Genomic DNA, 144,179 nt, shown 5'->3' with positions numbered 1-144,179 from the left:
CAGCCAGGCCGAGCCAACTGTCAGCGCTGCTCCTCTTACAAAGCTACATCAGCAGCAGCAGGAATGTTTTCAGTGACATCCAGAATATTAGACATTTGTCTAAACTCTCACTCTGAGACATCTCAATCACTACCGTCCCCAGGCCAGAAGTTACAAAGAGAAACTCACATCACTGGTTCAAGAAGTAATTTAAATATCCTAATTACATCCAATCGTTTTCAAAGCATGCTCCAGTTTCTTTAAGCTCCTCACATTTCTTGAATTGGTTTCTAATCCGTCTCATGCCAGACAACAAAGCTAAATGATGTTCCACTCGGCCAGGATCAAACCTCGCTGGACAGTTTGATTGAGGGAGCAGTTGGTGTGCGTTGGGCATGTCGTGTGCCTCCGAGTGTGTGTGTGTGTGTGTGTGCTGTGAAGTGTATCACATGTGCCATCTCAAGAAAGCATGGCTTTGTGTGGAGCGGAGACGGCATGCAAGTCCAAGGGGCACGCTAAGCCCGCACCCCCCTAAGACAGCTGTGACAGAGGTGACCCTGACACACACACACACACACACACACACACACACACACACACACACACACACACACACACACACACACACACACACACACACACACACACACACACACACACACACACACACACACACACACACACACACACACACACACACACACACACACACACACACACACACACACACACACACACACACACACACCTGTTTGGATGAGTGTTTGTTCCTCCATGTATCAATAAAGCTTTCACTTCAACACCCAGCTCCTCTTAGTGCCAACAATCAACAAAACACAATCAGCTCACCCACACACCATCATCAAAAACAATACTGATCATATTTGGAGTCTGTGGCTGGCGAGGTAAGTGTGTATTTTTAGCTGCTGGAGAACAAAACATGAGGTCCAGAAATAACTGAGCGGAGCACACAGTGCTGCTGTCGAGGAGATAGAGAGCCGGCTGCCTGCAGGAAGCTCGGACAAAAACCTGAGACAATGCCGCGCACACAACAAGCTATTACATAAGGCCACAGGGCAGGCCTGCTCAGATCCTGTGGCAGACTCACAGAAGGTGAAGAGTCATTGATTACACAAGGAGGACTCTAATCCACTGTGTGATGTAATCTAAGAGCATTATTATTATTATTATTTTTTTGTCACTCAGAGCCTGACTGATAGATCCAGTTTGAAAAGATCTGTTTGTTTTTTTTTCAAATTGTCTCATAAATTCAAAGACATGGAGACATTTTTAAGACGTCTTCAAAATAAATGATAGATGAGGAAGCGGGTCACCTTTATGAGCGTAGTCCCAAATCATCCCACCTTTAATGGATTTACAAGCTGTGAAGTTTTGGACACCTAAACTTTCCTCACCTTGAACTGAAGCACTCCTTGGTGCAAACAAAGAAGGAACGACAGTAAAAGGAGCAAACAAGGACTGGGTGTTTTTTTTTAAAAAAAGCTGAGAGTAGGACGTATGTTTAAATGTTGGCTTAAAGCAACAAAAGATGAAGCAATCAGCTGAGTGAAGAAGAAGCTGCCAGAATCTATCAAATAAGCATGCGATGATCGAGAAGTGGTTGGCCGTAGTTCTTCCACTTTCCCCATCTCTGGTTTATATCTTTGAATTCTGAAGCGTCTGTCAGTACAAGATGTCCTCGAGTGCTTTGGGCCAGTGGTTCCCTACTTTTCTTGGGCGTGAGATTTAACGACAATGATAACATGTTTTAGGAGCCGTGTGTAAGTTCACATACGTGTGCCAAACATGTCACAAAAAAAATATAAAAGTCGGTACAGTAAAAATCTCTGGCTGGAGAGAAGCGAGTAGAGACAGTTGTTGTTCACATGAGGACCAGACAAAGGACAATGGCCTCATTAATGCAACATTACTTGTGTGTGTGTATGTGTGTGTGTGTGTGTGTGTGTGTGTGTGTGTGGGGGGGGGGGGGGCTAAGGGAAATATTCCCATGGGAAGACGAGACATTTCTTTTGAAAACACAACACACACTGTTGTATATATCCATCTGAAGCACATAATACACGGTACACTATAACACCAACCATCATGTATGAACTCGCCTCGTGGACATAATCGGTTCATATCATCACTGGAGGAGTGAGACGGCTCCATCTATCAGAGCCCGTCTTTAACACATCCTGGTGTTGCAAACCTTCCTTTGAGTGAGCAACCAAAAACGTGCACGCACAAGTCGGAGGCCACCGACTGAAACACCTTTGTTATGCTCTCCCCTCAGCCTCCGTGCCTGCGGTATGATACATGGAAATAAACCAGTAAGGGAGTGGACAAACATCAGCCTGGACCTAAGTGCCAGTGGATCAGCGTGGAATGGAGAAGAATGGAGGCCTAACCCTGCCCTGCGTCTCTGAGGGCGCGTTATGGGTTAATAATGGGCTGTAAGTGCTTCCCTTTAAATGTGCTGCCAACAATGCTGCTGACTGAGTACTCCTTTAATGTAACAGCTGAGCCCATGAATGGAATATTAAAGCTTTTGGACTAAACTGCATTTATTTAAATATTTGGAAAATACTTGACTTGATTAATACAATCATTTATTTACGAGTGTGTAAAATATGATGGAATATTTTGATGCACATTGAAAAGTCAACCCTCGGTCGGTCAGCTCCCATTGAAAGCATCGTGTGAGTGATGTAAAATGTCTACCTGAAGTGTGTATTAACACGGCCAACTCCCTGGACTGGAAAAGGTGTGTTCACCATGAAGACATCTACAAAGCATGTGGATGAAATAACATGAAGTCTTCTTGTTGCCACCTGCTCTCTCTTCATCCTTCTATGCAGGGAGGATTTACTGAAAGAACATATTGAGTAATCTTGGTGCCTGAACAGCTCATCACTGCGGTGTGTGGATGAGCTGTAGGTGAGATGTTTATGCTGCATTACATTGACTCCGTTCAGAGAACTGACCGAGGCCAAAGTGAACGATCCTATTTGCTGAAAGGATTGTAAACTATGGAGTCGAGGTGTGCTCTCTATTTTTTAAAATTGCATGTTGACACTTTTTTTGAAAATCCTCCCAAATATTGTTTGCTGCAATATATGCTCCTTAAAAAGTGTCATGTCTGCTTGTATCACAAAAAAAAAAAAAAAAAGGAAACCAATATGGATGCATCTCTTATTGATCCTCCTACTTTGAGCCAATAGTATCTACACAACTTTGACTCTTACTCGTCTCTTCTCAGAATGATCACACGCATTAGGCGGGATAGTTGAGGACAGAAGCGCCATAGGGCGTCCGGATTACGGTTTACTGATTGACTGGTCAGCTGTAGGCTAATTGCACTGAAGGAGTGGGACGCACTGGGTAATCCTATGTGAGAGCTGCACACCCATTACAAACACACACACACAGAGAGTGTATGGATGTGTGCATGTGTGCGTGTTTACAGTAAGAGTGTGCATTCCAAGCCAAGTCTGCAGCCTGGGACTCAACAGATAAGCAGCAATGATAATGCCAGCAAGTGAAGAGTGATCCTGGAAGCGAATCAATGCTTAACAAGCTTGGCACCGGGAGTCCCCCCCCCCTCTTTCCTAGCACACACATCCTTCTATTCACTGCTGCAACGCTGCAGCTTCTGTGATGTTAACCAGCAGCTACTTCAACCATTTGGCTCTCTACATAAAAGTTTGAAACATTTTTTTTTGTAAGCTGACAGATGCAAGGGAGAGATCTGCCATCTGCACAGCCAATCACTTTCTTTTCTGAATTATCCTCTCCTCACTTTTGAATGACTGTAGCGACTGGAGGCCAAGCGATAACGCCTCGAGCTTCAGGAGGCTGAATGTTAGGAGACACAAGGGCTCAAGGTTGCAAACTATTGCTTTTGGTTCAGAAGCATTCAGTCACAAGAACACAAAACTCAGCTGCGGTACACTTCTGAAGTCTTCTAGCGTTGCTCCCTAAATGCCTTTAAGTATGATATAACACACTCGAAAAAAAACAGTGTATTAACATTTCATTATGACACATGCTGTTATTAGAAATAAAAAGGCAGAGATTTGAGAGCCAGCCAGGGTTCAGAGGAGATGAGCTGGGGATGGAGACGCTTGGCAGTCAGTTGTGGAACAAGCCACGCTGAGGATGAGGGCAAAGGGACATTATTGAACCCACAACCATTAGAGTCCCCAATAGTGCATGCAGTCTCCAGATCAAAATCATGTTTGAGATGTTAAAAAGATCTGATGATGATAATGACCTCTAAATACTGACATCAAATGCCTCCTTTAACACGTCTTATATCATGCTTCATCCAGTATGTGAGAAAGTCAGACAGACTCATTAGTTTAGGCCTCATCTCCAGCCACTGACATCCAGAGGAGGTGTGGCCATGGCTCCTCCTAGTGGCTAACAGCAGTCACAAATTGTTTTTTGTTTTTTTTTTTAATCAAAAAAAAAATAATCATCTCCACTCCAGGATAATATATTTCAAAGCCTATTAAAATATCAGCCATAACTGCTTAAACCCTAAAACTTGATTGTGGCTAGATGTCTGGCTGCTGTGTGACTTATCTCGGTGGTTTAGGTTTTAGCACATAAGGTCCACAGAGAAGTGGATTTGTCTCTAATCTAATTTCACCCATGATGCAAATCAGCTTAGATCCTTGGATTCTCTCTTCTGCTCTGGGCAGCTTTAACAGTGCTGCGCTTTAGGTACGTCAGCTGGCTAGAACTGCTGCCAAGGAGTATTCAGATCCACTCATCGACCCCGATTCCTATGATCTGTCTAGGATAGAACGAGATCGGCCAAACACTTTGCAGATTTTATTGTAAGGACCTTTAGATGTACTGGAACTGGTTGCCATATGGCCCGTTAACAGTTTTATTTTATTGTTTTACAAACTAGAACCTCATATAGACTAAAGATAAGGAACGAGTTCAAATAAAGCAAAGAAAGTGATTCACTGTGAAGTGAGCTCACAGCGGCCATACTGTATATTCAGCATGGCTTGCTCCTCCGTGCATCACAAGCACATTGCTGAGATGGAGATCTCGGAGCTCCTGACAAGGCTAAATGGGTGGAGCCATCGACGCGTGGTTGCCATTGATTCACCAGCTCTGCACCTCTATCGATATTCCCATGAAGGATGCCACTCAGTGAATCAGCACAGAGCCCTTGTTTAGCTCAGTGTTTTTGGAGCCTAGAGGGAGTCTAGAGGGGACAACGTGGTCTCGTTGTGCGACAGGCGAGGAGCTGAGGGGGAACTGCTGCACACTTGAGTGGGTTTAGTTTGAAGAAACAGATACTGTCCTAATGCTGGAATCGACCGTTTTCTGATAAAAGGGAACAGAAGGAGGGGGGGTAGAGGCCACACATAAGCAAATCAGCTTCCACTGATGATCGGCAGCCTCTTGTTTGACCCCCTTTAATGACTCAGGGGGTTTCACAATCTGACAGGAACTCCAGAGGGAGTGCGTGCAATCATTCACACGCACACACACACACACACACACACACACACACACTCAGTGGATGATGCACCGACACAGGTTTAATATACAAGAGCACATTCCTCACAGACTGGCACCTTTCAATTACAAACCAAGAAGCCATCATTTATCCGTATTCCAATCTTTCATAAAGCAGGGTTATTAAAGCGCTCCAACATGTCGAGCGCTGATAGCTCGGGAAATAAACGACTTCTTGTATTTCCTTCTGCTGATGTGGCACTTTAGTTTCCCTGCATGGACTAAACAGAGTTCCTCTTATCTGAACTTCCCCTTGTACACGAACAACTAACATGATGCCATTGTCCAAAACAAAAACAAAAAATCACTTCAATCTATCAACACTATTAGGAAATAAGTAACTAAATCAATATCGGTTTATTCTATTGAGCCATTTACCAAATTTATGACATCCAATACATGATTATGAATTACACTAGCTGCCTCATTACATGCAGAGTTAAAACCATGTACAATAAAAAATAAATATGATTAAGTTCTGCGACTTGCACTCAAACGTTGGACTCGAAGTTGTAAATGACACTTTGTGCTTTTTGTCCAGACTAAATGCTGGATTACATTATAAGGTAAATAACCATATGAACTAATGTTTGACTACGAGCACTCAACTTATACAAAATAGAAGAAAAAGAAGATTTTTGACAGGAAGTGTGAGACTGAGTGCACAGTACCGAGCTGGCTCACTTAAGAGCCTTTGTTCTATTATTGTGTGCTCTGAAGAGGAGCAGTCTCTCAGCAGAGTGGCTGTGTGACTGCATCTTGGCTGCTATAAAAAGGCCACTCCTGCCTAGACATTGGAGAAAAGGCAATGATGCAGCCACTGAGTGGTTGAGCACTTAGCAGGTCTGTCCTTCTGCACATGTTCCCCGAGTTCCGGAGGGTTTATTTTAAGACGTGCCAGTCAAGAATTGATCCATTACCAAAAGCTTGCACATTTGTTGTTTCCTTGCATACTTCAATTGGTGCTGGGACATCAGTGGAAACCAGGTGAGGAACTATGCCAGCGGTTTAACATCAGTGTCAGCGCTACAAGTAGGTAGGCAGACACGCACAAAATATACAACAAAGTTTACATCCAGGTTGTGAGGTTAAGTCAGACAATGGATGTCCGAAACAAAAAGACATTTCAGGGTTATCAACGTGAGAGCACTCCCATGATTGATCATGTTAATCAAATTCAGTACTGACAGCAAAACCCCCCATTAAAACAGAAAACACTGTGGTGAAGGAATGATGCACGCTGCTTCGTAGGCATCCTGTCATCACCATTTGTTGGCAGTCCATGTCAGCCATTCAGACCGTGCTTAAAGGGAAGCCTTGTAGTGCATAGAGAGTTATTGCTGGGCCATTTCTCCATGACTCGCAGTGCAGATAACAATATCAGTGCTTAGCTATAGCTCTAAAGGACTGCCACACCTCTGCGTGATCTTTTACATATTAAACCAATTCATTCACTGATCACATATGAAGGGAGATGTTGTGGTATGAAACCACAACTGCAGAAGAATAGCTTTGATTTCTGCACAAGTGAAATGATTTCATGAAATAGTATGACTTTATAAATTAACTCATCTTAAGTGTGCAGTCAGCTTGCTGAGTGAGTTTACAGTTTATGGTTTTAATAGTGGACACAATCAGACAGAGGACGTCTAATGTGATCCTGCTTTACTGAGTCAATGGAGTGAGATTGCTGTTTGATATCCTGAGGCACGAATCAGTGTTTATCAAACCCAAGTATCACACAGAGGGGCCTCAGAGAGAAAAAACACACACACACAAGTTGTGAACTTTATCCATGATCCTTCAGGCTGAGCACAGCAGACTGAAAACATCGCCTCTCCTTTGGGATCACCAGGTCACATGCACAACACAGATCGGCTCCAGCACACTGATATACTTTATCAACCATCCCCTGAATAAAACAACTCCTGACCTAACACCCAGACAATAGACTAGGTTACCTCTCATTGAAAGCTACGGTTTGGCGGAAAAGCTATTTCCGCTAACGCGTCGTTGTCAAACTAGCATGGGATCAGCTAGCATATGCTAATCAGCAGCAAACAGAAGAGTCACCTGTACCTGTTTTTTTATTAAAGTGGAATATCTTCTTACCTGAATGCTGAACGAATATATTGATCCCTGGGTCTGGCACGTTGACTGCAGCCGTCCTTCCCGGTGGTGTCCCGGTGCTCGTAGCGGGTTCTCGGGGTCTCCTCCCGGCGCCACTCGCACGGGTCCCCTTCCCTTGGTGCGGTTGGGGCGCGTGGGGCTGCGGTGCCTGCAGTCCGGTCGATGTGCTCTCACCAACACGGCCTACCTGCTGTCCCATCCCGGCTCTTTGGTGTAAGGACGTCTGGGACGAAGCGAGCAACCCCCCCTGCTGCACCTCTGGTTCACATTCCCTCAAGCTGGGGCGGCCTGTCTCCTTCAGTCCCCTCCGAGCTAACGTTAACTAGCCCGGATGAGCTAATGTTAGCAGCTAGCACTGAAACCCACCCACCCTGCCCAAACAATAAAATCGCAACCACGGCGTGTGACAGCGACTGCCTTTATCCCGCTGATCCTCACGGTATGCGAGTACGTACACACGGACCCAGACGGGCAATAATCGGTCTATCGTGGAGCTGTTCAAAACCTTTCCACCGTTGTCCGGCCGCTACGCGCCCCCTCTGACGCCGCCATCTTTACCGCAGAACATTAGATATGTTGCACAAGGCGGGGGGTTCACCATCCTCCTCCAGCTCTCCAACAGAGTCACAACCAGAGCTCCCAACAACTCATCAGCACTGGTTCCTGCTGCACGAAGGCAATTTGGACTGGTCCCCGAGTCCTATTCTATGTATGCTAAAAAAAAAAAAAATCACAAATCTTTAAACTTGTGTAAATATACAAAAGTCCTTATCATGAAGTAACACTATGCGTTTGTTTTGTCGTTTCTATGAGTATACAATAAGACATACTTTTTATGTACCTAATGTGTTGAAGTCACAGTTTTAGACAGAACAAACAGATCAAGGGATGCATACTTCACTCTTTATTTTTATTATTCATTGTTTATATTATACTTTAATGTGACGTTACACAATTTATCAGAAATGTGTCCACAAACCAAAATATACAAATATACTGTAAAACTGTTACTTGACACAGTGCGCTATTCAAGGCAAAACAGAAAACAATAACACACGATGAAAAACTTCCATGTTACCAACTAGGAAAAATGATACTCCAAAAAATAAATATTACATCTGTATACAGCAGCAGGTCTGCTGCTTTGTTCTCTTCACTTTTGTGCATATTATTCATATTAATTATCCTATCAACGCCTCAAATTAAGGCTTCAGTCGAATTGGACTTCCAAAGAGTAACTTAACAAGTACTGCTGGATATTTCACTATTTATTCTATAATCTGTAGAAATAAAAAATATAGGAACTCACAGGGGAAGTTGCCTTTCTCCTGACCAGGCAGCAAAACTGAGTTGAGTAAAAACCTTTGAATACAGTGCCACCTTGTGGTCATACAGTTTTGGAAAGTGCAGTTTTCCATTGCTGGTTTTAACCTTGTATTTTGCATTTCTTCATTTACAAATAAAAACAGTTTACTAGCATTGTAATGTATAAAAATTGGCAACATTAACTGTGCATTCGCTTTGCTATTTCCTCAATAATACGCACATGTGTTAACATATTTTAAGACCACCTGAACTTTAAGCACACTGGGCATATATATTTCACATCCCATTAATTAGACAACATGAATATTCTGTTGAGTTTTTGTGTGACAATAACCCCACACTGTCACATCTCATTTACCCTCACAGTTCAGACTATAGCCCTTAGTGCTAAGCATGTATCATCATGATGTTCATGTAATAACATTTTAGCAGCCAGCTGCAACAGCAACAACATTATTACATTATTCAATAGTGATTTCACCTTCACATAACCATTGACCATTGAAAATGTTCATGAACAAAATAAAGCCTCATCCAGATCCAATGCACGTACAAACACTTCAAGCAGAAGAAAAAAAAATCAATTCATGAAGAATACATTCAGCAGTCATTAACTCCAAACAGTATAATTAAATGAGCGATGCTCCTTAACAATACAGATGGGTTAATTGTTATGACTTGTTGTAAGTGCCCAACATTCATGTGGCCTTACATCTGGAAATAAAATAAACATTACCTTAATATTAGGGGTCCAATGTACACTTATCTATAAAATCTCTCCATCAAACTTTTAGATTTACTATAAATAATATTCAAACAAATGCAAACCTTTTTTCCCCTTTAAATAAAAAGAATCTTTTCAGTATAATGCAGAAGCCACGGCTCCTCACAAATACACCCCTTTAAAAAAACTATTTTATTAGCAGTGAATATAACTAAAACTGAACGTTTTTTTCAACAACTTTTTGAATGTTATTGACAGAGTAGTACTCGCAACATTTGTTAAATACTAACTATTATTGCATTTGTTAATGTTTGTATTCAGCTGCCATCATTATTGTAATTATCATATTGGCACAAGGAGGGGTTTTAAAATTGATAAAGGAATAAGTAAAATTGAGTACATCTGAAATACAACTAATATATAAACATTAAAATAGATCACATGAGCTTTCATGTGAACTTGTAATTTAGTGGGTTGGCACATAAAACAGGTAAGTAAGGCACCACTTTGACCCCGCTGCTGGAGTAAAAAACAGTTTGGCCTCAGTACGATAAAATAAATCAAACATGAAAGATCAGACGTTATGAAGGTAACAGAAAGTCTTGTCAAATGTATACTGATCAGTGATTGTCCTAGCCAGTCGTCCAAACGTAGTTCACAGCCTCTCAGAGTTTGACATCAGGCTTCTCTGACAGCTCCAGGAGCGAGGCTTCAGTAACTCAAACAACGAAGACTGAAATTAAAACAAATAGCATCATATAATAATCATATCACCACCTGAACCTCACATTGTTGTCATGCTTTGTGTTGACATAGCACAAAGTCATTCATAAACTGCTCCAGCTTTACCTCCTTCAGGGGACAGTAACGTTGAGCATACCACTCCTGAGAGTACAGACAGATAATGACTCCGTGACCCAGGAAGAGGGACGTCCACATGATGATGTTCCAGATGGGACCCTTCCTCTGGTCGTGCAGTATGAAGTTAAACATCACTGTGAGAGGGTAAAAGTGAAAAGACTAAATGATTGAAAAGAAACGTTGATAGGCTGATTGTGAAATAAAATCAGAGAAACAATCTGTGAAGAATTGAGGAGAATTAAAGTCTTACTTCCAAAACACATAAAGAGGCAGAAAAGCACGGGATAGAAGAATCCAAAGCAGATTGCAAGAATGTACTCGTGGACCACTGCAGACACTGTAAACACAAACAGCATGGCTGCTGGTCTGAAACGCTTCTGAGAAATCTGGAAGGAAAACAGCAGAGAGGACAGAAAAGTTTTATCTACAAACAAGCTTTGATGGCTCCATTCATTTTCTATCAATATTACTTTGGTAATGTGTTCGGGATATTTATAAATTGCTTTAAAAATGAATAAATCAAATAGATAAAAATGTTATTTTCGTATTTTGTTTTCATGATTAGGAAATACTCAAAAGACAGGAATTTTTTTATCAATATCAAAAAGCACTGACCCACAGGAAATCCCGGTACACATAGTAGAACAGCCAGTCATGAACGACCACATTCCAAGTGCGGTAATAATTGGCAAAAGAGGTTGAATTCCACCAATCCTGTGTGGCCATCAGGTGCAATTTAAATCAATACAGTCACATATCAAGAAACCCTCACAAACATGATGTAATTTTTTTCTGCAACAGCCGCAGACAGCACGAGTACCTTGTAAAACATTCTGTCAGCAAAGCGGAGCATCTCAGCGAAAGCATTCAGCCAACAGTGGAGGAAGGCAAAGAATCCCAGAAAGAGAACCAGCACTCCTGTAAAGGAAAAAACAAAACATATTTTCTTCAGGAAATATCTTCATTGAGACTAACACTATTACATGAATGATAGGGTCGTTGCAGATCTTACCTGGCAAAATGGAGTTAAAGACACAGAGGACCATAGCCCTCAGGTCAAAAAGCTGCAGACTGATGCTACGGAACTGAGGGATGCAGAGCCGCACAAACACGTAATAGGCATAAAACAGACTGCCCAGTACCTGTGTGGAAGCAATGGTTCCAACAGGGTTAGACTTAAAGGGTGCATCTTTTCTTTTGGCATTTTAGATATGGTCAGCGGAAAGAAAGTCGGCACCTGAAGTAACTTTGTAGCCACGTAGCTCCACCGGATCATTGGGTTCCTGCATTTTGTGAGAAACGTCGTTTTACCAAAGACATGAGCTGCTTTTTTTGGGAACAATTAACCAGCAATAAGAAGGTGTGTTTACCTGGGGTACTGGTCTCTGTAGATGAGTGTGGGTGCAAATAGAAAGTAGAGATACTGAGACATCTGAGGGACCACCGGGTTGGGGCCTGCAGATGAAAGAAGAGAATAGGGACATCAAGAAAACACAGTAAGCATCAGGAAGAAAGAAATGATGTAAACTTACAAACAAAAAAGTCAAGTACATGCATGTACAAACAGGGTAAACAACAAACATTAATCTGTGTGATCTGGAAAGTTACATACTGGTCTTGTCTTTCGCCCAGCTCTGGACTCTTGGCACATTCTCCCTGACAAAGGAGTGGGTTTTCATCATTAGTCGCACCTGGAATTATACCAACAATATGAAACACAGCAGCGAGATCAACATTTTAAAGTCAGTGTTTTAAAAGAGAGGGAAAGTTCATACAGCAAATTTCAAACCATATGAACTCGAAGCAGCTGCACTGATTTGTCTACCTGTTCCAGGATAACGATGAAGCTGGAGGCAGGTGGCAAACTGTTGGTCAGCGCAATATACGTAGGCAGGAATCCCAGACCCAGAGCTTGGTACAGCAGGAATACAGAGCCAAACAGCAAACTGTACAACCATGGGTGACTGAAGGAGCCGGACTGGGTCTGTGACCAGAGGTGGAACAGGGTGTAGGGAACCAACAGAACAGAGAGGAACATGTAGATCCACGTGCACACCACCAGGGGGAACTGTCCAAACGCATAGACCAGCAGGTCAAAGTCCAAGACAAGTCTGAGGAAAAGGAGAAACACAAGTGAGACTGAAGCTCTAAAAGATAAATCACTGGATCGCACAATGGATATGTAGGGATACCTTGCTGCCAATTATTGTTCTGTCTTTCAATATTGGTATGAACATAGATATGGTGTAAAAAATATGCTTTTGGCCTGGAGGGCATTTAGGCAATTCTGTCACACATTCTCATGTGATCATATTCTCACTCCTGCTTTTAAGTGTAAGTAAAAGGAAAAAAAGAAAAAGGGACATGCTGAACAGGCAGATTTTTTTCAATTAGGTTGACATGTTTGACAAGGGGATCAAAACACAGCTTTATTCACAGCAGTCTTTGAAATTACCTGCCTTCATCAATGAAATCTACCACCAGTGTACTGAGGATGAAGAGAATGAGCAGGGCGATGAACATGTGGTAGATGGTTCGGATGTGGTTCACCTCAAACAGTTCACTGTAAAGAAGAAAAAAAAAAAAAGGAGATGAGTATTTTAACAACTTCACTGATCTTGACAAACGTTCAAAATGTGGGTAAAAAAATCTCAAGGAAGTCTTCGTTATGAACAAGCGTTGTGTTGCACATGAGCTTTCACGAAGTCTAATTTACATTTCATTCATATCATTGTACCAACTTACTCTAAGAGGGACCTGCGACTGACAAACAGCTTCCCCTGGCCATGAGGGGGCCGGATGTGCCTATGTGAAAAAAAAACAACAGAAAAACATAAACAGTGATGAGAAAGAGGACAAATGGGCACAGCTTGCCTACTTAATATCCGCCTTGTTTTAAGGAAGCACCTTAGATTGCTCCTCTCCTTGTCTGACAGCCGAGGTGAGAAGACAGCAGGTATCGGTGCTGGCTCCAGGCTAGCCGACTCCTCGATGAGACTGTCCATGAAGTCATTGACCTGACTGTCAAACTGACGCATCAGGTCACTTTTCAGGTGCTAAAAAAAAAAGCAAAAGACATCCAAACATAGACAAGCAGAATCTGTTTCTAAAAAAAACATAAAATAGTGGCAACAAAGACGCCGAAGGGAGGAAGATTTAGAGTTTACAGTTTAATTATGGCGGTATTAATTCCTCAATAAAAGACGGCAAAATTGCTTCCTCAATTCAGTTACTTCTAGTACGGCAGCCTTGTGAGAAGACATTTTTATATTGCCGTTGATAAAAAGCACAGCTAACTGTATGATACAGGGGGTTATCTCTTAACAATAAACAACACTTATGAGTCCTCTCCTACCAATAGCAGCTTTGTGTTTGCATGACGATGATGACACTTTCAACTGTGTAATTTGTCACACGCTTGTTTTACTTTCAGAGAAGTCATTTAGCTTTTATAAGCCACTGTGAAGTTCCTGGTTTTAGGCTCCAAACTGTGTCATGGGACATTAATAAAAATGAGCGCCTGGCCTATGATATGTTCTTCATATGATATATGAAATATTATTAGTATGACAGATGAAATATTATCAGTATTCTGGCATATTAAAGTCTGGCCTAAGTCTTCGGTTAGAAAGACTGCAGCAGTCCAAAGGTTTGGATTATAATGACCGATTATTCAGCCAGCATATAACATCGGCTATTATTAGCATATCCAGTGATCTGTGTTTGCTTATTTTAGTGCAGATATGGGAGGCTAGCACTATTTATTTATATTTATTCACCAGTCAAAGAACATTTGATTTGAGCTTCATTGCATTAAACTAGCAGAGCGTGCTATACAAGCACTATCACTCTCCAGAGTGTTAAACTGTGCTGTATGTTATTAGTTACTTTTCAGTTTTGTCTGCATTATATATCTTTTCCACAAGGGTTCGATAACTGCATTTGAGGGATTAACACAATAAATGTGCATATCAATATCTATCTCTATAGATTACACAAAGATCTAAGTAAGATATCAGCTGATGTATCAGTAGGGCATTTTTCCCTCTCCAATATCTAAAGTCGGAATTGGCCCCGAAAATCCTGTATCAGTCGGGCCCTAATAAAAATGATCACGTTCTCTGTCAGAAAATCCTCGAGACAGAACAAATAAAACAGCAAAGAAGATTCATACTGAAAGCAATCTAATAAAGTTTCAGTTTGAAAACATTGTTTGTGTAAGTGGAACATGAATCATAAATAAAAGAAAACACTCTGTGAATGTGTGAACCTGAACTGTATTATTTAACGATCTTTTATTTAGCAGGGGGCAGAAACCTTTTTTTGGGTGGAAACAAACATTTCCATCTTGGATGTTATTCAAATTCATTTAAATTTTGTGTTTTTCATTATTTTTTAATTTGGACTTTTTTGAAGTCCATTTATGTATTTGTAATTTTCTTCTCATATCTTTTTTATTATTTAAATTCAGTCAAATTTCTTGTGTGGGTAAATGTAAAGCCCAATTCTGATTCAGATATAAACGCCTTGAATAAATCACAGAAAACAAGAAAAAAAGCAAAGCAGAAAGTCAGAAAATGTAATAAAGCACCAAGTATTTGTTTTCTACATAATTATTATTCATAATTTAAACATTTTAATCAATACCTACAAAACATTTGCAATTGTCATCTATCTCTTCTTGTTGGCGGTTCCTCTTCTAACCATGTTCTGGTTATTCCTTTCTTTGCTGGCTACAAGTTGTTTTTATTAGAAGGTATTTGTCCTGGGCATTAAATGCTGCTGTTATATTCCCTAAATATCAGAGACTGCAACTTAATATCAAAACCCAGCACAGATTGTCATTGCATGTTTGCTGTTATCTCTGAACAATATGATTAAAATATATGAAAGTTGTCAGCCGCTGTTACATCGTGAAGAACAGTGAACAGATTCTGGACTTCCATCGTGTAAATATTTTCTTTAGGGAGTGATGAAAAACCTGGTTATATAAAAAAATCTTTCCATTGACCAGAAGTGGAAGCAGCAGACTGTATCTTACAGATATTTAAACACTCTTCCTCTGTAACAAGTAATGCTTGTTTCCGTCTCCTACAGTAGAGTGGTTCGTGGACAACTGTACACATGAGCAGAGTTTCCCACACATAGAAGATACCTGGGCAGGCCACCCAAGTATATTTATGCCCACCCAAGTATGTTTCTGACCTGTTTTTTTTTTTGTTTTTTTTTAAATTATCTATTCATAATCATTTGTGTGCAAGATGGCTCTGTGCAACATAACAAACTCCCTCTTTTTAAAAAAAGAATTCCCTCCTGACAGATAAGACACACAGAGCTGAATCACATCAGGTGGAACGTTTTCAAAAACGCTGTTGTGTTTGCGTCTGTGCACGGATAAATTTAACAGATTAACGTTGTTCATCGCAAAAACTAAATCAATATACATTTGATGTAAACACAAACCTCATATTAAAATGTAGCCTAAGATAAGAGTAACTCCACCGGCCAGGTATGGAGTCATTCTGTGGGAAACACTGCATGATGTTATCTTTTTAGTCATCAATGAAAACAACACTCAATAAGACTAATTTCTCTGCCTACATTGCTTTGAATGTTTTTTTGTCAAGGTGACTCCTAAGGTGTAAATATCTGTAGAAGTCTTGTTGCTGTTAGTGATTGGTCTTTGCCTCTTCTACACCCAAAAAACAACCTACTCACCTCTGCTTTCTTTTTCAGGTGTAGTTTTTTGCTGATCACATGTTCCACTTCAAATTTTCCTGAAATTCAAAACAGAACACATGAGTCTGCAGATAAGATAACAAATAAAGTCAACATGCTGCTGATAATGCTGCTAATCATTCCACATTAAATAATAATTCTTCGGACACGCCTGAATGAACAACAGTGTGTACAGAGTTGCTCGGTTACCATGACCCAGTTGACCTGTTAAACGTCAACATCAATTATCTCCATAGTCAAATGTTTTAATTCATTACAAAATAGTTAATGTTTAAGTTGGTATCTGCCTTTAAGGAGATGCACACTGTGACAACAATCTAAATGGAGACATACCTGGGACATCTTGTAGCAACAAAAACAACCTATTATCCACAAACTGAGAAAATTCATAGGATCGTTTTAAAGTTTACTTTATGTTGTAAATCTCGCCAGCTGCCTGATGGTGAATGACTTTGGAAATTTGCTCAAGTCAAACAGATAAGCAGATATAGCACTCCACCTCAACTATCAACATGACCGAAAGACGAAACTGTACAGGACACGAAACAAGTTGTAAACTTTATATTGTATTGAAAGCAGGATTTTACAAGCATAAATTGAGAGGTTTTTTTTATTGTTATTCCAAATCCAGTACTTTATTGTAAATATAGAGTCAGCTCATGTTGTCTAAAACATGTCAGGCTGTTGTATTACAGTCAACACTCCTCAACATGTTATTATTGACATAACCTTTCATTCTGTGACATGGGGCCAGAAATGGAGTCTGTTCAGCAGTAAGAAGCTGTGACCCAGTCATTGGGCAACAAATTGTTAACCGCAACAAGTCAACTTGTCTTGCTTAAAAGGAAAAAAACCAACGTCTGATCATCTGAGAAATGCTTTCATTGGCAAATACTTGTTTGGAAATGTATCTAAACCTAGAAGGGAGGTAAGGGTTGAATCAAGTACACATTGCATTTATCATTTCTCTGGAATAAGAGGTCAATGTCCTGTCACTTGGCACTGCTGATGAGGAAGTTCATATTTTCTTACCGTTGCTGGTCATGTGTGTGTCCCCATTTCTTTGTTGATGATTGCCTGTCTTTATTTCCCCCTCCAATGAGGTGTCCACATCCTGGAGGGTGGGCATCTTAGGAGAGGCTCGGCTGCGACACTGAGGCGAGCTGTCACTCTCCATCCTACAGAAATATAGATTCATCTAAACCAATCAAAGGTGAAGGTGTCACGACTCGAGGACGCATACATTGTTACTGACACTTATACGCACTCGTATGGATGAAAAATGCTCAGGATTTTCACCGACAGACAAAACAAAAGCCAGTTGACAGCCACAATCACTCTCACATGATGCATGCACAGACAGGCAGCTAACATCGAGTTAGCTTCTCTCAGCTGCTTTGAAGGGGCAGTATGACAAGCTAAACGAAAACCTTCGCCTGGTTTACTGTTTAAATACTTCTACGGTCGTGCCTTTTCCTGGTTGAACTCACAGCTGCTAGCTCAGGTAACGTGCAGTCAAATTAGCCAACTTGTTGATGTCCATCATTAGCAAACAGGTTGACAGAAACGTTCAATGACAACGAAGGAAAACAAAACAATATATTTAGTGACTTCTAAGGTACCTTCTTGCTTTTTTTATTGAGGCGTCCTCCGGAGTTGATGTATAAAAGTCCTTTAATCGCAACAATCTGGGCTGCTCCTCACCTTTCTCATTGCATTAACAGGGGAGATGAGGAGCTGGGAGACGCACGCTGATTGGTCGAAAGTCTCTCCTCCTTTCGACGTCATCAGCGCCGACAACGCTGACCATGTCTGCTTTCAGATTCAACAGAAGTGAAGGTCTCACAACATCCTTTACCCAAACGGATGACTATAGACTCATGTTACAAGTTGGAGTAATTATGACTCGATATCATGTTGTAATGTCAGTATATGTGAAATAATAAATGTTTCAACACACAGGCTACAATAAGACAGATAAGTGGAATGTTCTCTTAAATGCATTTATGAACTATGTTCATGAAACTATATACTAGACAGTACTAAGCCTCACATGTCACTTCATATTTATAATATTCATCTAAAACTTAAAACACTTTCTGGAGTATATTCCCATAATTTTGTCCTGTTAAATAACAATAGATTAAAACACTTTTAATCACGGTCTGGAGTTGTTTGGGGGTTTTCTTGGATAGTAAGTATATGCTAAGCATTATTTATAAATTTTTTCAGCGATGAATATAGTTACATACATAGACAGACAGACAGACAGACAGACAGACAGACAGACAGACAGACAGACAGACAGACAGACAGACAGACAGACAGACAGACAGACAGACAGACAGACAGACAGACAGACAGACAGACAGATAGACAGACAGATAGACAGATAGATAGACAGATAGATAGACAGATAGATAGATAGATAGATAGATAGATAGATAGATAATATATGATGTACGGTGCAGATATTATGACTAAGTCAGGCTGAAATGATTTTGAACGCTACTTATGCCAATAAAGGCTGACTGTTGTAAAACACTCAACACTTTGAATCATTTATAACATGGAATGATGATGCAGCCATCGTTTAGCAAACTAGTCTTATGACTTTACTGTAGCAAATACTATTAAACCGAGGACAGAGATACATTTATAAAATATAAACCTTTGTAACAGAAGCCTTTGAGATAGACCAGACTGCAGGCATTTTCGGTCACAAAAGGGTCTTTTAAGGATCCAATGACGCCGTTGTATCATCAAAAATGTTGCAAAAACGTCAGCAATACCTAAACAGTGTAGGCAGAGTCACTAAAATAAGAACAGAATCACATGGACTTCATTTTACATGGTCTTAACTTTATTTAAATAGTGCTGCACATCATTCAACCACATCATGCGGATACGTCATAGGGAACTGATTTTAAAACATGTTTAATAACAATTTATATAATGAAAAAAAAAAGATCAACTTTATTTGAATAGTGCTGCACATCGTTCCACTGCAAAGAGGACGAGTCATAGGGAACAATGACAGTAATTAATAATAATAATAATAATAATACATTTATTTTGTAAGCGCTTTTACAGGAGCTCAAAGGCACTTTACACATGAAAATCACACAATGTACAGTTAAAAACAGCAAAAGACAGCATAAGACAGATAAACAGAAAGAAAAGAAGGGAAAGAAAAAAGTTATGTATTAAAAGCTAATTTAAAAAGGTGAGTTTTGAGCATGGTCTTAAAAGTTGGGAGGTGTGTGCAGGAACGGATGGGTTTGGGGAGTGAGTTCCAGAGGGAGGGGGCAGCGATGGAGAAGGCTCTGTCTCCCCAGGTTCGGTGCTTGGTCCCTGTAGGTGGGGAGAGGATGTTTCCTTCAGATGAGCGGAGGTCACAGGAGGGGGTGTGGTGGTGAAGCAGGTCTGTGAGGTAAGGTGGGGCCAGGTTATTTAGTGCTTTGTGTGTGAGGAGGATGATTTTGAACTGTATGCGGTGAGTGATGGGGAGCCAGTGCAGGTCACGGAGGACGGGGGTGATGTAGTCTCTGGAGCGGGTGTGGGTGAGCAGGCGTGCGGCTGAGTTCTGGATGTATTGCAGTTTATTGAGGAGTTTGGATGGTGAACCATGGAGGATGCTGTTGCAGTAATCTAGTCTGGATGTGATGAATGCATGGATGAGAGTTTCTGCAGCAGGGAAGGTGAGTGAGGGACCGAGGCTGGCAATGTTCATTCTTAATAACATTTGATAATACAAAATGTGCTGTTCATTCAGGTTGAAACAGTCCAATAAATAAGCAAAAAATACAACACAGGGACCATCTAAACATACCATATAGGCTATCCCATCTTTTCATATGAAAAAGATATTTACAGAAATTCAGACACACAGGACCAAAACCACACTCATATGCCTTGTGGGTCACAAGAAGCAGAGGGGGCCCAAGATAATGGTGGTCACAGGGATAAGAGGAGATGGGGAATTCATGTCTAAACCCAGATCTCTGACAGGAAGTAACTCCATATTTCCAGGATGTACCTCAGTGTTCCCCTGAACCATCACAACCACATCCCACTGCAACATGATCAGACAGAAGAGACACAAAGAGGATGTGTAAATTAACAGTGCCAACAGAGTCGCACGGTTACCATGACACAAAATTGCAATTAATATTAAATTGGTGATTTACATGCAAATAATTAACATCAATGTCTGACAAATGTAAAGTTTGGATAGTGTTTGATATATTCACATATAAACTGCACGACAGATTTTTTCTAATTGCAGTTTATTCTATTTTATATTCAAAACAAATGAACTCTGATCTGAAAGTACAACAAAAGTATGTTTTTTTTCTATTCCTGCTAATCTGTGTTTTCCTGTTTTATTTCTTAAGATGCCCTTAACTAATTGCTGTAGTGCATATATGTAAATTAACGTTTATTAAAGTGTAGTGGATAAAGATACAAAAAAATCATCTTAAGTCTTACCTTACAGTCGTTTCTTGACACTGTGATAAGTTGTGATGTAATTTCTTTGCCAGAGTCCCCCAGAAAGTGAAAACTCCTCTTGAATAAGTCACTGATGCCAGCCGCAGCGGGGTTTCCTGTACAGCTGATGGTCATGTGCTGGGAAGATTTTTGGCTGTGTAACCGCAGAAACCTCAGCTGGACAACACTCAAGCCAGCATATTTTAACTGTCAGAGAAACACAAACCTTTTCATTTAAAAGGTCTCCACTGATGATGGATGTGCTCATCAGTTTATCAAGGAATGCATGACATTCTGACCTTGGTTCCACCCTGTTGCTGACTAAACCACTGGACAGATGTTTCTGATGACGGACCTTCTGATTTCCAACTCAATTTAATCTGAAACATAAAATGGTAACAATTTTTATAAAAGTGGTAGTCGCGCACATCCAGTCAGGTGCCTGTCTCAGAGGTCAGTATCAAAACAATAAAAAGGAGACCGCACACTTGCTCCCTTTTCGTGCATTTATTTCAAGCACATCCAGCGAGTGACGTTTCGAGCACAGCTCTTTTTCAGATTCTGAAGAAGAGCTGTGCTTGAAATAAATTTTTATAAAACTATTTTCTTTTTTACGTCAACAATCTAATCTACAAAAACAACCCTCTTTGTTGAGAGTTATTTAAGCCATATCACACAAGAGGTTGTGCTGTTGTACTAAATATCAGCTGGAATGTGACTCAGTCCTGATTCGGTCAAAGGACGTCAACATGACACAGCAGACTTGCTACTTTGTTAAACTACATAATCAGAAGGCGTGATGCAGAAAGATAGTTCCAGTCAAAGGGGATGTTGCTCTCTCTATCTGTGCTCATTGGATGACTAGTGTTTAATGAAATAGTGTGGCTGGAACTGACTGTTGTACAATATTATTTATAGGTCCACACTGCCTTGGGTAAAAACTGATATGTAATATGCTTCCTATGCTTGAGATTTGCAGAAAAAAATCAATTAAAGGGGCCATCATTAGTCACAGTAATGACTGAATAAAGGGGCAATTATTTGCCCTTTTAGTACATTTTAATTTATTTCTGTTGAAAGTGTAAGAAATTACATCTGACCCCCTGATTTAATAGATGATGAAATTAGTATATTGTAAAATGAAAATATTATATTGTTGCAGTTGGAAATACGAAATGCAATGTTTTTTCCTCTTTTTACCTTGTTTTGGTAAAAACAAAAGTAAGTGCACTGATACCTCACATCAGATTGTAAATGTGCGAACCTGTGACTGTGAAGGATCGATGCAGGTCGTTCCTCCAGCTGTAAAGTTACAGAAAACCTTTACAGCATCATAGGGACAGCCTTGGTTTGGATCCATGTAATAGTAACCTGAAAGACAGACAGACAGACAGACAGACAGACAGACAGACAGACAGACAGACAGACAGACAGACAGACAGACAGACCCAATCAAAGAGACTTAATTTGGTATGAACTGTGAACATTAGTCTAATGTAAGTCTATTCAGACTCTTACCATCACTTAGATGTGGGTGTATGAGCCCAAGCTCATGACAGGTGGTGGCAGGGTCGTCTTTGGTACCCTGAGGCCAGCTGAAGTACTCCCCACCATCATATCCTTCAGACCATCTCCTAGGTCTCTACAGGAGAATCAATCATTCAGTCATTACTGTGACTAATAAACAGTTTCAGGAAGCTGAACTCACTCCCCTCTCTGCCCTCTCACTCTCCCCCTGGACCTCCCAGCTCTGAACATTGAACCTCAACACCCCTCCAAGAGCAGTCCTCTGTCTCTGGTGCTCTCTCTGTCTTCGCTCTCTCACTGTCTCTCTCTGCCACCACCCCGAACTGGAAACCAATAAGCACCGGACACTTTTAAACAAATGCCACTTTATAAAGACTGTTTCTCATCAGCAACACAGAAGTACTGTATCAGTCACTTTAACAACAAAAGGACTCTTAAAATAGAAAACAAATGTTTATTATTTCATTCACTAAGTTAGTGCCTTATATTCATTTATTTTCAATTAATTCAAGTCCACGCACATTTGTTGTTGCTGCTGTTGTTTTTTCTAAATGCACATCTTTCTCACAGTATCTTAGAATTTTTGTAAATCTGTACTTTTATTTTTATCCTTTATATTTTGTATATATTTTCAAATTGTTAATGTTAGTTTACACTGTGGCTCAGAGAGAAACTTTTTTTCCCGATTACTCTGTATGTCCAGCACATGTTAGGGCAATAAAGAGGACTTTGACTTTGATTAAATAAGACTCAACATAAAAGTAGGTGGGTAAAATATATATATGAAAATAAAACCCAATTTAACACAAACATCTTTTTAAGTAAATAATGTAGAGGAGAGAAAAGCTTTAAAAATACTTGTTTGTGTCCTTGTCTTTGCTCCTTGGGGCTGGGTGTTTGCCTGGTTCTCATCACATTTTTTCGTTCAGATCCTGGACTGGAACTTGTTCGAGGTATTTTCTTATTTCTTTGACCATGTTTTGGCTTTTGTTTGGATACCAGTGTCTGTGTAGGCCTGTGCTCACCTGGTGCACCAGGTTTCCCCTGCAAAAAAAGTGTTTTACTTTTTATTGAGTACAAAATTTTAACCTTTTTGCATCACAATTCAAATATTTTTTTAAAAATTACATGAAAAAAAGGATGTAACTGTTTTTTTGGTCAGATTTAATGTTGCCTATTTTTTTTTCCTATTTATTAAGTGAGCAAAACTTCTTACTGGAGGTCCACGCTTGCCCTCCACTCCCTTTGGTCCTCTACTGCCTTGAATGCCTTTCATTCCCTGTAAAACCAAATGACAGTCAGGTCTGATAGGCAGAACACAACTCTGACTCTATCAACTTCGGCTAGCGTGTCTCACTATTTTCATGAAAGAGCACAATAAAAGGAATGAAATACAGAAACACACTTTTTCAACAACTAAAAGCCATGACTGTAAAATGATGCTAATATGCTATAATGCTCAATAAGTATTTCCTTGTCTGTAAGCAGAATAAAGGCAACAAAAAAGAAACAGTGTTATTAGTTATTGATAGTCTCTCACCTTCTGTCCAGATTGGCCCTGAAACAACGAACAGAAAAGAAATAAACTCAGTGAAATTGTTTCTTAAATGTTTTTCTTTTATAACAGAAAATAAAGCAACATACAGGGAGTCCAAAAAGGCCTTTCTGCCCAGGTGGGCCATGAGGACCAGTATCCCCCTGTGAAAAGAAGTTAGTGGATTCACAATTAGCAACATGTTGAAAACGATGCAAAAGAGAGAGAGAGAGAGTTACAACGGACTTCACCTGTTTTCCTTCATGACCTTTTTGACCTCTAAACCCCTGTAAACCAGGATTACCCTAAAACAAACATTAAAAATGTTAGAGATTAATTAAAATGTTTCCTATTTGAATTAACAAAATTTCTTTTTCAAAATATTGTAACCAACCTTGAGCCCAGGTGGCCCGATTGGTCCCACTATCCCTGTGTCACCTGGGAGACCCTGTGGGTGAAGAAAAGTTTGATGAGAATAAGTTAGGAAATACTTATGATGATAACATTCAATGATTCTCAGGCAGTGAGAATGAATATTTGCTGAATTTCTGAACTTTCTTTTGGGCATAACTAACATTTGACTTTTTTTAAAGAATAGATTTCAAAGTAACTGTTCTCTCGTTCAGTCAACAGCAGCGGATCACAAGTTAAAAAAAGTAACAGATGCATGATAGCACAGAAAAATAACTTGTAGTTCGGCCAAAGCCAAATTAAAACATCTATAAAAAAAGTTTGTTTAAAGAAATCTCCCAGGCCAGATTAGGTGGTGTATTACACTTTGTGTCTGACTTTTACCTTTGGACCAGATGTTCCAAACCCACCCCTCTCTCCTCTCAGTCCAGGGATACCCTACATAAAAAAGGACACATTTATTGGAAAAGGTGCAATACCAATTTTAAAAATAAAATCTTGTTATTAAGCTTATAAACAGATGTGCTGTACCTCTGGCCCCATTGGTCCAGGGGGACCTTGCTTTCCTGTTGGTCCAGTTTTGCCCTGAGAGACAAAGTACAATATGCCATGACAAAGACGATTATATGAATGGAGTTTGACAATTGAATACAGCTTGACAATGCAAGTATTTCACTGAAAAAACACAATATTATACCTTGAAGCCTGGTGATCCAATGTTTCCTCTGATCCCAGGAGATCCAGGTTTTCCCTAAAACATTACATGTCCTGATTTTATTTAATACCACAACATTTGCACGGTGTCATATCACATGTGTCTGCATGGTAGCTTACAGTTTCTCCAGGCCTTCCCGGTGATCCAGGAGCTCCTCTGAAACCAATGTTCCCCTAAAAGATGAGCAAAGGTGATGGGGGACATTTAGTTAAATTGTTTAAAACAGACATAATTGCATTAAGGGATATTTTTCTTACCGGATCTCCTTCATTCCCCTCGACGCCGAGCAACCCATCCAAACCACTTTGGCCCTGAGAACAAACATGATTGCAAGACAACAAACTATTCATCAACACATTTCTTACTTGAAACTGTGTTTTATTTCATAGCAGTATTCGATTAGGTGACATATGTTTAAATCCCATTTTAAAATGGGGATACTTGCAGGTTTTCCAGGTCTTCCAGCACGCCCTGGTTTACCCGGCAGGCCTTCAGTTCCCTAGAAAGAGATTTTAATTAAAATAACTCTGATGCACAGAGCAAAAAAATGTAGAATATAAAACTGCACCAATAGTTTTGCAACAAGTGACACAAGATTCAAGGATACTGAATAACAGACTTACAGTTTTTCCAGGAGCTCCTTTGTTTCCTTTCCTCCCACGCTGGGCTTTTCCCTTTATAAAGACATTATAATAATAACTTTGTGTTCAATTTATAATTTCTCTGATACATGTTCATCTGTGCTGTGCTTCATCTTACCTTTAACCCTCGCCTTCCTTTGATTCCTGGTAGACCAGGTGGACCACGAGCTCCAGTTGGACCTTTAGCACCTGGCGTGCCAATGAATCCCACCTTTCCCACCGCGCCCTAAATCCAGTCATACACAGATATGATACCATACACCCATTTACTCAAGAATTAAATATTTGAAATGATAAAAGTCCATTAAATAATACAAAAAATTTACTTAATATGCTACAAATCAATTTAAAACCCCACCCTTGTGACATGAAACATCCCCTCTTACCATAGTGCCTCCTGCCCCAGGCTCTCCTTTAGCACCCATTTGACCTCTAACTCCCTGGGGATTATGGGAAGAAACACTGAATCACTGTCTCACTGTGGTGACATCCTATCAAGATAAATGATGTCCATTGGCTGACACACATTATGAAATCCCACCATGTCTCCTTTGATGCCAGGAAGTCCAAGCTTCCCCTTTCCACCACGACTGCCCTGAGTTGTACAAACACACACAGTGAACATTGCAAAGAGCTTAAGTTGAAACCCTACAGCTGCAGATGTTAATTTACAGAACTAAAGCATTGCACTACATTATACCTTTGATCCAGGGGTTCCAGTTTTACCCTTGACACCTCTCTCGCCTGGAAAACCCTAAAAGAAAAACAAATCCTTTTGTGTAAATAATAGAATTTCAAGAAAAAAATGATGATAATGGTAAAGATGTTAACCATGTTGAAACTCATTGTGTTCCAAACAATGATGAACAAAGATGCCATAAAGCTTTAGTGAGTCGTTTCTCTTGAGTAATAATCAATAAATGTATTAATGCCTTATGCCAGTTTGATCTTTCTTACTGGTGTTGATGGTCCAATTTGTCCAGGAGGACCCACACTGCCAGGGGGGCCCTGAAAGAAGAAGGCATGAAGCTTTATCATCTAAAAACAACAGCATGCTGAATATCTCTTAAAATAACTGTGATTTACTACATAATGTGTGCAATACGTCATATGTAATACAAATGTTTCTGTGGTTCACTTCAGGAGCAGATCCCTCACCAGGTCACCAGGACACTTGCTCCAAGCATCAAACACTCATCTACACACTGACATTAAGTCCAACATGTTGGATGTAAGTTGTCATCAGACAACCTTTTGGCCAACATTGATGATCAAATAATCCGACTATGACTATGTTACGCACAGTTTGTCCCTGAAGTCCCTTCTGAGCTTTGGCCCCTGCTGCCCCAGTGTTCCCCCCTGGTCCAAACTGTCCAGTTTTGCCTGTTGGACCTCTGAGGCCTGGCTCACCCTGTGAAGGAATTTTAGATTTGAAACCAACATTTCACTTTGCAAATTTTGACCCCAAAATACATTTTCAGGTAATTCCAAACGTTGCTGCTGACTGACTAAAATGACTGACCTTTATTCCAGATACACCAAATTTGCCTCTGTCTCCTGGTGCACCCCTGGACCCCTGCAAAAGAGGGGCAATGGTAAAGACAAGAAGACATGGCAAGGCTTCCTACAGTTTCCATTGTGGCCATTTTAAAGGAGAAACTCTAAGCAGGCGCTGACAGGGAGTATTAAGGAAACCCCTGAGCCATGTTACAATCACCATCATCTCATAAAATATAAAACATTTGTAGCCTTACAGTAGTGAAGCAAACTTCATTTTCGAAAGAACTTTCCACCTGTTTTCCTGGTGGTCCCTTTGTTCTCTGTGGCCCCGGGTTGCCCTGGTTGCCTTCAGCTCCTTTTGGCCCTCTATGTCCAGGAAGACCAGAGTTCCCCTTGTCCCCCTGAAATGTAGGTAACATTAGTTATTTGTTTGTTTTACAGTGTTTTCCTAAAAAGAAGAATGTTTCATAGAATAATAACACTTTAATCAAACCATTGAATCAAAAAGGACACATTTATAAACCTTTACTTACAGATTGGCCTTTAAGTCCAGAAGGACCAACCTGTCCCCTCAGTCCGATTGGTCCCTAAACGCACCAGCATGTACATATTCAAGTAACATACAGAAATAGACAAAGGCCCCTAACACTCTTTTTTCTGAATATTTTTTTTATATATATAATTCATTTAGAGGAAACGTTAGAGTGCCTTTGTCTTCAATTTGATTGAAAATCAAAATTAAGTCTGTGACATTCTTGTCAATCTACCTCCTCACCATCGAGACCAGGAACTCCCTGCTGACCCCTAACTCCTCTGAATCCCTGAAATAATGACAGGAAGAGAACATTAGAAACTGTCAGCTTATGAATCAGTAAAGCTCTTGTGAGGAATTTATGATTTGTGTTGACTTTGGCGACCACTGCGGACAAAATTATTTGCTGATCTTGTCCTTGTCCTGTCTAATCCTTCTCTATTTTACATGACTAAAAATATACAACTCAAAATAATTGGAACAGAGTCACCTTGTCTGACACCTACAATACAAGTACATAAAAAACTATATATAAATAAGAAATATTATCTATGATGATCTTGTAGATTACAAATGCATCAGTATTCTTTGTCCTCACAGGTGCTTTAAACTGATTGTTTGTGACAAATTGCAAAGACAAATTCCTCCCTATGCTGCCTTCTATACCACACTGTCTGATGTGTTTCTAAGAGACAAAGAAGTGCAGATGTAGTCAACAATACGAGGCTATTGATTGCTCTTTCTGTAAAATGTATTCAGAGTTGCCATAAAAGAAACGCTTTACCTTATCTCCGTGGACACCAGACGATCCAGTCAATCCTTGGGCTCCATCTTTACCCTAAAGGTAGAGAAAATACACATCAGTTGCACAAGAAAGACATGCACTTAATACGGCTGACCATGACCTACTAAAAAGTACGCTGAAGACAGACATGTTTGTTTGGCAAAAATATTAAAAAATGTCAAAAGTAACACACACACACACACACACACACACACACTCTACACACACACACACACACACACACACACATATATGTTATCTCATTTGTGAGTTTTTTCTTTCAATTCTCTTTCTTACATTTTTTGTATTCTCTTACATTTTTTAAATTCTACATTTTGAAGGCCTCTTACACTATACCATGATATTTTCACAAAATACATTCCAGTTCATTGGTATATAATGCCTAGACAACTCTGCTGTTTACATAAAGTACAGTCTGTTGTTATAATTAATCTGTAAATTATACTTAAAAGTTGGCAAAATAAAAATTGCAAATTTAAATGTTCCCTCTTGGAGAGATATTGACATTCAATAAGCACAATGATGTATTATCTACCAAATGAAGATAAGACAGGTGAAAAATCCTAAATGTTAACATCTGGGTGATTTCTGAAAGGCTCCCGAGACACGAGGGATGGCAAGGTTCATTTTTCATTTGAAGTAACACTAAGGGGTTTGATTTACCAAACCCTGGGAAATCCACCCAACACCAGACCTGACCTGGTCTGCTGACTAAAGAAGACTGTGCCATGCCAAAAAGAAAGACATTTTCTGTTTATTCATGAGCTCAAGATTCAGTCAGCAGTTGTTCCAGGAGGCTAGTCAGCTGCCAGTGAATGGCCAACACTCAATAGCAACTTGTGTATAAAATGTTACTTTGTCACTGCCACTTTTTATCTTTAATAGATTTGATTTGTCCCAGCATTGCTGCAGTACACTTTCTTCCTGGTTTACTGATGTAAGAAGATTCAGTCTGTAAAGTTAGCCTCTGATCTGTCGCAGCAGCGAGGCACCCACATGCAAGCAGGAACATTTGCTAAATCATTTTGGACAGTTATATAATAGGTATACTTTTTTTTTTTTTCATTATTTAAAGGATAGTGCACATTAATCAACATTTCTGTATTTGTGCCAGTGTCAATAAGCAGGCTGATTTTCAACTGTACTAGGTATTTGCATTGTAGTTTTTTTGGGGCCAGAAGTTATGCTTCAGTACATCTTAAACTGGGTTTGTAATGTTAAATTAAAATTTTGGTCAACTTGATCGGCGGCTGGAGACATAAAATGGAGGCTCCATTTTAGATTTGTGCCAATGACTTGTTAAGTAATTTAACTAGAACATAAACAACATCCAAGACATGAATGTTATACTTGACAGCAAAAGTTTTAAATTATACCTACTGTATAACCTGCAACTCCACGGGGGCCAATTGGACCCTGTGGCCCTTGGTCACCTGGAATGCCACGGGGCCCAACCTCACCCCATGGTCCAATGTTACCCTGGATACCCTGGATGGAAAAGATCATCAACAACAAGAAACCCCTTTTGTGTAACAAACAAACTTAGTTGTACTCTTATAATTGACAGTGGTCTAATTATCTACAATAAAACTATATATCGACCATTCAATTAAATCAAAATAGAATGCCAGACAATCCCTGATGAACAGGGGTCATTATGGATGAGGGATAAAGTTGACTGTCCCTTGGTCAGATATTAAATTGTCCTTTTTCAGGATGCTGAACATCGAGCTGCTCCTGCTGCTCAGTCAACAAGTTTTGACTGTGTTAGCATGGATGAGTCAATACTGATGGACACTTTAGCAGCCTTTGCCATCAGTGTGTGAATGTGGTGTGAATGAGTAATTGTGTCATGTAAAAATAGAAAAGTGGTTAATCAATAGTCAACACAAAACACAGTTTGTGGGATAACATCATGCATAGTGTATTAAGACGACATTTAGGACTCTTACTGACTGGAAGCTAAAGACCGATGGAAAGTACCATGTGAGTGTGCATCCTGAAAAGGCTGACTGCTGAACTTATCTCACCTTAAATAGGGCTTATAAAATGAGCAATACAGTATGTTCCATGATTGACTCTTGATCAGTTTGTATATTCCTTGTTGTTGTTGCTTTGTTGTTGATAATCCTGAGTTTAGTTTTCACAATTTCCTGTTTTATTTTGTAGTTTTTCCACTCTGTGTATGTAGTGTTTCTTCCTGTACCTGTGTGTTTTCCTACAGTTTTGAAAGTCCTCACCTGTGTCTTGTTACAGCTCATCTATTTGATTACCCGGTCTGTTCAATCTTTGCTCTGTTTTTGATTTTCTTCTTGGCTTCTTGTGGTTTTTAAACTGTTTTGTTTGGACATTTTTGTTTCTTCTAGACTTTGAGAGTAACTTTTGGATTGACCTTTTGGCCTTTATGTTGTCTAAATTATTTATTTTTCGTCTGCATTTGGGACTTCAACATTTGTTTAAGAACGCCTACATGACACTATGGGATAGAGAAAGTTTTGCATTTAATAACAAACAGACAAATTCTACGAAGAAACTTTTATTTGTATTTAACCTATAAGGAGAAAAATATTAAAATAATAACTACAATTTGTCGGTGTGGAAGTTAGCACTTGATGTGTGGATGAGTTTGAATGAAATGATCTTACTGTAGTCCCTCTGTATCCCTGTGGTCCAGGTATGCCCATCTCACCCTGAGGCACAACAAGACTTACGTAGGTAAATAGAGTAAGGAAAGTCATATTGGACATAAAATCATGAAAAGGTTAAAAAGACACAAAGCAGCACTGGTTATATATAACGTAACATAATCACTTACTGGGCTCCCTTGTTTACCCATTGGTCCCTCCTCACCTCTCTTACCCTTCACAACATATAATACAAGGTTATCATCACATTTAATCGAAAGAAAATATTAATTGTAGTTTATATTTTAATTTGAAACAAATACCTTTAGACCTTCACTTCCTGGAAACCCATTAGCGCCATTTTGGCCTTTAATCCCCTAAAAATGAAACCAACATTTAATCTCAACATCACCTTGGACACTATCAAAACACCAACATCTCTGTTTCTGTGTTTCATCCTCATCTTGTTTCTTAAATACATTTTTTCAGAAAAGCGATCAATTCTTTTATTTTTTCATGTTACATTGTGTCGTGGCACTACATTTGCCAAATTATGTGACTCACTCTCTGCCCTGACTTTCCTGATGCTCCCTTGATTCCTCTGCTGCCGACATCTCCCTGTTAGTTTCACAGACAAAATATACAAATATATGAAATAATATATTTCATAACCAATGCTTGACTTACTCACATGAAATCGAGTGCGCAGGAACATTTATTAAACCTAATATGGCTGCATGGCTGTAAACAAACAAAACAAACAAACACACAAAACTTTTGAGAAATAGATGATTACCACTCACACTATTTCCTACAGGTCCTTGGATGCCAGGAGTTCCTGTCTTCCCAGGTAAGCCCTGCAGGAAATATTTAGCCATTAGTGACACTGCAACAGAGCTTATTTGTCTAGTCTTTGACATAAAAACATAAAGTCACCTTTGGTCCTGAAGGCCCAGTGTCTCCATCCAATCCATTTCTCCCAATGAGTCCCTTCATAAAAAAAAAAGATAAAAGTAGGTTGCATGTTGCTACAGGTTTATTGAATTTCCTCTTTTGCATATGTTGTGCAATTCTGCAACATGTTCATTGGATTTAAAGAGTTTTGTCTTGGTTTCTTCATGAAAACAAATCCCAAAGCCTTGGAGAACAAATGGAGTACAACATGTTTGGACAGTGTCTTTATGGCAAAAAAAAAGTCGAACTTATAGAACAGTTGCCAGGGCTTTTCTTTTCATGTATAGGCAGGTTATAATCTTTGTAAACAATGGTCATGTATTGTTGACTTGTCTTACCAGCTGTCCGAGATGTCCGTCCTGTCCCTTGTTACCTACAGCTCCTTGAAATCCCTACAATGGCACAAAGAGTTATTTAAAGAGGTTTGAAGAACTTTTAAAATGTTTCATGCTTACTGGAGTCAAAGGTTACAATCTGTTGTCCAAAATACAAAAATGACAAAAAGGTTCATCTCGTCAGTACAAACATTTTGAATTAAATATCAATAAGTATTCTTTCCTATCATTTGGCAATTTTAATCACCTTCAGGCCTTTAGATCCAATGTCTCCAAGAACTCCAGGTGTTCCCTACAAACATACACAAACAACATATACAAGCATGTTCATCTTTATAGACTTAATAATAGATGTATACAGTTATAAATGGGGAAGCACATTAGCAGTTTGGATTAATTTCACCATTAAGAGACATAAAGACTTTGTATAACCTACAATCATCAGACACAATTTTAGTTTAGTTTATTGGTTTGTTATTTTATGATCAATCCCTCTTTACAACAAAAGGAGCAGCTTTAGCCTTTGCGGTTCATTTCCAGCTGTAGTCCCTGGCCAGTTGTAAATCAGCAACCTAAAGTGAATAATCAAAAAATGTAAATAAAATAATAATTAAAAGTGTCTAAAAAGGTAAAGGATTATAATATTGTAAGTATAGCCAACACATTATTAGTCTATTAGTAAAAAGCAGAAGGTAATAGTTATTCTACGTCTTGACTTAACAGCCTTGTCCCAAGAGCCCAGCATAAAAAATACAGTCACATAGTAACCTTAATACCAGGTTCTCCTTCAGGTCCTCTCTTTCCAGGTTTCCCCATCTCTCCCTGCAGGCGCAGAACAAAGACTCCATCAGTAGAATTCATTTAGCACATAACTAAACATCTAGACTAATCTCCACTCACTCTTACTCACTAGTGGACCTGGGAATCCGGAAAATCCTGCTCGACCTTCGCGACCCTTTGGCAGGGAAAATCACAATTACTAAAAAAAGGGACAATATAATGTCTTGATACAGGAGTTCTAACTCTGTTCAATACTTTAAAAATGTCCTTAATTTATATGTTATAGTGACACTAAGTAGTTGTTATTTGTTGTTTATTTGTTTACTGGGCTCCCCATTAGCCATTTCTTGCTACTACTCTTCCTGGGTTTAACTCACACAAACACATTTTTAAATGTCCACAGCAGAACAGAAAAACAGAAAAATATTTTAATTAATTTATACAACAGTAATGATAACAACAGTACTAACCAACAAGACAATATGATCCTATCATAAACCATGAAGATAATCTCTAATGGAAACAGGTTATATCTATTTAATCGATTAAATACAGTATAGGATGAATCTATTCCTAATTGTTTTTGCTTAAAAAAATGCCTTGTAACTAACTAACAATGATGTATAAATAGATATACATTTATACACGTGGATACATTCAGTTTCTTATGTCTAATTTTTGGTGCCAAGTTTAGGCTTTTAAATGCATGTGAAGTTAGTATTTAATTTAAATGAATTGAAATATAGAAAAAAATATTCAAAGTAAAAATTGCCCATTTATATTATAAGGATTACATTAATCACCATCTATCTCTGTCCTACCTTGTCGCCTCGAGGCCCGGGAACTCCTTGAACACCGTCTGGTCCTCTTTCTCCCTTTAATAACAAAAACACATATGCATGCACGCTGATCCATTCACACATAAAGTGTAGACAAATTATTGTACAAATTTTCTTCAGAAAAAAAACAAACATGCATAATTGTTTCAATTTTCTTAAAACCCACCTTCAGTCCCTCTTTTCCCTGCTTCCCTTGCTCCCCCATGATGCCATCAAGCCCCTACGACAATAACGGCAAGTATCAACCAAAAAACGATTCCCACTGTCATGTTTATTCCATGCTGATGCTTTTTTTCACTCACACTTGGTCCAACGGGTCCTGATGGCCCTGTTGGTCCTCCGTGCCCCTCAAGTCCTGAGGGGCCTTGACGACCCTTTAACCCTTGTTTACCCGGAGGCCCCGGCGGTCCCTGTACACAAACAGCACAACAACATATCAAACTGATTTATTTATTTGATCTATAAATTAATCAACTGAACAGACAGTAGTGAAGGTTCACACTCACCAGGTCTCCTCTAAAGCCTTTAATACCTCTCTCACCTCGCTTGGCTTTTACTCCCTGGATGAGAAAAGTGCACACAAACACACACACACACACACACACACACACACACACACACACACACACACACACACACACACACACACACACACACACACACACACAAGAACACACACAAAGACATGCACAGGAAAGCAGAAAAAACTCCACATCAAGTTCAATTTAGGATTGACATGAAGGTCCAGCTTCATGGCTTGTCACAGTTAAAATCATTGAAATGAATAAAGCATCATCTATGTGAAACATTTTAGCTGCAACCACTATTAGAATTGCTTTAAGTAATCTTACTGGGTCACCTGAGGGTCCAGACTTTCCTGGATTCCCATTGGCTCCCTGAAATGACAAAGATATGGCATTAATTCTATCTTACACATCACACAATAATTACTGCACACCTGGGTTCATCTAATTGTTGTCTTACATAAAGTCCAGGCGGACCAGGTTCTCCTATATCCCCTTCATCTCCTGGAGCCCCCTGACGAAACACACACAGGGACAGATGGCAGTGACCTTTGAATGTATCTGCTGCATTACATTGTTGTGATCACAATGTGTTTCTGCTTTAAATGTACTCACAATGTCACCTTTAGGACCTGCACAGCCAGTTGGTCCTGGTTTTCCCTGTGAGGAGAAATAAATCAAGGTGTTCTCTTTTCATAATTAATTATATTCATCTGATAAAAAATTAAAGACTGAATAAAAAGATTGATGACGTGATAGCTTGTCAAAAGTTTAGCTCCCCCTGATGACCCCCCTTCCATCATGATCAGTATGGTATCAGTATGGATCAAGAGCTCTGCCTCCTCCATGTTAATAGATGGAAAATATAAAAATATAAAATACATAGTCGAATAAATACAATTTGTCACACATCTATCTCTTTATGTTAGTTCATATTATACTGATATCTGTTTTTGATATATAGTTTTTCTTTTGAAAGTTAGTATTTTGTGGCTAGTAATTAATTTTCTAAAAAGTTTATTTCTAATTGATTTAATTTCAAAAGTGTGTAAAATGCTGTGACTGACAGCTCTGTTGACAAATTCCATAGATGTGAAATTCTTTGCTGACACAAATGATCAGGTGAAATCGGATAGGATAGGATATTACTTTATTGATCCCCAATGGGGAAATTCAGGCGTTACAGCAGCAGTAGTGCAGAATCAAAACAAGAAGTCAAAAGTAAAAAAAAAGTCAAAAACCGAGTTAAAAATAAAAATAATAACATGAACATAAATACAATTCCAGGTAGTAAGGGGGGGGGGGGGTATATACAGAGGACTATAGTGTGGTGGATAATACTGTGTAGTGAATAGCATGTTAAAGTGAACAGTAATCCCGTGTTTATGTAATGCAAGCAATTCAAATAAAACTGTGATTGTGTTCCTGGCTCATGGAAACTTTTTAGATCTCAGACCATACCTGAGGGCCACTGACCCCGGGAAAACCAACCACTCCATCAGGTCCAGGATCTCCCTGAAACAATTTAAGTATAAAGAAGTTACACAAAGATATCGCTGTAGTTCCCACCACTCCATCCCAAACCAACTGCACACAATTACCCTAATCACTCACCCATTCATCGTATGACCCATTTAAAGCTTTAAAGAATGGTAACTTTGTGTTTCACCCTGAAAATTGACATTTTCCCAGCAAAATCAATTTTCTCAAAACTGTTAACTTTTTTTCTTTTCACACCAAAATTATAGTGGATCATCTCAGGCTACATTAAAAACATGTGTACTTTAAAGTATTACCTTTAATATGATTTTCAGAGAAGAAGCCCATTAGACGTTGCACTTAAGCACAAGTATTAAAAACCATTGTTTTAGTTTGTCCCTTCAGTGAACCACTGACCCTCCTCCCCTTCCCCTCCCTTAGTGTTCCAACAGAGTGCAGCCATATCTACGAATGACCTCCATTCAGATGAGAAGTGAAAACTAGATCTGGTTCTTATTTCTTTGAAGTAGTTTACACCAAAGAAAGTTGTATCTTTGGTTTGGTTGGAAAGCCTGTATAGGTCTCCTTGAATTGTACTCCTGTGACTAAACTCTGTGCCTCATCTAACAGCGTCCCTGCGTGGATAGGGCTATCACTCTTCCCCTACGAGGTGTTAACACTAACGGCTGGACAGGGTGAAGTTCACCTGAATGAAACACGTTTGAGCCCCCTGCAAAACATGAACAAGCTGTATGAATGCTGTCGCGTCCTCTGTGACGAGAGAACAACAAGCCCAGAGGCAGTTTTTTTTTATCACTCATCTATATATTTAGTAAGGGTACTATTTGATATCTCCTCTAATATGGTTTATAATGTCTCACATTATCCCATTAAAAAAGCTATCCATGGTTCCATAGTCTCAGTCCCACTTTGTGTCCACCATGGACACTTTCCATGTGTCCATGGCTACTCATTTAAAAGTAAGCGTCATTGACTTATCATGATTTGGTGGCTGTGAGAAAGGATGAGTATCTTCACACCTGTGGTCCTGCTGCTCCTCTGGCTCCCAGTTCACCTTGATGACCCTGATTGCATGAAATATTATTTCACAAACATCTTTGTATTATTCAATATGGGTAACAACTTGATGGACGAGCTGTTCACTTACCGGGGGTCCTTTAACTCCAACAACACCTTTTAATCCTATGGGCCCCATCTTCCCCTGAACATAAGGTAGATCATTACATATTATATTATCAATATTATTAAATATTGACTTCTATTATACATCTTTTAAATCAATCTTCTTCACTTCTTCATTTAATGATGACCTTTCATATATTATGGTGAAAACTTACAGGTTGTCCTGGTGGTCCACCAAACCCCAGAGCTCCAATCTCTCCCTTTAATTAAATCAGAGTATCAAACAAGAACACGTGTCATTGAAAAGGAGATGTCTGCCTGGAGATCTAAATTGGAGTAGCATTTACATCGTTATTGTATTTATATGAATAAGGATAATTGTTACAAACTGAGGTGTCTGACACTGACCAGAGATCCTGGCGGTCCTGGAAAACCAGAGAGACCCCTGGCTCCAGGTAGCCCCTGTAAACACAAAGCAAGGTAAGAGTTGTGATGTAGGAATTCACTTTGAAATAAATGTGGTGATAAGATTGAGTTCTGACCAATCTTCAATGATCAGATACAGCAGCCATCAATACATCGAAAGTAAATTCATTGAACTTAAAACCAAAAAACAATCATATGTTTCCAATGCAAGACTTTAATGAACTAATAATGATATGACAACAGTCTTGTAAAGCAGCCTTACATACAATTATAAAGTTATCCATACTTACTGGGTAGCCAGGGACACCAACGACTCCAGATACGCCTTTATTTCCCTGTTGACAGCAAAAAACAAACAAACAAACCCCCCCCCCCCCCCCAGTAAAATAAGAATGGCTTATACCAGATCTCTTTTCTGAACAAGATTTATTTACATGTCTGACCTTGTCTCCTTTTTTTCCTCTGTTCCCTTGAGGTCCGGGCTCCCCTTGATAACCCTGAAAACAGAGAAAAAATGTTTGGCTGATACCTAAATACCTCTATCCAGTAACAAAATGCACCAGTCTGACACTATAGTCACAACTTTTAATAAAAAAAAGGGAATTTTTCAGTTCCTCAAACCTTCTGAAATTATTAGTTCTTATACAATTAATCATAACAACTAGAGAGTCAGGCAGCTGCTTTAAGCTTTAAAACCAATAATACTTCAGGATATTTACACAGACATACAGATAGATTGACAGACATGTTTTGGCTTTTATTTTTTAAATACCATAATTTTAGAAATCCAGGTCACTCTTACCCAGTCACCCAGCTCCCCCTGGCTGCCTTTCTCTCCTCTGTAGCCTTTGGGACCCTACGGAGACGAGTAAAGAGAACATTTCTCAACCTGTAGGAATAAACTTACTTGTACGTATGTATGGAAAATAAGTGCACACACAACCTGTGAATATGTGACAACATAACTGATCATAGATCTACCTGTTCTCCTGGAAAGCCTGATGGGCCAGGATGAGGGTCCACTCCTGAGTTACCATTTGCGCCGGGTCTGCCCTGGTGACCTGGCAAACCCATGGGTCCAGGACTTCCCTGACAAACAGCACAACATGTGAAGTAGTTATCAATAATCTATTTGAGTTGTATTTGAATATTTAAGTTTATTTAATTTCATTTTGTTTTTTGTCATTGTCTATACTCCTGCAAACATTTTGGATTTTTTTTGGCCTCCATAGCATGCATATTTCATTTTCAGAACTAGTTAGTCAACTCTCACTCTCACCAGATAAATAAATATACAGTGTTTATGTCACTAAATTACAAGCCCTTAGTGAAGTATACACTGGCCAACTGCAAAGGAGAACCAACAGTATTATAAAAGACCCTGTTCTGGACCCTGTCTTTTCTCCTCCCTCCCCTCTGGACAGAGGTACGGGCCATTAAAACAAACACTAACTAAAACTGAGTCAGACAGTATCGTAATACTAATAATGAATTACTTCAGGTCAGTGAAAATACCCTGCCTTTACTTTGGAAAGGTGTCGATACGAGATAGACTTCTTATTTACTTTTTAAACAACAGCTGTCTTCTTGGAAAAGTCTAAACAATTTTAAAATGACAACAGAACTAAGATAGAGAAATAAGATATGGATAAAAAAATGAAGTTACAATCACTAATTTCTTGTTGCTTTATAAAACCACACAACGATGTGGAGCCTAAACTTGAGACCTACCTATATTTTTTAAAACTTGCAGCACCACCAAGATAGTAAAAGGGACAGGACTTTCAATTGGGATGTGTTCTTTTTCCAAGTTTTACGTTATCCTCAGAGTTATTTACTTAAACACCCGGTTGATAAAATGATCAACTAAAAATATGCAAATAAAGTACAGGTACCTACAATTTTCCCTTGAACACCTTTTCGTCCTTGCTTCCCAGTAATTCCAGGTAAACCCTGGAAAACAAAATCAATCACAGGGACAGTTTAAAGACTACTCTTTGTTTGATACCGTCTTTGTAATACAGTACAAGAATTAAACCAACATAGTTGTTTCGACTTTATTTAAAAGTACAGGACACTTTTGGCAACTTACAATGGGTCCGTCATCTCCGAGAGGTCCAGGAGGCCCAGGTCGTCCCTTACGTTTCTGAAAATATATAAAATCTCTTTAGAGGTTCTTGCACCATTTCTTATGGTTTATGTGTAAATTTCTTTTCTTTTCATTAGACTCAGTACAGTATTTTATTGGCTGGGAAATTAAGATGCACTGATGCATGTGCCTCCTTTTTTAAATTATTACCAGTTGTATTTAATTGAAAAAAAGGAGGCACATGCAGTTGTTAAAACAAACACCTACCGGCCAGGAAGAAACCAGTTTTTTATATATCTTCTTTTTCTGTGAGTAACAGACAAAAACATTATCTTATAAAACAGTCAACAAAAAATGGAGGATGCTGACCAAATGTGTATACTTTTTCTATTTTTCTAATGTTTTATTACCTTTATCTGCTGGTTGATATAGTTAATTCTTTTAAATGGAAAATACAGAGGCTGCTTAAAACATACTTTCTAGTCAAACTTTAACACATAGTAGATGTAAAAATGGGGCTGATTTTTAAAAAATATATTTCACTTTTAAAGTACTTTAAACATTATTATGTGACTATAACTATATATATATATATATATATTTTTAAAAAAACGTCAATATTAACATGAAAATCTGCAAAACATTTTCGGGTTTTCCATCACCAGATAAGTATTGATACTATCACTAAAAATTCTAACTAGTGTGAAGCACTGATTATGAGCAATTACAGGTGCAGAGCACTAATGGCAGCTTACTTTGAAAGCCTCCCACTCTTCTTCAGAGGTTTTAAATACGACAATGGCAGGCATCCCTGGAGGACCAATGGGGCCCCTATAGCCAGTCTGCCCAGTCCTTCCCATAACTCCTTGATAACCCTCAGGAGACAGAAACAAGTTTGCCTCTTTTTAAAGTGAATACAGTATGGATTTATGTTAAATTGTCTATTATTTGATGAAGACTTAAAGAATTGACTGTTGTATTTGAAGTATTTTATTTAAAGCTGCACTATGCTTTGTTGACCACTAGAGTGCAGAAGAACCTCTTAAAAAGCTGAAATAATAATATTTCCTGATTTAATGTCAACAGCCAATTAAGGTTAGCTTAAGCTTAGCTTAAGTTATAATTGTAGAAGGTGTCTCACCATTGTCATCTAGACAAGAACATATTATTGCCATTGCAGTGCCATGTAAGACAAACATAATTACTGGATATAACAGAAATTGCTTGACAAGGCCAAAAAAATAAAATAATTAAGGACTGGCTTTGTTGCGGGGTTAAACAGAAAGTTTATAATCCAAAACTCATGAGCTATTTTGTGAGAACGAGATCAGGTAAAAAAACCACAAAGACAAATAATGCGGAAAATAAATATTCTAATTCTTCTTGAGATTTAAAATAAGTAAGATATGTAGATAAATGGTCTTGAATCTGTTAACCAATTTATACACCTGATAATAAGTTAAATTATCATTGGACACATTTGAGTTAAATTAATGAAGTAAATATAGTAGGTCTAATAGGATAAATAGCTGGATACTTTGAATCAACAGATAAAGAAGTTTTAGCACACTTCTTGTGAATGTTTGACAGAGTTGCCCTTCTAGAGAAACACCAGAAATAAATTGATTAACTGGTTAGCTTCATCTAGGTAGATGGCTGACATGTTGTTAAACGCACATTTACACAAGCATGTTCTGTTTGAGTCGTATTTCAAGTTAGCTATATGCTAGAAGTCACTCTTTCAATGCTATTCACCATTTTTACTGTCTGTGCTGATACTCCTTTAAGCTAGATGTTTACACAACATGATCTTAAGCAATTTCAGATAATCATCTACAGTATGTATTACTTAAGCAATGTAACCATTGTATTATTTAGCTTTTTCAGAAGAGGTTTTTTTTTTAACTGTTTACCCTTTAGGCTACTTTACACTATATGTCAACTGTGAAGCCAAGTTTAACTTTACAGCTTGCTTGCTAGTTTAACATACTCTTACAGCATGGTGTAACGTTTTATGACTGATAATAAGGACACATTTCTGGCACACATTATTCTGTGTTATAGACTTAAAGCAATACTGAAGCAGGTTTTAGCAGCTCATTTGGGCTGCATGGGTTGGCTGTATGTTTCACACTGTGTATAAAATGATGAGCTATCCATTCAAAAACCAATGTTATTCAGATTTAAACAAAAGTGACTTCCTTATTCACACTTGATTTCATACATACTTTGTCTCCTTTAGGTCCTGGTGGTCCTGGAGGCCCAGGTGCACCCTGCAGACCCTGTAGATATGGAGAGTTGGAATAGTAAAACATGGATTACTGTAATAATGTTGTTAAAAGCAAAGAATATGATGGAAGTAGAGCAGATATGTTTCTACCCTAATGTGTATGTCTGCATTTTGATTAATCCAGTGTTTACTTTTTAGTTTAATGAGAAAGGTTGTTTTTTAACCTCTGTCATAAATCACTGTTTAAATCTTTTGGTCAGAGAAACCACTAACTGGATTTCCCAGTTTTTAGTATCAGTAACATATTTTTATTTATCAATAACCAGAGGAAGGGGACGATGGCTTTCCACTTAAGAGTCTAACCATTTCTTTAACCACTCACACTGATACACAAATACACACACAGTTGCCTGCATGGTGTTCTAATCTGACTCGAATAGGTTGCCATTTCAGTCATCCCTTCAGCTCTGCACTAACTCAATTTCATCCAAGGTCATGACAGAAAATAAGATGCGAGTATAACACAAAGCCAATTATAATTGTGTTCGTTGTTTGTTTATGCATGAGAGCTTCAGTAACGCTTTGTGTCTGTTAACGCCAGCTTTGGTGATCAGGGATAAATACTTTAGATAGATAGATAGATAGATAGATAGATAGATAGATAGATAGATAGATAGATAGATAGATAGATAGATAGATAGATAGATAGATAGATAGATAGATAGATAGATAGATAGATAGATAGATAGATAGATAGATAGATAGATAGATAGATAGATAGATAGATAGATACTTTATTGATCCCGAGGGAAATTCAAGGCATCCAGTAGCAGTATACAGACAGGCAGGACACAAGACACTAGTTACAATACACACCCGCTGTCCCCCCTCCCCTCTGTATACAAAATCCCCCAAACAAGATTTAGCAGCCCCTATGTGACTAAGAATAAACATAATTATATGTTAAACCTGTGCAGTTAGCATTAGCAATTAGACTTAAAACTTATATAGCATAATGTACATAACCTGTGAGGAGAGAAAAACATGTGTTGGTTAAAAGAGACCTGTAAAGAAGATATTAAAAACAATATCTTACCCTTTGACCTCTGATCCCAGGTCTGAAGCTTGCCCCCTGATACCGGTCTATGTATGTAGGTGGCTGATTGGCCACTTGTACAGCTTTCTGCGCTGACTCAGTCTCTGATTGGATGAAGGATTCTTCAATGCTATTGGATGTCCAGTCAGGTGAGGACAGATAATAATCTACAGAGATATCAGTTTCATTGTCATGTTTATTTTCTTCCACTGCTTCCTCTTTGTCTAAATGTATTGCATCTTCATCTGTCTCTGTCCCACTCCCATTCTCTACTATGAGAACTGCATGTGGTGTTGATGTTTCTGTTTTTGTTGAAACAGTTTCCAATCTGTCTTCTATTTCCTTATGTTCTGTTATCTCACTGGCTGAAGGAAAACTAGTCTTACTTTCTAAGTCACTGGTAATTTGTGCTTCACCAGTGAGGTTTTGGGCTGGACTTTTCTGAGTTTCAGCGAAGTCCGTGATTGATTCTTTGTTTCGTGATACAAGCTCTTCTTCTTTTCTGGGACCTGAAATAAGAGCTTTTTTAGAAACAAAATCAGAGTCTTGTGGCTCTGCAGAGAACGATCTCCCTTTGTTTGTCGCCTTTTCATCCCCGTCTGCTCCTCCTGATGAGACACCTGCAGCTGTCAGGTTATGAGGTTGAACAATTGGGCTTGAAAAAGCTGTATCAACACTTTCCACAGATGAGTCATTTTTCCTGGAGCCCTCCTTTGTTGTAACGACTGGTTGAGGATCCTGTTTCTGGTACAAAGGAGGTTCAAGCACGTGGAGAGAAGGATTTTTTGTTATACTGCTTCCTTCTGCAGGCCTTGGTTCCTTCATTGTCTCTAATGCATCAGCATGTAATTTAGGAAGATCATTATTTCCACTCAGAGGAAGAGACAGCGTTCCTGTATCTCTGCCTTGATTTACTTCCTTTATCTCAGTTATTTCTTTGTCCTTTATCCTGTTAGTTGTTGGGCTGCTCAATGATTTCAGATTTGGGGTAAACTCAGTGGGAGGAGCCCTGAGAGTTGTGTCTTGAAGGGACCTTTTAGATTTGAATACTACTCTTCTCTCTGGTTGAATGGTCACATCATCAATGGCTCCAATCTCCTGGGAAAGGTTTATATAAGACAAAACGTGAAGCTGACTTTCACTGAGTAAGCTGGATTTAAAGTCAAAAGCAAGCGTCATAAAATACAGAGAAATACATCAATAAGTTCTTCACTGTTTTGTAATTTAAATATTCTCATTTTTAAGCGTGTTCTTTTTACAACATAAACCTCTTTACACTTTCTGGGCTGCATCTACACTCTGATAGGAGAAATGCTGCCTTAGAGTTTTCCACAAAAGTCCCCCAGCTCATAATGACAGAATAGACTTTTTACCTTGTGGTAAAAATGTAACAGTTCAGCCAATAGTCATTCCTTGCTAGCATTGTGTGTGTCTGCTCTACCAAAAGAGGTCCATATGATCACATTGGAATTCACCATCTGCCTTAGTGGCATCATCCCACCACTAGGGGGCACTAGGAAAAAAACCATTCATACCTCTAGATGCTGCATATGTTTTCTTTGGTGTTATACTGAACACCTCTTTTATAAGGTTTATTTCTTCGCAATCTGTACCTTTATTTAGAGATAGTGATGGAGTCTGACATTGGGGAGAGAGAGAGTGGGGAATGACGTTCAGGAAAGGAGCCACAGGTGAGATTGCAACCCGGGCAGCCCACTTGGAGGACCACGGCCTCCACATATACGTACTAACCACTAGGCTACTGGCTCCCCAATGTGCTAAACTTCGAAAGTAAGAAAATAAGACAGACAGTTAAATGACCATGAATTGCAAAGGATAGCATGATACTCCCATGTTATACTTTTTCACTCAGAAAAGGAAAAAGAACTCTGAATCAATCCTTTACTTCTTTTTTTCTGTTTGAAAATGTCAGACAGAAATTCTCTGAGTTTATAAAACATCAAACAAATGAATCAAAGTATGCAAAAAGAGTCAATGACCAGGTTGCAGTTATGATATGACATATGCATTACGCATGCAGATTGTGTATGCATTTATTAAAAAGCTTTTTCAGTCATCATCTAGCACTTAACATGCCAGACAACCTTTGTCCTGTGTTTTGTATCACAACTTTAAATGCTTGTTTTACTTTCAGGCCTCACTACATCCCCATTGAACATGACAACTGTAACCTGAAACATTACGGTTTCAGACACTTCTGCCATGTTCAGTCAATGTTTCGAATGTTACCATGGTGACAAAGAGGGCATTCATTGCTGCTTTGCATTTAATAAGATTAACTTCCTGATGTGACAAACTTCCCCTGCCTCTCACCCTCTCACATGCACATGCAAGAACCTTCCAGATCTAATGCATAAATACTTCAGCTTCTGGTGGTAAACCATGTCAAGGCCAGGCAAGTTTATCCATATACAGAAGTACATTCAAAGTACTTCAAACAAGATGTAAAAACCATCATGACAAATGGAAAAACAAACATTTCGACAGAAACATTTAGAAATCACTGAAAACATTTGCAATCAAAGATAATAATACTTATGAATATATGGTAACAGGAGATCTAAAATAAAGAAACATGACATTAAATTGAAACCATCTTGAAACCTTTAAAGTGAGAGTAGAACTAAAGTCAGCACAATCTTTAGGTTTACAAGGAGATCTGTTAGAAAAGAAAAAGATGAACCAAGAATAAATTAGTCTTACAAATCACCCTGCTGAGTCAACTGTTTATCCCTACTTTTTCCCCAGTTATCTAAAACCTAAACAGAAAATCTGTTTTTTTATTTTTGACCTAAATATTAAAATATATACATTATTCTCAACATTTCAACAGAGACCAGTGATAGAGATAAGGAGACTTACACAGCTCAGCAGCAGTAGCAGCGGCAGCACAGCACCCTGCATGGCTTCAGATAAAAGAAACTCCTTTACTCCTCTGAGGTTCGCTGCCTTACACACACTCTTTCAGGGGCTGCACTGGAAAAACACAAAAACGCACACACCTTGGATGACACAGCCCAGTACAGCCCAGACTGACCATGCATTTACAGTACGGCTCAGAGATGACGAAATCAACCGACCCAGCCAGACACTAGAAGTCTCATAAATCCTCACCCATACAGACACATCCTGTCTGCTTCTTTAAGGGTCTACAACTTAATACAAGACTCAGTGTGTGTTCTAATTCTGTTTCTTTTACTGTAAATAATGAATAATTCATCTAATAAACATTTCTCACCCAGGTTGTTCAGAATATGATGTCATGTGTGACGGCTGGTGAGTCTATAGACGACACAGCTGTCTTTGATGCAGGATGAGCTTTAAATACTTTATTTCATCAGCCTCCTTGTTTATTAAGTTTAGACTTTCTCTTTCTCAAACCTTTTTCAGTTCTCACATTAAAACTACATTTATAGATTTGCTAGCTTGAGGCTAGCTGGAACAGGTTAGAGCTCTGTAAAGATGATTTGCTTTATTTCATTTTGTTCACAACATCGCCACTTTTTAAGTGATATCTTTATATTTAAACTCACCTATAAGCAACAGATGCATTAACTTATAACTGTGTTGTGTTTAATTTGTCCTTGAACTTCACATTGAGGCCAACCTTGTTCTTTTTGTCCAGGGTCAGGGGTGAAGGAGGGAAGGTCTGTGGCCAAGGTGAGGAATGTAACATTTAGATTAGAAGAGCAAGAGGCTGCTGTCGGTGGAGGGTTCAGTCAGGTGAGGTTTAGGCTTACGGTAAAGGGTGAGCAGTGGGGCCATAAAACTCCACCCAGCAGCATCCGTCCAAACGTAAATCTGCACTCCTATGTCCTGCCACCAGGGGCCGCTCTCCTGCAGGAAAATTCAGATACAACTCGAGCTTGGTTGGAGACTTAGGCCTGCCTAAGACATACATGTTGTACCAAAAGCTTATCCCACAGCAGGAAACATTAGATGGCATGTGAGGATTTATACGGCAAAAATGTTGAAAATAAAGTGTCTTCCATATTTAATTAAAAAATTTACTTCTGGGTTCATATTTGATTAAATACATAAATCCAAAGAAATTCCTAGGCTGCATAAATATGAAAAAGTACTTTTTTTCTCTCAACATAACATATCCTCTTTTAATCTTTTAAAGATACAAATATTCAGATTCAAATAATACACCTAACACTTGTAAAGCTCAATGTTCAGTTCAAACTACATTTTACTTATTTAGGTAACTATATTCCAGTTAACGGTCATGCTCTGTGCGAAATGCTGTATAATCATAAAGACCGAGAGTTTTGATTGATACACAAATGGGGAAGAATCATTTACACATCTGGTTTCATCCCTGAAGCCTTCAAATTTCTTGAAAAACTTTGATCAATTTTGCTGCTTAACTTCCAGGTGATTCCATGAGCCCATAGTTTTCATGTTATTCTGCAATTACAGTGTTGGACGCGTTTATGTGGATCCTTGTGTTTACACTATAGTTTCGGCAGTGTGTAGTCTAAAGTGAATTAGGCTTTTTTTTATTTTTCTCTCAGTGTGGTCCACATGCAGGCACTGACATAGAGAAAAGATTTTGTGCTATCTCCACTTCCTGCCTTAAAATAGCCAATAGCACTACTGATCCAGACACAGACAGTCAGCACACACAGCTCCTCTGGAAAACTGTCATGTAAACATTGGCATCTTCAAAAATATCTGTGTGCACGTTAAAAAGACTTTTCCATACACATCAAACACACACACTCCTATAGCAGAGAGACACTTTTTCCTGACTCTTTCACTGACATGGACATTTGTGAGGTGGCAGGGCTGTTTATATTTTAAGCCCGTGGTTGTGGTGTCACAGAGAGACTGGAGACTGTGCTCATAGAGAGACGCTTCACAGGTGAATGTAAACTGTATCACAAAGCTGACAGATTCAGACGGCATTAGTGCTCTGTGTGTCAATAGTCAAGGTCAACTGGAACACCAAAGCTAAAACCTTTGAACACACACATCATGGAAGAAAAAACACTTCAGATAACCGAGACAACTACAGTCACATGACGTGACCTTGTAGGCTAAGTGGAAATGAAAAATTGTCTCTTAAAGTCAAAGATCCAATAATCTTAGTCTCTTATCACGATTAACAATTTAAATTTAGCAGAATAACTAAATTTCAGTTATTTTAAAATATAATATCCTGCATAGTAACCAGCAGTCTTATTGATTTGTAAGCGAGGGAATGGTGGATTTATCAGATATCAAACATATGCCATGTACTAAATGGGTTGGCTGTATGTTGCACAATGGGCAGATTAATAAACAATGTACGAGGAACAACAACTGACATGTTAAAAGTAGCTCTATATACTCTTGAGTTAATGTTACGTCCTGTTTGAGCCCTCCGGTTGTTTTGTGGGTGTGATACAATGTGAGACTTGTGTCCACTAAATAAACTCAGTGGTGTCCTTTTTTTCTTACTTCATCTTTTTATTTGTACACTAACCAAAAAATGCAACTAAAGATACAGAATAAGTCAGCGATTTCATTAGACCCTGTTGATATTCATCTGAATTGTATTTATTCAAACATTTTGTACAATATTATAAGTGGGATATTCTCCATTATCTTCTGTTATCCTGAGCTCATAATGATTCACTGACAGTATGGCCACGACCTTTAACAGATCCACCTCTTAAAACAAAAGACATAGATGAAAGGTTATTTATTTTATACTAAAGTTGTACAGCCAGATTTCTTCTCTACATTGTTTAAGGGAATAAAAATGTCATTTAAATGTTCTTGCTTATGAATATAGACTTGTATTTAATAAATGTCTACATTCTAAAAGCCAAACTTAAAGAATACATTAATAAAAACAAGCAACATCAGATTATATGTGTGCAGTGTTGATTCCAGAACAAACTAGTAAACTTTTGGGAATCTTAATCAATCAATCAATCAATCAATCTGTATTTGTGTGGCGCCAATTCACAACAAATGTTGTCTCAAGACAAGACACACAAGACACTAAAATACCTACTCATTTGTTCCTGTCATGGTTTAGTTCTGTGTTTCGTCTTGTTTTGGTTTTCTTTTTTTCCTGTTTCTGTGCATTGGTATTTTCTAGTGTTGTTCCTTGTTACTTTGGTCTTTCGTGTGTTTCCCTGTATCCTTGTGTTCTTCTTTGCCTGTAAGTTTGTTTCCTGTTTTTCTTGTGTTTAGGTTTCTTGATTGTTTTTTTGTGTTTCTTAGTTTAGTCTTAAGTGTTTCCTGTTTTGTTTTGTAATATCTGGTTTAGCTTGTGTTTTGGGTGTCAGGTTTTACTTTTGAAGTTATCCTTAGTGTCTGGTCTTGTGTTCTTTGCTCCTTGTGTTTCCCGCCTGTCTTGATTACCCTGATTAGTCTCACCTGTTTCTGATTACCCCATGTCTATTTCATCTCTTTGTTCATTCCCTTCTGTGTCAGTTCATTGTAGTTTGTTGAGCGTCATGTTTGTAGCTTGCTCCCTGGATTTATTTAATTTTGTCTACTTTTGGGTTTTGTTGGGTTATGTTTTTTTATAGTAAGTTTTGTTTTGTCTTTTTGTTTTATTTTAGTTTTTACCTGCAATTGGGTCCTCCTTCCCTGTTTTCTGACCATGTCCGTGACAGATTGAACTGACCTAAAACATGGACCCAGCAGTAAATTTTGACAATATGGGCCCTTTGTCTACCGTCCTTTATTTTCAAAAAATTTTTTGTTTGGTCCGGAGTACTACTATGTCTGAGCAGTCTCCATGGACTGGCACCCGCCTGGCTATATTTACTGGGAACCGCGGAGACCCAAGAAGAAGAGGTCACCATGGCTCCTGTTTGCCTAGCGCCCCATTGACTCTGCCCTTGTGCTCCACAAACCCTCAGCTCAAGTCTCAGTCAAGGCCTCGTCCTCCTTGTGCCTCAGAGCCCTGATTCCACTGAGCGACCCCTGTTACCTGATCCTGATTCTGCAGAGCGCCCCCAGCTTCCTGATCCAGGTCCCGCACAGCCTTCAGCCTTCAGCCTCCAGTTGTCATCCCCTCGGCTATCCAGCAAACCTCGGACTTTACTTTGGTGGTCTGGCAGACTTCGGACGTCCCCTCAGCGATCTGGCCGACTTCGGACGTCCCCTCTCTGGTCCAGCCGACTTTGGATGTCTCCTCAGCAGACTGGCTGACTTCGGACGTTCCCTCGGCGGTCTGGCCGACACCTGACGACGTCTCCTCAGTGGTCTGGACAAACCTGACGACGTCTCCTCAGCGGTCCGGACAACACCTGATGACGTCTCCTCAGCGGTCCGGCCAACACCTGACGACGTCTCCGCGGCGGTCTGGACGACACCTGACGATGTCTCCTCAGTATTCCGGCTGACAACTGACAACATCTCCTCGACAGTCCGGCACTATTTGGTAAGCGACATGTGAGCCGGATGCCAATAGCCGCGTCAGCTACGTAATGGCGTCACATGATAGCATCTAACCGCTAACAGCTAACTAAGGAGAAAAATGTGTCACAAACGAAACCAACACTGGATGACATCCAGCAATTCATCTACTCTCAGAAATCTCACAGAAATCAATAAAGCTTTGTTTCAGAGAAGGCTGTGTGCCGCAAGAAGAAATAAACAGATGTAAACAATCAGTTGTGTATTTAAACACGGCGGGGTCTTGTTCACCGTTGTCACACGGGAACTGACGATTCTTTTGACCAATCAACAGACTGCAGGGTTTAGCTCAGCTTGATATTCTTGGCACCCCAACAAATAAGTAGGACTGTACAGGTCGGTTATTTGGGATTCCCAGGATTAGTCTATGGAAACGCCGCAAAATGTGTGCCGTACCGAGATGAACTGAACCGCTTGGTGGAAACGAGGCTTATGTGGTCTATTAGTGCACACAACATTCATTGTTTATCAAACTGAATTCAAGGCATTAAAGAGGGTCAGGAAATGTTGACTGCTTGGCTATCTGACAGGTGAGTAACATTTCTTTCCTTTGTTAACAAACACTTCATTAGCATGAGGCAAGACTGAGTACATAAAGTGATCATTACTTACTTTTTACACCAAGTCACTCTCCATTGACCATCATGTCATCCATACTGACGAAACAAAAATACAAAGAGTATAAATATATATAATAATAATATAGTAATGTCACAGAGTTTAGCAAGGTCAAGTGAGCTCTCTTTAATGGTCCTTTCAACAGATATGTAAACACTTGTTAAAGTCATGGACAGTCATCTTGATTCAAACTAATATAATCGGCGCATAAAATGACAGAAGGATTTATTAACACTACTTTATTTTCACTGATTGGGAAAATGAAGCTTCTCTCACTACGAAATCCAGTCTTGGCAGGGAACTCTTTTGGTGAGTTTCCTCAGGCACAGTTTAGGCTGTTTTGTAAAGCCATACATTTTACGTCCTAGGCTGCACTGTAGTTGTTGAGCACAGTCCTATAAACTCGACCAATTGAACCTTCAATTAGCAAATTTGAAAGGAGATTTCTGTGCTAAAGTAACTTCATTTCAGTCCAGGACGTTCTCATTCTGGGACTACAGAGTCGTAGGTTTACCTCTTCTTACCTGCTCAACCTCTGTTTAGATTTGTCCTATGTTCACATTTTATAAACATGTCTAACTCAACAGATTAGACTAATACTACAGCACATGATTCAATTATACATATCATTAAAGATGGGAAAAATTAGGGAGAAAGTGGAAAATAAATTATTTGTGAATGCTGGTACTGAACAAACTTTTCTCTGCCTGCTGTTTCATCATTCCTGTGTTGGAAAAAGGTGTTGTTTTTTTTAAAAATTCCATTGTAAATGATTAAAACATTAAATTAAGAAAAATAGGCAGCTTTTAGACACATCTGACTCACACATCTATCATTATCACTGACATCATGTTCATGCAGGTTAAAAAACACATAATTCTGGAGCTCAGAAAACACAACAACTCATCATAAAAACATAGCAGCCGTTTTCACTCTCAGGGTGAAAAGCTGGTATAGTGTTTCCAGACAATTCCTTTTCCAGGAGGTTTGTTTAATCTGTCAACCATTAGCATTTTATCACATCCCTGACAAATGAGTAATTTCAAAGATAACATTCTGTAGAGTAAACCTGGAGGGCTATTGGGTCATATTGTCAATATAACACATTTGTTAACCCATCAGCTACATTAGACCAAAGTTAATGCTATCTAGCAACCAACTCTTAGCAAATACATGTACATTCCTGCCGCCATTATGTCAACTTGGAATTTAAACATTTTACTTGTTATACCATGTTAAACTACCAAAGATAAGATTATCTTTCAGCCACTTCCTAGCTAACTGTAATAATGACAATAATAGCTAGCTAACGTTAGGTGGGTTTCTGAATGCTAGCATTAGCTACAGTGAGGCTATCAAACCATTTTTTTAAACCTGAACCATAGCCAGACTTTTCTCCACAATATTCAGTTTAACATCTTTTCATTTGATGATTGATAAATTGATAATTCCAATAGAAGTTATTTTTACAGCAGGTTTTTAGCATCCAGTCTAGAGATGTACGTCAGAGAAAAATGGCCCGCAGTTTAAAAATGATCATGCATGTTTCTACTGACCAAAAGAGAGGTTTCAATTCGACAGACACAATGTAGCTGATAACAAAAGGACAAACCCATAGAGGTGCCTCCCTCTGGTTTAAAAAGTGAAGTGGAAGTGCACAACTGCTTTCTCAACTGGTTGCTTAAAGAAATGCAAATTAATGGAAGCAGATGAGAAAATCTCCCTATTTGTATCGTAATCAATGTTTTCTTGTATGTTTTACAGCCTAAATTGCTGATTTGAAGTTGTACATTTTTTTGTCAATAATAATCCCATTTAGGCTATAGTAAAGTTGAAGGTCAAGCAGGCCAGAGCATTTACAATGCGTCCAGTCAGTCATCTGAATATTGAAGCTTATCTTTATAAAAAAACAAAAAAACTGTTTGTGGCTAAAACATACTATGCGCTTTCCTAATATATGCTGCATCACATGGAAGAAGGCAACAAATCTGGAAGACACGTCCCTCTATGTTCGGTCAAGAAAATGGCTATAGTCATCTCTCTGGGCCCACATAAACATCTATCCAGCACAGGAATGTAAGGATTGAACACCCATTTCAGTACATTTTAGTCATCTTTCCTACAGACCTATGTTTGTACATGAATAGTCTATAGCTTGTCAAAAAGTCTGAGGACCTTTTCATGTAAATACCATACTGACTGATCTGAAGGTTTGAGACAATTCCAGTGCTCTGGATATTTTAAAGTATTTGATTTAAATATTTTTGGAAGATTAAAGAAGCTAATACATAATAAACCCAACAGCCCAGCGCCCTGAGACAAAACATCACTTTTTCTGAAAATCTGTTTAACACCTTTAACTTGTCTTTTTTCACAACACAAAATCAACATAGACCTGCACTGTGCTGGTTCACTGTGAAGTACATCATCATTGTTTTCAATGGACACAAACATACCCAACTATCATCAGAGGTTTTTTATCACTTTTAGTTCTGCAACTTGATTTTATGTATTGATTATTTATTGACTAATGACACTATAATGCCCTTAAACTATGTGGATACTCTTATTGTAAACAAGAACTGTGTGGAATTATTGACTGGAAAATTCTTAAAATCTGATTCAACCTCTGTTTCAATGCTACTCTTAACACTATGCTTAGTAAAGACTAACAGCAACCCTCTCAAGAGACCAGATCATTAGAACTAAAAGCTAAAATACATTCATCGTATTACATTTGTACATGCTACCTCTATGTTCACATAAACAAAACACACTTTTAACAGTTTCTTGGATTCAACAAGAGGTTGGGACTCCTTGGTTCAATGTTTTATCATATTTTGTTCAAATAGCAATCAACAAAACACACTCGGAAAGGCTTGGCAACACCTGTTTTAGCCTGCATTGATCAACACTTAACCCAGTCTGTCTTGATTTGGCAAAATTTATGTTAAGAGAACACGCATATGTAAACACACACCCAAGTCTACACAATCCACATGTAGCTTCCCTGAGCTACAACAAACACCCAAAAATAACTTTGCAGACAATCATCCAAGTCTTCAGATAAATAGCAGTAAAGTGTTTTGCTACTGATGCTGAGAAAACAAGTTCTCAGAGGAGCTAAATCCCCTGAGGTGCCTTGTCCCTCTCAATCTGTTTTTTTTTTTTTTTTTTGTTTGTTTAGCAGCGGTCATCTTCGTCTGTGTCACTCAGCTCTTTCGCTCCAGCCGGACTCGCCTGGCCGAACTGCTTCCCGAAATGCCCGTTAGGAACCTGCCAGGAGTGTCTGAGCTGAGGGGCGGAGAATGTGGCGTTGGCCCGCCCAAGGCTGGTTGCCATGGCACTCTCAAAAGTAAGTGTGTCCTGCTTATCCCCTCCCTCTCCACTACCGATGTCCCCATGGAATGGGAGGTAGGGCTCTGAAATGTAGCGGTGAGGAGAAGGGTAGCTCGATCCTGAAACCTGACTTCTAGATGACTCCAGAGGGATTCCCTTGTCAGCCCTCTGTGAGGTCTCTGTGGAGCCACCAGGGCCCTGTTGAGGCTGGGTCTGTCCCTCAGAGGAGCTTGCTGGTGGGGTAGAGGTGTGAGCTCGGCAGGGCAAAGGGGAGTAGGAGATGTGTGGCCTTGGGCGAGAGGGCGTCTGTGGCAACTGACGCCGATTACGAGGAGTACTGGACTCTGACGCTGATTGGGCAGGGCTGCCTGATGTGTTCAGCTGCAAATAAAACATGCACAAAAATGCTTTTAGTGCTTCTTCACCTAGTTCACTTCCAGTCAAAGGTCCAGAAATTCCTTTATTCAAACCTTACCTTACTTTATGTTTAGAAACTTCAAAACCATGTTTTTAATGTGCAATCCACCTTGCTCTACAAAACTCCTACCTGTCTCTGTAAGGTGTGTTTGCGTCCTTCGCTGGGTGAACGGGACTGTCTCCTCTCATGTGAAGGTTCCCGGCTGCGCTCCTCAGAGTTGCAGCGTGACACATCAGGAGACAGCAGATGGCGCCGTTCCTTAGATCGTCCCCTTTCATGAATGCTAGTTTCTCTGTGGTTGACTCTAGGAACTAAACACATGTTTAGATTTGAGTAAATGAGAAAATTAAAGCTGACAAGACCTCAGTTTAGGTCAGAAAAAGAGGAACCTCTTTTGGACTTCTCAGAGCTCTAAAGCAGTTAGTTACTTTTTTTTTGGTTAAAAGACTTAGTTATTTCAAGCTAATATAAATTACAGGTATAAAACATTGCAGTAATTGTACTCTATATTCATTTCTGTAACAACTGTCAACATTTGATCAAAAGCCAGGAAATTTCAGAAAATTCAGATTTGTTTTCAGTTTAACTTATGTTACCTGAAGTATATGATCTTGAATATTCAGTATATAAAGAGTTGACTTTTGTAAAATGTGCTTATTCTATGAATCAATTATTGTAAGACTTTCAACAGATGTGTAATAGTGTAAGAAAGACTGTTTACTTGTACATTTCTTAAGATCTAAGCTACACTTTTATGTTAGAACACGGTCATGTTCAGACAGTGGTATGATATGTTTTAAGCGACCTCTGTAGCTCCTCTGACGTGGCCTGTATGAGTCGTCAGGGCTGACTCTCTCCAGAGAGTGCTGTTCCTGCCAGAGGCCATTCACGCACTGGTCCCCGATGGTGGAAAAGGAACGCTTCATCAGCTTATTGTCTGCTGACATCCCAGGCTACACACACGTTAAACAACCAGAGAAGAAAGCACTTCAATTACCATGAATTACACCTTTACAGGAAAAGGCTACCTCTCTCATGAATACCAAATTTAAGATAAAGAGATGAATACTATTGATCACATTACATGCTGGTTAAACTCTACAAGCCAGAAAATATATCTTTACATAATTTAGCATCAGCCGCAATAATTTAAATAAAAATGAATAATTTCCCTTACCTGTGGTTCAACGGCAAGTCTGGGCATGGAGGACGCTCTGATAGAAGCTGTCCGCTGAGGGGATTTAACATCTGTTGGGTCCTGTCTGGCCTGCTGCATCACTTGGTTATACTTTACAACATCAGGGGCCTACACAGAGAACAACAAATGTTGCTGAATTCTTTCTTATTCATCTCCGTTCAAAATCCAAGAATACAACAGTCGTCAATTTACTGAGATTCTAAGATTGATATAAATGGGTAAGATCTGATCTAATATTAGTATCAGGTCCGATATTGGCGTCATTTAAATATTGGCTATCTGACAGACGGCGACAATCCATGCCAACGATCAAAAAAACATTCTTGACTCTCCACAGTCTGCTTTGAAGACATTCAGACTGAACTGCAAGTGCCCACAATTTGTCATCACAACATTCAGACAAGAACTATGTTAAAAAAAAGTGTCTCCCTTGAACTTCCGTTTTAAATGTTTAATTTGAAAACCTTAGAGTTTCTGCTCCTCCATGTGAAGCCAACACTTTGAGTAGCCTTAAACTTACTGTAATACCAACAACAACAATAATACTTCTAATTAGTTATTTTAAAATATCTAAATCCGTATTGGAATGTATGTATCGGAATCTGATCAGAACTGATAAAAGTGCTTGAGTGCATCTTTAATAACCAAGCTTCATTAAAAAATGTTTGTGTCCTAGAAGCAACCTTGCATGTAGTTGAAACTTTGATATCCCATTACTCTGTAATTTGAAAAAAAAAAAAAATAAAGACTGCATAAAAGACGACTTGTGTAACTTTTCTATCTGAAGTTAACCTTCAGGAAGAAGACTGGACTCGCAGTTTTTGTAGTTACCAGTGTGTGCAAATGATGGTGGTGGTGGTGATGTGGGTGCAGGTAAGGGTGGTAGGGTGAACGATAGTTATCATCCTCCTCCTCCTCCTCTTCTCTCTCCTCCCTGGAGTGAGAGATTGGCTGCAGGAACATCTCTTGTGGAGAAATTGGACTGAGAGCCACAAAACCTCCTCTGGTGCTGAGGGAGCACACAGACAGACAGACACAAGATACAAGACATGTCAACATAACGTGACATAGTCAAATGATGAATTTTCTGTTTCTAATGATGTTGAAAGTTATGACGGTCTCTGACAAGATTTCAACATCAGTAAACAAGCTATTTCAGCAAAGATAAATAAATAAATAAATGAAGTGGCTAAATAAGAGAGCAAATTGAAGTTCATTATTTACAGAGCAGATCCTGCAGTGTGCCTGAGGAATGAAAGGGCTTTGGCATTGCATAGGATTTCTTGAGGCAGAGAGGAAGCATCCATTCGCTGGAACATTGGTGCATGTTTCTAAGGAGGTCGAGAAAAACACAGGAAGGAGATGGGGAATTTAAACAGGCTACATTTGCTCTGGCATAACACAACCAATGACATTCTAAGCAAATAGTCAAAGAAAGAATTTGGAAATATCTTTATTAAAATGCCCAGTTATAAGTTTACAATTTATTTAGGATGAAAGCTCAGTGTAAAACAAAAATGGTACCTGTTCCTCCAGTTGCTGTCGCAACTTCTTGGCCTTGCTCTGCTTGTAGTAGTCCATGATCATCATGGCAGCATAGATCTTCCCAATGGTCATGTCACTGGCTAAAAAAGGGAGTAAGCAAAATCCTTGTAAAAAAAATGGATTCAGTTGTATTAACAGTTTAAAACGAAACATTAGCTTCTTCTTTTTTTGGGGGGGGAGTAACTATTGTACTGTTGAGCTGCAGGGGAAATGCTGATGTCACCTTTGTTAATGGGAACCAACAGCTCCAATGACTTCTGAGAGAGATGAGGCCAAATCACACCAATTTCCTTTTGCAGGTCCAGGTCCATCTGATTTCTATCTTCCCCTCCTGGGGTTCGACACAAGGACACAGACATCATGTAGTAGGTTATGAAAGGATAAGATTGAACAGTGATGGATCCCAAAGGATATGATGGGATAGGATATGATACACAAATTAGGTGTTCCTGCAGGGTAAAGGTGCGTCTACAAGCCATTAAATTAATTCAAAACCTCTAGCTATCTTGACTTCCAGGGCGGTGCGGATGAGGGCCATCAGGGTGGAGGTGAAGTGAACGGACATGTCCTCGTCTACAGGCATGTTCATCAGGACAAGTCTCTAAAGGCAGCAGAGGGATTATTGTAGTCAGTAACACACTAACACCAATAAACCATTAAACAACATTTCACAAAGCTAAGGTGGAAGTCCATAGTTGCTTGTTGTGTGAAACAGTCCTGTTGTACTGGGAGTACAACGTCGAAAGATTCTCGTTATCGCAAAAAAAAAAAAACAGGTTACAAATTGTGCCTTTTTAAATGTTGCCTTGCCTGCCATAAAATTCCAATTAATCCAGCCCACAGACTTGACAGGGACCATTTTGAATTTGGCAATATAGAAGTGCCAATGTGACAATTCATATTAAGCATTCATGAAATAAGTTCAGTTCGGGAATCAGACATACTGTAGTCCCATATTGAGAAATGAAGATAAATCAATGACTAGCTGGAAAAAATGACTAACAACAGGCTTCAAAACAAAAAAACAACATTTAAAGAACATTACCTCTAAGAGATAGATAAGGAGGCATATGCCTGGTTTTAAGACAAGCTATAATTTAACAAAAACGAGAACATGTTTTCTTGTTGCCGTATGTTAAGATTGTCTCAATAACGATTCAGTAAAAATGTGTTTATGGAGATCTGTAAATTCCCCCTCTCTAGTCCATTAAATACAGGTTTCAAACAGGATGTGTAGTTACAGTAGTTCTATAAAAGAAGACAACATTTACACAACACACTTTGAAGCAGGAGACTAGCAATTCATCTGCAATGTTGCATGCTTGCATGCTTGCAGGCTTACAAATAACACGTAACACGTTTTACTGATAACACACGGCGGTAACACTGGGCTGTGGCAGGAGAAACATGCAGACGGATACATGTAAAAGCAGAGAAGTAAGTATGAAAGACATGAGAATATTTGACAGCAGACTTCTGCAAATGAGAAGATTTAACATGAAGATGTTTGGTAACTTTCTGACTGTTTTGCCTCTGACTGGAACACAGGTATAAACTCCAACAAAGACTCTTTCATCAGCCAACAGATAAAGATGTTCTTTTTTTTTTTTTTTTGCCACGATGCAAAGCCAAACAGGCAAATAATTACTGTAGCGCTGGCCATCTGCCATCAACAAAAAATACTGGTGCTGCTTCAACAAGCAATACTGCATCAAACAACCAACAGACACGAATGCCTTGATTTTTAAATACATGACACATGAAATCCTTAGCAGTGCCCATTCATCTCGTGTTTTGTCTACCTTATATGCCACCTTGGAGGGGCATTTCTTGCCCAGGCCTAGAGGTGGCGACATGTTGGTCAACATCTCATACATGTCATTGTAATGGATACGACCACTGGGGGCACCAGGTAGCGATGAAGATGGGAATGAGAAAGAGTGGAGGGGAGGTGAAGGTGGAAGAGGAGTAGAGGGAGGATGTTTAAAGGTGGCAAAGAAATGTAATAATGGTGGAAGAGTCGGGGGTGTTTTCCCAAATTGACAGGAAAGGAAAAGAGCAAATGAAAAGGTAAAGGGTATAAAAGAGGGGAAAAAAAGAATGAAGGAGATACAAAAGACAGGATTATTTCGAGGCATCACATAGTAGGAGAGAATAAAATAGGAGAAATTAAACAGGTTGTATCCTTTCTATGCTGCCATCAGGGCATAGAAATCTGGGAAAGGAAGAAAACACTCACACAGGATAAGCAAAGAAATGACAGACTCACTGGATCTGGTACAACTACGTACAACTACTTACCTTTTGTAGCCTTAGACGCAACACTGAAAACTACTTAATACCAGATCCAAAAGGTAGAAAGGTACAGGCTTTCCCCCAGCAAACTGCTCCAAAAGTCAGGTTTAATCTCAAATAGAATTACAGTTTTTATATGTTTATTTGTAATTGTCAATGAGGGTCGTCCTGTGCCTTAGTACCCAGAGACTGAAGTGTCATCATTCTTTGAGTAACCCACCCCTAACGGTCAAGCAGGGTGGTGAAGGGAGGGAATGAAGGAGGATAGAAGGGATCCCACACTATAGAGGGGATGGGCGGCACCAAACCTTGCATGCCACCCTGTGAGGGCAGTTCTTTCCAAAGCCCAGAGGAGGTGAGATAGTGCGTACAACTTTGTACATCTCCTTATAGTGGACCCTACCACTGGAAAGAACATACACTTTTTTAGTAGTGTGTCATTGCCTCCTTGAAGTCCACAACATTGACTGTACATAAAGATGCACGGTGTGTCTCCATCTCCTCCTGATTTATAAAAGTGCAGCAATAACAACCTCCTCTGATCGCACTGAGATTTTGTGCTGATGATGTCTTTTGGATCCCCCCAAACCAAAGCACACAGTTAACTTGCAGATATAAAGGCAATGATCTTATGTAAAGTTCAATGACTCTTGTAAATATTGTTACTTATGTTTTGTTGAACTGTCGCTCCACTGTCTGCTGTCTGCTAAACCAGAACCGTATTTATCATCAGGGCTGTCAATCACAGCATTAAACCCCTTTTATGGGATCAAATAACTAAATATATAAAATAAAATAAACAAAAAACTTAAAAGTCATATCATATTATCATATACCCCCCCCCCCCCCACCAATTATGAGAAAAGTCCATCCTCTCTGTCTTTTACCTGCTCCACTTATTAGAAAATCTGTGCTCAAACAGGCCATTTGGAGATTTTCCCTTCACGACATCACAAGAGGCAGTAACCTCTCCCTCAGGTGGGTGACACTCCCACAGCTAGTTGTTTGTTCCGCTCTCTAAGTCTGCCTTTCAACAGTAAACAATCGGGCGTGATGCAAGAAAGCTCAAGCCATATCCCCTTACGGAGATGGACGTGGTCAGCTACACACGGAAACATCCAGGGCTAGAGGGGTTTAAAGGCATGCTGACAGCCAGGATAAAGGAGAGGCATGTTTTGGTGAGCTCTGCTCTTACACGGGTTGAAAAGGAGGATAATATGTAACCTTTAACAGAAAAGTGAACACTTCTAAATCTAAAAACAGAAACCGGAATTGAGAAAAATTGATCTGACTTGTATTATCATTTCATGGTTTTATCCACGTGCCTTCTGTTAACATACAGTACATGAGGCAAAGGGTATGACCAATACTGCAGCCTGTCAGTAGAGGGAGCTCTAAATATTTAGAGATTTTATGTTGTCCATGTTTTTATACAGTCAATGGTCCACAAGAAGGCTGGATGGGCTCAGCAAAGAGGCTATATGTATCCTGTTAAAAATATGAGTTCTAGGACAACGTAACATACAAAAAACATTTCAATATCTCTATCAAACAGGTATAAAAATACTTTTTCAGTTCTTGAATATGCCTGACATAATCTTTTAAGGCTAGTATGACGAGACAGAACCCCCCCACCATAAAATATTAGAGACAATGTCAGTTGTAGCAAATGTGAATTAGAGAGACTTTCTGTTACCCTCAGAAACAGGTGTATTTGAAACAAACACCATAATTAATGGGGTTTAATTTAGTAAATTTAAATCCTAAAGCCTTACTTGAGAATATATTTTAATATCACTCAAACTCGAAAATATGTTTGTTAAATGATTCACTTCAGATACAATGCAGGAAAAAGACAACACTGACCAGGCAGCGCGGTCATACTCCCCCCAAATCCGAACAAACTCATCCAGATGATGAGGACCCAAGATGGAAGAGTCTCTTGTTAGATACTCAAAGTTATCCATGATCACAGCTACAAACAGGTTCAGCATCTGCACAGAGGACAAACGGCAAACACTTAAAACATGTTGACCAGGTAGGCACACCAGAGGTATATTTTCTGTAACACTCCAGTTTCCTTGTCTTACTAGGAAAGAGCTGAAGAAGATGAAGGAGACAAAGTAGAAATAGGCAAAGTCAGAGCCACAGCCCCCCTCCTGGTCAGGCGTTGTGACTGCTGGGTCTTTCTCACACTTCTGTCCTCCCAGACAAGACAACATGATCTCCTGCCATGACTCCCCCGTGGCACTCCTGGACACATACATCATAACACACCCAGTAAGGAGGAAGAGGAGGAGGAGGAGGATGGTTAGAGCTCTAACAGTCCAGATCACAGTTTATTAACAGTTATGTCTGCCATCTGGAAGGTGCGATCAAAGCTTCACACCGGATGTTTCAGAGACGGTGTGAGCCATTCAAATGTGGAACCTTGATCTCCAGTGTAGCTTACGTTGTCTGTACATGCCATACGGCTGGCCTTTTGAAGCCTTCAAATAAGAATATAACTGTTTCATATGGTCCATCTTCTTAATTCGGGTATTACCACAGCTCCAGTTTCTCACATTATTAACAGCCAAAGCAGATTAATGGGATTTGTATAAAGTTTATATGCACATATGTTTGTATTTTGTCCTATCAGAACAAACTTCAAGATGGAGAAATAAACACACTCGCAACACTCTGCGCATGCTCTGCTGCGATAACACCAACGTACCTTTCTTTGTCACTCTCTGTCGGCGCGCAGCCCTTAAACTGTACTGCTTTTGGTGAAAAAGAATTTCCCCTCGGGGACAATAAAGTCTAAACTCTAAACTCTAAACTCAGCACTTAGGACTGCAGAGCCAATGGATTATCTGACCCTCTCTGGTGAAAGCAAAATTATTTACTGATTTACTGAGTGGTCTGCTGCAGTATCTATCACCCCTTGATGCTGAAAAGGCCCTGGGGTATTTAGAAAGTCAAGTCCTACAATAACAACGCAACATTATTCCAACTACTGTCGCACTGTTTTGTGTTGTTTGGATTCTTGCTGGATCAATAATGGTACGTTATCTTCAACTTAAGCAACTGGATTTAGTACCGTCATGAGTTTTAATAGTGTTTAATGGAACAGCTTCCTCCTTAATGTCGTTGATGATCTGAAAGACAATCAAACACAAAGAAAGATTTGCAAAAGAAAAGACAAAAAAGGTGTTGTACCTGAACAGCAGCATGAGAGCGCCAGAGAAGGTCTTGAAGTTGTTGTGCTGGGTAATGTGAGTGTTGTCATTCAGCTTTATGTTCCCAAACACCTGAACAAGTTAAACACACATATGATGAAACAACATAAACAAACACATGAGATGAAACATTGTAACAGTTAGTTTTGTTTATACTTAAACTTATGCAGCTTTGTGATAAACATGACATTTGAACACTGTTTCCAAAGACAGAGAAAAAGATGAAGCATCTGTGTCTCTAACCTGCATGCCAATGATGGCATAGATGAAGAAGAGCATGGCGATGAGCAGGCAGACGTAGGGCAAAGCCTTGAACGACTGGACAAAGGTCCACAGCAGGATCCGGATAGTGTAACCTTGCCTTAGCAATTTAATGAGACGAGCTGCTCGGAACAGCTTCAAGAAGCTCATGTTGAACGTATCAACAAACTGAGACACAGGGGAGGGAAGCTTTTGTTTACTGGATTTCTTTGTAAAGAGAGATCAGCTTGTTGTATACAAAAAAATGTCATTTAACAACAAAATGGGGTTATATTCTTTTTAGTGTTTCAAAGCCTGTTGGTATTGTTTGGTTAGAGTTATTTTCTTATTACCTGCAAATCAACAACAATCTCTGTGATGCTCCCCAAAACAGTGATGAAGTCAAAAATGTTCCAAGTGTCTCGAAAGTAGTTCTGCAGAAACAGTAGAGATGCTTTAAGACCTTTTCAAATATGGTTGTGAATTAATATATAGGCAGGCAGCTGTATGTTGCTATTTTCTCTCACCAAGAGGCCGAAGGCCATGATCTTAAGGACACACTCAATAGAGAAGAGAACAGTGAAAGCTGTGTTCAGGTGCTTCAGTACAGCCTCATAAGCCGGCGGAGCAGAGTAATACTGAAAACAGAAAGGCAGCAGGGGTTAAACTGTATGACATGTGCAGTGTGAGAAAAAAAAAAAAAAAGCATACAGTATGACACCAGTCTGATATCAGTGTGAACTTCTGCTCCCTGCACAGATACAGGTTGACGGAAGATTCCTCCAGACCCATAAATAGTCCCTTAGTCTCTGCACCTCTCATCTGCGGCACTATAAAAAGAGTAATTCCTCTGGGGGCGGCAGCCACAGTTAATGAGGTCATGTTAAATAGCAGCCTGTGGACATTATAGATCAATATTTAATACAGGCTGAGTCACCCCGCGCCTGTCTGTCTGACTGTCTGAACAACCTGTACAGCTCAAGAAAAGGCCAACATGAGAAATAAACACTGCTGAGAGAGAGCTATAGAGAAAATCCAAATGAGAGCAGTGCGTTTGGTTATAGTGATATGTAAGATGGACGCATGAGTTTTCAACAGATGTCTTAAGTCAGGAGTGATGCATCATGGTTTATTTTTAAATTGTGTGACTTTGAAAGTGTTAAAAGTCACAACATGCCGCTCAGAGGCAACACTTGGTTTTTTTTATCGCAGCAAATAAAGAAAATTTAGTTGCTCTCTCGTTTTTAATTATAAGAACATTTATTTATCTTTTCACTCTTTTGTACATAAATCATTCTCTTATCTTCCTCACCTTCATCATCAGAACAATGGTGTTGAGGGCGATCATGGCCAGAACGGTGTACTCAAAAGAGGGCGACACCACAAAATGCCACAAGCGGTACTGGAAGGTGTGCCGGTTCTGGGGCATGTAACGGGTCAGGGGCTTGGCACTGATGGCAAAGTCTATGCATGCTCTCTGGAACACAGGGCAGGAGAGAGAGGGGCTGAGAAAAGCGACTAGCTTTAAACAAAACCCAAGAAATTCTTTCGAGACTTTCCTCACCTCGTTCTTTTCCAGGCTGCACTCCTCCATCATCTTATCGCCCTGTTCCTGGAAGGTGATGATGATGAGAGCCACGAAGATGTTGACAAAGAAGAAAGGAAAGACAACAAAGTAGATGACGTAAAAGATGGACATCTCCATCCTGTTGCCGTGGCTCGGACCTCTGTCCTCCTCCGTCACGTCTACTGAGTGCTGCAGAACCCTGGAGGAGCAGACATGATGCTTCTGCCAATACTGAAAAACTCAAGAATCCCAATTGAAAAAGGAGGTATCACATGGGTAGAACAAATCCATCACGGTGAAGACGTCAGTGCTTTGCTTTCATGAAATACACTGTGTTGCAAAAGTTGTGAAATCAAAATAAGTATTTGTTCAGACAGCTGTTAGTTTGAGTGGAAACTGGGTTGATATGGGATTTTGTTTTTGTAAGAAGAGCATGTCTTTTTGAATTATTTCCACTGCAGCAGTCAGTTAGCTTGGTTCAGTACATTACTTTACTACAGGCACGGTTAGTGAATGCTGGTTAAACCTTGTGAGATAAATTGTTAAGTGAATCACATATTATTTTTCCTTCATCAAAAGGTCAGATTTAACGATGTTAAAGGTTACACTGCAAATAAAAATAAACAACGATGAAGAATTAAAATGGTATAAAGGAAAACTCCAGCTTCCTTTTTTTCTTCATCCAGCATCAGAATGAGCACTCAGTCCACTCGTTCACTCACTGAGGCCAGCCCTCTCCCGTAGAGACAGTGAAGAGAGTGAGCAGAGCCCAGATGATGTTGTCGTAGTGAAACTCGTGTCTCTTCCAGTCTCTCCTCTTCATCTCTTTCTTGTCCTTTCCGTAGTCAATGTAGTAACCCCTAGAGCAAAAGGGAAATAAAAGTACCGAACAAAAGTTACAGGAGCAGCAACAAAGAGCACTTAAAACAGTACGAAGTCACAGTGACAATGATAAAGAGTCTGAGTCCGTAATTAATTCACATTACTGCCCGGGATAAAGAAATGAAGGGGAGAAAAGAGAAAGCACTTATTAATACATGTTAATACTGTCTTTGTCTGTTGTTTTAGTGACAGAAGAAGTTAAAGATGAAGAAAGAGGAGAAACAAACGTCAAATAATAAATTTATTAAATGCAGATTGTAGTTGGGTTGAAGGAAGAAGAAAGAAAAGGGGGAAATTGAAAGAAGAAGAAAAGACAGATAAAAGAAATGGAAAAAAATGAAAGGGGAAAAGAACAAAGTAAGGTAAAGGAAGAAGGAAGCTAGGCAAAAAGAAAGAAAGAAAGAAAAGGGACAAAGAGAATAATGGAAAGAAGAGTAGAAATGATGAAATATTAAAAGATGAAAGGAAGAAAAGAAAATGAGTTAAGGAAAAAAGAAAGGGAAGCTAAAAGGAGTAAAGAAAAAAGTAAAGAATGAAGAATCCAATTAAGAAGAGAAAATAGTATTACTGGCAGTCCTTCTCAGTTGTCTTGGAGCTGTCGGTACAGTAGAAAAACTTCCCCTTGAAGAGCTGCACAGCGATGACAGCAAAGATGAACATAAAAAGCTTGTAGACAATCAGGATGTTGAAGACGTTTTTCAGAGACGTCACCACACAGTCAAACACTGCCTGTAAGACACGAAAAAAAGAAACATAGAGGAAAAACACGAGGTTAGATCAGAGAATTAAATTCTGTGCTGTGTGTCACATTTTTAACAGCTGATGTATCAAAGTATTGATTTATGGATCAGCTATTGTACAGATTTATTATAATCTCAAAATGTGATTGCACATTTCCAATGTTTTACTTTCTGTTGTTTATCTGAATCTCTGTCAACATTGATCATGCATGTGTATACATAAATGCACACACGCGCGCACACAGACACACACACACACACACACACACAGACACAGACACAGACACACACTTTTGTTGCATTGTTGTGTTGTGCATAAGTGTAAGGATAATGAAGCTTTTGAAACATTGAAACACAGCCTTGTAAACATTCTGGGATTTGGATATTAGATGAAGTCACGTGACCGGTTAGAACACCTCGACACTGCTCCGTCTCAGGCTGCTCTTAACCCTCACATCTCCTCCTGTCTCCTCACAGACTCCAGTTTATCCGGCTGCAGTTTTAACACTTTAAACTTTACAGCAATGGTTACCAAGTTACATACTGCTGTCAAAAACATAGTCTGGTTAATTGGTGACTCTACCTTGTCGGTAAGTGTGAACGTGAGTGTGGCTGGTTGTCTGTCTCTATATATCAGCCATATGATTGGCGGATTGGATAAAGATCATGGAAGAATGGATTTTAAAAAAAAAACATCAATTTGAAATGTTTTCATGAATAAATGATACTTATCTTGTATAAGCAGCAACTTTTTCTTTTTTCTTAAATACCAACAGAAAAAAGACTCAACACAGTTGCTCTTTCCAAAAGACCACAATACAGTAAGTGTATTATCATAGTTTAAGATAATGTGTGAAAATATAATTTAGATCACCTCAGATCAAACAAATCCTCACACCACACTAGAGATCTTTGGCACGTCCCTATAAAGGGGCCCAGACCCCGTGTTAGAAACCAATGCTTTAAATGTTCCCATCCCTTCCCCTCCTGCCTTTTCTCTTCCTGTAGACAGACTAGGTGTGTCTACTGTCTACTGGTGTTGTCTCTGCTCTTAAACACACAACTATGAATGATAAGAGACCAGTCATCTGAAAGCTTTTTTTACGTTTATTACTTAATGTGGGTGAGGCCTGTTTAATTATTTTTTATAACATTTTATTTATTCATGATCAAAATAAGAATTTCAGATACAAATAATACATGTATGAAGACAAATCCAATCCAAAGTGTCTCTGACCTTGAGCTTCGGGAGTCTCTTGATGGTCTTGAGTGGTCTGAGGACTCGCAACACTCTCAGAGATTTGATGGTCTTTATGTCTCGTCCTTTGCTGTTTCTGTTAAAATAGAGTGAGTGTGAGCACCACACCATTTTTCTTACACTCTTAGATTCTTTTCTTCCATTGTATCTGTTAAAATAATGCTTCAATTATAAAAAAAAAAAACACACCAAAAAACTGATTTATGTTACAGATTTAAAAACTGTATTTGTTTTAATTAGGGAACATTTTCAAGGTTTTTTACCCCATCACATTGCTGGTGAACAGTCCCGTAGAGGTATCATCCACAGGGGGAGACAACCAGGAAAGAGGAACATTTATACCAAGAATTATAATGTAAGAAGAAAAATGTTTATGTGAGTGAGAAAATAAACATTCTACTGACGAGAGAGCGAAGGCCACCAACGCTCCCACCACCACGATGAAGTCTAGGATGTTCCACAGATCTCTGAAGTAAGAGCCGTCATGGAGGATAAGACCCTGGTCAATCATCTGAGGGCAAGTCAAAGCTGTTCATTAGAAAAAGATCCTTCTCCTCTGTAGTTTACAAGTGCAGGCCAAATCTGTGTTTATATACATCAATGTTTTAGTATCCTAAATATTACAGCATCAAGCTTCTGAGCTTGAGGACATTAATGAGCACTGGACTTAACGAAGCTCACTGTTCTGAAAGAGAAAGGTCATTCCCCTGTGGAGAATTAAGACCCCAGCAAAAAGTTTTATGAATGAATCTGAATGTTGTCACGATCATTTAAACTGTATTCAAACAAAGATGAACAATCAAAACTATACGCTTCTTGGCGATTTGTCTAATTGTGTCTAAATACTTTTTAATTTATAGTCAAATGTATGATGTCACCAGTTAAAAAACAGCTGAAAGTGGTTGCTTTTAATAAACAATAGTTGTAATAATTGTTGCTTTGACAAAATATTTAATGTCTTTGAATACACATTTAAATCAGACAATTCTACAGACTACAAATAGACACGAGATAGAAACCACAGAGCGTCCAATAACAACGTATCTTGAATGGGCAACACTTTCTTCATTTCTATGAAGCCATCTGTTCATAGATATTATTAACTCTTTAGGCAGAAATAAAAGGTGCATTTAAACTTGACCAAAAAGTATTCGCATTGATTACCACACAGTCACATAAGATATTATACCACCTCACCTTAATCACCATTTCAAAAGTGAAGACTCCGGTGAAAACGTAATCAAAATACCGCAGAACCTGCAACCAGTGTGAGACAACAATCAGACGATTAGACACATCCTGGGTAGAACATACGCGGTAAAAATGAGTCTAATTCAAAAAGGGACCAATTCTTTTAACGTGTGGCCTCCTGAGCTTTTATTCTTCGCAGACTCTTATCTTGTTGCACGGTGTGTAACAGACAGATTGGGAGAGGGTTACACTATTTAGCTGTTAAAAGTATTTATCTTCATTCTCCATTCTACATCTACTCTCAGTGTCTCAGACTCAGCCTCCTCACTCACCAGGAATTAAACTGTTCCCTGTTAAGTCCCAACAGAGACGTTGTGCCAAACAAGTGAATGAGCTGCTTATTAGAAATGTTGTCTTTTATCTTTTTCAGGCTTTTTCTGCTTAGCGTCGATGGAGGCAGCTATTAGACCCATGGCACAGATAAACAAGTGATTGATAAGAATCCCCTGATTGATACGACTGAAAGTGAAACAGATATATTCAGGTCCCTATGAAGTCATTCATGCTGTAGCTGTAAGTCAGACGATATATTAATGAATGTGAACAGGCAAAAACCTTATTCCAGTCAGAGGAGGTGGCTACAGGGTCCTCGGCAGCCAGTGCTATGCTGCTCGCAGCTATGACCAGCAGGATGCACATTTCAAAGTACCTGAGGTTGACTACGTAGTGACATGCTCGACGCACCCTAAAGGAGAACAAATGACAGAGGAAAGATGTGACACAGAGGTCTGAAAGAGGGTGCATGGTTTATCCACATGGAATAAAACACCATGAAGATTAAATTCTGAACAGCGATTGGTTGAAAAACAAAATGTAAGCGTCGTGGAGAGAAAAATGTGTCCATCCTTGTTTCCTGTGACAGAGAAGAGCTGTAGAAACTTACGGGTTATCAGACTTGAAGATGAACATGCTGTCTGGAGTCACCGGGTTCACAGGCTTCGTCTCCTCTGCGTCTTCCTTCTCTGACTTACAGGTTTCAAGGTCTTTGTTGTTGACTGAGGAATGTAAGAAGGAGGAGAGAAGGATATAAGGAGAGGAGTAGGTGCACAAACAAGGAGGAAGGCCTCAAAAAGTAGCAGAGGCTTAGTTTTCGAAAAGGCAAGCTTAATCTTAAAAATATCTGCTAGAAAAGACAGAGGCACGCAGTGGTAGGACGATTCAGAGAAATGTGGGGGATAGCTTAAAGATGAGTCAGTGAGTCATTGACTCTAAAAATGCTCAACTGTGGAGGCAACGATTTACCCGAGGAACAACAGATATGAAATGAAACATGACTGTGGAACTGCATGACCTATTTCCCATCTTTAATTGATTTCAAAACGATTCTTGAACATTTGGAGTTCAATGTGTTTAATATTTTTTAAAGCAGCAGTAGGAAGGATGGACACTGATAAGTAGTTGAGGACTTAAGTTACCTGTGATTGTGGAGAGCTCCAGAGACGACTGAACTTTGGCCATTTCGATGATCACGCTGGAGCTGAGCTGACATTTGTCGTGCTCCTGTTCGTTTTCTTCCTCCTCCTTGTTTGTCTCTGGAATGGAAGGAGGGGACGGCTCTGACTGCTGAGGAGGTTCTTCCTGAGCCTGAGGAAACCCATCACCTGTTTGGGTCTGGTTTTCTGAAGAGTCAGTGTGTCCTTCTTCACTTCTCTCACCCTGTCTGAAAATACAGAAAAGGGGAATTTAAAATGATATATGTTGTAGTCACTGTCAGGTAGTGTTGTCCTGAAGCTACCTGCCTAATACGAGTTTGTTTGCCTGTCTGCTGTATTCTCATAAAAACACACTATCTATCTGTGTAAAATGTAATCCATTTAAAACGGGCGATTTCCAGGAATGCTTATCTATCTAACCATCATCCTGCACTTTGTCTAAGCCCTCATTGTATATAAGCCAAGTCACCACAAACAAAAGAAAACAAGGGAGTTCATAAGAATGCCACAGGAAGGTAGTTTGATATGGAGAACAATGACATAAATTTGCTGGGCTCTTCTACACAACACTTTCTGAGCCTAGATTTAAACATGAGGAAGTGCTGGTTCTTGTTTTTTGGGCGAGTTCATTTGACTCTTTTTCTAATCCATCATTTCTAATTTAGAAATAAAAATTGTTCCTGACTTTTGATGGGCACCATTCCAGTCCTACTCAAAAGTTTTGAACAACGTGAACTGGAGGTTGTTGGGTTGTTTTTGGGGAGGGGGAGGGTAAAAGACAAGATTGTATTAGTTAATTTTATCTGATTTGTAAAATCCTTTTTTTTTTATTTTGAACACCCTGTTTTCAAGATCAAGATAGTGGCCCCGGTGCAATAGATTGAAAATGATAAATCTTTGGCAATATGAGCAGCTGTCTGTCTCTCTTACCTGCTCTCCTCGGGTTTGGACTTCCCCTCTTCCTTTTGGACCTCTGCTTCCTTCTCCTCGTTCTCTGTATTTGCCTTCCTCTCTCCGCTGAGGAGGAGATTTGCAAAGTGGCTACCATTTCCGGGTGAAGACCCCTGACTTCTGGAGCCGGTCTGATGGTCATAGCGAGGCCTCCTACCTCTGATCCCACAGTGACCTCCTATCTCAGGGGTCAGCATGTCAAGATTATCTGGAGGCCGAAACTTTTTTACTGCCCTGTGTTGACGCTCGCCAGTCAGTCTGGGGCTCCTGCGCTCACTGATGCTGTAGTGACTCTTGTTTACATCCAGTTTTTCACTATCTGTGCATTCAGGTATGGCCCCGGATATAGAAACATCAGGAAGGGGCACATTTGTAGGATCCAATGATTCAGGCACCAGCACTGATAATGGTGGCTCAGGTATATCACCACAGAGGGCAGCATCCACAGACATCGAGGAGCCTAAAGCCTTACTCTTTATCGATGACACTGAGGGATCTGTGAGATGCTTCAAACTCCCAGAAGTGGTGTGCTCCATGGCCTTGCGGTGTAGAGACAGGGGACGTCCAGACGCAGGCGGCACATCCTTCTCCTCGCTCGGGTTGTTGAACAGGATCTCTCGGCTGGACATCTGGCGGTGTCTCCGCAGCTGGCTGGTCCTCTGCTCCCACACGGACATGGTCATCCTTTTTCTCCTCTCTCTCCTGGACATGAAAGAGTTAGAAGGGTTGAGTGGTGGGGGTGGGCGGCCCTCCCTGATGCTGCCCTGGGCCTCGTCCAGGGAGCAAGAGTAGGTGGGCCGGCTGCGGTGGATGGCTCTTTTCCTGTACAGGTAGGGCCGCCTTCTCCGACTTCCCCTGAGAAGATAGAGAAGGAGAACATGTTAGTATCTAAAGCAGACGTCATCTTTAAGTTAACGTTCAGAAGAAGATTAATGACTTAGTGTCTCAAATTAAGACATTTGCCATAATTGTGTATGTTTTTTAGAATTCGGGTCTGAAACACCAAAAGCTTGTCGAATGTGCTGAGATGAAACTGTGCTCTTAAGGTTCTTGTTGATGAATTAATGGAAATAACCTCTGTGCAGAAAAAAGGAGTTTCATAAATGATATTGGCTGATGTTTTTTTTTTTTTTCAAAAAGAGATTTTTCTTCTCTAAAAATGAAGCTATTTACCAAATCAATGAAGATGTTTGGTGATAAATAAACAACAGCTTTGTTGTGTGATTTAAAAAAAAAAAAAAAAATGAGTAAGATGCAGAATGAAATCAGTGAAATAGTAATCATGAAAGTCAAACATGGGAGAGTTGGAAGGAACAGAACAGAGCATGAACAGAATACTTTGCAGGATGAATGTGAGACATAAATTAGTTTTAAAAAAATCAGACAGAAACAGTGAACAGTGTTACTTACTGGAGCGTGGACTCTTGTGTGGTCCGTGTTATCAATGAGCGATTGGTTGAAAACAAGACATTAGTGCTTTTCTAGCAGAGACAAAACAGGCCAAGAGACACACTGCAAATCAACTGTCCTCCAAAAAACAGCCCTTAATAGACTGTCAACGCCTTTTAGGCTGTTCAGTGTTTGCTTTCTCTTGTTAAAAACATTATCTTTGTGATTTAGATGAGTTTTATATTTTATGTGTCCTGTTTGAAACAGCGTATTTCCAATTTGCAGACTAGGGGATACATTTGGAGGAGGTCCAAAACTGCTTGGCTTGTTGCGTGTCTCCATTGGAGCCAAGCAAAACATTGACAAACAAGATGGTATCAGTATTAGACAGGATCAAACAACATTCATAAACATCAACAGTAAGCGCAACATTGATAAGATAAAGACGCATTAGGTCAGACAGAGATATTAGACAGGCTGAGCTGCAGTATGGGTACAGGTAGGAAAGACACAGAGATGGGCTCCACCAGAAAACAGAAGAAAAAGAGTCTATATTTAGATACCCTATGAGCAAAAACCACCACAGGATGCAGTTCTGATCACACCAACAACCTCAGAGCACTCATACATTAGCATTCTTCTCTGACATGCTAGTAGCACTAAATGGGCTTGGCTTCAAAATATTAGCTCAACATTATTGCAGTTTTCAAGAGCATTTGGAAGAGGGTTAAAAGGCTTCACAGTGGAAGAAAAATGCACACACTTTCCTTATATTTAAGTCTTTGGATGACTTTTTGCAGAAAACTGCGGACCTCAAGAAGCTAATGGGGATCTAAAATATACAAACAAACGGAGCATGGAGTTAATGCTACTTTTAAAATCATGTCAGTTATTGAAAATAACCGACCCTGCCTTTAAATGTGTTTAGAGTGTGTGTAAGTTTATTTTTTCTTCCTTTGATCATCCAGACCAGATGCATGCATTTCAAAAAATCTGAAATCCTTATTAGCTCCAATGTGCTTCATCTTTTCTAATGGAGCAAATGCTGTCATGCAAGTTTCTACAAGGTCAGCAGGGTCACGGGCCACTGGGGTTTTATCGCTGACATTGTGAGATGAGACCAGAAACCCTCAAAGTTCAGAGCGTTCTCTCTGAATACCAATGGCGGCCCGGATGACCCTGTGGTATTCCCATCTCCTCTATGGGCTCTGACAGGAGCCTGACCCTCAGCTGGGTACTCTCAAACTAATGTGCATCTCACGCTCTCTTTGTTTTAATTTCTACAAGGAGGTTTAAGGACAACGGTAAGGCCTCCAGAGAGAAAGGAAGATAGGGAAGGAGGTACATTAATTCATGTTATTGAATGTTGTGTTGGAAAATCGTCCACATGCCCATGCGACAAAAAAGCATGTTTCTCATAACACAGCGTGCACACAGAGCCAGAGGTCTCCACTCTTGTGCATGCACATGCACTTCAACCAGTTTAGGCAACAATGTGAAAACCATCACTGAGAAAAAGGAAACAATCTACTCTGCAAGCAGGAAACCTGAGCACTGAAAAGATAAAATCATGTTACTTTATGAAGAAAATGTTTACAGAATATTTCCAATCAAGCTTTGTTTTCACTTCCTTACACCTCTTTCCTGTAACAAGATCCACATAGCAGAAAACTAAAGTATAATACTGTATAGACTAAGTAACCCTGTCTCCATAACAACAATAGAGGCACCTCCCATCTTGGAATAGAACCAGTAGCCATGGAAACATACATTAAGCTCCAATTTAGATGAAATGACAGTGCCAGGAGCAGACAGAGGCTGGATGGTAGACATGTCTGTAAAAAAGTATCGATAAGTCCACAGCGTCAAATACTGATATTTAAATGCTCATCAGCTCATTATTAATGACCACTAGCATCCATATATAAATCTGTTTTGCATGATGTTGTTAAGTAATTCAGATGTACTGCAACAACTGATAGACAAAACAATTTGCTCAAGGCTAGCTAAAAAAAATCATGTGAAGTGTTGGCATGGCAGGTTACTTCTGCTTTGCCATTTTTAATAAAAAAACCCTGGAGGGAGAAGACAGTGGGAGGAGGAGGAGCAGGAGAGGAGGTCAGGCAGGCAGGGCGGATGCACACAGTACTTACTCTGACGACATGAACGAGGACAACGGTCCAACTTCCTTTGCCTTCTGGAGAGCGTGCTTTTGGTTGAACGCTGCCTCTGCTTCCTCCTCATCCTGACAAAAAGAGGACAAGATGATCGAGTTTTCATAATTAAAACAGCTGTTATATGTACATGATCGAGTTTTTATAATTAGACATTTTGAGAGAAAACTGACATGTCGGAGAGGAGAGATTTTTAAAAACATGTAGTGTTTAGTAACAGTCGAACAAGAATTAAAGACTGAGTTTCTTTTACATATTTTCTGTTTTTTGCTTTGTTGTTACCTTGGTGAGTTCTTGTGCATTGGCAAGATTATCCACAGCAATGGCCAAAAAGACGTTCAGCAGAGTGTCTGGTCATATAGGACTTAAGGACCGAAGCAAAGTGCAAAAAAGAAAATCTTACTTTGAACAGGTAGAAGAAATGCAGATCCGACTTGAATGAAAATGAACTCCTGAGCGTGCATCTCTGCAGCTCAGACATTCTGAATGATGTAATGCACATTTAGGGTAATAGAAAATCCCATTCAGTATGGGAAATAACAAACAGATTGACGTAATAAATAAAGAGAAAAACTAAGACAAGGAATCCAGAGCCTAAAAGAACGTAGTCCAAAAACAGACTTTTTGTGAGTTTAGGTTACCTAAGCATTAGGCATTAAACCTATATATATATATATATATATATATATATATATATATATATATATTGCAGAAGTGTAACAGAGGATACAGTTTCCAAACAGTGTGAGCACGATAAAGTAGATAGAGGACCACATGCCAGACTTCACTCCTCCTTGAGAGCGAATACCGTTGTACATAACTTCATTCCAGTCCTCTCCAGTCAAGATCTGGAAATATAAACCCACAACACCTCATAATATCATCCACACAAACCATCCTGAGCATCACTTAAGCTGAGTTATAAACTCTGTGAAGCAGAGAGGATTCGTCAATTGTCAGGTTTATTTCCAGACCTGAAAGACAGTCATGATGGCTGCAGGGAAGGTGTCAAAGTTTGTCGGAGTGTAGTCCTCAAAGATGAACCTGTGAGAAGGATATGACACATGAAAATCCTTAAAAAAAGCAGAGCCAGGTACAGTTTTTATTTAGTCTTTCAGTTGGGGGGAGAAATCAATTTTCCTCCTCTCTTGCTGGCTTTTTTTTTTTTTTTTACAGCATACTCTGTATTCTGGAGGCCAGTTTGTGTCTACCTCTGCCAGAATATATATAAGTGACAGCTTGTTGGAAACAGCTTTTCAACTCAAGGGAAAACTGAGCAGCAATAGCTGTGTGTGTGACAAAGGCAGTGCATTAAATCACAGAGTGTCTCTGTATAATGAAAACAACAGTAGACAGGACTTAGGACAATCTATTCTCCCCTCTACCATTTCTGTTCAATACAGATGAAACCTAGTGATCCATGCAGACTTCTTTATGTTTGGTTTATGTTTGTGAATGTGCATTCAGTAGGATTCTAGGATTTGTGCAACCAGCCAAGTGGGAAACTTTAACAGTCTTTGTTTTCTGCCTGGGTGGTTCCTCGCTTTATTCAATTTCTTTATTGACTCAGAAGGAGTGGTGGACAGAACTACAGGTAATTGTATTTCTCTTAAAGGGCCTTAGGGATATGTTTAACTTCACCTGCCACCGAAGAGCTGCATGCCAAGGAGTGCAAAGACAACGATGAAGAGGAAGAGGAGGAAGATGAGGGAGATGATGGACTTCATGGAGTTCATCAGAGAGATGACCAGATTTCTCAGAGATGCCCAGTACCTTTAAATCATCACAATATCACAATGATGAATTTTGAAGTGGTGAATGTTACAATAAAAAAGCAGAACAACTGAATCTCCATCCAAAAACTTTCAAAGTTCTGACAAACAAAGTAACATGCATGGAATAAAATAAGATATTTCTGGTTATACTATTGTACTGTAGCTTGTGAGTCTGGCGATGTGCAAATGCTCAAAGATATAAGTAGTTTTTTAAACTGCAGGCCAATGACAATACTTCACAAGAAGAGATTTTATTTCTGGTTTCATCTTGATTTAAGATGGAAGAAATTGTTGGATGTAAGGATTTGGTTGCCAACTGTATAAATACAAGTATACAACACAATATTTCAAAGATCCCTGATACAACACAGTTGTATCCAACTATTGTTGAACAAAATAAAATATACATCAAAAACGGCACATTTCCCCAACATGACTTCTTGCCTTGAGACAGAAGTGAAATGTTCCTTGTTAATAGTAGCAAGCATTCTAACAGATGGTACTGCACTAACTTGGTGATCTTGAAGATCCTCAGCAGACGGAGAGCACGCAGGACACTGATGCCAAAGGAAGTGCCGGGCCGGAAGAAGCCCCACAGTACTTCAAAGATGCTGCCAACAATTACCTACAGAGATATACAAAAGGATATAAAGAAATGTATTTAATTAAAAGGTATATCAGGAATTAAATCCTCTATTTAAACTAAACAAATGAATAAATGTGAATTTCTATTTTACACAGTGACAAGAGAGAAAAGATAAACAAGTAGGGATGAGGCAACAGACGACAACAGGGGGAAATAAGGCTGATCATTCATAGTCTTTAACAACAATAAATTGGTCTGGTGAAACACATAGAGAGGGAGACAGAGTACTGACACTGCAGTCAAAGCAGTTAAAGGACGAGTGGAAGTAGAGACGAGGCCCCAAGCTGTACATCTTCAGAAACATTTCAGTCAGGAACAGAGCGAGGAACAGGAACTCTGCATAGTCTGCAACAAAAACATTTTTGGACTTTATACACAAACCCTTTCAAATACATGGTATCTGTTGCAGTGGCGTCATAAAGGATATAAACAGTGACACCACTTCTCAATACTTTATGGCTTTCCTTATATGGCGTTGGACTCACAGAGGAAGGTGGACAGCCACAGAGGCTGATTGTGGTGTACAATTGCCACACACAGTGTGTTGAGAGCCACAAGGCCCAGCACTGTCCAGTAGAAAGTTTGTGTCTTCACCACACGCCGGATGGAGATTCGAAGGAGACGCTCTTTGCGACGAAAATATGCTGTTGGACCCCGTTTGGCGCTCCTGATACTTGATCTGGCCATAGGGATGCCTGCGGGGATCAAAAAGCGAGAATATGTTCCTCTTTGGGCAGCTGCAAAGCTAAGACCTATACTTTATGTGCCCATATTTATGTTTCTGTCTGAACTTACACTCACCCACAGAGGCGATGTCGCCATATTGTTCATCCCCTGGTTGTCCTCGATGCACCACATCCATCCCTCTCCTCTTGATAGTGGTGGCTCTCTTTAACACTGCAGAGAAGATTGAAAATAAAATGCCCCAGAGCAAGCTGTACAAACTGCTCAACCAACACGTTCAAGAAGTTTAAAGGGACGTACTGCAGGGATAGAGACACAAAGCAAGCCTTTTTGCAACTTTAGCAGGATTTTTTTTTCTCTCATTTGCATTTTAAAGTGCTGAAGAAGTCAATATAATTGGACTGTTTGCTGATCTTTTTTTGTCAACAAAGCCCAAAGATATATGTCTGGTGCACGGCCACCCTTACATTTAAAAACACTCACGGTTAGACTCAGGCAGTATGCAAGTATGACATGAAATCAAAAAACGATAAAAAGATAATGATGAAGCAAATGATAAAGAGAAATCACAGTAAGCATAATCTGCATGAAAATCTAGCGTCTGTGAAGTTTTAGCTGGAAGGGAAAGTTAAGATCATTAACCCTGCAGTCAAATGAGGCATGTGTAATGATCCATGCAACTGAATGCATGACTTTTACCGCTATTTTTTGATCTCTTATGACAAACCATGCTCTCTGGCTCATGCATTTCTCTAATTCCAGCTTCAAGTGCTGTCGTACAGTAGCAAGGGACAGGACATGCAGTGCACACATGCTGGATTTAGTGAGATGAGTATGTGTTCACCTTTATCACTGACTGGGGTTTTTATGATTACCTTTCTTAAAAGGCTGAAACACCCCCTGATTCAAAGATACACCACTGATGATGTGTCCCAAAATATACATCTTTCCCACGTCTGAGATACAGCTCTCATGCCACTCTCAACATCAAGGCAAACCTCACGTGTATTACCACCCATTGGCACAATGGACAGTTTTCCATCATGTCCCGTGTTTCATGATTCTATCCCTCCTCCCTCTAGCACCTTCCCAGTACCTTGTGATTTCTGAAAATCACTTACAGTCAATATTTGCTTGGGGATTTTTTTTCAATAAGCCACTGATCAAACACACCGAGTAAATGAAATACAAAAATAAAACTGCTGTCATTTTACACACATGCTGTACACAAGTGTTTGCGAAAGGCAGGACCAAAAAATCCTGACAACACACTCACACATTACAAGCACATTCATGCTGCAGCCTTTTCAGACCAATGGTTGCTGAGGCAACAGCAGCGCGCCACATTTCTTATAGGCAGATCGAGCCTCTGCTCTGTTTTCTCTCTATCTTTTTTTCCCCCAGATTTATATTTACAATTCATTCGACTTATAGAGAAACGTACAGAACGAGTTTTAACTGTCCTTTTTCCATGTTCAAGCCCTGCCTCGTGCATATTTAAGTGGCAATGCGTGTGAAATATGAGATGGAGAAGTTGGTGAGAGAGGGAGAGAAAGCAGAGGGCGGGTCTCACCATATGCACCACCTGTACTCCACTCTGGGAGACTCCTGAGAGCTGCCAATCAATGAACATTTAATAAAAGCCCTGTTGCTTTAATGAGGAGGAAATGTCAAAGTACAGTAAAGCGGGTCAGAGGAGGCATTAAGCTATCTTTTTGGGTCTCATGTGTAGTGGCAGGTTTAGCACCATCAGTAAGTGATCTTACTTAGTGCACCATGGCAGTAACAAAAAACTGGGCAGTACAATAGCTTGAGTTGTTATATGTTCAGGATCAATTTTCGGTCTTTTGATACTGGTAAACTTTTAATGTAATAGATTTTTTTTGTCTCTGCAGATACATTTCAGACTCCCCCACCATGGTAGGAGCTCTATGAGGCTGCAAAACAACTATGTTAACTACAGCATGCCAACAAAGACACAACTAGTCTATAATGCTAAAATTTAAGACACATGCTCGCCCAAAAGTTTATCCAATTTCCCTATGACTGATACCCACAGTCTATGCTTAAGTTTTTGTACCATGTTCCACATCTAAGTTTTAACCTTTTTTAAATCAATGATAAACAAAAGCATTGGAGAAATACCTAATTTGACCAGGTGCTGTTTGTGTATAAAGATTGATGATTAGCAGAAATGTTGCTGTGCATAGACATAGTTTTGCTTTTTGGCTCCTCTCACATTAGCATGTTAAAGGGTTAACAATCACCACTGGTCTGGTAACATGCTGATGCTATTCATGTTATGTTAACAATGCCTGCACACTAACCTTTGCTAATTATCTCGTAACACCAATTACAGCTAAAGCTCATGGGAATATTAATTTGATCAACAATAAGGTACTCGGGAGAAGTCAGGAAAAAACAAACTCATTAAGATTCCCTATTGAGGAACCATATACTGTTTAACATTTCTTGGGATCAAACAGATGTTGAAATATTTTAGTCTAGACTGCAGTGGTGGACCGCCTTTACACTGCCATCCTTTTAGTCTTGATGAATCAGCTAGGGCTCAGAAGCATGGCAGCTGGTATAGGGCTAAAAATTAAAATCAACTTTAAAAGAAAGTCTGAGTTATACTTATGTCCGTATCTTTTAAAGTATTTTATAAGTAAACCTGTAAAAAACACATAGGCCTACATAATAAAGCTTCAAACAGCCTTTTAAGCACATTTGCATTATAGCTACATGCCAACAGACAAAATGTAAAGTTTTGTAAAGACAGCAGAAAGACAACATGAACAATGTCATTAAAAGAAGAAACTACATTTCTAACTTACCATCGAGAGCTGAAGGTCCGTGAGTCTTATTTTCTTCTGCAAGCATCACTTCCTCTGAAAAGTCACAAAAACATTAGAAATAAGCACATAATGGCGATGATGGGAGGAAATATACTGGCATCAATTCAAATGTCCAATATTTACTACTCATAATGTTAGACTTTCAGCTGAAGTTGAAATATTGATTGTCTCTCTCTTATCTAGAGCAGAATATCCTTGGTTTCCCTGAGCTGTGTCGGGCACTAAAGCCACCTGCTCTGTCGATCCAGGCCCGGTAGCCATTGAGCTCTCTCTCAATTTGCTGTTGGCGTCTCAGCTTCATGAAGGCCCTGCGATTTTCCACCCTCTCCCTCTCTTTGGCAAACTCCCTGCAAAACCAAACCATAGAAGCATTTATTTAATGTTTGAGGAAACAGTTGTACAGACACATGTATTGTTCACTCAACCACAAAATGAGACAAGAGGAGAAAGAGGAGAGGAGAGACATCAAGGCAAAGAAGATTTCTTCTTTCCCAATTTGGAGATAATGACAATGGATACCCAATTAACCTTTTGTACAACTAATTAACTTGTATAGACTTAAACATTGTTTGCTGAAGCAGCAGGGTTTGGATATAAAGCAGCTCGCGACTCAGAACTAGTCAGTGAAAAAACATTGAATACTGTTTTATTCTGTCTTGACAACAATACCAGCTGACTGATGCTTTGTTTGTTTGAAGTATATGTGCCTTTTGCTGTGTGAAAACGTTTATCTTGTCCCAACCTAAAACTAATCTAAAAACTCTTAAGTCGGGTCGCCGGTGGCGCAGCGGCAGTGCGCGCAATCCCATGTATTGAGGCTATAGTCCTTGCGCGGGCGGCCCGGGTTCGCAACCGGCCCGTGGCGTCTTTCCAGCATGTTTCCACGATTTCCTACCCTATCCACTATCCTCCTCTACAATAAAGGTTTGAAAAATGCCCAAGATAAAACCTTTACAAACTTAAGTCAGTGACGTTGACCCTTTTTTCTGTGGCACATAATGCTACCACTACCAGAGAAAGCAGTACTGGTCCTCGCGCCACAAACTTTAGTCACAACCAATAAGCTGAAATTAATGGACAGAAAAGTGGTGAATTAACAAAGGTGACTACGAACATGTATTGAAACTTCAAGTCTTATGTATACCCGAGGAAGTCATATTTAACATGTGCATGCTGATTATAAGAATTCATTATTTTTTACCTTTAAGAATCCACAGATTGAAATGTGCAGGATGAGCTTCAATGCAAACTTATCAAATTGTGTCTTAGATTCCCTTGCAAGGCCAGAGGACCTAAGAGAGTGGCAGCAAGAGTCCTAAAAGTCTGTGCTGAACAGCTGGCAGGGGTGTATGCAGACATGTAAAACACCTCTCTCAAGCAGGAAATTGTCCCTAAGACCTTTAGACCATGTGTTTACATATAGGTGGCTGCATATATGAAAAAAAACACCTAACCCTAAAAAAATTCTAACAAAAAGTTTCTCAGCTGGTTTTTGTAGTATTAAGTGTCCTTGATAACATACTAAAAGTTTACCAAGATTTGACCACTAGAAAGGTGTAATTTTCAAGATGGTGTCCAAGATGGGCAGAAAACCCTTAAAATATCCTAACTCTTTCATTTTTTGACCTAGCCAAGTAATCTTGATGTCTAACCCCATGTTTTCTGGGTCTATTTTGCGAGATTACTGTAAGGTTTTATCTTGGGATGAACCAGAGATGCAAACGATTTCACCTGTAACTCCTACTCAGTACGTGTTTTTGGTTACACCCTTTTTTTGCTAAAACACAGACTTGACATTCAATGTAAAAGTTATTGCACCCAAAAGTAACCTAAATTGTTGTATAACTTTGATCATAAACAACTGAATCAGCCCGAACAGAGTCACTAATTTCCTTTTGAATAAGATAATATATATGTAATGCATCCTCTATAGATGTTACTGAGTATAAAAGTGATCACCCAAAGTGATCGACCAATCACCTGCTGAATCAATTCACATGCAGAAAAATAAAGTTTATGTCAGAGCTGCAGGAGGATAACTCATAGTTTGAGTCATTGGTGAACCAAGCTGGAGCGATGCACTCATCCATGGTAACGAAAGAAACAACTTTGGAGAGTACTGCAGCATCAGATATCAGAATCAGTATATCTGATGCTGCAGCACTCTGCAAAGTCTTTTACAATGTTGAACCGAGTGAAAGAAAAGGTGGACACGAAGAGGGCAGACCTTATCACAAGCTCAAAAACCAGCCAGCTGCTGCTGACAGCCCAAGCTCTGATCAAAGCAGAGCGTACAGGATCTTGGAAGACGAACTTGCGCACAATGTTGGACTGCCTGCTAATATTTTCCACCGCTGGGCACTATAACTACCTGAAATCGGCATATTTCTACTTCCAAGTTATGTGTCAACTCGAAACAAGACACCCTGATGTACATGACAAGTTTTCCGGGGGTTTCCATGTGATCCGCTGCAGCAACCAGTACTGGGCAGGCCTTATCAGGGTGGATAAGGTAATGCAAAATGTATCGATTGTCTCTGGGCTAGTAATAAAACCAGCAAATCAAACATGCTTCTTAATTTTGTAAATGACATAATAACAAGAAATGAGTACCCACCCAGACAAGACCCCAAGCACCAGATTCAGGACAAAAAAAGATCCAATGATGATAAGAGGGATGAAGTAGAGCCAGTTCCAGTTGGGACCCAAGGCATCATCAGCCTGAAACATCAAAATAAGTTCTGAAGTCAGTAAAATACAAGGCAGAAATGAAACACAAGCCAGAAATACCAAAGTGTATAGGTGACGTTCCAGTTCAGGGCAAGCCATTGACCAGAAACATGTGTACTGATCTACTCTGGATAAAGAGCGTGGAGGAAAAGCTGGTGTATAAACCTATATAACAACAGAGTACAGCACCACTACTTTACAGCACCTTGACCTCAGAAAGTGTTGGTGTATCTCACTGACTACAAACATCATCAAAGTCAGTCTCTTTGGTCAGCATTCATACTTCAGCAGCACTACCGGAGCATATTGTCTCACCTCCAATCATCTTCACTTTAGGCAACTTAATACAATGCCTGTGACACATCCTTTGCCTTCATCCATCTTAATAAAACAATAAGAGCATGCAGAAGCTGCCCTCTAAGAGAAAGATGTGTGTTAGTGTGTGATTGTCAGATTATTGTCTGAGGTCAAAGAAACTTGACTTCCGACCTCACAGTGTAAGGTTTCATACATCACACAAGAAGTTGAAATCTCTGAGTGGTAGATAGAGAATAACAGAATTAACACAGATTAGTACATTCTCATTTGTTCCCCAGTAACCATGCAAGACTTTGTGTAGTTTATCTCGTGTTTATTATCTGTTTTTTAATCATTCACTAATTTATAATGTTGGATAAGAAGTTTCACACTACTTACCCCTTCACTAAAGGTTAACTAGTAGTAAGTTCCTCATTTGTCGGCCAGCCGTCCCCCCAAGAATGCAAAGAACTGTATGTGTACCTTATTCTAAAGTGTTACCTAATGCTGTTTGTCCTTCAAGGTGCTTTGGGACTGTGTTTTATCAATCCAATTAAAAACTCCCTTAATCCAATTCCACAGGTCTTCTGAGGAGTGCCTTGAACCTGGAGTTGTGTTTTTGAAAAGGGATCAATACTGAACTTGAAACACTAAATAATTGCTGCAAAAGCTTTTTGAATGACAGCCCACATTTCAGGCAAGTCTTCACATGGCAAACATGCCCAGAATTAATTTTTTTCTTTGGAAAATGTGTCCCTGATTTTTTCTTGTTCAACTCTGTGTTCCTTGTAATTTAGAGCTAAGCAAAAAGTGAACATAATTAGATTTGATTTATTGGATGTTCATGCAGCAACAGATCTATTTATAATCATAAAATGACGTCACTACCTGCCACTGCTTGCCTTTCTGTCTACATACTGTCTCTCTGGGTCTGCTTTCCTGTCCTTTACACGGTGACAAAAGAAAATCTTATGATGCATCACAGAGACTCTGCACGCTCATTATTTGGGAATACATCTATGTGGTGTGCACAAAATAGTGCTTTCTTATTTCTTTTGGTACATCTTTGGACTTTCAAATGATTTCCTGTTAATACTTATATAGCAGATGTTTACACAGTCCATTATTGCATTTGCAACAGATTCTGTGTGCCAAATTTCATAACCAGGTACTGTTCTGTCTGGAGGTCTAGCCCAAAGACGCAGCATGCAACACATTTCTCATGATAGAAAAAACAAAAATGGCAAGAAGAGTATTGCACATTGGGTTTTGCAGATTCATTACTAAAATCAAACCACAATCATCCAGCCCTCTGGACAACCAATTTAACAGAAGGGGCTGCAGGGGTTGCAGACCTCCACTCAGCAGCCACAAGTGTGCTGCAACCAAAGCCTCTTCTGTTCATTAGAGTTAATGGAGTCTAGATCGTGGCAAAACAATGCTACACTTCAACAATTTTCAGCAGTCGAGGATCAGATTACAACTCGCACAAGTGAATGTATGTATGGATGCAAGTGATGTCTCACATTGTAGAGTACGGTTGTCCACCCCTCCATGGTGATGCACTGGAAGACTGTGAGAACAGCAAACAGGATGTTGTCAAACTGCGTGATGCCGTCATTTGGGCCGATCCAGTTATCGCTGCAGGTGTATTTAGGCGGACATTGACGAATGCCACATGGGAAGTCCACCTCAGAGGAGTCCACCGTCTCATTTTCTGAATAGGAAAGGTGCATGCAAAGAGAAAACCATGAAAACATGAATAATGTTTAACAAAAACAACGTCCCCGACAAAAGACAAAAGAAATAGCCTTCCAACAACCAAAGTGTTTCTGGCAAAAAAATAAACAAAACATAAAGCAGTCAGTGAAATATGTACGCTACATTTAACACCTCAAGCACTAAATCATCAATCAGATTTTGTTGTCATTTAAATGTTAAAGTTTAAACGCATCTATAGACACAGTGAGTAAAATGACCTTCATTTTTGTGTCACAGGTGCGTTGTGTTAGAGTGAATTCTCAGCCTTGACCTTTGCCCAAATGTCATGTTCTTCAGGAATTGAATCAAACTCAAAATTATTTAAAAGAGTGTGTTTGCAGAGTGCTGGTCCAAACAGTGACATGTCGTGACTGCTCAGTGACATAACATACTCTGTACAGTTTGTCTGTTGCCGTACTGTCCATTCAGCATTAATAGATCAATAGCAGCTTGAAGGTTAATGACAGCTCTGAATGTACAATCAGGCATTGAGCAGCACAGTATTGTTGATTATAATTGTACTGGAAAAGACTGTCCATGTGGTTTGATCGAGTTCACAGGTGCTGCTTGGCAAAACGTTGTATCTACATCTTTATGCAGGGAGATTATGAAAGCAGAGGTACCTGCATTTTCCACATTTAGAACCCACACACTAACAAAAGCAACAGATGAGCTTGGACCAGACTTTTTAGTTTTTAAGTTCTGTGTTGTAGTTTCATAAAAATACATCAAAATAGCAATCGATAAATATATAAATACACTTTTGTAACCATGTTGAACTGCTTATATGTCTGTATAATTTAATCATTACTATCAATACATCGTAGCCATAACACGACCTGTCGTCTACCGGAGAACCATAAGTCAATATGTAATGAGTGTGTGTATACTCAGTATTCCGGCCTGTGGCTGGCAGGTGTGATGCAGTTTGCCGCTGTAAAACTCCAAGCCAATGATGGCGAACATGAGGATTGCAAAAAAGAGCAGAAGGCCGATCTGCAGCAGAGGAACCATGGCCTTCATGATAGACTTCAACACAATCTGTAGACCTTGAGGTAAAACACACAGTTACAAAATGAGTAAGAGCAAAGAAACCCTAATTTTTGAAAGAGGCATGTTAATTGAATTGATCCTTTTAAGAACAATTTACAATGACTGGAACGAATTAAACAAATGCTGACTATTTAATGGGTATTACATTTTATCTGATAACCAAATAATCAGCAAATGGACTATGCTAAGATGCGTCTTTATTTATACTCCTATATCAAGTGTTAGACTAATACCTCATTTTATGAAGGACATCAATTATTCATTTATTAGTTGAACCTTAAATCAAGTACATTAATTTGCAACGGCTTTTGAATGAAATTGATCACACTCAAAACAACAAACACAAATTCAGAAGCTCTAGTTTGCCTTTGATTTGCCAGTCCTTATAGCAATAAAAATAATTGGAACTTATCATACTCACTGGGGATGCCTGAAACCAGTTTAAGGGGTCGGAGCACTCGCACAGCCCTCAGGGTCCTCAGGTCCACTGAGATGTTCATGTGTGCTCCTGCTGCTGCCAGGATCCTTTCAGAGGATAACAGAAACACACACACACACACACACACACACACACACACACACACACACACACACACACACACACACACACACACACACACACACACACACACACACACACACACACACACACACACACACACACACACACACACACACACACACACACACACACACACACACACACACGTTTTTGAATAGGAAAAACCCACACAAACAGAAGACAGAGACACAAAGCAATATTGTCACGGTCTTGGAGGTGCGCACGGACTATAATTTTTACCCTTTATGATCTGTGTCAAAAAAGTGGTCTCGCACAAATTTAGACCCATGAGGCCATCACACATAAAGATGGAGGATGGCTGCAGTTTTGAGATATGGCAAGAGGACTTGAGGGTCTCAGAGAAAAACAACAGTGATATATTTAGGGGCTTTTGGCTGGTTCTCTGTGTGGGAGGACGGCTGTGACAACCACTATTTAGAAGGAAACAGCAGCTCCATCAGGGGACACCCAAAGGCTGAGAGACACAAAGCTCACAGACCAACACATGCTGGACCACACAAATGAAACACATCTACCTGTTATCTGCAGCACAGAGTCCTTCAAAAGATCCCCTTCACTTTGTTTTTTTGGTTTTCTTATTTTGTCCCTTCTATTTCTTCCTGCCTGTAAATACACCTCAGGGGCCTTCAGTCCTCAGGCTGATGTGAAAAAGAAAGGAAGCGTTTGTTGACTCTCCCTCTGCTTCCTTGTTAGTTTGCCCTCCTGCATCCATTGTTCTCTCCTCTCTACATCCTTACGTCTTTCTCTTCGTCCATAAAACCTCTTTGCTCCTAACTCCCTCCTTCTCCTGTTTTTCAGCATCCTTTTCAATTACATCAATTACACGACTCCATCAAATTGTTTCCTGTTTCCACTGAGCACAGCACACATGCACATTGATTCCCCTTTTACCTGGATGCCAACAGGATTGAAGACACAATCAATGGATAAGGGATAAGAAAACAAAGAAAGACGAGTCACAAATGTATTTAACAAGTAGAGGATGGTTTAAATTAATATTCAGAGGATTTCATTTCCCCCAATTAAAAAATATATATTATACTTGGACCAGCGAAACACAGTTACGACTAGAAGTTTATTGTTATTTACTTTGATCATGATGACATAGATGAGGTAGGGAGATTGAAAAACTGGAAAGCACAGGGTTTGTGTGTGTGTGTGTCAGTGTGTGTATGTGTATGTGTGTGTGTGTGTGTGTGTGTGTGTGTGAAGTACAATGGTAAAACTCCTGTCTTTATGTGAAGTAATTTGTTCAAGACAAGCGCATACTTGATCCCCACACAGCTAAAGAAACCACAACACAGCCCGTTACATTCCTGTGATGCTGTGGTGAGAATTAGTTCTGTCGATAGCATTGAAGAAACAGAGTGTAATTTAATTAACAGAAGAGAGAGAGAGAGAGAGCGACTGAGGGAAGAGGAGGGGGAAAGGATTAAAATAGCTCCTCATCATCCTCCACAAATACAGAAATAGAATTATCCTCATGAGTTTCTAACCTCACATTATTCCCGTTTGGCTTACCCACTTTCACCTTTTTCCACAACACATTCTGTCATCCTTTTTGTCTTTTGTCTGTTCCCTCCCTCTGCTGCCTCCTTTCATTTCATCCCGCACTCCTTCTGTCTCTCAGTCTTTCTTCGGACCATTAGTCAGTCGTGGCTGCTCCTCAGTTGTTATGGAGACTAGAGGATAGAGGGTCTAAAAATGGCTTCCTCATTTACTCCTCTGTTTTTCGATAGATGTCCTCCGAGGTCATATTTTGTGACGACTGTTTATACAGTGTATGTGAAGAGATGGATGGTTTGACCTTAGTTACAAAGCCCATTGATTTGTGTGGACAGATCTCATGTTAAAGATGTTAAATGGTAAATAGGCTTTTTATGCACAGGTGCAGGTACATTGGAATTTGTGTACGTTGCGCCTGAGGTCAGCTTTATAAAATATAAAGATAGAAGAGGTAAAGAGACATCTCATTTATACTGGAATCGATGAATGTTGTGTATTACAAAAGCCAACTAGCTGCTCCTTTGTTTCCTCTTTTTTACAATCAAGAAAAAAGAAGTTCCCTTCCTGTCTCGTGATGGATTTTAATTGATCTCAAAGTTCCACAAGCCTCCTTTAAGCAGTCATAGAAAAAATCAGAGAAGAGGAGTAACTCGATCACAAATATGATTCAGAGGAAAAATATTGTAATATTCCCTTTGAAGTCCAATAATGTCCTCCCCCTTCCTCCACAATTGCACAGTGTGTCATCTAGTCATTGGAAGCTTTTTTTATGACAGAGAAAAGGCAGGTGAAGGTTGTTCACAGAAACTGGCTCAAGTAACTCTGCAGAGGGAAACACATGGCTGAAAAGACACAGATTCAAAACAGGGAAGACAGTTGATTTCCTTTTTGTGGGTCTTGATTCTTAATGTTGGATTATTTTTTATATTTTCAGGGTTTTTTTTATTTTATTTTGTAGGACTGAAGAGGAGACAGGGAAAGTGGGGAGAAACATGCACAGAGGTGCTTCGGCACCAGAAGTTGAACCTGTGACCCCTGCAACAAGGACTGTAGCTTCTATCGACGGGTGCTTGCTCTCCTAACTGAGCAAGTCTATCATGTACCTGTTAGTCTTTTTTCAAACTAGGTGTATAGTTTATGTTTTTGATTGAATGAGCCAAAAGACTCAATCAAAAGCAGAAATGATGAATATCTTTGTGTTTTTATGATTCCCCCCCAAAGGTTTTAATTTATGAGTTAGTTTGTTAATCTATGACTATGTTTTGTCAACATGAACTAAAAACTTTTATTCACTTTAAAAATGATTAGAATGATTCTCTCTCAGATTTCTTATTTTAATCTCCATCAAACTTGTCTGTCAAAAGAGTTTGTTTGGGGTCTCATGGTTAAACGTTGGAAGGGTCTTACAGAGTTAATTTGTTGAACCTTGGTGATCCTTTTCTTCACTGACCCCAGGGACAACACACATTTGTTTACAGGTGAAGCTACAAGTATAAGTCACTTTTAGTCCTTTTTAGGTGTCACACTAAACCATTGTTCTTCCCTCTGCATGTATTGAAAGTGTTATTCATGACACACACACACAGTGTAGTGAAGTGAGTTGACGCCCTGGTCAGAACTGTCAGCCATGATAAGTGAGTCACAATGACACACACAGCAGAACTGACGGCTCCCTGCTGTGTGACAAATCTGTGTTGACACCCTTCATGCCGGGATACTGAGAGTGTTGTGACTTATGCTCCATGTCACTGTCAAGCTGCTTACTAATATATGACCAGCTCACCTGACTATTGTTATAATATTATAGTAAAGAGTGTGTAATTAACGCCTATGGGTCTCAATTATCCCAAAATGTTATTTAATACCAAAGCATATTTCTACAAGAAAAAAACTTTTTTTTGTTATTACTCTCCTGTTTTCACAGATGCACACCTGAACATTTCTGCTCTCACACAGACCATACAAATCTTCTTGAGTTGGTTGTTTACACATGTTCCTCACAGCAGGAAACTATCCCTGTTGCGAGGGGGAAGGGGGTCAAAGTAGCTTATACAACAGTATGAAGAGAATATTTGCCTACAGATAAACGTCACTTTTAATTTGACACAATCACAATACCAACAACAGAGCAGAGATAAGCATACTGAACAGTGAACAGAAAAGATAAAGCATGGGTTCCATTGTGTGCACAGAGATCTCACTACTTGCAGGATATAAAACTCCTGTTCGCTGTGAATTTTCCTGAATAAAACCTGCTGTATTCTGACATCAGCGTACCCCAACTTAATGATTCGATTTCCCAGGGGTTTGACAGGAGAGCTCCCGGTAAACTCAGAGTGGAAAATTGAACTATGTGTAAACACATGCAGCTAACTTTCAGTCTCTTGGACACTTATGATAATCAGGGGATTGGATTAAATCAAAAACGCTTTGAATTGGATGTCTAGCGGGGTGAAAAAGTGGGTTTATAAGCGTTTGCAACCTGAAATGTATTATAGAACCACAGACTCCTAAATGTATGACTAACACAGTGTGTATAGAAACAGCTATGTGGGAGTGCAGGTTCTTATAAAGTATCCCAATGAGCTAGCTTGCTCAATTTTAGGACAATGTATCTGTGTCTTCATGAAGCATTTTCAGTTTGAAGTCAAATATCTGCCATGAAAAACGTCTATTTTAGTGTTGTTGATGAGGATTTTTGCGCTTTGTAGTGAGTTGTAAAAAGTGTGATGACTTGGATATTTTACTGAGGTCTTGAAAAATGTAAATGTGGGAAGTTTTCCACCAAACAAAAACCAATATATGGTCATTAAAGTGTCAGTGTACAGCGAAGCAGGATTACTTGCAGTTTGTTGCATCAGGGGGAGAAAATTCAGCAGAACTGAGGACTTTGCAGGAAAAACATAGAATGAGCTGGATAAAACTAAAACAAGTGTCATGTTAAATTAGGACAGGATTTTAAACCACTTCAGAATAACACCATATATTTAACCCATGAGAATCACATAGACCAAAAGATTTGCAAAGAAAAAAAGTACATTTATATCCAGCGGGCATTTTTCCCTAACCCCCCATGGACACTGACAGATTTGTGACACCTTTTGAAAAAGACTGCTTTTTCACAGCTCTGCAGGGGATTTTACAGCCATGATGTTTGAGTTTTTCCCTGCTCTAATCATCAGTCTTAAACTCTCCTTGTATAGGGCTTATTGATATTGTTCTTTACAAATGGATATGTTGGCATTTGGCTGATGATAGCTTCTTATACTATTGTCTGTATTCAGTTCATTTCTGACCAAACCTAGTCTCCTACAGTCACAAGGCTTCATTTGACTGAGTTTTAGAAACACCATACCACATGACAAACTAACTTCTAACTACCTACTGTAATACTTTGACTGTAGATTTTTACTTGTTATTTTCACCCAAATACAAATGTACTTTTAATCAAAACAAAAAGCAAACAGTACCGTAGTTTAAGGTTGTAACAGTTTGCAGAGACTAAAGAAGCAGGCAAGTAGGAAACAATTTCTAAAAAGTTTTGCAACTACTGTTCTCAGAAATCTACCCTCTCTGTATAAGAGGAAAGCAGATCAGCATTTTTTTAAAGCTTTTTTTCCCTTTTTGGCAGGACATTGAATTCATATCTGCGCTGGTGGCCCCCAGTACAGTGGGTGGTGAGCGTACAACAGCTTGTCTTAACAAAATAAGAGATTGTGTGGAGCAACTCCTACAGCACCGCTTTGGTTGGGTTAGTTAATATAAGCCTCTCTGCCACCTACAGTGTGCTCTCTCAGTTTCAACAACCTCCTCCTCCTTTAGACTCTCTCACTTTCCAATACACACAAACACACACACACACTGAAGCCCCAACATTCATACACAAGATGTTTAAGTCCTTATGCAAGATCATCATGTCACTGTGTATTATACCAACAGCCTGAGATAGTGGCCTGGATCGACAGAATATCAGCATGTTGGTTTATGTGTCAGTTCGCTAAATGTTTGCTCTTTGGCCAGGATGAATAATTGATTTGAGTAAATGATTTATTAGCCATCTGCTGAGAGAGAGAGAGAGAGAGAGAGAGAGAGAGAGAGAGAGAGAGAGAGAGAGAGACATAACACAATAATTTAGCACTGGGGGGAGATCAATCGTTTGCACATCAACTCCTTCAAGATCGCAAAAGGTCACATACACAATCCTCAAACACTGAAGAATATTTAAATATTTAATATTACTTTAAAAAACAGTAATATTCACAAAATGCAGGAGTAATAATGAAAACTATCTTAATATGCTTGTATAGAGATGGATAGATCCTTTATATATATATATATATATATATATATATATATATACATATACATACATACAGTATATATATTTGCATATATATATTTGTATGCCTGTCTCCTGGTAGTGCCTTCATGCTCTGGACATTACGTTTTGTCTGTTGTGGACAAATCAAACAAACTGCCTTTCACAAAAGTACAACCAAAAAACTTCTCTCGCACCAACTGTACCGACTAAACTGGTTAACTTCAGAAAACCCAGATTAAAGATAATGTTGGCCTTATTCAACCTTTGAAAAAACTCTATCTGGGGACATTAGGTCGCAATGTGGGAGTTATAGCCCTGCAAGCGATCACCCTGAGCTGAAGTCCGACCTGCGGCCCCTTTCCTGCATGTCATTCTCCACTCTCTCTCTCTCTCTCCACCTTCCTACTCTATCCACTGTCCTGTCAAATAAAGGCTGAAAGCACGAAAATAAATCTAACAAAAAACCTTTAATCACCTAATGAAAATGAGAGAGTTACTAATATCACTCTTAAGATACAGTTAAAAGATGATCAGTGATATGTTTATGTTATTGCAAATCTGTGGTTAATTGACAGGAAGATCCTTTAATGATGTAATTTCTTTCCAGGCTGCACTCATGCAGAGCTCAAAGGTCAGGGTCTATAGGTCAAGGTCTCCACAGGTTGATAAATTGTTACTGAAATTCCTTGAGAAAAACTATTTCTGATTTGACTCTTGCAGTTTGATTCAATATAAGTGTCTGGTTTTCTCTTTCATTCATTTTGCTTGACGTTGTGCCACTGATGATGTAAAGCACTGGACCAGGATGGACAGAATACATAAAAAATGCCAAACGATCAGCTGTCTCTGGATTTCTCTTTGTTCCATCTATCATACAGTATCTCCACTCCATATCCTTATTCATTCAACCTATCCAAGAGGCAACTCATTTAACTGATACTCAATAAGATTAGCTTTAACCTGGTGAAAGATAAAAACTATTTCTCCAAATGAGATCTCCTCCTTTTAAATGGCATTTTATTTCACTGACATGACATACATTTCTTTTTATTAGGGGTTCATGTTCCTGTTTTCTTTGTTAAGGAACTCCTTGGGCTTTTGGTCTCCATTTTACTTACTGTTCAATTAAAAATAATTTGGTACTAGTTCCACATCAGGATCCTTTTTTATCTTAGTGAGGCACCTCATCTTGTCTGATCGGAAACCAGACTTCACTACATAAAGAACCATAATGTCGTCTTTGTTCACATCCCACTCAGTCTCTCTATAATAGCTAGAAAGAAAGAGAGAGCGAGAGAGAATGTGTGTGAGAGACAGAGAGAGAGAGAGAGAGAGAGAGAGAGAGAGAGAGAGAGAGAGAGAGAGAGAGAGGCAATAGACAGGTGCAGAGAGAGGGAGGCCATGCAAGGACACAGTTTTTTTAGACATCTATTTCCTAGACACCCTCATCATTATTCACTCACTTAATTCAAGATCACAGCTAAAACACCACTTTTACTCTGATGTCAACTCAGTGTCAGTAGCTGCACAATCATCTCATTCATATATTTCACTTTGTTTAATTTTCAAATGAAAGACTGAGAAGTGACGGTGAAGAGTTACTGTAAGTCTCTTTGTCTGCTTGTCTTCGCTCTCACTAAAATGCAAATGAAAACACCAAAGTTCCCTGACTAAAAGACAAATTAAATCTGTCTGTGACTGGTGTACAAGTTGACCAGAGAAGCAGCAGGAGTGGAGCCAGTGACAGCCTGATCTAAGGTGGGGTCCTCAGTCGCCACAGTAACAGCTTATGGGGACAGATTTACCCTCGCTGTGTCGGAACTCATCAATCGATCAGACAACAGATGGAGAAGAGTGAAGAGGACAGGTCTGTGTGTTGGAGTCTGGTGTGTGTGTGTGTGTGTGTGTGTGTGTGTGTGTGTGTGTGTGTCTGTCTGTCTGTCTGTCATGTTTGTATATATGGGACAACGCACACACACACACACACACACACACACACACACACACACACACACACACACACACACACACACACACACACACACACACACACACACACACACACACACACACACACACACACACCAGATTGTGGTTTTGGTTACAGCGACATATGTTCAAGACCAGATAACTTCTCTGAGCTTATAAAACATTGCTTTGTTGATGAAGTTGCTGTGCTACATCAACAACTGGCAGAATAGCTGGAGAAAATATGAAAATATAATATAGATAATAAAATAAATAAATAAAAGCAAAGGCTACAAAAACAAAGGATTGTAGATAATAGACATGGCAAGATAAGGGATCAAGTTCACGAGTAGATAAAGTGGTTTATGAAAATGTTACTAAATAGGCTCCAGCACTCATAATATCCTTACATTCATTGAACTTGCAGGCCAACTTTAGGATGTTGTAATCAATGTTAAAAGCTCTAACATCTCCCTCGTCTGGTTCAAATCAGATACTTTTGACACCATAACAAATTAAGACTAAATACTGCATCTGTTCATTCACACAGCTTCTCGATATCAATTATTACAAGAAGATCGAAGGCCAAATTCCAAACTTCATCCTTTGGCCTATAGTATCATCAGACATGAAGGAAACATGCTGTGTTGTGGCTTCTCTGACAACAAAGCAGCAGCCAGTATGTCCTTCCCCAAGATTGTTGTTTTGGTTTTGCCCAGAGAAGGCAAATCTTAAGGCACAACCTGACTCTGTTTTGGATGCCCCTCAGTTTGTCACATATAACACCAGTTACCACAGCAAACCAACATGTGTTATAGTAATGGAAGGAACAATCAAACTGGTTCAGATTTAAGTGATTCTTCCCCCCCCAAAAAAGCCTCAACATTTGACTAAAAAGCTCCATGACCAGAAACATGGTAATAATAAGATAAATATAGCCGATGCTTATAAAAAAAGGAGAGAGGTAAGAACTCAGAAAGGTTTCAAGACAGATGCAGAGCTGGCTAGACACTGAAGCTGACATGGCAACATGCAAGCACATTGACTCTAGGGAGGAGAGGACAGGGAGGAAGACAGCTCTCTCCAATGTTTTGAATTTGGACAGCTTAGTGGTCAAACATTTTTTTTAAACTGGGATCTTTTTTGTATATCTTCCTCCATTTCCCTTTTCAGTTTGTATTTCATTTGATATATGATTACATTCAGTGCCAATAATAATTATTGATAAATAAATACAAATAATTCATAGTGATAAACAAATTAATTATCCAAACTATTTTTCAATATAGGATACAAATCTCTCAAATTACTAGAAATATTTTCCTCCCAGCATAAATTCATCTCTTCACCATTTTCTTCCCCTACCTTCCCTAACAAGCATTATCAAAGGACACCTTAGTGACTGCTGTCATTTGTTTTTTCACCTTGCCCTGTCATTTTTACGTTTAACACCACAATAAACAATAACTTTTAATATTCAATGTCAAGAGGTTAAAGGCTCACCTGCAGAAAAGAGAGATTAAAGAAGGATTTGTATTGTCTTCTTTTCAGTCTCTTTATCTTTATCCCCATTAAATGAGCTAACTCCCTTTTCCACTCTCTCTCCTCCCCCCTATAAGTGTCTGGCACACAGTGGTGACACAATCTCTTGGTGGGCGTTACCCTCTGCCAACCGTTGCCAGTCTAATGGAGGGCCTGCCAGTGAATGAGACTGCCACAGTGCCAATTAGTACGTACGATTACACACCAAAGCATCCCTCTCATTTCCTCTCCTCTCTCTATACTTTACATTGTTTCTTTTCTGTCAAGGTCTCCCAGTTTTTATCCACATTCTCTGTTTCTTTAAGAAGGGATAACAGCATGTCTGTTGACCTGAGAAAACCCCTCGTCCCTCTATTTGAATTACAGTCAAAACAGTCCTTATCTACAATAACAGCCTTTAAAGAAAGTGCAAGCACCATCTGCTTTTTCATTCCTCCCTCCCACTCACTCTCTCTGTGTAACACAGGCCTTTTTAGAAAACACTTGGGCAGCTTGCTGAGGTAATCATGGCCTCCAGCATGCTCACGGTTAACAAATGGTTCAATGATTACAAATGTCCACACGTAATAACGAGTCAGTCAGGGAGATCCAGTGATGACACGATTTGTAATGTGAGGCAACACGCTACAAAATGGTTAAATAAGGGTCTTTGCCTGAATGACTCAAACTGTGATTTAAAAAGCCAGTCAGCTAAGTCAGTGTTGTGTGCAGTCATTGGAAGTAAATCAACATCTCATATCCTATTGGAAACAAAATTAAAGAAATTAATCTGCGAACTTCAGGGAGATTGTATTTGAAAACTTAATAGATTTTTGTTTATATGTGGGTATTTATCTTTTTTCAACTACCTGCTGCAGACTGTGGAGACAAGAGGCATCCAAGTTATTAACTGAAGTCGCTCAATGCTATTCACCTCAATGTGTAAACAATAGCTTATTTTCCTTTTTTAGTCCCCAAAATGTCAAGCTTTTATGATTTTCAAGGAAGAATTTGCCAAGTTTTACACATGAATTAAGCAGAAATTAAGTACATCAATCTCCGAGATATTATTGTCTACAATGAGTGACAAGCCTGAGTCCCGCCAGCTGTATTGTTGTTGGGCCGTGTTTACATTGTGTTTACGTGGAGGGGACAGCCTTGTGTAAAAAGCTGTTTAAGTCAAGGAGTAGAGAAAAGAAGAATAACATACTCGCTACCTTTTTGGATGTCATGTACAGTAAGTGTCTTTAGATCAGTCATTCCACGTCAATTTACGTGCAATATGAGGAAAGAGTTAACAAAAGAGCGCTAACATTAGCCTGCTAACACAACAATGCAGGCCAATGGCAATTACAGCTCGTCACTTGTGCTTAACGGTGCTTCATTTAAGGTGAGTTCTAGTTCATAACTCCATCATGTGAAGATGAGGGGAGGGGTGTTGGAGGTGTGTCGCAGGAGGAGAGTGGAAGCTTCTAAAGAGCGGCGGTGTCACCAAACAGGAGTTTGTTGTGGTTATGTGCTGGTGCTTAAGGGTGACACCTATTGGTCTGTTAAGTGTCTTGAGATAACGTTCATTATGAATTTGACAAATACAATTTGATTGATGGATTGAAATAATTGTAGATGAAAATATGACTTTTAGCAGAAAAGTCTTCTCCATTTGTTGGTTATCATTTTAAATAACTGTTAAAATGTACTTTTGGCATGGTGGATGTGTCTAATGTTTTGGGGGGGCTTCAAAGTATCTGTAACACAGTATGTGACCCCTCCTGTCTGCAGCAACCTCCAAATCACTAACTGATAGACAGCACTGGTGACTCATCTAATATTATCAGCAGTTCTCATAATCTTCATTCAGTCTCTAATGACGTTGCCAAAGAGTGATTGCCTTTAGGTGAGTGAATTAGTCCATGGGAGTGAGTGTGTGTCTGCTTGACAGAGAGAGAGAGAGAGAGAGAGAGAGAGAGAGAGAGAGAGAGAGAGAGAGAGAGAGAGAGAGAGAGAGAGAGAGAGAGAGAGAGAGAGAGAGAGAGAGAGAGAGAGAGAGAGAGAGAGAGAGAGAGAGAGAGAGAGAGAGAGAGAGAGAGAGAATAAGAGCGAGAACATTTTCATTAATTTTTCTTTGCTGTGGCCGGAATGATAATTTAGAGAGGAATCCATCTGCAGCTCACTTCATCATGCTAAATATATTACAATAATACAATTTGACCTGGAAGGCTATTTTATCCAGTTTGAGCTCATCTCCTTCTTCAATCAAAATCGGCAGTCAATAGATTCAACCTGTACCTCTTTTGAACGTGTTTATATTTGTAAATCATGCTGCCTTTTCCACTTCCAAATAATTCTTCAGTACATGTGCAACACTATTCAGACACATTTATCTGGGTATGGTAAGTGAAATGTCAACAACCTCACCAAAAGCTGACCTTCGTACATCATTAAGTAGTTCTTGCTGTACACACAGAGCTAAAGTGTGATTGCAGCGTCTTTCAGGCATGACACGTCTTGTTCCCTCTTTTCTCTGTCCCCTATAGAGACAGGTGAGAATAGAACAATCCTTTAAGACGAGTCTGTCTCACTGTGTTTGAATTAAGCCTGTAATGTTGGTAGTTTAGAAACATACACTGTGGGGTTGAGTGTCCTGTACCACACATCAACTGACTAACAGACGAGAGCGGCTGTGAGCTGAACGTCACCTCTCCTTGAATTGTTTGCTGAACCCCTCCTTTCCTGCTGTCTTCACCTTACAACCCTCTTCTCTCCATCCGTGGGTGGAGTACCGTTAATAAGCCAGAGGTGGGCTCATCAATAATTGAACAGCCAGAATCATGTAGAATTCTTTAAGAACCCTGTCTGCTACCCTTTGTACTTCAAGGCTGTGAATTGATTAATATTTAATTTGTGTGTGTGTGTGTGTGTGTGTGTGTGTGTGTGTGTGTGATAGAGAGAGAGAGAGAGAGAGAGGTGTTAGGGTTAATCTGCCTCCTCATCAAGCTCATCCTTCAAAACCACAAACATTTCCTTTCCATGCACTGAAAGTGAGGTATTACCTGACCTGAGCAAGTAAACGCTTCACTAAAACTGCCCTCCACAAGACAGACAAACACCTAAATGTGATGCTAATGATTTCCAATGTTATGCTTTTATATCCAAAGAGGTAGATTTGTTCAAAAGAATGAAGGGGAAAAAAAACAAGTTACATGGTACAACTAGTAAGTAAAGATCAACAAGTCATCAGCAACAAATGTCTTGGAAGTATCGAGGATGAGCACAAAAATGTAAATGTTAAAAAAGGAGCTTATCTCACCAAACCACCAATGTTTTAATTCTTAACGATAAACCTGTCTCACACAGATACAAATACACACACACACACACACACACACGCACACACGCACGCACACACACGTTAACTCACCCACTGAGGACCACAATGAAGTCCATGACGTTCCATCCATTTCTGAGGTAGGAGCCTTTATGAAATACAAAGCCCAGAGCGATTATCTTTATTCCAGCCTCTAAACAGAACATACCGATGAAGTAGGGCTCAGTCTTCTCCTGCAAAATGCAAAGACAGCGATAATCAGAGTCATAATTAGTCTTCTGAAATTCTGGTGTCATGTCTGGGTTTTTGAGGCTCCATCAGAGGCAGTGCAGACTTTACTTTATTTCCAACATATTGATAAAAGTGCAAAGTGAAGCTATGTGTGCAGAGGTTAGCAACAGTGAATATCTCACCAGCCTTTTGGACATCGGCGTTTTGTCCTCTCCTGGAAGGTGCTGCTCAAGAGCCAGGACGATACAGTTGGCAATGATGGTGGTGAGGATCATGTACTCAAACGGAGTGAAAGGCTAAAGTTAAGGATGTTTTGATTGACATAAGGTTCAAATGTGTCTGATAGAGTATGTTGACTTTAAGGCTAGGGCTAGTTATATGCCTTATTTTTTAGCCTTTGAGATCAAAACCGAACCCATTCCAGATAGTCTTTCAACATGACCTACTCTGTCAGTGGCTCTCAGCCCAGCCCCCATGAAGCCCAGGCCTCTAAAAATACAAGTCTTTTTAAACAGGTCATGGATATCCTCACATTCTATAAAGGCTTCTCTAAAGCAGCTAGGGCACTGTGTTTTCTACTAAATATGTACAATATATATATACACACACAATAGACAATATAGACAATACTGAAGCATTTGCTAAACACGTTTAGATGATTATGTGAGCAAGTGTGTTTTTCCATCAAAGTGGTGAGTTAAAAATAAAATGAATGGTATGAAGCAAACAATTGTTTTGTTAAATACTAAAACGTGGCTCCTTGATGCGCTAAAACCATTTTTGATCCATGAGGGAAGTTTGACACAGAAGAATTGGGACACACAAGCTGTACCTGAAACCATTGTTGACTGTAGTCTTTTCATAAAATGATAAGTAGTAAATTTCATAATGATAGCTATGTAAAAAGATAACTTAGGAACATCAAATGATAGAAAACAAACAAAGGCAGAAAAAGATCTAAACAGGTTTCTAGGTCACAGAAGAAAACTATTATGAAGTAGTTTATTTATCACAACAGAACATTAGTTTAAGAACTGTGTGAAGTGAAAGAAACTGAAAAAGCACTTAAAATGTTCCTGTGCAGTAGAAAGCGCACATAGCACACACACACCTGAAGACTTCTGGAGGTGAGATGAGTGGGTGGGCCTGAGACATGACCCCATAAACAGGGTCACTCTTACTACAACCTCCACTGCATGTTCTCTGGACCTTTTATTGGTTTTTAGTTCAACTTGAGCTTCTCTGGGGGTTGAACTAAGCCATCAGTGTGCTCTGTATCTAATACTGTGCGTGGGCTGTCCTCTTTCTCCTGGTTATGTGGTGAAGATGTAGGAAGCAAGGGAGCAGAAATCCGCAGAGTGGAGACAGGAGGAAGGAGGCAGAGATATTGGTGGAAAAATAACACAGGAGAAAGTGGATGAAGAAGAGGATGATGCTTATATATAGGGCTAGCAGAGTTGGTAGGTGAGGAGGAGGCAACGAGACCATGTAAGATTGACAGTGGACAGGTCGATGATGCGCTGGCAGATGCACCCAGCAGGGATATTTGGGGACATGTGCTCATGCTGAGCAGGAGGTTTGTGGGTGATGGCACTCATGTGCGACTGACGGGAACATCTGTGATGTTAGTGCCTCGAAAAGACATTTAGCTCACAGTATACCTGTCCAAAAATTGTAACATGATGCTGCAATGAAGTTAAAGTAACACATTAAATTTGAAGTGCAAGAGCTACAAATGTTCTTGGGCTAAAGTGTACGCTGGCTTCATATTAAGATCAAATACAAAAATGATACAGTAAAATGCAAAAGGATCCGAATATTTAATTTCAAGGGAGCTCTGGTTCGGGGAAGATCTGACAAGAAAAAGACAAAGAAACTCGCAACAGGTTGTGGCCCCCACATTAAGGCAGCACCAAAAAGTAGGAAAGAAGACCTTCTTCGTCGGGACAAAGTAACGATCCATATGCAATAGACTCCAGACAGTTGAGTTTATCGCAAAGGAGTGGTGAGGTGGATCCGCAATTTAAATCAGGTGGGAGCATTGTATCGAACACACAAAAACATTAACCATCGTCACCTCAGGGAGGACATTTTGTCAAGAAACCATAAACCCATACAGGCCAAACAAGTTTTGAATTCTAAATTTGGTAATATTGAAAGCCAGGTTGGGCTTTTAATATTTAAATTGATCACAATTTTTAACATTATTGTGATATGTGCTGTGGCAATAAACACATTGTGAAAGGAGGCTTGGGTGTGACAGCCATGCTTTGACATCATGATGATGCACTCAGATAAAGCTGAGGCCAGCTATAATCAACCCTTGGATTAAAAAGGTATATTGTTGGGTTGTTTATAGTTTGTTCCCTGTCTTTATGTTTTGCCTGTCTTCCTTTGTCTCTTTGTGGTATTTGGTTATTTTGTGTTGTTACTTTGTTTTAATAAAACATCAAATACACTCAGGGAAAGCGAGCCATAACAGGCTAAGCAAGCAAACAGAGCAAACATGATTAACCACACTGTGCCACAGATTGACTCAATGTTGTTGAGTTAAGACATTGAGGGAAAAAAAACAAAAAACAACCCAATAGCTTTAAAACCAAGTAGATAAATGGTTAAGCTGCATAATATCCATCTCAAGCACAGAGGTGATGTATCTTCAAAATCTTTCTTTTGTCTTATCAACAAGTGGAGTTTATTTCATTTTTATTTCATCACTTTAGTGTCGGAGGAAGATCACAGCAGCAGCCAGTCACCACACCCAGCATTCCCTCAAACACCACAAAAAGGAGGAGGAAGTACATGATACGAAGGAGAAGACAAAGGAAGAGACAGAGGGACGAAGGCAGAGAGGGAGAGATGAAAGGAAGAAGGAAATGAAGACAGATATAGCGGTATCCAAGGCAACACACTTCTCCTCCAGCCAAAAGTCAATGCTACAAGACGGCAACTGGGCAGCTGAACTATCTCTGTGGTAATAAAAACATACACGCAAGCATGCTCTCTACGCCCCCCCCCCCCCCCCCCCAAAAAAAAGTTAGTACCAGCATAAAAGTGAATCACAAAGTCATCACTAAGAAAAATGTTTGGGACCTCATCTTATGACAATTATAGATTTTTTTGTGTGTTTTTTAGTTTTTCAGTTTTGAGGAACTTGATCTTGGATCTTTAGCTGTTTTATGCTCCGTTATGGTTGTCACTTGTAAGTTGCCAAATTTCCCTTTGGTGCTAGTGTGAGTAGCTTACTGTGGGTGTGTTTCGTTAAAAAAAATTGTAAAACAAAGGGCTGAAAGATAGCAAAACAGTCTCTTTTTTCAAATGGTACAACTGACTAAAACAAATCAAACAAATGATTTATGCCTCATATGGTTCTCTCTGACTTCACAAAACATCCGAATATTATAAGTTAAACTAGTTGTTGATATTATCTTTAGTGGCTCACTCAACGGGAACTCCTCTAAACCCTTTGCTGCAATGCAGTGTGACGTTAATTGTCGATGATCTACCAGCTTTGGCAGCGAGGCCTCTCGTGAGCAATCTTGTGAGTCGCAGTGATGCTGGCGCTCTGCCTCGACTCCTCAAACATGTGTGTAAAAATAGACATGGACACTGAGCGTGATGCCCTGTGCATCTGTGAATACACTCAAGCCCAGATTGGATCCCAGCCCTTGTGATTATTACTACGTAGAGGTGAAAATCTAAATGAATCACAAGCATCTGAGGCGCCTTTACTGGATATCTGAGCGTAATCAGCAGCTTGTATGTGTTCAAAAAGGAGAGCAGCATTAAATACACAAACAGAGGGGGAAGCCAGAGTTTTAATCTCCATTTGGACTCAAATTAACTCTTTTGAAGCCTGGGGACTGAAAAAACAGACAACACAACTTGAATTTCCTACTGGGACTTCAAACTGTGTTGCTATTTAAGACTCAAGCTGGTCTAATGCCTCAAATAATTTAAACAGTTAGAATAATTTTCTTTTTTCCATACTTTATTAATCCCCTAGGGACATGTGGTTTACTCTTTGTTACTGAGATACATACATGCACAATCGGGACCTGTGGACATTAAAGGAGAGACGTCAGAGTGAGGCTGCTACACAGTGAGCGTGTCAGAGCTTTTGGGGCCGTGGTGCCTTACTCAACGGCACCTGGACAGCACTCGGGAAGTAACCTGGCACCTCTCCAGCAACCAGATCAACTTCCATATTTTGGTCCACACTGGGACTTGAGCTGGCAACCCTCAAATTCCAGAACCAAGTCCAATCCAAGAGCTGTGGGATGTCCACTAACAAACTGAAAGTATGTAATTGTCAGGAAAACGTCAACTTCACTCAACTTTATATCTGCATGTGTAGCTCCCATGTCGAATTGGGCTGCAGTGGTGTGAGGCTTAAAAGACTATAACAGCTCTCCACAGGAGAGCTTTATGATGCTTTCTAGGGATTAATAGATTTGCTCCAATCCCAACAATTAATGGTTTGAAAAGGTTTTGTCCAAACTGAAAATAGCGACATATATATATAAAAAAAAGTAAACCTGAATTATATATAAAATCTCGTTGATCTAGAAGCCTAAGATTCTGTTATTCTTCTCCAGGATAAAACAGACTTTGTTAAAGTGACTCCCATTTTCTTTTGAACCAGAAATATTGTGGTTTATTGCTGGTTACGTTTAAGTAGACAAGATGTTTAATACAGACCTACATGCACTGGGTATGTATTAATAAAAAATAAATTAGAAATGTCATAAATAACCTTCCAATGGATATATGGAGGCATATGGATGCAACGTCATAATACTACGGGTCTACGGGTCAGGTAGCAAGAGAGGGACTCGAAGTTGGACATCATTTATAAATTGCGCTTCATAGAAAATAGAAAAGCCAGAAAATATTTTTTTTTAATTGGAAATAAACAACAGTTGGACCATAACTACACTGGGGACACAAAGGTCATATTCATCCTAATTGTCCTTTTCTTTTTATGCACTGATGAAGTTTAGTAACAGAAGGAAAATAATCTTTTTCTTAAGCATGATTTGAGCCAAGACACAGGAAAGAAAATAAAACCTGAAACACAACCTTAAATTACCATCTGTGAATTTAAATCCTGCAGGGCCTATAGGTGAGATCTCTGTGTCTTAAACATGCAGCGGGATATTCTGCTGTGTTAAGTGTTCACCTACCTGACTGCTTAATTATAAGGATAAAAACTAAATCCAACGACCCCACGGTTTTCCATTTTTCTTCCGATGAAACTATTAAATCCAACAATCAATTATTTAAAAGTGTTCCTTCTCAATGGGAAACTTCCCTCTGCATGACATCCCAGTGGGGATCAGACAGAAGGAGCAGCTGCTAGTCCTCACATTGCCTGCCACTGTAAACTCAGGCTGTGGGCTTAATTAGCCCTGACTCTTCCCTGCCATGCTCCCATCAGTAGTTCAGGTGCACACAAAATAAACCACCCCATACGCATGTGAGTTTGCACACAGGCGTAAAAGAGAGATAATGCACTCTCTACAATAACAAAACAGTGTGATGATGCCAGAAGCCCCAAAAGCGCTAAAGCTCCAGTGTGAGACACACTACCACAGGAACCTCTGTCTGATCCCTGGACTGATCATCAACTGTAAAGTGAGCAGTTAGGGAGAAGAGCTCCTCTTGGAAAGAGCGGCAAGTTTTACACTAAACGTGAAACTGACCTTCAGCACATGTAACCTTCAGCACATGTCCTGCAGAGATTGTGTGTGTGCATGTGTGTTTGTATCTCTGCACTGTGGGGGAGAGAGGAAGAGACTCCTGTTAATATGATCACTAATGAGTGCTGTTCCGGGCTATGGAGTTATGTGAATATCATAGAAAGTCTGTAGTTGTTCAAAGCATATGTTATGGCATTAACATTTGGCATTTGAGATGGAAAATAATATTTTTCTCAGAATTTCCCCTTTTATTTCCATCTCTAAACCCAGCACAAGCATCAGAGTCCTCCCCCGTCCCTTCTGTTACTCTCCTAAATGTACATTTCTTTAGTCTTTGTCCAGACTCTCTCTCTGACAGCATTCTGTGGATGCACAAGCATACATGCATCTCCAGCTGACTCTTTTTTACGAAGACAAATGTTAATGAACATCATTATTTCTTATGACTTGCTGCTTTTCCTCCATAATATTTAATCCGCAAACTATTTCAGTACTAAATGCATATAAATGTTAATCTAATGTGTCCCTACACCAAAGTCTGATCACTGCATTGTTCACTGTCATTTTTATTGTATGTTGTTAAGTGTTGTCTGACTGTGTTGTAATATCTGTCATTCTGATCTTTCATCTCACTATATTAACCGGCTCTGAATTCCCTTTGTATGCCTGGTCAGCACCAAACAGTCGCCAGATGAAATCTATAACCTGCTGGCAAACACACAGAGTAGTTTGCTGTTCTGGAACAGAATAATCTCCTCAGGATCAGGAACAGTGCAGCACAGAAGAACAACAGAGGTTTTATATTGGAAATACATTCACTCGATGGTAAATAGTAAATGGACTTGTATAGCCCTTTCTAGTCTTCTGACTACACATTTACACACTGATGGCAGTGGTTGCTATGTAGAGAGACCATCAGAAGTAACTCTCCCGATTCATACAATGAAACAGCTGGACCGATCCAGGGTTATGTGTCTTGCACTGGTGGTGCAGTGGGTATAGGGCACATGTCCCTTGTATTGAGGCTATGATCCTCCAAGAGGGCTACCTGGGTACAAATCCAACCTGTGGCTCCTTTACTTTACATCAATCCCCACTTTCTCTCTCCCTGATTTTTATCTATGAATTACAATGTTTTACATAGCTGTTTGTTGTGTAAATATAGGCATCCGTTTGCTTACAAGTTAGTTGTCACGTTACGTTCACAACTTGTTCATGCTGCATCTAAGTGACCAAAAAGAAATGGCTGTTTCAGGCTGAAGCATAAATAGCATGCATGATACTTTTACTTTATATTTGTGGTACTGCTATTTCAAATGTTTTGTAAACTACACTTTTAAATACTGCTTTCAGAAAAAAATGCCACAAGAATTTATTCTGAGAACATTTTGAAATAAAGAAATGCAATCAAGTGTGTATTATTTAATAAACCTGTTATATTTTGTGCATTTTACTGTAGTGTTTTGAATGTGGATGCATCTTCACATCTACTAAATAATGCCTCTCATCACAACCACAGTTCATGCTGTCCAGACCCAAACATCACTCAGCTCAGTAACACTCCCTCCAAAACCATATCAACAAACAATATAATATAGTATAAGTCTGTGACTAATGACTTCTCGTAATAGCACATGGCACAGTGATCAGACATCATTACATATAATTCCTGTTAATGTCTGTTAATCAGATACAGTAGAGCTCATTAGATGTAATAAGACACTCCCTCCACAACAGCACATTAACCTGGAGGTTATACAGTCTGCCTGTGTTCCTTCTGGTCACTAGTGTTTGGATGTAATGCCAACTGTACTCTTGAAACAGAGTATATGTCCCATTGGATGTACTATTAATGGTACCATAGGAGCATACATATCTGTAATACACACACACACACACACACACACACACACACACACACACACACACACACACACACACACACACACACACACACACACACACACACACACACACACACACTTTTTTCCTCAGCTGTTGATTGAAATTCATCCCTTTTCTAATTTGGGCTCCAAAGGACATGTACACACCCAGAGTAAACAACAATAGAGCTGCACTCATTCTATTAGCTGGGTATTTAAAATCAGCAGTAGGCCAGTCACTCAGCCAGGAAGCTGCTGAGCAGGACAATAGCAGTGGAGGGGCCTCACCTGGCCCAGACACCTGGAGAGCCATACAGCAGCAGCACGCAAACACACACATACGGACATTTGTGAGTGATTGTGCTCCGCAGGAACAGAATACAAAAAAAGACCCTCCCTTTTCAGGAATATAAGAAAGAGGTTGGATATTGCTGCCTAATAGCCATTATTGAAGAGACAATTACAGAAAACAAACAGGTTATGTAACTCAAATGTTGATTATCTCACTCTATTATTTAATTGCCAACAGTTAATGACATAGTTTATTAGGTCTTTATAAGTAAAATGATAAATAAAAAATGCCTCTACACACGATTTCTATATGCAAAAATGACATGTCTTCAAATGTCTTTTTTGTCTCCTGATGTTCATTTCAATGATACAACACGATGAAAAGCAGCAACATAGTCAATTAATCTCTCGATCATTGCAGCTCCAATTGTGTGTGAGATATTTGCTGTATAAATACTCATCAGGAGGAACAGTCAGCTGGGAGCAACATTATGACCTCATAGATTTTCTGATAGACATTTACAGAAAAACACAGTTTTGTTTTGTTTTTTTCCTGCCCACTATCTATAAACAACTGCTGCAAATAAGTTGGTCTCCTTAGAATTAAGGTTAACTACATTGATCATAAATGACTTCAACTTTTAGATGAAAAAGAATGTACACTTGAAAAGTCTTGGATTTAATCGTGTTTGATTATTTGATTGTATTAAATTATTCAAACATTCAAGTGTGCATGTTTGTGTACGCGTGAGAGCTTGTGTTCATGCACTCAATATGACATGCATTGTGCTCTCCATGGTGCTGAAATTCCACGTAGACTCTCCATTGCTCAGAGATACTTAGGACACAAACTGGTAATTGGTTGTGTAAGGACTTGCGCATTTTGTAATTGTGGTTGAATAAGTTGGCGAGAAAATATAAACAGTGTATTCAGGAGCCCACTAAATGTACTATTTTTGTGGCCGTCGTAATTAGTTTACCCACCTTCTACACTTCGCACATCAGGCTTAGTGTGTTAGTTAGTACCCCTTACACTTCGCTTGCACCATGAAGCACAAAAGGATATGGCCACTCAGTGATTTTCTTGGCGTACTTCCTGACCACATTGTCCTCGCCAAAGATGAAGAGGGACCTGTTGACGGTGAAACAGTTCTCCCTGACCGGTATGGGATTGTACAGGGCCATGGTGCGAGCTCGCTGCGCTTTGGTCTGCTTGAAGGCTGGGGAGATCCCACCTGTGGAAACGGCCGCCCCATCGCGGGTCCGGTTGCGCTCGGACCCTCCATCACCAGAGCTCAACAAGCCCGGGACGTCGTCTCCAAACCGAGCCATTCTGTCAAAGGGAAGGAAGGGGGACAGGGGAGAGAAAGGAGGTTACAGTCTCCTATGCAGGGCGCGGTGCTGCGCGCGTTTCGAAGCTGGGGGTTTATTCCCGATCAGTTAACGTCCATCACCAGTTTTACTTGCAAAAACACCCCAAGTCATAGTTCATAGACCCAAAAATCGTTACGAAATATGAACGTTTTTTCTTCATTCGGTCCACCGTGAAGCCAAATCAAACAAGCACGTCCAAATCCCAATTAAAATGCACTCTGCGTAAAAATGTACACAGATCATAAAAAAGTTGTTTGATTTCTCCTCATTTAAAAAGCCACCGTCTTAAACAATGCTCGGAAAACTGATTCATGGTGCAGCGTTGTATCCATCCAAACACCAAAAGCTCCAAGAGAGGCTGCAACAGGTCACGTCTTCAGCCTCATCCTCAGTCCCCTGAGCGAAAAGCAGCGATGCAGGTTGTTCCATGCATTTTAAATAACTAGCGACAGTCCACAATGTAAATTTAGAACACATCACTTCTGTCTGTGTCCTTTCTCCTCTACACTGCTGACCACAATAGAGCCCCTTCCTACTGTATGCGTAATAGGAGGCAGCCCGGAAAAAAAGGGAAAAAAACTTGGGACTTTTTCCACCACATTTCCCCTGAAACAGCGCGCACAAAACAAGCTGTCAACTACTTGTCACGGGAGAGCAAACCATCAGTCCTCTTGTGTGCAGTGGGATAGTGGGGGAAGTATCATTTACCCAGCACTCTGAGAGAAGCAGTGTCTTCTATTGCGACAGGATCGACACACCTCTCCTCACCTCTTCCAAAGCCCACATATGCTGTCTATTAAGTGTAAATCTAGTGAGGCACGTCAACGTCAAGAGGAAAAAGACATTATATAGCAATGCATTTATTTCACAAAAGTCACTGTTTAAATCATTTATTCCAATGCCATATTGACGAAAATACATCATGGACTATGTGTTGTAAACCAATTAAAAGCTTTGCCGACGTCATGCTTAAGAATCCTATAATATAGCCTACATGTGGAGGATCAACTACCGTTGAAGAAGGGGCCACATTGTGATTTTGGTTTTTGACTTGTGTTGTTCACTTTGCGTGGTCACGTCTCAGTCAGGGCAAGCCAACTGAATGCTAGTCACGCGTCAGATCTTGAGAGGAGAACCATAAACACCTGTTGTGAGAAAGCCGGCGCCAGCAAAGACACTCTGGAGGACAACTACGTGCATCTCTGACTAATTACAAGGTTTAGAGCCAGTGGCAAGACATGATAGTGAGGGGAGTCGTGCTGTTCTGACACGTCTGGAAATGATCAAATGTACTAGGCTATCATTTTTATTCGTATTTCTTTTACAAACAAGGCTTAGATTTCACACATCTGTCACGACTCTGGCTGTGATCCTGTTTGTCTTCCCTTAGGTCTCCCTCCCCTTTGTCTTTGTGTGTCTTTGGGGGGCGTGGCGGCTTCAATAAAGCACCTTGTGACGTCTCACACCTGCAGCGTATCGTCTCATCAGCCTCAGTACAAGACCTTCATTTCAACTCTACTCATAGCCAGATTATTCAGTCTAGTGATAGCTAAGATCGGCTGCTCTGAAAGTGTTAGTCTAATAGTGTTTTTTTTCCTGTGAGTTCTACCTTTTCTCTCCTCTTGTCCAGATTTCCACCTGTGCCATCTCCTCCATGCAGTCTGCTTCACCTGCAAATCATTTCACTAACCCTCTGTCTGCCTACTGAACCAGATTATCTCCATCGGTCTCCTCCACCAAGTCTCTACCTGCCCAATAAAACCTTAAGCCCTTCAATTTTGCTGCCTTGACTGCTTTTGGGTATACATTCAAACCATAACAAAATCCCTCCAAAAGAGCAAAACCAGCCATGTGTTAAGACTGATACAGCTTATTCTTTAGTCCCTTATTCAGCACATTTATTTCATAATAGAGGTGTGTAGGGCAGGAAGAAGCAAACTCCTGTACACTATCTCACTTGCAAAAAAAGGATCATTTGTTAACTCTTCAGGTGTGTGTGTGTCTATGTACACAAAATCACCCCTTGTGCCACAATTTGGCAACCCAAGGTCTGGAGACATTCCTGCTGTCCTCCATTAAGATCAACCATCACTAAGAGCTTAAGGCAATGCTAAAAGCTCAGTGAAAGTGAAGTTCAGTACAGCAATGCTTCGAATACATTCTTTAACAAGTAAAAAAAAAAGAGAGATCTTCATGAATTCAGTATATTTGGTCACAAACCATAGTATTGGAAAAAGACTTTCACTTGGGTTGGTTTTTATCCAAAGTAGTATTAGGTTAATGTACAGTATGCTCTTAATTTCATAAACTACTCCATAGCTTTTGATTTGAGCAATAATAATTTGTGGGCCACCATAATGATCATACTGTTATTGTACTGTTCATCATGCTGTCATAGACATTGTGTTTTATTCTGTATGTTTGTGTATGTATGTTCTTTGATGGCACTTGTCTGTTTAGAGAGTATGCGGTAATGTGAAAAAGACTTTCCCCATGGAGACAATGAAGTCAGTTCATTCATTTGGCAAGAAAAGTTAACAAGCTATCTTGAAGCAATGTGTATGATGATGATATTAGTGAGATAATAAGCTGTTGATGTTGGAGAGAAGCGTCACAAGAGAGTTACCCATAAGAATGACACTGATGGTGGCATAACAAAGGTAGTGATCAATGGTGTGTGGCCTCTCACACATTTGTGCTCCAACACACAGCGATAAACACTATTAAAAATAGAACTCAGATAGATTTTTTAAAAAAGTATGTGAAGTAACACGTAAATCCAATCACGTTGAAATCTCTGTTGCTTGCCTATATGTGATGGAAATGTTATTTATTTATCTTCCTCTGTGCAGCAATAAGTGAGTGCTACAAAATTGTCAAATGCATGAAGAGAAAGTGTTGGAGCCATGGCTGAGGGGTTAAGTTGAATCATGGTAATTGGGAGTTGGTAAAGTAAAAATAGAAACTTACAGGAAATGCATGTCTATTTATTGGAGTTTACTTTGATGATTTTTTTCTTTCGTCATTAAATGAAAATGCACTAAATCAAACTAACTTAAACATACTGAATTTATTTGAATTTATTTATTTGACTAATTGCTTTGAAGGGTTTCTAGTATTGTAACACTGGTATGTTTCAAGAGACTCGCACTTACAGACACCTTGACACAGCTTAAACGAAAGCTAAAGAGGCCCAGGTGAGTGTGCATGGTTCACTAATTAACATTGAAAATATCCCCGAGTGATCTTCACTTAAAGGGATACTTCACCCATTTACATGAAGCTTTGTATCATTAGAAACATGGTAGTAGTGTTGAATGGTCATGAATCCAGCCCTCATTTTGCCCTGAGACAAGAAAAATGTGTTTTTCTTTGCTTGAAAGTTTTCTTCATGTGATGCAAAAAGCGTCATATTGCAGTCCCTTTAAAGAACCAAGGCTGAATCCTCAAAAATTGTCCTTTATTGTATCCAGACTCTCACACCTGTGACAGGCAGTGTACGGATCTAATTGCAGCAGGACAGGAAACTAACATACATGGTCACATACACACACACACCGGAAAAAAGACAAACAGGAACTGGAAGAGGCTGAAGCAATAGTTGTGGTCGGGGACAGAAGTCTGAGGTAATTACCGGTGTTTTGACAGAGAAAGTGAGTCCAAAGCAAGCAGGGTCAGTACCAGGAGATCAGTCCAAGAGCAACCGCTGGATGTGATGACGATCTGGCAATGAAAAAGTTTGGAGCAGCAGTTTATGTAGTGGCCTAATAACTGATCAGCTGCAGCTGAGAGAGCAGGTGAGCAGAGGAGGGTGTGGCTGACAGGTAGAGCGAGAGGAAGGCAGTCTGAATGGAAAAGTACTGAGAACAGGGCAACGACAGCCCCACTGAGTTACAGTTCTTGAAGAGGCTTCGTTTCTATAATCATAGATTATCTGTTGATGTTGGTGTTATATTTTAAAAGAATTTCTATCTTGTTATTTCAGACAGTATTTCCTTCTAAAACGTTGACTATTTTCTTCTTATTGTCCTCATCTATTGTTGAATTTTTGTTTTGCACTGTCGCTTGCTTATTTGTTCATCAAGGTTACTTGCCTGTTCATACGTGTTCGTTGATTTCTCACTTTCTGACAAGCCATGAAGACAGTAGTTAACATTTTCATATAAACGTACACACTCCAAAAACCACAGAAGGTCACAGAATATTATCAGAGGACTTAGCTTGACATGCTTCACATGTTGTCAATGTTGGAGAATCTTAGCCTGGCACTAAGGGAGATGTAGCTTGCAGAAATCTAGGTAATGAACACAGGTTTACCAAGGTTACCTGCTGTCATGGTGTCAGTTTGACAGTCCTCGCTCGAGTAATGGGACTTAATGTCTTTGTACTGAGGTGGAAACAAAGATTACACTTTTAAAATAGAACCTGTGAACTGAGATACCTTGTAGGTTGTATCTACAACCTGTCCATTATTTTTAGTTCAGTTTATTTAGGAAAGGGACAGTGCAAAAATAATAAAATACATGATTATACATGGGTAGAAATGCCTGAATGAGCCAAAACGCTACTTTTCATCTGTAGTTCCCAGGCCTCGATGGCCTCACTTAAAAGTCCTTTAACTAAATTAGCAACATACACCGAGGATCGAAAGTATCGAGAGAAGGTAAAGACTCCTTTTAAATGTGGTCTACGTGTGTTTACTTGAGACGTTTGGTTGACGTGAGAAATTTCATCCATATCACAAAACTTCTATTCACATGGGTTATGAGATGACTCATCCAACTCATTCTGTGAGAATCACACATCTTCAATGCTTTTCAATCTTAGAGTGTAACTCATTTAACCGATTTAAATGAACATCTTACAAAACATTTATGGAAAATTAATTGGTTTGCATTAATGTTTACTTTTCCCTGGTTTTGTTGTTGGAATTTACAACCAATTCCAACGTTAGGATTTGTAGCTGAGGAGTAAGAAGATGACAAATTAACATGACACTGTGCAGCTCAATGCTATACAGTCAGCTAAAAATATCAGATTCTGAAACCTCAAGACAACTTCAGTTTCCTGACATGTGCTTAGTCAGCAAAGACAAGAGGACCTCACAAAATAAGTAAAAGTGCAGGAAAACAGAGAATAAAACAACATCAAGTCTTGGAAAAAGGAAATGGGTCTGTTACAAAATCTAAAAGACTGCAAAATGATTTAAAAACTGTTACATCTTAATAAATACTATAAGCTCACATTTCTTTGAAAACTCATGCCACCTGGAGTCTTTACAGCTTATTAATGATGGCTGGTTGTTTCTCATTTTTGTTCCCTTTGAAGCAGTTTAAATTAAAAAATGGGAAAGATTAATCATTGACTAAATGACAAGTAATGTAATTGGTAGAGTGTAAGTGCTGACAGCTAGTTTGGTGGTGATTAACACCTTCAGCATAAGACAAAATATTTACACAGGGAGCAATATGAAATGCACAGACACACGGATAAACAGGCAGAGAGATAGAGAGACGTCATGCAAGGAATCTGTGAGTATGACCGAGCAAGACATGTCAACACATTCTCATAAACATGCAGAACACACGAGCAGCCAGGGGGAGGGACTTAAAGTGTGCCATTACAAAAGCATATTATACACACACAGACAGTACACACACACAGATTTGTGAGTGCCCCACTCCATCCATTTTATTCCATTACAGCTCTGTTGTCACCAGAGGTGCTGATTGTCAACAGGCAAGGCTTGGGCCCCCAGGCCTGTAGGGGGCCCTTAACTGCTGACAACCACAGCATTCCCTCAAAATGTTGCAAATAAGTGTTGCATGCAATATTGCTGTAAAAACCCAAATTTTTCCATGATCGTGAAATGAAGAGGAATTATCTGACTATGAGTGAAAAAAGAAAAGAGGAAAATAATAGTGAACACTGGTTTGGAGGGGTCCACAATGAATCACCACTGACCACAGACCCTAGTCACTAAGTGTATTATTATTTTCTTTTTCAAACTTTGAAGAGACAACATTAGCTTGAAACTTTGTTGGAATTGTGTTGGGCTGAAGTAGAATAATAGTTTTCTACCTATCATTGTCAGGCTTTTTATTGGAAAGGAATCCCTGACACAGATATGGTGTCCAGCCTTCTCCTATAATCTCAAATAATAGCACATTGTGACTGAAATATTTAGTTATAAATGTCATGACTTAGTTTTGATTTCCTGTCTTGTCTTTAGTTCTCATGTTTTCCTTTGTGTTTCCCTGTATGTAAGTGTTTTCTGATTTATATTTAGTCCTAGTCTTTAGTGTGTTTCCCTGTATCCTTGTGTCCTTCTATGTTGTCTGAAAGTTTGTTTCCTGTGTTACTTGTGTTTTAAGGTTCTTAGTTTGGTGTTTAATGTTTCATAGTCTAGTCTTAAGTGTTTCCTGTTTTATTTTGTAATATCTGGTTTAGCTTGTGTTTTCGATGTCAGGTTTTACTTTGTAGTTTTTCTCAGTGTTCTGGTCTTGTGTTCTTTGCTTCTTGTGTGTTTCCCGCCTGTCTTGATTAACCTGGCTGTCCTCACCTGTGTCTGATGACCCCATGTCTATTTAGTCTCTGTGTTCCTTCCCACCTTCTGTTGGTTCATTGTAGATTGTTTGCAGTCTGTTGGTTTGGTTTGTACTTTGTCATGAGTGTCAGTCTTTGCCTGTTGTTTGTTCCCTCCGCTCCCTGAATTTACTTTGGTTTTTGGAATTCTGGATTTATTATATAAGTAAGTTTTGGTTTTTACTTTTGTTTAAATAAATCTTAGTTTTTTTCCGCACTTGGGTCCTCCTCCCTGTTTTCTGCCCGTGAACTGTGACAATAAATGTTTGCATTAATGTTTATATTCTGCGGCTGCCTGTACAGCATAACAATAATACGGTACATTTCTTTATCACAAACACATTCAAGAGCACTAACAAGCACTAATAAGGCAAAACTTGAAAAAATACCAGACTTCAACACACAATCAGAAGGTGCAGGACACAAACACATCTCCTTTGAGTGAAGTGTTTTTTATACAAGCTTGCAGTCCTTAAATAGCAAGATGCCCAACTTTCAAAATGACTGTATTTGACTTCTCTCTGATATTCACATTATTCATAACTAACTTGGACATAGATGTTCTCTATTTACAAAACATGGGAACAGAAAAGTGTGATGAACATAAGTGGGGAAAATGTTTAAAGTAGAGAGTTGAAAAAAAAGTGTACAACAAAAGCACCTTAATTTCCCCAAACTTGCATCAAAAAAGACACTTTGTTGTTTCAGAAATGACATGCATGTTCAGTGTTTGAAAATACATTGTATATGTGGCAGAGTATTTATACACAGAGAGAGGCAGCAGCTTCATAATTGACCACAGAGCCATAACTCCCTGTCTGCTCAGAGTTTGCTGTTCGTACACAGTCAAACACTGTGTTCATTCATTAAGAGGCTCTGTTCTCTGTTCCTCTACGAGGGCTGGTCCCTGAAGAACATCGGCTGATTGAATTTTTTTTCTTTCCCACCACAACCTTTTCTAATTCCTGTGTGTATCCACTTTTTACACCCAACAGAGAGCGAGTCTCTAATAATCATTTAACTTGTGGAAGGAGCATGGAGTTAAAAAAACGTGGAGTTCTCTTTTTACGCTTAATAAAATAACAAACATGTTAAGTTACGGATGGTTAATTTTATGAAAAGATTGAAACTCTTTGTTGCGTCTTGTGTTCTTGTGTTTTACAAAAACTTTAACTTTAGAGGCTTGCCTAATAGTGTCATATAGTTTTGTCTTGTTTACTTGTATTTCGGAGTTCAGATTTATTTTGTTTTAGTCCTCATTTTCTCTCCAACTGTTGCTTAGTTGTCTTTCTTGAGGTGTGTCATCCCTGGTGTTGCTTCTTTCTTGAAAGGAATGTTTCCTGGTGTTGATTGTTTAGTCTTCAGTGTTTCCTGTTTTATTGTGTTATTTCTTCCTTGTGTCCCTATATATGTTCTTGTTACAGTCGTGAGTTCTGTGTGTCTTCAGTGTTTCATGATTCACTTTGTAGTTACCCTCAGTGTTGAGTAAATCCTGCGTCTGTGTGTTTCCCTCCAGTCAGAAGGCCCTCATTGTTCTCCTTTGTCATTAGTCTCACCTGTCTGATTACCATTGTGTCTATTTAGTCTGGGTGTTTCTTCCCTTCTGTGTCAGTTCATTGTCGTTTGTCAGTTGTCTCCCTGTGTTCCTGGTTTGTCTAATTTTTTTTGAGGTTTGATTTTGATGAACTTTGTTTAATCTGCAGTTGGGTCCAGCTCCCTGTTTTTTCAACACACGAGCCATGACAGACTGAATGTTATAAAGACAAGCAGAACCTTCAATATTTACTAACTTGGTAGGAATTACCATTTTGGCACAAGCTCCCGACTGATTTTATTACAATGTTTTGTCATTTGTATTTGTACAATGATGCTTTACTTGTGTTTGTTGTCTTTGGTGTTCTGCTGCAAATAAAATGTCCCCTTGTGTGTAAAAACAATCAGTTGAATCAGTTTATAGTTAATAATTTATTTATTACTTGCATGTGATTTCTTGAGTGGGAAGAAAATGTCAATGCTCATTAAAATAAACCACCACTTATAATAACTGGTAATGCCAGAATCTCCAAAAACTGACCGAGATCCCTCAAAAGTACTTGAGTGCTGATCAGTCCCACAAATTCTGCACAATACAAACACGCTCAGGCTTATCACAGAGGGAGAAAGGGACAACAAAGCCACCCCTACTGATGTGCTGAGATAAAGGGGCTGAGGGATTGGACTATATTTAGCTTTATTGAGATGGTAATGGTTGAAACATGAGAGGACCAGAATGTATGTATGTATGTATGTGTATGTGTGTGTGTGTGTGTGTGTGTGTGTGTGTGTGTGTGTGTGTGTGTGTGTGTGTGTGTGTGTGTGTGTGTGTGTGTGTGTGGTTTTGTATTCATCAGTGGATTTTTTTTTTAATGTTAAATTAAACAAGTACCCCCATTTGTAAATCTATGAGAGTGTGTTTGATCATAGAAACAGGAATAATAATCACAAGTGGAGCTTAGTAGAATCAATAGTCATCTCTCTGTAATAGCTCATCATAAAAATAGCAGCAGTGTTGATCTTCTTTCTCGCCTTGATCAGCACCCATAGGAAATATGAGGAAACATATTTACCCTGTGGTATGATTTTTCTGCCTGTCTCTCTCTCTCTGTCTTACACTCCCCTATCTCCTCAGCTGTCTTACCCTCTCCCCCTCGCTCCCCTATTTCTGTGTTTAACCAACCCAGATCCTGCCTTTCACTGTTGTAGTCCTCCCACTTGTTTCCTAGCAACTGAACTGACATGGCCCCCATTCTCAGCCCTGTGAATCTGCAGCTGTAACCCTACATTTTATAGAATAAGCTATATAAATCATCGTTCCCCACAGGGATCCGAATTATCACTGTGTCAAGACAAATGACTGTGTCCACAGGCATGTGGTTAACCTGGTTTCTGACATATTGCAGGTTTGGTTTGGTTACAGCAACAGTGGGCAGTGAATGCTGTAAACAGAAACACTGGTGTTTTACAGCTGTCTGATAGAGAGGCTCTTCAAGAGTTTGAGAAGAATGTCTTTCACCCTTTATGTAGACTTCTGAATCTGCTGTAGTTAGCTTATTGACTAGGAAAGGACGCTTTACTACTGACCACAGAGTCCAACAATCCAGCAGTTATAAATATGTCAGAAACTATAATTGTGATTTTCTGCATCTTTCACATGGCCTCACACACATATAGCACGTCCACCAACTGGCAAGCAAGATAGAATATCTACTACTATATGCCGGATATAGTCGATTGCAACCTAGGTGTTTTATTTATTATCATTTATTTAGTCTTATTTTTTAATTTGTAAACAAAAGTAAGATTTTCTTTGTACACACAAATTAATAAAAAGACAAACCAAGGTTGTACTTCTACAGGATCCCATCTGATGAATAAAAACCAGAGAGGAGGAGATTGTGGATAAATGTTAAGAGATTCTCCTTTGTTCCTGTCAAAAAAAACAAAACAAACCCCCCTCCCTCTTAATCCTTATTTCTCCTCAACACAAACAGTGATGCTAACATCAGGTAACGTTATTAGCTAATAAGCTAGTTTCATGAAGAATTTCTTTCCCTTGATTTCTAAAACAGCATCATTATTGATCCAACAACTTCAGTAGGCAGGGTCAATGTAAACATCGCCAAAGTTAAGTTCTGAGAAGGACTAAGCTGTTTTAAGCGATTGAAACAGTGATGAGAGTCGTGCTGCTGTTTAAGGGTCACATGTAGGTTACCCAAAACTTGAACTTTATCATAATGTCCTGGGTTTGCTGAGGTTGTCAGGTGATGTAAAAATACATCGCTTAGAAGAGATGGTGTTGCAGCCCCACAATGGAGGCTGCTACTTTCCTTAACTCTTTGCCCCCCAGGAGTCTACAATACAAGCCCCATAGATATGTCTAAGTGTTCAAGGTTCAAGTATATTCACAGACCGTGGAGCAAATCTAACTGTGAGGATGAGTCTCAAAAGTTGATCATTGAAATATAGCCTCCTTATTTAAGTGTGGTTATAAACATTACTCATATTTAACCTTTCGTTAAAAAGGCAAATTAAACATAGTTAAGTTGTTTATTGTTGTCCTAGTACAGTATATTAAAATAACAGTTAATAAAATATATTTGGGTTAATAATTTATGTTTGAATGAATGACTGTTACAGAAAGCTCTGAAAAACTTTACATCTTTTAATAAAGCCGAATATTAAGCATGATATTTCAACAGTTAATGAGATAAACAGTTAATCAGAGAGAAAATGGAAGTCAGCAAAAAGTCATCATCAATGCAGATGACATCTGGTGGCATACTCACTGTAACTGTTCACTTCACAATACACCTGTCTTTTGTTTGTTTTATGTTTGGTTTTAACCTCCTGTACTGCTTTTATCCACTGTAAGGCGACCTTGGGTGGCTTGAAAGGCGCCATTAAATAAAATGTATATATATATATATATGGCATATTTCATAAATCATTCTCAACCTAATTGCCATGACTTTTAACATTACTGTCACATTATGCATACAGATGGTGGTCTGATGTAGCTCAACCTTGTATTTTTTTAGACATATTTAAGCAGAGTTTTCTGCATGATCATCTCCATCTAGTGACTAATGGAGGCACTGCATCATGGTTTCATTTGGATCATTTCAATTATTTATCATTTAAAGAATAGGGAAAATGTCCGTTTTATTTACAGTCTGTCTTAGCTTGGCATGAATATTTGAGGGTGTCTTCACAAGTTTCAACCCTTTATAGGCTCAGTGAGTGTAATTCCCAGAAAAATCTTAGAAATTAGATTAATAAGAAAGTAGTGATGTGATGTCTTACAGGAAGAATAGAGTTTAAGCATTTTTTCAGCAACAAGATTTTTCATGGCTGCCTCCATATGAAGAGATACTTGAAAAATATCACATGAAAAAGATGAAAGAGCTAAGGATGAGAAAAACACAAAACACACTATCAGATCATTATTACGCTTAACACCCTGGTTGTCCAAGGTCTTTTAGTCCACACATTTTAAAAACACAGCAATGAAAAAGCTATAAGAATATGAATTACAGAAATCCATCATTACTTTAAATATAAAGGAGGCAGATGACAATTTAAAAAAAGCCATGAATTAGGCTTTGTCAGTGACTGCTTGGTCATTTGGGTTTTAAAATAAACGATCCATATATCTTGCCCGCTCAAAATTAGAGTGAATGAAAAGAGTGTTAATAAACAAACTGGCAGCTAGACAAATCAATTTTGTCAACAGGCAGGCTGTAAATTTACCACAGAGGTGTGCAATGACCTGCTAGTCATAAACATATACGGCTGTTTGGCTGCATGTGAGCATTCAAAGTGCAGAAGAAGAGAGGGTAAAGGTTTAAACAGGAACCTAGTCAAAATTCCCCATCTTGACTGCTAAAGACTCCTGATCCCACAAAACTACCAAATGAATATCAAGCAACTCTTTAGATTTTCTCAAATTTTGCTCAGTCACTGGAAATTAGCCCGAATCCATGCTAATCTATTTAATAATTTTGTATGGTTCTGTTTTACACAGACCATTAAATGTGTCCCGACAGCTCTGGATCTGGTGAGTTGGAGATTTTAGTCAACATGACAGTGTTTCCCCACATAATTCTCTAATAGCTTCTAAAGTAGCGGATTCTCTGATCTGTAAAACATACTGTGCAGAAAATCTCATCGGATGCTGCTGTGAATCATAATGAATGCCCTCTGGTGGGCGAAATACCACAAATGTAACTCAGACAGGATCAAATAAAACTTTGGCTCGAGATTTGAAATGAAGAATAATTAATCAGTTCTCTGTGTTCTTTGCTACGGATTTATTTAATTAATTAATCAGTATGGCGTACAGGGTGCTAAATTATAAAAAAAGGTTTTAAAAATGATTTTCTTTCTATTTGCACCATTGCAAAAATCGATTTTAATTATCCAGCTCCATTATGAACCCCTGCAGTTAGACTTTGAAGTTTCTTTCAATCACCCATTTACTCCAAATGACATTGTGCAATAATAAGTGATTACTTCACAGGCTGAACTCCATTTATTTGTTTCATGAATGCATGCATGAGCCTGTCTGAGCACTTCATAGCAGCTCCACTAGGGGTCACACGTACACACACGCTGCCAGAGTCACACTTTGCTGCTTTGTTGGATATATTGATGATGGCTCAGTTTGCTTACCCAGCATCCTTCTCTCCATTTATCAGACCTGCTCCCTCCTGGAGCAAAATATGTCAGGCAGCTGCAACGTTTCAACTCCCTCTGGTTTCGGAGCGAAATGGATGTGATGGACTTTCTCACACACACACACACACACACACACACACACACTGGGCTTTTCCCTGTGTACAAGTCTCCAACACTGGCTAATGTGTGGATCTGGATGTTTTTCACATTCTACACAAACCTATTACAGAATTCCAATTTTAAAAATACGACCAACAAGGGCAATTTAGACACAGCTTGAGCTCTCTACTAAAACCATTTGGCTTAAAAAGCGCCAGTGGCTCAGAGAAATCCTGTTGCACTACAAAGGCATTATTTGCTCCAATGAGCAAACGGCATTGAACACAGCAGATTGATCTTTGATATTTAAATCTGAAGCTTTGAATCAACGGGCGGGACAGAATTGAAGGTGTTTGACGGGGCACACATTTATTCTCCTCATCGTGTCAGCACTTTAATGTCCAGAGACACATAAGGCACTCTGGCGTGTTTCAACATTTATGTAAAGAAATTAAACAGCTTGCCCATTCACACAAGGCTGCTTGTATTTAAATAAAGTATTGAAGTTGTGTGTCAACATGTGGAGGTCATCTTTAATGCAGCCCGTAGACATTAAAGAAACTAACATTGAGAGCTGCTATCCCATTTCAATGGATATAATCAAGCTCTATCCTGCTGTAAATATATTGATAAAACCTTACTTTGGTTTCTTTAATAGAAATAATACATTTAGGAGATTTAGATTTTATTCGTAACTTTCGCAACCTGGCAATAATATCACTTCCTCTTCCTCTCAAGTTAGCCGATATTTCTATTTTAAAGGCAGGTAAAAGGTGTCACATCTGTGTCTAAAGTGTTTTATTTGCCTGTGTGAATGTACACATGACAAAGCAACAGGTTGATAGGGCCGGTTACTTCCCGTGCTTAATGGTCTCATATCATGGGAGCGGTGCAAGAGGTCAAACCCGGAGGGCAGAATCTGTCTAGCAGATAAAGCCGCTCACAAAGATGTAGTTCTCCAGCAGACAAAACCTTCTGCCAGTCAAAATAATTTCCAGTATATATATTTTTCCAGCGACTATAGATATCTGTGAATCAATAAATAATTGATTTCTTAATCAAGTGTGAGTTCTCCAGAATTGTATTCTCCCCGAGCATTTTTCTGGTTTATTTTCCAGGGCTACAGTTAAGACTGCCACACTTCTAGAAGTGCACTCTCTTACTCAAAGTGAGATGTGAAATGAAATTACACCTATTACTGGGCATGAAACCGTCATTTATTACAAGCCTTGTAACAAGCGAGTTGTAACCACATCTATGGTCTTAAAATATTTAACAGATAATAAATGTTGATCTACACAAGTGCCTGCAAGCCAAATGCATTTAGACTCACAGCTGCAGAGCGCATTGTTGCAGCATGCATCCATATTTTCAGGCAATAAAACTGGAAGAAAAAAAAGCTGCCGTCATGCGGTGTTGAATGGGGAGAACCAGAGTCCATATTTCATCGAGAGCTTCCCAGGAGACCGAGCTGGTGTTAATAGTAAAGCAGGGCGAAAGCTCGGAGATTCATGGTAGTAAAATCTAGGCTGTATTAGTGGAGCAAGGCAGGACAGGAAACAGGGGCAGGTGATCCTCTGTTTAAAATAAAACCTAAGAAAAAAGGTCAAGTGAGAGTGTTTAACTGTTTCAGTTTGTAGTTGTAGGATTGTTTGGGTTTGTTCTCCCCCCCCCCCCTCCTGCAGGTAAGTGAGTGGCAGGGGGCGTGGCTGGCTTCTCTACTCAGCAGACGAGGCACACCTGACTCCACTCAGTAATCACCTCACGTATTAGAAACTGGTCTGCTCTCCTCTACTCTGCCAGATAATTCTGTCTTGTTCAGTAGTGTCTCCGTGCGCTTCATGTTTACTGAGCATTGTAGGTTGTTGAATATATGTTGTGCTTCTTATTAGTCCTTGTACCGACCCGCACCCTCAGGTCAGCTGATCAGCTGCTCCTGAGGGTGCCCAAAACTAAACGGAAGCTCAGAGGGGACCGTGCGTTTTCTGTTGCAGCTCCTAAACTATGGAACGAACTACCTCAGCCCCTTAAACAGGCTCCTTCTCTGTCTGTTTTTAAATCACTTCTTAAAGCCCATCTTTTCTCCCTGGCCTTTGACACCGAGTAAGATGATGATTTTATTTATTTTACAGCATACCATGAGTCATGTTTTTATATCTTTTAAATTATTGTGTATTATGCCTTTTTTAAACTCTTTGTTAATTTATTGTACAGCACTTTGGTCAGCTGTGGTTGTTTTAAAGTGCTTCATTAAATAAAGTTGAATTGGATTGTATTTACCTATGTTTTGTTGTGTCCAGATTCGCAGGTGAGCCTCAGTTTTCCTTGCCGGAGCTTCCAGAGGGAAATGATAGAGTTTTTTTTCTTTCCAGCCAGCTCCCTGCCTTCACTGCTTACTTGGGGTTTTTTAGTTGAACATTAAACAAGTGTTAAACCTTTTAGTCCTGTGTCAGTCTCTGTATTTTGGGGTTCAACTTACTGAAACCATAAGATAGATAGATAGACAGACAGACAGACTTTATTGATCCCAAGCTGGGAAATAGTGGAAACAGTGTTGAGATCTAAAGTAGATTCACAATTGAGTGAAATGGGAAAAAAGTAATTCAGCCGATAAGTCAGTGGATGTATTATTTAAATGTATTTTCTTTATTACTGTTTCTCTATTTTTTTTTTTTTTTTGGGGGGGGGGGGGGGTTTATGGGGCAGTTTTTTAATGCACTTCCTGTTTGAAGCTGTTTCTAAATGTGCTATATAGACTTGACTTGACATGCAACACAATATATTTTATCAAGCGAGGTGTACAGGGTGTATTAATGGATCCAATGCTCTCAAATGCTAGTAAGCTACAAGAATGTTAGAGATGATCACCCGTAGTTCCTGTCTGCTGTATGAATGTGTGCGAGTTAGGGGGGTGTAGCCCAATAATCTTTTTTTAAAAGTTGAATACTGTCAAAGTTTTGTATCTGAGGTTAAACTATAGAATATATGCAGATTTGTTTAGTTAATTAGTTTGAGGGACAGTGTAGAAAATAACAATAGCCTGAGAAGAGAAAAGAGGTGTGTACCATATTAAACTCACTAGCTTAGTTTCATCTGTAGTCCCTGAGAAGATAATGGCATCGCGCCCACCTCTCAATCAGGTCAGCTGAGCACCTAACCATGGATAACACGCATTGTTCAGAAAATCAAAACGGATGCTTTATAAAAAACATTCATCCCCAGAGGCATGACGACATTTACTCATCAGACTAAATTTGTTTTTTTGCACCAGACTGTAAACATATAAAATGATCATTTTTTGAATGTGGTGTGTGTGTGACTTCCTTGTGCCAGCCTCAAACAGATTCTCAACAAACTGCGGGATTTTGAACGTCCGCAACAACGTCCTTCAACACCAGAGGTTGCCGCTTGGTTATGGAACAAATACTAATGCTAATAATACTAATAATGTGAGCTGTAGAAGCAAACAAGACCATCAAAGAGAAAATTCTTACTACACACCTATTTTAAATTTCTGTCATCTCTGCTGCAGGGGAGGTGTAATGCTTGGGGATATTTCACGTTAATTTATTTCAAATTAAGAGGGATGTTTATTTTTCACAGCATTTCTAAAATATGGACAAGAGCAGTATAAAAAAACTGTCCCACTTTTTCTGAAGGGGTCAACAAAATTGACACAAACCAAGAGTTCGTCACAGGATCTTTAACATTAGTTTTCGTTACATTCAGAATTTATTGAAATATAGACTTTTTATTATCTCATCATCCCTGACCGTATGAATGTAAATGTCATTGCCATAACTGATTTTCTGCTCAGCTTACCTATGTTTTTTATTTGTATGTACTTTTGTTACTTTATTGGGCAATTGGGCAACTTTGTATTTCACCCATATTACTGTAGCTGCTTTGTGTCAATCTTATTTTTGTGTTCTGTAATTCATGGAGTAATCCTATCTTAAGTGTTTAAATGTGCACTAGATGATCTGTGAACGAAAACCATCACAGCAGACTCAGTATTTTCAACTCTCATCAGTATCCTTTCTCTCTCCTCTTTGCTAAACTCCCCTCCACCACTCCTTCACAGTCTGCTCTTTGTTCCCCAGAGCAACATTTAGTCAAAGTTGGACACCATCATCCACTGACAGATCTCACATCTCTCTAACTCGTGATCTATTTCCATCTTGTGATGGTCATCAATTTTGTCACTTCACTTCACAATACTTTGCAATCCAAACACAGGGAGACAGACAGGAGGAGAGAGTTCAGAGATAGAAACTGAATAGAGAGGCTGAACACAGCAGTGTGTCTAACTCGACTATTTAACGAACGCTCTCAGCGCAAACAAATGCATCTCTGTCATTAAACAAATGTGTCCGCTTGAATTAAATGACATTTTTTTTGTGCAAGTGCAAACAATTGCTTCTCCACTGATCCCCTGACACACACACACACACACACACACACACACACACACACACACACACACACACACACACACACACACACACACACACACACAATACAACTGCCTTTCCATTCTGCATATTGCTTGACAGACTCATGGTTTTGTGGTGCAGAAAATGGCTTTTCAGCATGTCATCATTAATAATTTACTTATGACAAACAGCTCTGACATTTACAGTGCATTGGGTGTCTGGCTGACACTGACAGTGAGACAATAATGAGGGAGAAGGAGAACGATACACAGAGAGAAAGATCCTCAGTTGAGTACTGATAAAATTAGAGTCTAATATAGTGTCGAGTGACGGATGCAAGAGCAAACTGGTTTCCATGACATTTAAATTGCATAACTTTCCATTTAATTCTGAAATATCAAACAAGCACTCTCTGATTTACAAGAGACAAATGTGACTAAGGCGTGCACAAATACACTCCGCTTGCTGACTACATGTAAGTGACTAACTTTATAAATCTCTATGTTTTCTTTTATGAATGTGTGTCACTTAACAGGTTGAGAATAAAACCAATGTGTGAGGCACTCTGAGGGCAGCAGGGTGCAGACGCTCTTTCAGAACTAATGCTTTGTGGGCTGACAAATAATGAAAGAAGCTGACAGTTTGAAAACAGGTTATTATCAGCTGGGTTTTTTTTTCACTGTTGTTGCAGCTTCAGTCTCCAGAGTCGGTTTGCAAAACAACAGAATTCTTCTGATAGAGTAGATCGACTGGCCTTGAGGTAACATATTGCATGGATCAAAAGGTGCAGATATTGTCTTTTTATTTTAAAACAGATGCAAAAGTGACCTACTGGTAGCTTTTTTACAATGCTAAAATAAATACTTGCTTTAATGCTTTAAAAAAGAGAGAAGGTGACAATTAAGATGATGTATTTTGAATTCACCTTTGAGCTAATATCTTACCAGGTTTATAAAAACACACCATGACCTCTTTGTAGAATTATAAATACAACTTCTATTTTTTGGGGAGAAGGTGAACAGTAGGAAAAAAAACTGACAACACTTTGCCTATCTTAAACATTAATTACTGCACCATGTTAGATTTTTTTTCTTTTAAATTAAGGGAAAAAAATGGCCATTTATAAATACAGTACTTTAATAATCTAATCCACAAGATTGATGTAAGGATAAATGTTATCTTCAAAAGACATTACTTTATCATTTCAGCATTTAGCAAACGCAAATAGCAGTTACGCAAAGTGATTCTGAAGGTGATGTCATCAGTTTTTCAATTACAGTATTTTTGTGATAAACCAAAGTATGAATAAGGCCCCATTTCACTACCCTGCTGCACTTTTTCTACCTAAATAAAAACCCAAAAGAAAATTTCCCTGGTGTTTTTATTGCCGGATAAATAATGAGGCTTCGGCTTGGTGTGAAAGGAGTGAAAACACTAACGCGACTGTAAGCAGGCAATTGTCCAGCTGCAGCTGTGAGCAATGGAGCCAGGAAGACAGTTTATGGATGGCCAGCAGCAGAGGCAGTGTTTCAATCAGTTTGTGATCAGAAGAAATGAGGAACACACAGTGTGTCCGGGTCTGTAAACTCCCCCGCCGAGAACAGTCTGCCCTGACGGGACGCCAGTTTTGCAAAGATAACCATCGCTTACACAATGCAAACAGAGATATATACACACACAGCGATGGCTGCAGCAATGACGATGTACTGTCTTCTAGGTCCGCTGCATTTACAGAATAATGTATTGCATGACGTGTTGATTCGACATGTCTCGATATATGGCTTTCGTGTGCAGTATTTGATATAAACGTTTGTGTGTGGGTGTTCATATGTGTGCTTTGCTAGTCAGCATGGCTACCAAATTGCGACATCAACACATGGACAGTATAATGTCAGACCATGAAAAAAGTAGTATACATGTGATAACAGCAAAGTCATCGATTTTTGTGAAACAATTAACGACCACGCTTGAAAATGCCGTAATTTTTCCAATACACTTTTCCAGTTATTCTAAACAAACAATGAATTTATTTTTTTTCGTCTGTTTCGTTTGTGAAGAGAGAGAGAAAAGTGTTTTTTTGACGAGGTCTCTTAAGTCATTACTGTTCAATTGGCTAAACCAGAGATTGTGAAGAACCGCTTTTGTATCCTCTCTGCTCTCCAACCACTTTAGTCTCATTAATCGCTCATCCCTTTGCAGTAAATGTGCAGCAGCAGAGCGGAGCAGTGTGTAAGAGCCCTCAGACAGATGAGTTATTCAGGGCTGAAGATGACAAGCGCACAAATGCAGGTTCGACATCAGACTTCAGATGATGTAAAGTGAGTCAAATCAAGGGATTTATTCAAGACTTGACATTAGGCCTTCTCTTTTTAAACACACATACACAGATACACACACATTCTTGTCACCAAATGATGACCTGTTGTTCCATGAATACATTAGTCATCCAATGTATATGTAAAGCGCTATTAAGAGGAAACAGGCCTTCTGTGTATGCTAGAAAGTTTTTTTCCAAGAGTCTGCTCTGTCCCAATTTGAAAATTAAGTTAATGACTCGTGGATTAAGCGTATGCTGACTTGTAATATTTTAATTTACCCACACTCCCACACAGCAAGCAGCTTTGTTTTGACTGCTTCTGTCTTGACTTCAACAGATGATTCTAGTCCTGCACAATTTAACAAAACATGCACACTGGAAATCCTCCTCTGTTAGATTATTATAATTATGGATTATCGCCTTGGTAATGGCCCACTGTCCAGCTGGAGCAGAGAAGAAGCTATTTGATACAACAGTTCTGAAGTGAGAGGCTCAGGAAGAGCTTCAACCATCAGACCACTACAGGAAGAACATTAGGGCACCAAGAACTACAACCAAGCCGGCCAATTTTACAGCAAAAAAATATTTCTAATGCATTGGTTTAAGCATATCCATTGTTTTAATCTCTTTTTTAGGGTATCTTACTCTCATAAATAGATACACAAAAGCTAGTCACAAAACCCACACAGATTAGGCAAAACAGAAACCAAAACATTTTTAGTGCATCAATCTATTTGTGACCATGGTTGACTCCTGATGCAATGGAAATGCCTGATCAATTGTGACTGATTACTGTCATTAACACCAACTCTAAACACTGTTATTTCTTCAAACTCTTCCGAAAGGATGTCTTCTTATCCAGAGAAACATGTGTTAAATACTACAAATGTTTCCCATTGACCGACAAATACACGCACAAAGGCTTTTGCTTTAGTTACAAAGCATGGTGAGCTTTTTTTTTTTTTTAAGGATTATTTTTGGCCTTTTTGCCTTTATTGATAGGACAGATAGAGTCGGAAAGGGGGAGAGAGTGGGGAGAGACACGCGGGAAAGTGGCCACAGGCCGGACGCGAACCCGGGCCGCCCGCGCGAGGAGCAAGGCCTTGCAACATGGTACGCGCGCAGTCGCTGCCGCTGAGCTATCGGCGCCCCCAGCATGGTGAGCTTTTTAAGCGTGTCTTCTGAATGTAGTTCTGTGTAGTTCTTTCAGAATTTTCCCAACATAAAGAAATACCGTACAAACATATCATTATAATATAATATAATAAATAGGCAAAGAGAGGGGCTCTAAGACGTTAAATCTCCTATTATCCACAAAGAGGATATACACATTAGGTCACAGAAAGCAGATATCACTGTGGAAGAGAAATAAAGGAATGACTGGAATTGAAAAAAGAACTACTGAAATAATGGTTTGAGGTTATAATTCAAAAACTATAAACTTAAGAGGGGATGTTAAGGGAGTGTTGGATTTAAGGAATATAATGTTTCCTTAATACATACAGGGGGGTCCGTAAAGATACATAAAGTTAGCCTGATGTAATTTAGTTTTTGCCCAATATATTCGAAAAATATATATCCTATATCAGCGTTCGTATTTGTAGTTCTGTTTAATCCTCGCGATATATTGGGGAAATTGTTTTGTTTGACCCTGTTCTCTGAAACAAAACAACACAATGCAATGCAGAATGCAAAGTATCTGTTAAAGCTGTGTAAAACTATATAGAAGTTTAAATGTCAGGGGGTAGCAAGAGGAAAGGTCACAGCGGCATTCAAAAAGAGCGTTTATCCTCCTAGCGAATCACAACATTGACAGCAAGTGAGAGATTATCTGGAAATAACTGAGACATTGAAAATTATATGTTAGGTAATGTGACATTTTAAGAGAGTCAGTGAATTCAAGATTTCAGGGTCGTTGTCAGAAGTGTGTCTGCAAATTGTAATGTGGTGGTGGGTAACGTGTAAGAGGTTAGCGTGTTGTTTCATTTTCAAATGCTGCACAGAGGGACTACGAATGAGACGTGTTGTAAAAACATATTGCCTGATTTAATTGAACTAAGGCACTAACATAATACTGGACTCAATTATAACACCATTAACCTATACATATAAGGTGTTTCCAAGCAAAAAAGCTAATTGTTTTCCATGACAAAGTGTTCAAGCTCAGCCTGAAATCCAGAATAATTTCCATTAAGAAAAAACAGCAGGTGCACAATTTTGCTCAGGTGCAACATCTCATTTTCCATCCTCTTGTCAGGTGGTTGGGGGTTTGCCTCTAAGTGGGCCAGAGAGGTGGATGTGCAAGGTTGTAATGCATCCTGACTTACTCTGTTCATTTTCCTATCAGCAACAGAGGCGGACATCTGTCACGTAGTATTGAAATAATTATGTTAGGCAGTGCTGAGAATAGTTATCTGGTCCGTGGCCAAGCACCTCAACAGGCCTGGTGGTCTAGTAATCGACCACATCAATACTACTATCACATGGCCTCAAACATCAAGAGCAAATTACAGCAGAAAGACTTCTCATTCTGCAAAGCATTTCAAATCCACATTTTATCTATTCTATCCTCGTGGCAGCGTTTATTGTTTGTCATCTATCTCTTCTCCACATCCCATCTACCTGCTTACTTTCTCTCTGCAGTCACATTCTCCAGGCCTTTGTCTTTAGCTAAAGACATAACCCAGCTTGAGATGTAGCATCCTGTACCTGTGGTGAGGATAGATGGTAGGGGGCACAGAGGGTGCCAACGCCACTAGAGGTGAAGCCCCAGCTTTAATGGGGAAGCAGAGGGGGGCATCACAGCTATAATCACCAAGATATTCAACAGCACCACGGGGCAGGAAACCAATTCACACACACACACACACACACACACACACACACACATGCACGTGGCATAAAAGTGAATTAGCACACAACGTTTTATCTTTTTTAACTATGCAGATGATGAAGGAATATATATTAAACAACAACATAGTAGCAGAGACTGTAAACCTTAATGGAAGAAACCTGAGTGACGTCAGCATTGGAGTCTGGAGACTGATCAGCAGAAGTAGCAGTGGAAAGGTTGTCTCTCACTAACATTCAGTCAACCTAACTACAGTCAGAGAGATGGGACTGAAGTGGTTTTTAAGCCTATCGACAAACCGTTACATCACGCCCACATGTCATTCATGTCTGCTATAAATAACACTATTGTTTATAAAATCCAAATGGAACAGTTAAAAACTGTTGCCATTAATGACTGCAACTAATCAGACCTATTTCATTTTGCCAGGCTGCAAAAAACGATAATTCTTGAATTTGGTGTGGTTGTAATCTCCGGAGTTCCTGGAGCCAGCCTCAAGCAGACCCTTTAACAAACAGCTCTCAGATTATCTATTGAATATTTAAAGAATGAATGATTCAAAGTCGGTTCACAGAGGACTTATCTACAGTACAACAGATGTGTACTATATGTAGTATAATGATAAAAAATCAGTGTACTGTGACGTTGTAAAAATCACATTTTGACTTGAATGAACTAAAAAACACATGGGCTTTTAATTCTAAAAATGGTAAAGCCTTTGTTGTGTATTGCTGTGTTGCTGTGGACTTCTTACTTTTAAGACCAATAGACCTGACAAAAAAAATCCCTCTATATAGACTACGTTTAGGATAAAGCTCAGGTATTTAGCAGGTAAGAAACCAGAGCCAGGGTTCCCTTGTTCAGCATTATACTCACTCCCACTCCTTGCGCCGCGCCTGCGGTGTGCTCTGGATCTTGTGAGCCTGGTGGGCTTTGACAATGTCCTTCTGCTCAATAAGGCCTCCCCTTCGTCTCTTGATCATGTTGGGACTGACCGCCAAGTCTCCATCCACTCCCAGAAGTCCCCCTCCAACGTCAAAAGTGGAGCCCACATCCAGAGTTAGGCCCAGGCGATTTGGGTGCTGAGAGGGTGTGTGGCCAGACATTTGTGGGAGGTAGAGTGTGTCATAGCTGGTTGAAAGACTTTGGGGCTCCAGGAGGGACTCAGGAAACAGGCTAGACACACCGGCCAGTCCTGCACGATGTTTCTGCCAGTCCTCACAGTCCGCTGGGGACGAAGGAAGTATGTGTTGCCTCGGGGTGCTGCTACCGCACATCGTCCCCATGCCCAGACTACACTCCGGCCCTGTTGGGGTTTGACGTAAGCCCAAAGCATTGTGGTCCTCTGTCAGAGACCGAGAGCTGACGGAATATGAGCCCAGTTCCAGCATGGTGGGAAGGCTACCCGGGATCTCAGCATAGTGCTGCAGGAAGAAGAGGGAGCATGGAATATAAAGGGAGAAAAAATAAGAGAGACCTCATATTAATGTACACAATAAATCTTAGACATCAGAAACAGCTGACAAACATTTAATTTAGTTTGGAGATTCACCTAAAATAATCTTCATCATACTATATATGCTCAGAGAAGAGTACGTATGCATTTTTTAATGAATTGTATGAATGATGACTGATCAATATCCTCAGGGTTGTTTATGAGATATGGAATTCGCATTAAGACAAAACACAATCCAACATGGAAAATTGGGTAGATGCTGATTTCCCATAACTTCTACCAATGTATTTGTACCCCTATGAAGAAGTGAAGATATTTTTATAGATATAAGAGCTACAGATACACGTTTCTATAACATCCACAGTGCAGACCAGATAAAGCAATGTTATTCAAACTATTCACAAACAGACATCCAGCCATATGCTTGACTATGGGAATGTGGCTACATCACTCAAACACCTGAAGACATCAAGGTTCTGTGTTAGTATGAATTTGTTCAGCGAAGCCTCTGAGGCAATGGCCCAATATCTCTAACTGTCCTATGAGCATAGAGTCAATTATAAGCTGTAACGCATCCCTCAAAACAAATTATCATATTATACTAGCAGCACTGTGCTTAATGGTGCAATTAGAAAGAGAGAGGAAAGACAGGGAGAGGAATTTTATTAATTTAGCTTCTTTTTAATGTGTCAGAAACATTGAGTTGTTGGATTTGGATGTATGTGAAGTCAGGCATGCACATCATAAGTTACCATCTGAAATACTTCTAAAGTCTCCATCCTGCTGCTCCTGCAATAACTTTATCGAGCCCTCAACATTTAAGATGGCCCAATAATATATTTCTGGGATTTACAATCCCACTGAGAGAAAATGCTTCACACAAAATAGTGTGTGTGGTGAAGATATTGAGCAGGAAAGAGAGGATGCTGCAGTTACAGCTGTATAACATGAAAGAGTAAAAACTATAAGACAGTTTTGAGCTTCAGCTTTAAACCCAACAGACTGCTTAAACATCCTGAGAGCTATTAATTAGAAAGCTGAATCACTAAATTAAGTTGACAGCTAATATGAATGAGGTGGTAATGACCACAGACGATGATGATAATGATTATATTACTTATAAGTATCTGCCACACACTGATTTGAAGAGGCCAACTTTTACACCTCCACATGTCAACGTTTGAGCTCGAACTGAAATCACCGCACTGCTGGATTTGTTAAAATCAAATGAGGACTGAGGTTAAAGCAACAGAACTGCATATGTTAGATTGAGAAGCAGCAGAACTTTTTTGTTTTTGTTTTTGTTTATGAAAACATTTTAAAAAAATCAGCCAGAATCTGATTTATTATATTAATTGAAAAAGAATTGAAAAAATATTTTCCTTGCAAGGTTAACTGACTTAGCTTACTAGGTTTAAAATAAATGAGAAGACTAAGGTCGCTCTTTTACCAATCTTTAACTGATAGGTTAAGCAAGAATCTGTTGTGGAAAAAGCTTCTGAATGTGCTACCTGTCAGGGTAATTAAGAAAAACAAAAAGGTGGACCCTATTGCAGAATTTAACCGAAAAAAAAACATTTTTTAAAAAAGGCAACCAAAAACTCACTTTCTTACAAACAAATCCAACAAAAAATACAGAACAAGAAAACCAACAGCCACTAGGAAACTCTGGAACTCAGGTAGGAAGACGTATGAACTGACAACAAAAGGGAAAGTACATCAGTACTGAGACTAAATAGACAAAGGGGTAAGCAGACACATGAAGACATTCAGGGAAATGAAAATAGAGAGAAACCAGACAAAGGGAGGGTTGTTAATTTTCTCCAGACAACTTTTTTTAAGATTTTAGTTGGAAAGTAGTCATCTGTAGCAGTTGTACGCTTGTACAAACTTTGGCCAATGTCTGCCACAGGGTACCAATGTGATGAACCAATCATGCCTCCCTGTCTCCCTGCTTGTTGTCTATCCCGTAGATACAGTCAGCATCAAGGGGAACGCCCAAACAAACGTCACCCGGTTTGCGCTGAAGAGGAAAACAAACTACTAAACAAAAGTGCTGCTTTGTGCCCATCGTCAATACTAATAAAACAAAAAAACTAATTCTAAGGTTTTATGTTTTGCCCAACCAAAGCAAAGAGCTGAGTAGGAGAGAGGACAAGCAGGAGGACGAGATTAATCGCTTGTGGGATCCAAAATCGCGTATGCCAGTAGTCAGCAGTGCAGCCCTGCATATGGGAATGACACTTTGGGCCGTTTAGTTGGATCATTCGTCCAGTCTTTAAAAACATATTAGACAACAATTCCATCTTCAAAATCCATTGTCAAACATTTGACCCCGAGCACATTGAGCTCCGTCCCGAACTGAACACTGCAGTGAGCGGCTTCTCAAAGCATGAGCTGAGGTCCACTTCTGGATCAATGGGGCTTGTGTATATAACTGAGGGAGCACAGAGGGGAGGGGATGGGTGAAGACAGCGCACTGAGGGAATGCTACTTTCAAAATTATGCTATTTTTCGAAAATGACCTACCCTGCCTTTAAGGAAGAAAGACTTAATAAAACAGAAAATTAAGTCTGAACACTTAAACAAAGAAAATACAAGAACATTAAAAAAAATCATAACACTATCTGCCAACACCTCACAGCAAAGAGGTGTTGGCAGTGAGCTATAACAATCATTCATTATGCTCCTAGTTTAAAAGGTACACATGTTTCTCTCATGAGCTAATGGAGACAAATTTGAAAGGAGAGCAAATGTTGGATATTAAATTCTACCAAAATACAACTTCTAGTGAAGACAAAAGTAAAACACAGATTTTGGACAAACCAGCAATACCAAAGCAGAAGAGGAAAAATATAAAATGCAACAAAGCTGGGGACAAGTTAGGCAGGAAAATTGGAGGTTGGCGCATGCTAATGTTGTTTTGTGAGAGCAGTGAGTATAAACAAGCCACTCAAACTTTACGAGGTAGTAAAATAACAATGGTATATTTGCTGCTTGTTGTGAATTATCCAATTGGCACATTTTTCTTTGCAAGTTTACCAAGCAAACTTTGATAACAGAAACAACTTTATTCAATTAAAGCCAGACATATACTGTATTTAGGATCTTTCGTGCAAGAAATGAACAAACACAGTATATATCATTTTGAAGCACAATTTGAGATTTTTTATGGCAGTTCATCAGTTGACCTTGCTGACTACATTTGACATACTTAACTTCCCTCATCTCAAAGAGTTGATGCTATATGGTGATATTTCTGCTCATCTGGAGACCAGAGAGTAAGGCACTGCGGTTACAACGCCACCACATGACTCTGATGTATAATAATCCTAAAGTAAGTAAAGTAAGTAAAGTGTAAATAGTGTTTATGTCTGGTATTATCTAATTCTATTGTATTTTTTCTTTATTTATTTAATTAATGTAAATATGCTTAAAGCTGTTTTTTATACTTCTTGTCATTGATGCTCTTTATATTCCTGTTTTTGAGATGTTGTAACAACTACATTTCCACTAGTGGGGATCAATAAAGTTTATCCCTTATCCTTCTAACTAAGTCAATTTACAGCTGGTGCAGCCAAGCTCTGCCCTCGACAGTTTTGTTGACTGCACAAAAAATGACATCCATACAGTGTAGACTCATTTAAAGAAAGCCCAGTAATATATACATTTACAAAAAAAATTAGATTTGTCCATACAATTGTGCATTGTGCGGTTCCTGGCAGGACACACTCTGTCTCAGAAATGTAAGAGAACTCCTATTGATCCTGTGCTGATTGAATCCATTTTGTAAATTATGTTTTCAAACAGGCTGAACAGGAGTGCCAATGTGATTGGCTGATATATTAGGATGTTGAGTTCAGAAAAGTATGAGCCACATGAGGAGGGAAAAAGACAAGAAAAAAAAAGGACAGTATACATTTAGTTTGCTTAACCACATGCCTTAAAGAGAAGATGAAAAGCCTCTTTCAGACAGAAATGGGAAATAAAATGTTTTTAAAAAAATCACACAAAGTTAGTAATTGATATTTTTGTAAGTTTGCATGTTTACTTTGTCGACAAGAATTCCATAAGAAGATTGATATCACTCTTACTTATGTCTGTTGAACATTTAACAGTTTTTCCTTTGGACAGAGCCAGACTCGATGTTTCTCACTGTTTCAAACCATTTATCAGACCCATTAGTCCAACCATACCCATACAACATGTACTAACACAGACCTTTACCCCAGAGCTCTAATAAACTCCCACACTGCTTTGCCAAACCAAAACATTGAGCCTTAGCTGCCCCCTCTGTAGTCCACAGTTTGGTTTCTTTACACAAGCTTGAAAAACTAACACTCCCAAAAAACGGACTGATGTTTGCTATACAGTAACTCGGCTAATTAGCTGCCATTATCTGCTCACGTGTTACACACAGCTGTGTGGTCCCTGCAATGAACTTCTGTCAAAAAAAAAAAAACCTGGCAAAAGAATCTGAGCCTTGACAAACTGACTGAATCTTGATATTAGAGGGGCCAAGTTGCTTTTTACGCCCTAGTTTGGACAGCCAGGTGTCTAGGAGGTTACTAATGAAGAGTGAAGGAGAGGCTCAGGCAGGCACGAACAACCTGCCCAACACCTGCTGCCCCCCAAAAGCCCACACAAGTGCCTGGTCCCACGTCATATTTTTGTAACACATCATGCCCTCAACATGGACGTCAACCTGATGAACGGCAAGACATATGTCAGGAAGAGTTAGCTATGTCACCTAATCGAACAGTAATGAGGGGCAATGAGTTAGAAAAGAAGACAGGCGTACAGTTTGAGTCCAGCTAAAAATAAACATGTTTGTAGCAAAGTGCAGGCAACTCAGACACGATGCAGAAAAAATGCTGAGGACTTCTTCTTGAGTCCAATAGGAAATCAAGAGGAAACATTTCATGCTGGATATCTTAATATTTTTAAACAAGGGCGCTGCGAGCGTAGTGGTTAATGCAAGCACCATGTCACGGGTTGAGTCCGTCCTGTGGCTGCTTTCCAACATGCCATTTCCTATTCTCCCTCTCCCGGATTTCCGACTCTATCCACTGTCCTATCGCAACAATAAATGTAGATAAAGCCAAAAATTATAATATCACCAAGTGGAGTTAACCAGCTTTATGCAGTGAGAAAGAAGGGCACAGAATAAACATGCACAACTCAAGGGTGTTAACAATGGAGTAATAAATGATTTGAAGTCACGGTGCATGCTGTGGGTTATTGTACTATGGTAGCCTATAGACATATGTAAATGACTCTGTCAAAATACAGCCAGGGCTAATTGAAACTCTGTATTATACTGAGTGCACTGGACAGTAGATTTATAACTTTCTTTGTGTGATGTGGTGCATAACAGTAATCAGGCCACTGCAATATACAACCATCTATACTTCTCTGGTGCCTGTTTGAAGGTTAGAGGAAGTACTGCTCCAGGGTTACTGTCATACATTTCCTTTTGTACCTTCAGTCTGAATCCCCTACAAGCTGTCCTTTTGGCAATATTGGCACCTACAGTACATTTGTCAATCAGACAACGTGACGATGCTCCTTTATTTGAGCACACTTTAAAGTGAATACCAGAGGACTCCTATTATCCTAATGGTTGCATGATATTGTTTGTCAAAGTAAATGGTAATATCTATAATAGTTGTGGAGATTTCTTGGTCAAAGCAACAACGTGGTTAAACTGTCAATGTAATAAAAACGTTTCATGATGTTAACCCTTTGCTGTCTTATTAGAACTATCTTTCCTGGGTAACAAATGGGATCTAATCAGGCTTCTTCTACTGCTCATTCAAATTTCATTTTTTTGCTGGGATATCCTCCATCAAGACAATTATAGAAAGTAAAAGAACAACAACAACAAAAACAACAAACTTTTCCCACTGCACTTTGCCAGCTCAGTCTATTTCACCCACAGCCATGTTCCTCTCGTTCCATTATCATGACTTCGTCTCCTCTATTTCCGGTTGGGGAAAAAAACAACAAAAAAACCCTTGTGTATTTTACACAGAAACTATTTTTCACTCAACCTACACATTGTGGAAACACTCATCTCGAATGTTTTAAGAGAATTGGAGCTCTACTATATTTGTATGTATAATGTTTCTGTTTTCAATAAACACGGTCATCAATTTCAAATGTTATGTTTCCTGAATTAATTGTTTTTATCTATATCTTGCTGTACATGTACAAAATATAATTTACTATTTGTCTTAGCTTTCATTCATTATGAATGATGTTAGGCATCCATTTGCTTAATTGTATTTTAATTATATGATCATTTCATGTATCTATAATCAGTTATTCTTCAACAACAGTAACACAGTTTAAACTTTATGTATGTTATGTACGTTTATCGCCATAGATTCTGAATGACCTTAGTTTGATTAGATCAATTAATTGGACGCCTGAGTGTGGCATTTAACAAGGAACACTCAAGGGCTTGTCGGCATGCTTACGGTATATGTATTTTATGAAGCTGTATCAAAGAGCACCATTCCTTCTTAAGAATATCATCTATCGTTTTCTTTTTCTGCTTGTGCTTATTTTACTTCATGATTTTTATCAGCAATTAGGCTTTTTGCCTTTAACAGCGCCCAGGCATGCCATGACATGCAGCCTTCAGTTAATGAAAAGACACTTCTCAAAGGGATCCCACTGCTGTGATGACCTTCCAAGAAAATGACACAACACCTCCGACGCATCAACTCTGTAATGATCAACAGCGCTAATAGGAGAGCAGGCTGTTACGCTCCAATCATTGGGAGGTAAAGTGGCCTCACGAGGACAGCCAGGTAGGTTAGATGTCATTTTCAAAAGGCCTGTGCAGTAGATGTGCTTCAGACATTATAAACTGGGACCTAAACACAATGAAAATATGTTACAGTATTAAAGCAAAATCATGCAAATAGAAAAAAAACATCAGCAGCTAAAGGCATCAGTCATTCCAGTTGCTGTTTTTGTTTTTAGGTCCCGAACTATGTTATGCAAAATTATCTTTAAGAAACAAACTGGAGGAAAAGGAGGTGAAATTGACTATATAATGCGTCCTTGTGTGAACTCCACCACACAGAGTTTCAGTAATAGCTATCATCTACACATCAGTGGCATGTGAATGTGTGCACTTTGCGACACTTTCTGTTGCACAAATCAGTGTTTGACATGTTTAAAGGATAAGCAGCCACTCAGCTCCAAATCCTTTCCTGTAACTAGTTTGAACCAATGTGCTATTGTTTTCACACTTGGTCAAAACTCCTGAACACTTCCTGAAGTTCCCAGAATGGGGTGCATGTGTGATAACCAATAGCCAAATTTTCACTCCGACTCTACTCAGGATTTTTCTTGCCAAGCCCCGTTTTAATCTTTACATGAGAAATCTGCGTGAGCTGATGTGAGAGGCCAACACTCAGGACAATTGATCAAACACTGAAGGGAGGGTTTAATGACATTTATATCCTGGGTCACGACCATAGACTGCATGCAGGCGATCTCCATGCCAGTACTGAAACTGCTTCATTATGTCTTTCGCCAGTGTGTTTTGTGATTGTGTCTAACCACAGGTTGCACAGCTGGGGGCAGCTGTGGGTCAGTTGGTAGAGTCAGCCGTCTCTCAACCGGAAGGTCGAGGGTTTGATCCCCAGCTCCTGCAGCCACATCCGATGTGCCCTTGGACAAGACACCTAACCCGAATTTACTCCTGCTGCTTCATCAGCAGTGTAAGAATGTGTGCGTGTGTTCTCCTCTCCATATAAGAAGTGCATTTGCCACCTAACCATCAGCATTGATTAAGACACCTATTGTGCTCCCTCCCTCCTTGTTCCCTATTTCTCTTTCTGCATCTTATCCTACCTCCCCCTATCCAGTTTTCAAGCCTGGCGCAGTTTCAGTAGACTGCAGTTTCTTCATGAGCCTGGGACTTGACGTCTTTTTACCTGCTATTTTATAATATTAACTAACAGAGTAAGATCTTTTACCTGCTCTTTGTGAAATGTCTTGAGATAACACTTGTTATGAATTGCTGCTATAACAATAAAGATTGATGATGATGTATGAACAAAAAAAACAATCCTCATCTACACAAACTAACTTGTTTTGGACCCCAAAACCATATACATCAATAAATAAGCTCAAGGGTTATCAATGTGAGAGGTGTTGCTTCAACTAATGATTACACATCATGAATTATATAAGAACCTCAGTTCTGGTGTAATTAAAACTCTAAAAGTGTAGTTTATGTATCTGTGTAGACTGTGATCCTTCTTTTTCATTAGCGAGGAATTTCAAAGGAAGACTGACAGTATGTCGCAATTAAACATTACTGTAGTGTTCTTATTAAGGGTATAAGTATTAATAGATAAGATGAATCATCTTGTTAGTGATGAATCACAATTAATCATTATTTTAAATATGTATTGTACGTGGTCAAGGGAACATAATGCTTGTTTCGGCTCAGGAGGTACAGACAGGTTTCACTTAAGAGAAGCACTAATTTATACATCATGAAAACCAATTTGCACCCTTTCCAAGAAGAGTGGTGTGATTCAACCAGGACAATCAGAACACTTGACAAGGAAAGATTACCACAAGACAACAACAGGAAAAAAACATATAGCTAAACCAGACAGAGAGAGTTGACAGACAAATGTTAATTTGATGAAGCAATTAGGGAGACAGCCCGGAGGAGCTCGATTGATCCAAGTAACAGTCCATTGGTCCTCATTCAAATGGAGATCATTCGATTGATTCTCGCAAAAAGCTGATCACCAGCCTTTTGAACAACTAAACAATATCCAGGTGATTGCATGACTGCAGCTTGAAGGATTTAATTCAAAAGAAAGGGATGATTGTGATGTGATGAAGTCCTCTAGTAGCACAGGGCTTTAACCTCCACTATCCTGTTGTCTAACACAAACACTGATTATCTAAACAGCCTTTTCCTTTATTTCTCAAACTAGTTTGACTCATGAGCACAGGCTGTTGTCACTTCTGATGGATTAGTGTGTTGGATCATATTCCATGGAGATAATAACCTATCAAAACATCTGATAAAGAGCTGGGTCATAGACATACAAGGGTAAAGAAAATACGGATGACATGAATAGCAGGTGAATTATGGCATTTTCATTCTAAATTCTATCAACAACTGCCTCCGTGTAACTTTATATACCTACACTAGCACCCAGATTAACAGAAAATGTGACTCTCCTTGGTCACTAACCACCTGTTTTATCTTGTTGCATGTTAAAAGCCCAAGTGAACAGACATTAAGTGCTCTGTCATAGCCTTACCATATTGATAATTTGAGCATGTTCTGTTGGAAAAAAAACATCTTGTCAGGACTAAACATGAAGAAGAAGAAAAAAAACATCTCATTTCTAAATCATCTTATTTACAGAGGACTTGCATCTTAAGGGCAAAAAGGAAGGCTAATGTAAAAATAGAGAGTTTAATTGGTATCTTATGTTAAATGACAGGTGCATGTTTTTTGTTAATATCTTAACTCTCAAAACATCTTCACAATCCTGTAACCATCTATTTCAATGACCAGCAGCATCAATAGATTGAGGGAAGACTAATCATTTATGGATTTCTGCACCCTGTTCTAATGGGTGGCACTCTGTCATTTACCCTCTTCCAAAAAGCTTTAGTTGTCCGATGAAGCTTCATGGCTACATCCGTGTGTTTTTAACTAACACCTGTTGGCAAATGTGAATCAGGCATGCAGTAAAAACGAATCAGACGAGATTTCTTACCTAAAAAGAGAGAACTCCTTTCCATTTCGCTCACCTTTCCACAGAAAATGAAAATGTGGCAGCAGAAACGAACACGCCCGCTGTAGGCTATACCCAATGCCAGCCCAGAGAGAGAGAGAGAGAGAGAGAGAGAGAGAGAGAGAGAGAGAGAGAGAGAGAGAGAGAGAGAGAGAGAGAGAGAGAGAGAGAGAGAGAGAGACTCACCAGCTGATATTGGCAATGGGGAGTGGGGAGAATCAAGCAGACACTTGCACCCATTTTTTGTTGTCATGTCTTATCGCCACACAAAATGTTTTATTTTTATAAATAAAATAACATCTTCTTCAGCCTGATGGGCCTACATGTGAAAGTGAACATAAACCGGATATGATAGCCAACACTAAATTCATCCTGGGATTAATGAAGTATTTCTGATTCTAAAGCTACAGGCTGTTTAGAACAGGCTTTGGGCCACTTGTTGCCTTGTACACTAGCAGCCAAAACCTGAAAACATACCTACCTTCATGACAGGCTTCAATGCAGTATATTTACGACTCATCTGTGCACACATCGTGTCAACGAAATGTTTCACTTTACAGCGTGCACTCCATGTGTTGCCACGGGAACCAATAAAAGTGGCTCCTAACTGACCCACAGTAAAGACTAGTGGAAAAAATGAAAGTCACTGACTTAAATTGACTGAGGTCTTGGTTAGGGGCTGAAGTAGGCCTATCTTTATCCCTTGCTTCAATAGTTGTACCATTCGAGTTGATGTGATCCGCAAAGTTTGTTTTTCTGTCTCTTTGGGGCATACCCACTGTCGCCGCTAGGTGGCAGTAAACGCATAATATAATACTATAGTCCCCATAGAAATGAATTTCGTTAACCTTATGGGAAAATATCAACAATTTATCGGTACACTTCTTGACTAAAATCATCAAACAAAGTTAAACCTGTATGTAGGTCTACATTTATCTGTAGTTTATTTATTACGTTTGATTTTAAT

General features: G+C 39.4%; 4 protein-coding genes and 1 long non-coding RNA gene across 7 annotated transcripts in view; all 5 read right to left on the bottom strand.

Moving 5' to 3' along the window:
• The window catches only part of abl2 (c-abl oncogene 2, non-receptor tyrosine kinase), a 22,457-nt gene extending 14,123 nt beyond the window's left edge, over positions 1 to 8,334 (bottom strand). For 2 of the 3 annotated variants that reach the window (XM_079351480.1, XM_079351481.1), the window contains exon 1: positions 7,639 to 8,334. In XM_079351480.1, coding sequence (XP_079207606.1) covers positions 7,639 to 7,855 — 217 coding nt within the window. In that variant the 5' untranslated portion in view covers positions 7,856 to 8,334. The remainder of the gene's footprint in view (positions 1 to 7,638) is intronic. The other variant, XM_079351483.1, reaches the window with a different exon arrangement.
• Positions 8,335 to 9,939: 1,605 nt separating this feature from the next.
• On the bottom strand, positions 9,940 to 18,064 carry soat1 (sterol O-acyltransferase 1). The gene is made up of 16 exons (XM_079350370.1): positions 17,929 to 18,064; positions 17,339 to 17,484; positions 16,286 to 16,344; positions 13,475 to 13,623; positions 13,313 to 13,372; positions 13,023 to 13,130; positions 12,393 to 12,678; positions 12,180 to 12,258; positions 11,938 to 12,022; positions 11,805 to 11,850; positions 11,580 to 11,709; positions 11,388 to 11,485; positions 11,183 to 11,281; positions 10,818 to 10,953; positions 10,556 to 10,701; positions 9,940 to 10,439 (listed from the first exon to the last, which is right to left on the bottom strand). Exons 2-16 carry the CDS (start codon positions 17,481 to 17,483, stop codon positions 10,362 to 10,364), a joined length of 1,704 nt encoding a protein of 567 aa, XP_079206496.1. The 5' UTR covers position 17,484; positions 17,929 to 18,064; the 3' UTR covers positions 9,940 to 10,361.
• A 2,164-nt stretch (positions 18,065 to 20,228) lies between these two features.
• LOC306828586 (uncharacterized protein) lies at positions 20,229 to 40,515 on the bottom strand (the record flags this gene model as incomplete). The annotated part of the gene is made up of 34 exons (XM_079351109.1): positions 20,229 to 20,381; positions 22,062 to 22,168; positions 22,316 to 22,439; positions 23,183 to 23,368; positions 23,541 to 23,603; positions 23,865 to 23,926; positions 24,654 to 24,707; positions 24,801 to 24,854; positions 25,426 to 25,483; positions 25,744 to 25,851; positions 26,012 to 26,065; positions 26,583 to 26,633; positions 27,148 to 27,201; positions 27,893 to 27,946; positions 31,410 to 31,463; positions 31,651 to 31,704; positions 31,890 to 31,943; positions 32,023 to 32,076; positions 32,379 to 32,432; positions 32,623 to 32,667; positions 33,144 to 33,197; positions 33,286 to 33,330; positions 33,977 to 34,030; positions 34,161 to 34,214; positions 34,297 to 34,404; positions 34,846 to 34,890; positions 34,979 to 35,032; positions 35,980 to 36,033; positions 37,549 to 37,602; positions 37,857 to 37,901; positions 38,010 to 38,063; positions 38,369 to 38,422; positions 38,548 to 38,655; positions 40,411 to 40,515. The coding sequence occupies 34 exons, from the start codon at positions 40,513 to 40,515 to the stop codon at positions 20,229 to 20,231; spliced, it is 2,385 nt and encodes a 794-aa protein (XP_079207235.1).
• On the bottom strand, positions 24,967 to 25,295 carry LOC306828309. The gene is made up of 3 exons (XR_013779720.1): positions 25,242 to 25,295; positions 25,104 to 25,157; positions 24,967 to 25,020 (listed from the first exon to the last, which is right to left on the bottom strand). It is a non-coding gene; the product is annotated as an uncharacterized lncRNA (long non-coding RNA).
• Positions 40,516 to 53,145: 12,630 nt separating the features above from the next.
• cacna1ea (calcium channel, voltage-dependent, R type, alpha 1E subunit a) lies at positions 53,146 to 143,281 on the bottom strand. The gene is made up of 48 exons (XM_079350473.1): positions 143,195 to 143,281; positions 132,839 to 133,386; positions 109,152 to 109,417; positions 100,391 to 100,497; positions 100,071 to 100,210; positions 87,175 to 87,278; positions 86,591 to 86,749; positions 85,466 to 85,656; positions 83,530 to 83,633; positions 81,144 to 81,259; positions 80,892 to 80,945; positions 79,628 to 79,669; positions 78,172 to 78,267; positions 77,856 to 78,065; positions 77,603 to 77,715; positions 77,237 to 77,349; positions 76,591 to 76,722; positions 75,924 to 75,993; positions 75,680 to 75,797; positions 75,232 to 75,299; positions 74,929 to 75,020; positions 71,366 to 72,241; positions 70,418 to 70,662; positions 69,886 to 69,997; positions 69,558 to 69,687; positions 68,949 to 69,008; positions 68,156 to 68,262; positions 67,731 to 67,827; positions 66,322 to 66,482; positions 65,594 to 65,731; positions 64,869 to 65,070; positions 64,617 to 64,781; positions 63,832 to 63,942; positions 63,658 to 63,738; positions 63,308 to 63,493; positions 63,045 to 63,136; positions 61,934 to 62,096; positions 61,710 to 61,837; positions 59,351 to 59,447; positions 58,044 to 58,149; positions 57,772 to 57,879; positions 57,528 to 57,628; positions 57,228 to 57,334; positions 56,835 to 57,012; positions 55,983 to 56,111; positions 55,611 to 55,758; positions 54,935 to 55,116; positions 53,146 to 54,768 (listed from the first exon to the last, which is right to left on the bottom strand). The coding sequence occupies exons 2-48, from the start codon at positions 133,351 to 133,353 to the stop codon at positions 54,232 to 54,234; spliced, it is 7,557 nt and encodes a 2,518-aa protein (XP_079206599.1). The 5' UTR covers positions 133,354 to 133,386; positions 143,195 to 143,281; the 3' UTR covers positions 53,146 to 54,231.
• Positions 143,282 to 144,179: the final 898 nt, after the last annotated feature.

This window comes from Symphodus melops (genome assembly GCF_947650265.1).
Source record: "Symphodus melops genome assembly, chromosome: 8".
In the NCBI taxonomy this organism is placed as follows: Eukaryota; Metazoa; Chordata; class Actinopteri; order Labriformes; family Labridae; genus Symphodus; species Symphodus melops.
Note: the sequence above shows the minus strand (reverse complement) of the source record. Positions and strands in the feature narration are given on the sequence as shown.

Coding starts and splice junctions, on each gene's coding strand:
- soat1 (XM_079350370.1), bottom strand. CDS start 17,483: ATGGAGAGTGACAGCTCGCCTCAGTGTCGCAGCCGAGCCTCTCCTAAG. Junction 11,710..11,804: donor TGGCTACAAAGTTACTTCAG/GTGCCGACTTTC, acceptor GCTTCCACACAG/GTACTGGGCAGTCTGTTTTA. Junction 10,954..11,182: donor TGTACCGGGATTTCCTGTGG/GTCAGTGCTTTT, acceptor TTTTCCTTCCAG/ATTTCTCAGAAGCGTTTCAG.
- cacna1ea (XM_079350473.1), bottom strand. CDS start 133,353: ATGCTGGAACTGGGCTCATATTCCGTCAGCTCTCGGTCTCTGACAGAG. Junction 85,657..86,590: donor GCCACAGGCCGGAATACTGA/GTATACACACAC, acceptor TTTCCTATTCAG/AAAATGAGACGGTGGACTCC. Junction 67,828..68,155: donor TTGGTGGCCTTCGCTCTCTC/GTCAGTAGAATG, acceptor CTATTTTAACAG/AAACAGCAAAGGACGAGACA.